The sequence below is a fragment of the Psittacula echo genome (genome assembly GCF_963264785.1).
Source record: "Psittacula echo genome assembly, chromosome: 1".
Taxonomy (NCBI): Eukaryota; Metazoa; Chordata; class Aves; order Psittaciformes; family Psittacidae; genus Psittacula; species Psittacula echo.
Window position 1 is genome coordinate 115,829,734 of NC_137735.1, and position 135,223 is coordinate 115,964,956.

At 45.7% G+C, this 135,223-nt stretch overlaps 3 protein-coding genes across 5 annotated transcripts; 1 reads left to right on the forward strand and 2 right to left on the reverse strand.

The window, feature by feature from the left end:
• Window positions 1-3,138: 3,138 nt before the first annotated feature.
• Window positions 3,139-14,010, reverse strand: AMDHD1 (amidohydrolase domain containing 1; the record flags this gene model as incomplete). The annotated part of the gene is made up of 9 exons (XM_080630539.1): window positions 3,139-3,253; window positions 3,978-4,138; window positions 4,539-4,632; window positions 6,970-7,094; window positions 7,999-8,224; window positions 10,366-10,643; window positions 11,214-11,278; window positions 12,281-12,387; window positions 13,874-14,010. 9 exons carry the CDS (start codon window positions 14,008-14,010, stop codon window positions 3,139-3,141), a joined length of 1,308 nt encoding a protein of 435 aa, XP_080486665.1.
• Window positions 14,011-18,636: 4,626 nt separating this feature from the next.
• Window positions 18,637-20,392, reverse strand: SNRPF (small nuclear ribonucleoprotein polypeptide F). Its single transcript, XM_080638971.1, has 4 exons — window positions 20,224-20,392; window positions 19,952-20,077; window positions 19,651-19,715; window positions 18,637-18,751 (listed from the first exon to the last, which is right to left on the reverse strand). The coding sequence occupies exons 1-4, from the start codon at window positions 20,224-20,226 to the stop codon at window positions 18,685-18,687; spliced, it is 261 nt and encodes an 86-aa protein (XP_080495097.1). The 5' UTR covers window positions 20,227-20,392; the 3' UTR covers window positions 18,637-18,684.
• A 37,044-nt stretch (window positions 20,393-57,436) lies between these two features.
• Window positions 57,437-102,690, forward strand: NTN4 (netrin 4). Of its 3 annotated transcripts, none has more exons than XM_080619613.1 (10): window positions 57,437-57,561; window positions 60,870-61,399; window positions 76,437-76,724; window positions 84,692-84,818; window positions 86,113-86,301; window positions 93,120-93,336; window positions 94,074-94,186; window positions 95,324-95,392; window positions 97,201-97,371; window positions 100,927-102,690. In XM_080619613.1, exons 1-10 carry the CDS (start codon window positions 57,474-57,476, stop codon window positions 101,061-101,063), a joined length of 1,929 nt encoding a protein of 642 aa, XP_080475739.1. In that variant the 5' UTR covers window positions 57,437-57,473; the 3' UTR covers window positions 101,064-102,690. The 3 variants fall into 3 exon arrangements, with proteins under 3 accessions (XP_080475739.1, XP_080475741.1, XP_080475740.1); XM_080619614.1 differs by having other exon boundaries at window positions 57,506-57,633; XM_080619615.1 differs by lacking the exons at window positions 93,120-93,336; window positions 94,074-94,186.
• Window positions 102,691-135,223: the final 32,533 nt, after the last annotated feature.

Sequence of the window (135,223 nt, forward strand, 5' to 3'; positions counted from 1 at the left end):
ATCTGAGCCGGTGCTGAAGCCATAGCACAACACCTACACTCCCATGGCTCACCAGCTATCCAAAGGCCCCATCGCCACAGACGGGCTGGTGTCACAGTGTGCTGTGTTACAATACTGATCTCTGGTACAGGCTTTATTTTGCAAGGGAAGAGTCAGGACTTGGACTTCACATCAGGATGCAGTGATGGCATGTGAAGACTGGTTAACAAACACCAGCCCTGGCACTACTGGCCTGATACCCATGGCTGGAGGAGGTTCAGCATGAGCTAGAAATCTTCCCAGGCTGTCAGCTGTGCTGCAAGGGACAGCAAAAGTGCTAGTATGGGGCTGCCCTCAGGTGTCTGAGAACTACAGTGTTACATGAGCCCTGAGGAGAGGACCCATGCCTGTTGGCAAGCCAGTGGGGAGACACCAAACCTGGCCAGAAGACCCGGCAACTGAGGTATCTACCCATGGCGCAAGAACTTTTAGCTCCTTCCTTCTGCATCTCGCTTGCAGCACCTCTGGCCTCTGTCTCTCCTGCACCAATTCAGTCCCTACTCTTTCAGCCCAAGGCTCTGTAGCAGGCATATCCAAGTCTCCCCCTGAAGCTGTTCCATTCTGTATAAAATAAGATATTAATTAAAATCAAGTGTGAGAACAAGCAGCCAGGCTTAGAGCTTGTAGGGCCAACATTTGCCTTCAGCCTCATGTTATGGCTAAACCATATGGTTCCTTCAGCGGCAAAGCCAGCAGAAGTTTCCATGTCCCACTGCCAGCCGCTGTGGGAGCCAGCAAGTGAACGTCATTGCTGCCATGTGAAAAGCAAACAAACAGAAATATTCTCACATTTCAGTGGGATGTGCCCTCCCTGACAGCTGCACTGCATGGTGGTAGCACTGCAGTGGTAGCACTGCAGTGGCAGGACCATGTAGGTGGAGGTGCGGGAGCACTGAAGCCAGCTGCATCACCAAGGTATAACCACCTGCTCTAACTGCAAACCTGCCACTAATTACAGTCCTGGGGTGTATTCCCAAATGGCTGCTGGATTTGGCTGAGCTGGTCAGGCAAGCACATGGTTTATGGTTCCCATGAGAAGAGTATCCCCTCACATCAGTAGCTTCAGGCCATGAATGCCTATTCCTGTCCAGCAGAAGAATATTCGAGGTTTTTCTTATGCAATCTTGGGCCCTCAAATGCCTCAGGCACTTCATAGAGGAGGTGCTAATCATTAGTCCCACTCACACCACTTCTGGCTGGCTGGAACCAAGGAACCACCAGCACAGACTGCAGCACGGTGGCCTCAGCTTCACACCGTGCCTGTGCAAATCCAAGAGGCACTGCTCTAGCCACATGCTCATACCCTGACAGCTCCCTCAACTGCCTGCTTGGATGTTATTTATGAAGGCTGCCTTGGTTAGAACGGACCGTGCAATTGCACACTTCAGATGCTCTTCCAAGCTCTATAAGGTCCACACTCACATCTGGTGCAACATCTGTTTACGGGAAAACACATCTAGTGGCAGGAATGCCATTAAATTGTTTTAAAAACTGATTTAGTTGGCTTGCCTGGATCAAAGCAGGAACAAAGATACTCTGTGGGGGCTTATGTATTTTGGATGTTAACAGATGTGCCAAAGCTCAGGAGATCAGAAGGTCATAATAAAGCTCGTACACGTTTGTGATGGCTTTCAGTTTTCTGTTGGTCAGAATGAGACTGTTGTCCTTCCTCAGGGGTCTGGTTCACTAAACCACCTGCTCTGTGCCACAGGTTATGCCACCTGATTGTATCAATATAATTTTTGATGCTGAGTTGTTAGTGCTTGTCAGGTGTAGTTTTATGACTTCACTTTCAGAAAATGAAGCTCTTTTGTTTCTGCAGCCACCATTTGAAGTTGAAGAAAAGCCTCAGCCAGTGTGTATTCAGAGACCCTCCCTACCCCAGACCATCACCAACACTGCAGCAGCTTGAACTCCCCACAGCTATATCATCCTTTTTTCTTCATGTCACATCCCCAAATGATGGCAGAAGCCCCAGAGAAAAGAATTAAAATAGCAGTGGAAAGAAAAATGAAAGAGAGCTTTAGAAACCCCAGGATCTTGACTTCTGACATTGCTCTGAGCAGGTGTTGTCATACTCACACTCAACTTATCATCAGAAGCCCATTCAAACTTGACATGTCTTCAAACATGTCTTGTGTTATTTCAGATTCAGCCTAGAATAAATTAAATCAGGTGGATTTTGGAACATCAGCATGACACTGCATGTGACTTTTTAAATTCCAAGGTAATTGAGATTTGGAGAGTTTGGCTACACTCATCAGACCTCACTGAGTTAACTGCCTCTAAGAGTAAACTGTAAAGACTTGGCATCACTCATTTCCAACAGCAAGCCTGATTCAACCTCTAACTTACAGCACACTCCAACTTCCACCAGCCCAGTGAGCAGTGCACTTGCATTTTCCTCTCCTTCTTGCCCCAGTAGCTCCAAAGGAGCTGATTGATCCTTGGCAAGGGAAGATATTGCAGATCAGCTGGTGAGCAGCACCTTGCTGGGCTCCCAGCTGCTGGCTTCCGCTGAGTTTGAAGGCTGCAGAAAGCAGATCGGTATTTTGGAGAGGCCAGATATTGTGCTTCCCACCACGACTGTGGTTCTGGTATCTGCTTAGTTTGGGACTGAGTAGACCCAGGAGCTATGAACGTTGCCTTGGGATACTGTGGCCTCCCACCACCACCAAGGACCATTCCAAATGTCAATGTCTCAGCCTCTGGCCCCCTGTCACAGGTCACTCTTCCCAATAAATCTTACTTGGTTGTGAACTTCTTCATTCATTGGTGGTTTCTTTGGGTTATTTTCAAATACAATAAGTAAGTTTATAGATGAATAGATTTAATAGATAAATTGTGTAAGAAACCATTTTTGAAACTGACTTATTTCAAAAGGATACAACTAGGAATTATTTTCATGCAGTAGAGAGAAGGACAGCAGACATGAAAATGTTCCAAATGGGCAATGCTTGGTAAAGTTTATTTCAACAAGAGGCTGGTAAGGTAAGCAGGCAAACAATTTACTGGCACATACAAACCTGATTTGTCTGTTGCTTTGAAATACTCCATGCTAATAGTAGCTTCCAAATTATCATTCTTAGATTATATCTCTCAGTAACTGATCATTGTCTCACAGCTCTCATTCTGATAGATGACTTTTCCTTTAACTATAACATAGCTGATCAATTCTTTGTGTCCCCCAAACTGGTAAATCAAGTGCTCCCACCTAGAAAGACAAGATGTATGAGAATATCCAAACTTGCATTAGAGTGGCTTATATACCTAGTACACCTGGTAATTATAAAAGATTTGCTTGAACCATGGGAAAACACTATTCCATGTGTACATGTTGATTTCTTTTTGCATGAATACAGTGAGTTCATGTAAAAATGATAGTGATCATCACTATCACTGTAGTGATATGACAAGGGGGAATGGCTTTAAGCTGAAAGAAGGTAAGTTTATATCAGACATTAGGAAGAAGTTCTTCACTGTGAGGGTGGTAAGACACTGGCACAGGTTGCCCAGAGAAGCTGTGGCTGCCCCATCCCCGGCAATGTTCAAGGCCAGGTTGGATGGCGCCTTGAGCGACCTGGTCTAGTGGAGGGTGCCCCTGCCCATGGCAGGGTTGTTGGAACTGGATGAGCTTTAAGGTTCCCTCAAGCACAAACCATCCTGTGACTCATTCTATGATTCTGAATCAGTAGAAAATTCCTTCCATGAAATAAGCAGGTATTGCCTTTAGATAAGTTGTAATTAGGCATGGATTATTTGTAATATTAGTGCCAAAAGTCCTAGGCTTTATTTTCCACTGGAGCAATTAAGGAGAATGAAAGTGGGTCTAAAATGCTAGTGGCATGAGGAGTTCACTAACCTCTCCACTATCCAAACATGGTAAAAACCAGTCCCTTCTGTTAAATCACATTTCAGATGACAATGGAAGAACAAACCTTGACGAATTTATGATCACAAGATCCCCCTGCTTGCCCATCTCTATGGAGCCATGTGTATCCGATTTTCCCAGAGCATAAGCTGCATTAATGGTGGCAGCTGCCAGTGCTTCATTCATTGACATCTTCATGTTTACACAGGCCAGATGCATCACCATAGGCTAAAAGGCAAGTTAAGTGGAAAATGGGAGTTATCAGTAACGCAAAAAAAGCTGTTCATGCCTCAAATCCCTAAGCGCTCCTCCCTCCTTGTGCAACAGGAGTTGTGCTGTGTAATGTAAATCTTGCCAACTCCAGAATCAGAAATCTAAAATCATGAACTTTGAGACCCTTTTTTATGAGCCTCTCAGTGCGCATGAAGAATAGAATCCCTTCTGGTTTCAAGAATTGCTGGCAAAAACTATCGACACACTTCAATAAGCATGAGCAGTTGTCTAAGCAGAGGATACAGCTCTCTTTGCAGATACAAAGACTCTTTTAAGCATGCAAGATCTATACACAAGTTGTACTAGTAAGAGACTGCATGATTTTGTGGTGTCATAAGAATGAAAAATAGCTTACCATTGAAAAACAGTATGCGTTAGGATTAAAGTCACTGCCAAGAGCAACTATAACTCCTTCTTCTAACATTTTTCTAGCTTGAGGTTGCTTCAGTCTAGTGGGAAAAACACTTGTCAGTACAATTCACTTAGTTATAATGTGATGATTTACAAAAGCAAAAGCCACCACTCGGTTTGGCTAGATTCATGCATTCAGCTACACTGATTCTTTTGGAGATGAAGGCCCAGATTCTCCTCTCGGCTCTCTACCTATCACCCTACAGATAGCAAGAATGGGAATTGTGATCCATTCTTTTGAGATATCATGTGGGAGCAGCCAGGATCAATCATCAGGCTTCAGGCCACTGGAATTCTGGTATTTATCCAGACCTCAGACATGTCAGGATTTACTAGGTGAAAACCTTCATTTCTCAAAGAAGTATTTTCTAGTCCTTACAGCTTCAAAGGCAGGCTCCCAAACACCTGGCACAAGCAATGCAATAACCCCTTCCCAACCCTGTTGTCAATCTGAAATGTTAAGTTGAAACTGTGACCTCAAATTCATGTATATTAGAGGATTTTCTCACTTAGCACTGTTAATGCAAAAGGAATCTTCAATAACTTCAATATCCAGAATGGCCATTTCAAAATTGTTTAGCCATTGGATTAATCTGGGAAGGTGTTTGCAAGGCTGGGCACCAGGAAATACACTAAGAAGTTTTAGCCGTAGCTGCTGTAAAGCCAATAGCGTCAAACATCATGTCCAGAAATAAAGCACTGTAACAATACAAAGGAAACATTAGAGTGACTGCTGCTCAGAAAGTAGTATTAAAAGCACTGCAGTTAACAGAGAAGAACAATAAATGAGGTCTTGATGAAGTACTTATATTGGCTATAAGACAATCCTCTCCCTACAGAAGCCTCTTAGCAGATTTATGACAACATGATGCTCCAAGAGTTAACGGTGTTTAAAAGGATTTGTCTGAAGTGCCATTCCCCATCCTCACGTGTCCTTCCAGTCTCTGCATCCCCTGCTGTACTCTGCTGCCAGACTCCTTAGGAGTACTGCAGGCAACGGTTAGCAAAGGCCAAAACGAGCGTGTACTTACCATTAATCAACTCTGTAGCTGCACACTGACCACCAGCCCTGGTCAGCCAGTGGTCACTACTGCTGGTCACTACTGCTTTTCTTCAAACCAGGGATTGTGTAGGGGCAGGACATTCCAAGATCTGAGCTCCCATAACTGGTACTTAAGGAGCTGAAGGAGGCCAGCAAAGGATGTACATTACCTCACAGCAGCTTCTTATATACTGCTCAGCTCTCAGACCTCCAGTACTCTCTTAATGAGTTTCTCATTCATGGCTTCTTCATTTTTAGACTGGGAGTCCTGTGTTCAGTAAACAGGACACTGCAACAAAGGAGGCCTCATTTCCTATGGCTTGTTATTATCCCCATCTTAGTCTTATCCTGAGGTTATAAACTTTCCACTGCAGGGAGTCTCTGGAGTAACACGTGAGTTACGGCCACAGCCTTTTCTATTGGTGGCTGCATCTCTGTTGTCTCCTTCACCTCCCTGACCAGTTTGCCTGCTCAGGTTTTTTGCTCCTGGGATCAGTTTGCAGGGCCACACATCCTCCCTGAGATCTGTCTTCTGGCAGTGCATGTACCTGTGATCAGCCAGCAGTTCAAAAGCACTGGTGCAGGACATGAACAGGTACACAAATACAAACACAAGCATGGTCACAGACATGAGCACCAGTGGCAATGCCACTCTCAAAGCGGGCTGCTGAAAATAAACCAAGATCAGGTCTCTTCACAGGAAGGAAGGTATTATTGGGTCACGGTCCTCATCATCTACTTGGCTTATTTTTGGCATTAGGGGTAAGCAGGTGATTCATCCATGCTTATCTGTAATATCTGCATAGGAAAATAGTGTTCTTAAGGGAATTCTGCTCGATATTGCCTGGGTAAAGTCAGATGAGATTTTTAAAATGCTACCCACAGTCTTTCAGCTCTTTTGGTTACTGATGGATTAATTTCCCAGCAAAACCTTCTGCAAGAGAGCAAATACATACACTGCAGAGATAATTTGCCTGAAAAGAAGCCAACTCCATTTTAAAAGCCTAAATGGATTAAGGAAAAGCATCCAGATTTCTTCTGGAATTTCTGATTGATTCCTCATCCTGTCACAAGGGTTAAATTCCAGTGTTGACTCACCCACTCCAAATCTCCTGTGAGACTTCTCAGAAGTAGGATATTGCCTCATTATTGAGACTTTCCACCAGAAACAAGACCTAAGGAGGCTCATGCAGCTCTTTGTATTTGTGATTGTCTTCACTGATCAAGCCTGATCCTTGAGGCATAGATACAACCTTACGCTTTTACATTAAAAGACCCTAAAACCACACAGTTTTGCTGTTACAAAAGTCTTCCACCAACCTAGTGGCCTTACCTTAGCATGTAGGCAGTTGTTGGTAAAAGGACAGCGGCACACTTAGCTCTTGCCATTGCCTTGATACCTTCATCACTGACTTCTTCCAGGTGGCTGATAGCCCGGGCGCCAAGCTCAGCTCCAAGCTAAGCAATTAATTCTCAATTAGTGCAGTAAAGCAGTGTTGCTTGCAATTGACAATTGCAAAAGACAATTCACTGCTAATGGAAAATTTACTAAAAGAAAAACCGTAAAGAATGCTTGAAACAACAAACAGAATGCAGATACAAAGTATTTGCTAATTTACTGGAGGAGAAGTTGTCCACATAAGGGTATTGACCATTCACTGAGTGGAAGAGCACCTTCAGTAGTGTTTTCAGCCATCTGACAGGCAAACTGTGGGACAGCTATGGATAAAACCATTATCAACTCCTGTTCACAAAGTAACCAGCAGAAAATTGTTACAAAACTGACACTGGCTGCAGAACTAGTAGCGCAACTGCTGCCTTCAACCGTGAAGCACCAAAAAGGCTTTTATGATTATCAAGTTTTTTGGGTTTTCGTTTTGTTTTGTTTTTTAATAAAGCAGAGAATAACTTGAGCAGACCCCACAGGAAGGAACCAATGATTGTGAAATGTGGCCTTAGAGTGACTTTCTGTATCAATCTATTTGGAAGCCTGTTCCTACCTAAAGCATCCCTCTGAGAGCACCCACTGCACATCAGACTTGTTGCTGCTAACAGAACGTTTAAGGAAATAGATTTTTCAAGATGCTGTTGGATTCACGGGTATCCACCTTCCCCATCTGTACCCCATGTGGAAGATAAGCAAAATCAATGTTAGCGCATGTAAGTCAAGGCTTCCTCCAATGTCCTTAACTCCAAAGCTGCACAAGGGCTGCACTTTCCATCGTCTGACAGAAGTAGATGTCTATGAATGGTCTGTTTTATAAAGCCTTAGAAAAGAAAACCTCTGAAAACCGCAATTCTTTCAAAGATTCAGCCCCTCCAAGAGCAAAAATGGCTCCACCGAATGTTAACAAAGACGTACCTCAGCAGATTTCATTGGATGGAGCTCATCACCATGGAAGTTAATCTGTAACCCTATATCTTTTCCAGCTTGAAGAATTCTCCTGGTAGACTCCAGATCAAAGACTCCCTTCTCACAGAACACATCTATATTGTGAACATGTATTTCACCAGTTAGTTTGAGTTCTTTCAGTTTAGGGAGATGGTTATTGATAATGTCATCTGTGGCTTCAGCAGCAGTTTTCCCTCTAATGAAAAGACAAGGTTAGGGAGCCATAAGAATAACATCCTTGAAGCCTGGCAAACACTCACATCACACGTGCAATTACCAGATTGTTTAGAAAATGATGCAAATACAAATCACTCAAACCCCCTTCAGATTGAAAACTTAAAACTACTGTAATTCACGCATTCTCAAATATGAATTACTTTCTATTCAAAAAAACATTAGAATACATTACTATACATTTTTTATAAGGTGGGTACCTTAGATGCTAACCAAGACATGGGATATTTTAAAACAAAATCTTCTGCTTTCCTATATTCTGACCTCCTTATACTATATCCTAAAACACAGCTATTTAAAATATGTAAATGATTATCTGCATACGTTCAGTGGTGTTCATGCAATATGCTTATGCACAGATCAACGCTCAAAGGGGATGCGCAGCACAAGTCATTGTTTCAAATTTACCTCTCATCCTTTTGCATTATTCAGAGTGATAGCTAGGAAACTGTTTCTAAATCAGAGGGGCCTCTCAAGGTTCAATTTATCAAAGTCAGATCCATTTACAAACCCCCTATTAGAGAGAGATAACCCAGAAAGGATCAGTAAATGCCTCTGACCAAAAGAGCCAACAATCTCGAAATATGCAGCTGGATTGTTAGAATTTTGCAGTTTTAAGATCTGCAGGTACATGGTACACTGCAGCTAAATGCCTGCGACATCTCAATCCCCATTTCAGGCACAGATTGGCATTATACAAGTGCCACACGTGGGAGTTTTACAGTGGCAGTAAATTCCAGAAGCCAGATTCTGCTTGGATTTATAAACGAGGTTGTGCAGTTATAAAGCAGAGTAGAATCCGGCTTAGGGACCTTGTTTTTTCACTCTCACTGAAACAGTCATTGGGGTTGTCCAGGCTTCTACCACACCAAGCTTCCTCCCTTTTCTTCTTTGACTCAGCAGCTTTTGGAGGAATTTGGACTGAAAGATTAGGACCAGAGCCAAGAAAAAACAGAGGGAAATACAAGTCTTGGTTTTGCTTTCTGGGGGAACATAATGCCCAAGAATGCAAAACTCATTGTTTTAATGCAAGAGAATTCTGCTCAGGAAATCACTTTAAAAAAACCCCATGAATTTGATTCAAAATGACAACTAGAGGGATGAACAGTTATTTCTTTGTCCCCCTCCTGCAAACTTTCTAGGTTCAACTCCTAAAGAACTGCAGATACTCCCAGTCTGGAAGTTCCAAGGCTGAAAACAATTTTTAAAAGCAATGGGCAGGAACAAGCATCGCTTTAAACAGGGCAGCCTTATTTTTCTCTAGGATGGCTCAAACCAAAGTAGCTTGCACGTTTGGTGCATACTTCAGTAAGTGCTGCCTATTGCCAATGCTCTATATCATGGTCCCACAGAAACTGAAAGATGCTAGATTAGATATTTGGAAGAATTTCTTTACTGTGAGGGTGGTGAGGCACTGGCACAGGTTATTCAGAGAAGCTGTGGCTGCCCCATCCGTGGCAGTGTTCAAGGCCAGGTTGGACAGGGCTTTGAGCAACCTGGTCCAGTGGAAGGTGTCCCTGCCCATGGCAGGGGGTTGGAACCGGTTGAGCTTTAAGGTCCTTCCAACCAGTCATGGGGAAAAACTGTCACAGTGAGAAAGGCTTTTTATGGTATCTCTACTTGAGCCAACAGTTGTGATTAAACACGTTTACTTTAATCTTCTACTCATCACATATTTATAAGTTGTGTGCATTTCTTCATTGCATGGAAGCATAATTAAGGTTTTTTTTACTGAGGTATATCAGGATCAAATACACCATTTATTTCTCCTCGCTGGTTAAAATAAAAGTTCATGGCAGAGATTAAGAGTAGCAGAACTTCCTGTACAGAAAACCCTGTAATATGTGTTATGCTCAGTGTAAGCATCAGCTGGATGTAAGCATTCTGTGCTAAACTGATGCTGGCATTTAGTAGCCATTAAATAATGCTTCCCTGTCTTCCTTCAAATCAAGATTTAGGAGAGCCTTCTGTAAACACTGGCTATAGTTTCAAATAATGTATTTCAGGAGGGCTGGGAAGAAGAAACGTTTCTGAAAATAACAGCCAATTTTCAATGCGAAGCAGTAAGACTTAACGAGAGCAAGAAGAATCAAGTCATATTACTTTGGCACTGAATGAGCTCCACAGTACGTTGAGGAAATGCCGATATCCATGCATTGCTTTGCACGTTCAATCACCCTGAGCATTTTAAGCTCTGTTTCTAAGTTTAAGCCATATCCACTCTTGCATTCGATCAGCGTAGATCCTGTTCTGAGCATGCGTTCGAGTCGGTGTTTGAAAGTACTGAACAGCTCTTCCTCTGTTGCCTTCCGAGTGTGTTCCACAGTAAAGTGTATTCCTCCCCCAGCCTCGTGGATCTCCATATAGGATGCACCTGCCAGCTTTGGGAAAAAAGAAAACAAAACCCAACACCCCCATACATTTAGCTGTTAAACATGTTTTTTCTATCCAAGGGATTCTGCAAAGTGCCTTGAGAGCTCTTTGCAAAGAGAAGAAATGGGGGAAAGGACAGAAATCTCCATTAATTCCTCCTCCCTCCCGCTCCTCTTCTCTCTCCCCTCCATTTGGGTGAAGAAATCTTGTAAGAAGTGACATAAAGAGAATTACTTTGAAGATTTTCTTCCCCCCGAGCCCAAAGGGAAAACTTATCTCTAGCTTAAAAGTCATTTATGTGAAGAAAAGGGGGTGTGTGTGTGTGTGGAGGGAATCAAGGTTAGATGGTACAGTGGCACTCCTGCATTGCTTCAATTAATGCAAAACTATATCAAGGCTGGCTGCAAAGCCTGCAATTACACTTCTCTCTCAGACTACCATTATTCAGAAATCATCCCTCCTTAGATTATATGCATTTACAGATTATATACATTTTGCTACATAAATTCACTAGAAAGTTATGTGTAAAAAAAAGAAAGAGGAAATAAAAATCCAGATGTGTAATGTTACGCAGTTACCTTCATTGCAAACTCATGAACCCTATCACCAGCCCACACTGGATGCGTATGTGCATCTACCAGGCCTAAAGGAAACAAAGTAAACGTACACTCGTGTTACTTCACTGTGTAAGAGAAAAGGTTATGGACATGCAAACAAATTAACAGCATAAGCTCCCCTGTAAAGTCTCTATTAGTTAGAGAAAAAGAAAAATCCAAGCAGCCCAAAAGCTAGGATTTTCTTTAAAAGCTATTAATTTTCTTTCAGTTTTTTTAGGTGTGACACATTATGCAAAATATCTCTGGATGAGTGCATCAGTTGCTGAGTTTTTCCTGGTGTTTTGATGACATTTTCAAACTGTGGAAGAAATTATAAATTACAAACTTTGAAAGGGTTCATTAGACTTTACATCTGTGTTCTTTAAAAAGGCAAACTGCTGAGGTTGGGCTTAGTACGACAGCACTTACTCTAACAATAGTCCACTTACTCCAGCGGAAGCTTTTTCTACAAGCTATGAAACCAACACTACTGCATGCCCAAGGCCACTGCAGACAAAACAGAGGTCTAACAGCTCGTGCTCTAACAACACTTGCAAAGTTCATGCAATAGACTTGCCCAGGTTTATTTTCTATCAGTTGAAGCTGCAGAGCATGTGACTTAAAATCTTGTGCTGCCCCTTTGCCTCCAACTGGCCACGGGAAGGACAGAGACTGAGCTCTGTGGCTGAACTGCTGATGGGCAGAAAGGATACAGAAAAGAGAGCTGAATCCGGAAAGTCACTACGTGACCCAGCTGCATTACCATGTGATCTATGATAGAGGAAGAGTTCTAACAGGAAAAAAGAGGAGACAAAACTCCACCATGAAGCCCAAAAGAACCATCCCAAGTGCTGCAATTTTCTCCTTGCAGCACTCCTGATGAGGAAGCAATGATACTCTGCCCCAGCACAAGATACTACCAAACCAGTACTGAACATAGAGGAAAAAAGGCTGGAGGGATGTTTAACACACATTAGCACACGTGAGTACTTTGTCTCCAAGCACTTGCCACAATTCAGCACTGCATCGTTATGAACAAATACACCTACCTGGTAACACGCACTTCCCAGAGCAGTCAATTATTCTTTCAAATGTTGCTCCTGAAAACTGATTGCGAATAACATCTGCCTGGCCCACAGCTTTGATACAACCATCTCTGCAAACAACAGACAATGGACAAAGGAAGGGTGAGCCTGCTGAAAAGGTCAATGCTCACTGACAGAGCTCCTGGAGCAGCAACTCTATGAAAGCATGGGTAGGGACCTTCAGCAGGACTGAAGACTCACACAGGAGGTGGTTTGCTCACCTTACAGGTGCACAGAAAACGATGCAGTAATGCCATGCATTGCAAATTGTTTGCCTTGACACTTGTCATGTCCTCTGCTTAGATCCTTGAGACTCTTGGTACTTTTTTGTTCTCATTTCTGCTAGACAACGTTATTTTTCCCTTGTGGATCAGCAGATACACAACATTACTCCAGCAGGTATCTGCAGGGCCCTCTACCCCTCATGGAAATCAAACTGTCATCACCAGCCTCCACTGCCTGGCTGTTAATCATACCCTCATGTCCTTGGAAACCATGGGGATAAACCTCTTTGGGGCTGATCATCGGTTCAACAGCAGTTTTCTCCCGGTGGAGCTCAAGGATGGTACTGGAAACCCGAGATTGCACTTGACAGATCGCCTCCAGCCATGCAGGGAGTTCCTCCTCACCTACACAACAGGGGTCCCCTGGGCATGTGCAGCACCTCTGTCCTCTAAGCCTTGTCTTTCTCCAGCTCTCTTCAAGCTACCAGAACAGCAACTGGGAGTCATCATGGGAACCTCAGTGAAGTTCCCTCTGTGCTACATGGCTGAATTTTTAAGACGCAAAGAGCAGTTAGAACATTTAGAAATTACAGAGATGTAATTACATGCATTAATTGTTAACTGTAATTACATTAATTATGCAAATTATCTATACCATTGCTATTAGTTCATGTCAGTTCACATAGAAAGCAGAGGGAGAAGAGGGTAGCTGTATTGTTCAAAAGAACAAGTTATCTTCAGGAGGCTGAAGTGTGACCACAGCATGATAAAGGAAGTTATCAGGACTTTGATTGAAACATTCAAAATTATTTGTTATTTGAAGACAGGCTGAGAGAGTTGGGCTTTTTCAGTCTGAAGGAGAGTAGGCTGTGGGGAGACTTTAGGGAAGCTTTCCAGAATCTAAAGGGGGCCTACAAGAAATCTGGAGAAAAACTTCTTACAAGGGCCTGTAGTGACAGAACAAGGGGAAATGGCTTTAAACTAACAGAGGGTAGGTTTAGGTTAGATCTAAGGAATAAATTCATCACTATGAGGGTGCTGAGGCACTGGCACAGATTTGCCCAGAGAAGCTGTGGCTGCCCCATCCCTGGCAGTGTTCAAGGCCAGGTTGGATGGGGCTTTGAGCCCAGTGGAAGGTGTCCCTGCCCATGGCAGGTGGGTTGGAACTGGATGAGCTTTAAGGTCCCTTCCAACCGCAACCATGCTGTGATACAGTCAGCCAGTTGCAGTACTCTGCTGCCGGCCAGAGGCAGGCGGTGGCAGCCATCGCCGCGGGGGCAGCGGCAGCGACCCCCTCCCTCAGACAGCCCCGGCCCCGCGGCCCCACACTCACAGCCCCACCACCAGGCTGCCGTCCCGCAGCACGGCCAGGCTGCCCGCGTCCTGCCGCCGCAGGTACTCCTCGCCCTGAGCGCACACCAGCACCAGCTGCTGCGCGTTCTCCAGCAGGAGCCGGTGCCGGCCCGCCATGGCCGTCGGCGGTGCGGACAACGACGGGTGACGCAGGGGACGGCCGCCCCTCGGCTCAAAGTCCCCCGGGGCGGCGCTGGGGAGGGCGCCTGCGGCCCAGCCGGCCTGGCCCTGACCCCAGCCCTGGCTCTGCCCATGCCCGGGTTGGCCTTTGCTTACCAACCTCCCCGCAGAGGGTGAAGGCACGGAGGTGGGCAGCAGGGCAGGAGGGGCCGGATGATTCCACCCGGGCAGGGCACGGGTGAGGCGGGTGGCAGTGACCATTCTCATCCCGGCTGCATCCGGCACTTGGCAGAAATCTGGGCCAAAATAGCTGCAGGGTGAATGTGGCAGCTGCCTGCTCCAGGTGAGGGATGCTGTTCTTGATGTGGTCCGGAGCAACGTGACAATACCTGTACATCGTGTTGGTTTATGTTAGGCTTCAAAGCACCAGTTTTGCCATTTGGGGATTCCCAAAGCCCTCTGTCCACAGTGCACCATCTGGAGATTTCCCTTTGCAAAAATAAGAGCTTGTGAACTGAGAGCATTTGTCTGCCCACATCTCCCTTCCCTGCTACCCATCACCTCCCTAGTGTCCATCACCTTGTTAGCATCCATCACCTTGCCAGTGTCCCAGCACCAGCCCCTGAGGGACCAAAACATTTCTCACCGAACCTGGTATCCAGAGAGATATTTATCCAGTTCCACGACTGAAAGGTGCAAGTCTGCTGCCCCCTACAGAATTAGGGATGGAAGAATCAGGGAGCAAATATTTATTCTCAACATGGATTTTTGTTTTCTTCTCTCTTCAGACATTCATAGCACTCACAGGGCTCCAGTAATTCCCAGAGAGTCTTTCTATATGAGTGGTCCCTCAAACACCTTTCTGGTGGTGGCAATCTTTAGACACCTTTTCACCTGTACTCAAATGAGTAACACAAACGAGCTTGAAACAACACGTTGTATTTCTCATGTCCTGCTGTAAGTCTTTATTGGCTCTTTTTGACTACATAACTTCTTACTATATTTAGTAAGTATTTTTGCAGGGTATCAGCTTTTGCTGCTGGAATGTCCTGCTGCTTGGTCTGATTTCTTTTATGAACAATTTGAGAAACTTAAACACATGAAAGCATCTTAATTTCAGTTACTGTGTATACCTTATATTTTAATAGAATCATGAGCCCTTTTGTTATTTTTTTTCTTTAATACATATATAAGTGAATGCTTGCAGTTCTGCCTTTTGGACTTGCTCCAGGAGAAAGGAAAATCTGTTGTATTCATGAAGCTTACTCCATACCAACTAAGGACCAGCCCCTATTACATTGATATATTCAGAGTACCTTACCTTCATCTGCATGGCAATTCTTTTCACACCACTTAAAACCAAAATCTGAATTAAGCACATGTAAGGCTTTGTGCAGCTTTACCTGCATGGGTTCTCCCACTCAAATGAATGGAATGCTTTGTGACGTGAAGATAAACACATGCATCCATCTTTGCAGTGTGTGGCCATCAGAACTAAGATTAGCTATGAAATTATATGCCAAGATATGATTTAGTCACTGTGTTTGATGCCTGGTCTTATGTAAAAATAAAAGCATCTTTCTGAGTTTGAAGTCTAATGAATATATCCATAAAAAAAAAAAACACCAAACCTGTAGACACTTACTAAAATATCTCAAAAGGATCTGAAGCCACGTGAAAGCATGCTTTCATTGAGAATGAAAACCCAAGGCTCTATAAAGCAGGTGCTCTCAGTCTTTGAAAGAGGTAGAGATTACAAGGGAAAAACCTATGTTTTCTTAGTTCTCACTAAGATCATACTTTTCTATTATTCATCTTATTATCCACCTTAGTGTAGCTTTCTCTTCAGGTTTTTTTTCTTCTAGGCACTGTTTTCACCTAGATGCAGTGCACATCAGGTATGTCAGGTATTCTTTACCCTCATGAAAGGAACTAAGCATGCTGTCAGTACAGCACAACTCAGAAGACGTCTTTTGAAATACAGAGGCCTGTGTTTTGTTGAGGAACCAGTCACATTCAGCTGCAGACACAGAAGTGGTTCAGTATACACCAGGGCTTCCCAAACCATTATTCTGAAAAACTGAAGGATTAAAACACATGGTGTGTTCTCATAGCGATGGCACCACCTGCTGATGCAGTGCTAGGGTCATACTTAACAGCTCCCACCAGCCTCACTTCTCCCTCACTTGCGGGAGCAGCTTTCAGGTCAGCACCAGGCTGCTCCAGAAAAAGAATCGATGGGATGAGAAGGCAACTGTCACAATCTTCTCTTCGTCCAATACCAAACCCACTGTGATTATCAGTGACAACACGGAGAGGGTACTGATCTGCATCATGCAGATGTTATACCGGCCATGCTATATCACAGACCAGATGCTTTTTTGCCTCCTTTCTGCCACTGAAAGCATTCTAACTAGAACACATTTACTCTAGTTGTTTTGAGGATTCCTAAGCTGCCAGTACTGATTTCAACTTCAACTCTTTTCTCTTTTCCAAAGTGACTGCCTTACAATTGCCTTACTGCTCCAGTAGAGCTGGGAAGCCTTCAAGCTGCCAAAAAGGAACTGGTTTAAGTAATGAAAGGCTTCATAAGTACTTCAAACGTTATTTTTTACTCTTTATGGCAACTTACAGATGTAAATGTTAAAGGAACACATGCAGAGCTACAGGGATGACTTCCAGTGTGAGAAAGAAACAGGGCAGTATTTCTCTGCAGAAGTTATCCCAAAAAGCTGGGGGTTTCCTCCCAGTTCACACAACCAGTGTTATATCCTGATGGAGCCCACAGCCTCCAGCACTCTTCACTCCAGCCATCCCACAAGGGATGAATGATCCCAGCTGAAGCACCAGATCTGCACTCTGTGTGCGCCAACCACAGTCACCACCTGCGCAGCTTTTACACAGAACTCTTTTACTTACCCCAAAACTCTTGAGTGGGACAAGTTACCATTTCTATTTTTCAGTGGAAACTAAGGTACAGGTACAGTAGCAGCTTTCCTAGCAACTCAAGCCCCATTGATGACCATCATCTGGCTGCAAGTTCCATGGCAGCAAGATTACTTCCGCAGCTGGGTCACTGCCTAATTTTTGCCCAGCTCTTACTTTCCCCATATGTCAAAAAGGGCTAGTACTTCTGTATTTGACAGCAGTAAGTGATGAGTGAAGGGTCAGAGTAACACAACAGCTGTAACTGAGGCTCATGAACTGCACCTCCAGCAGATTGGGTTCCAGTTTGCAGGACCCCATCTATGAACTGCATCAGAGAGATCTTCAAAGAGGGTCTCTGACTGACAGCATTGCAAAGCACTCACCTGCTTTCACCAAGAAGCACTGACAGGTAAAGGATGGATCCTGTTAACCTCAGTGTTTACTGTTGACATCAGAAAACATGGTTACTGTGTACCTGCCAAAACTAACACTCCAGATGCCCTGTATCAGAGGGGCTTTCTCTTCTCTGCAGACTCACTATGTACACTCCCATTCTGCAGCGTGTCATCCCGACTCTGCCAAGGCCACTAAAGTCCTCAGACCTTGGCAGCTGCCAAGAGGCCTTTGTTTGTTATTTTATTTATTTATTGGCTAGTATCGGTATCAATTTGTCCTTCCTTGATTACAACTGTACAGCCACGCTTCAAGCTTCACAACTCAAAGCAGCAGAGTATTTCTTAGAGACACTGTAGTATAACAAATCTCCACAGCTCACCTGCAGTGAAGCCTTCACAGGTATTTCCAAATAGCTTATAAACAGGTTGAAAGATTAAGTATATCTGAATAGTAACAGCATACATACTGTAAGATGTCTTGACTGCTGTATTTTCCCTGTGTTTCAGATGGGAAGATAACTGGTGTTTTGTTTGCAGCCTTCAGCTATTAAAAGCAGAGAAGACAGCTAGCAAAAAGGTTCCAGCAAATACTGGATGAGTAACAGTTTTTCACTTGGAGTAAAACCTTGTTTCTACTAAAATAAGGCTACAAAGCAGTATAACTACATCCTCTCAATGAAACAATTCAGAGCTGAAGGAATCCTTACCAAATCATCACGAGTCTGCAGCAGACACATGAAGATGTTTTTTAAAAGTTTTTCTGTTGCTCATTCCACAGCCTATGTTATCATTATTAGAAATAGCTATTCATGCAGGTCCTTGTCTGCTCAGCACTGCAGCTAGAACAACAGAAAATCAACATACACATGATGAAACCTTCTTCACCTTCTATGACTATGTTAGTCTACGTGGCAGCATAACTGCCTGACAGCAGTATACTGACAGACACACTGAACTGAGCTGATACATGGATCACACATCTGTTTACCTTCACAGCACACAACTTTGCAGACCTAATTCAGCCCACCAATCACTTAAAATTCAGGTGTTTTCCTTCACAGCAATGGCATTTGGTGACACTGATAATAATTAAAAGCTGTTTTGGGAGGGTTTTTTGGGTTTGGTTGGTTGTTTTTTTAAATGCTCACTTTCCACTCTAATATTTTCAGCTTAAATAATTGCCTCTTCCTTCCACATAAATTTTTCAGACACCAATAAAAGACTAGAGGCCTTTTTAAGGTTTAATTTCCCCCATATTAAAACAGGAAAAAAAGAAAAAGAGAAGACTTCATTACAAAAGTATGGAAAACAAAAAACAAAAAAGTTTATTTCCAGATATACAAAACACCTATTCTCTCATTTCTCCATCTTCTTCCTCTTCTTCCACACCTCTGATGTACAAAACATTATTGCACCTGTAAACAAAACCAACAGTTCTCTTAGTTGTGTTATTCCTTGTTGTGCCTTCCCCACATATAAAGCCTTGAGCATTTCCTGCTCTAGCATAGCCTGACCACAGCCAAATCCCGCATGACAAATTGCTGCTGTTGACCACATACAAGTTTTTCACAATGTTCTTTACAACTGCACACACACCTGCATTCCCACCCCCCCAGTTTATAAAAGTAATAACTGGTTGACAATGCTATACAAGAAACTTTTACCTTTGAGTTAACGGTTACAGTCAAGTTTAACTTCCCAGTATGCAAAATGTTTTCAGTAACAATGTGTTAGCATATAATCACAAAAAGGGCTGGGTTGGAAAGGACCTTAATGATCATCTCCTTCCAAACCTCTGCTACATGCAGGGACATCTTCCACTGGACCACGTTGCTCAAAGCCCTGTCCAGCCTGGCCTTGAACACTGCCAGAGATGGGGCATCTATAGCTTCTCTGGACAACTTGTGCCAGTGTCTCACCACCCTCATATTAAAATTTTTCCTAAATCTACTGCCATCTAGTTTAAAGCCATTCCCCCTTGTCCTGTCACTACATGCCCTTTTAAAGTGTTTCTCTCCAGCTTTAATGCAGAAGGATTCACAGATATAAAATAATCCAGAAAACTAAAGTATTGTTACCCAAAACAGGATCACAAATACTTCTTTAGAATATTAAAAATTCATTTTTCCTCCCCTCAGAAGGGATATCAACATCACTGTTGCATTCATAACCTGCACATGGAGCTGCAATACTTAGCATCTTAGTCAGACAAGAAACACAGCACCCACCAATACAAGTTTTAATACAAGTGGTATAATTTAATACAAGTGCTAAGATTTAGACAGCCTATCCCCACCACCAACACCCTCATTACCTTATCAAGACTTCACCCAGGTGTCCTGACAGCGCACCGTCTATATACTCCTCTGTGTTTGCAAGCTTGAGAAGAAAACCAGCAATAAAATCAGAACAATCATAACAAAAGGAGCTTTGCAAAGCACACGGCGGTTTTGCCCCGCAGCCCGCTCCAGTGGCGGGAGGCCGAACAACCCCGCTCCCACCGCACGGCACCCAGCGGCGAGGCGCCGCCGACCTTTCAGAAGCGCCACACTTCGCCGGCCCCTCAGGCCCGAGGCCCAGACCCACCGGGACAGCTCCCACCCCACAGCCCTCACCTGCATGTTCATGTAGCCGTCGACGGAAACGAGGTAACCCTTGTACTCCATCCCCCACTTCAGCTTCACCATCACCGGCTTCCCCGTCAGCCCGTTCAGGAACGGCTTTGGGTTGAGGGGCAGGCTCTGTCGGGAGAGCAGCCAGTCAGTGCGGCCGCCCCGCTCCCCCGACCCCCCCACCGCTGCCCGCGCACCGCTAACGGCCGCAGCTCCCGCTGCCTGCGCGCCCCACGCCCCCGCCTTCCCGCGCCCGGCGGCGACACCGCCCTCACCATGACGACGCGGCGCGCGGCAGCGGCCCGACACACACAGAGCCGCACGGGAAGGCCTCGTGCGCGCCGCGGAGCTGAGACAGAATGAACCGCCGCGCCGACCCGACTTTTACTTCCGGGGGCACCACTCTCACCCCCGACTCCCGCAGCCACGCACTTCTCAATAGGCTGAAACTCCGCCCACGCGCGAAGCGAAAAGCAGAGCTCCCATTGGCTTGGCGGGCCGCAAGCCTCTCTCATTGGCAGCCCTGGCTGCCCTTCCATCTTTCCTAACCAACCGCTCTGCGGGGCGGGGCTAGCGCGGGGCCGCCGAGCCGGGCCGGGGCGGAAGAGGCGGATGGTGCTGCTGCTGCTTGCCGCAGTACCTCAGGCCTCTGAGGCTTTTCCGTCCCTTCCGACTCCCTTCTTATGCCCTCCTTGCCGTCCCGCAGGCCCCAAAGGGCGCGCTTTGCCCCCTCGGACAGGCAGCTGTCTTATCTCCTCTTGGAAGCGGGGTGGGCAGAGCAGCGGCTGCCCTGCCGGCCGGGATGGACGCACCGCTTCTGAGCAGTGGAGTATGTGTGTGTGTTGCTGGCGGTGGGGTATCGCTTACTTTCCAGTCCTGGGTTATTTCCCGGCTCCGAGGGCCGTGCTCAGCTCGGCAGCGATGGGGGTCTGCGTTTCCTTCTTTCTCATCCGTCCCGGTGTGTGTCCACGAGGTGGCAGTGCCTGACCCGCGCGGTGACTGCAGCCCGTAGCGGGAGCTGCGGGCCAGCCTCGTTCCACCCGCCAGCCTTGCGGGCGGTGAACGCGTGGCGGCGGCGGTTCGCGTGAAAGAGTAAATGCGTGAACCGGTCTGTGTTCGATGCTCCACGCGCATGGATGGAAATCCTCAGGGCTCATAAGACCCATAAGTGATGTCCTTGCCAGTGTGCGACTGCTCCACTCGGTCTCATTTGATTCCCGGGCATACAAGTTGACAGAGTTTTTAACAGAACCACAGAATAGTTCGGGTTGGAAGGGACCTTAAAGCATCCAACCCCCCTGCAGGAAACACCTTCCCCTAGACCAGGTTGATCAAAACCTCATCCAACCTGGCCTTGAACACTGCCAGGGATGGGGCAGCCACAGCTTCTTTGGGCAACCTGTGTCAGTGTCTCACCACTCTCATAGTGAAGAACTTCCTAATAAAAATTTAATAATAATAATAATAAATTTACCCTCTTTTATACTCTTATCCTATCACTGCGTGCCCTATCCAGGAAAAGTCCCTCTCCAGGAACCCATGAAACACCAGTCTTGTTCTAGCTTTAGTTTGTGACTCTTAACCTTTGACAAGCAAACGGGTTGAACCAACATTTGTACCATTTAATAACTTGTCATGTCTACACTGATGTCTTCTACTACTCCCTGTCTGAAGTCATCAAATGCCACACTATTTATAGTCACTTCATTTTTCATGTATTGGATGCTGAATGTGGAAAATATACCCTCAGGAACTAACCTTTCTGTAACAGAACTATTACATTTTTTGAGCACTTTACCTTACAAAGGTCAGCCTAGTGCCCTGGTGTTGAAAGCAAAACCATCATCATCTGCTAAATATGACTGTTTGTTGCTGTTGACTCAGCGGCCTATCTTGCCCAGATCCAGCTGTCCTCACACTCAGTGGTTGTGATGCCTTTATGGTTGGATAGAAGCAAGCAAGAGTTGGAATTGTAATTCTTTTTTAACTAGCATGTATGAGAAGTGCACTCAGATATTGTTTCTATGGTCATTAGAAATCCACATGGTTTTCTTTTTTGGGTGTATTGGGTAAGTGACAGAGACAACATCAAAATTACGCTAATAGTCTTTCTGAGAGCGAGACACACTGTGGGCCAGCTGAAAGAGTAAGTTACAAGATTTCTGTATGGAAGTCGGGTTAAAACTTAAACAGGGGAAGTTTAGATTGGATATAAGGAAGAAATTCTTTACTGTTAGGGTGGTGAGGCACTGGAATGGGTTGCCCAGGGAGGTTGTGAATGCTGCATCCCTGGCGGTGTTCAAGGCCAGGTTGGACAGAGCCTTGGGTGACATGGTTTAGTGTGGGGTGTCCCTGCCCATGGCAGGGGGGTTGGAACTAGATGATCTTAAGGTCCTTTCTGACCCTAACTATTCTGTGATTCTATGATTCTGAGTCTGTGGAGACTATATAGGAAAAGCATGAACACCATGGGAAAGGTGTATATATAACAAATTTTTTTTATGCCACTTGCAGTAAAGAATAGCTGATTTCAAGAGATAACATGTATAATATGACAGAACACAATGAGCTTAGAGTGTCTTGGATAAAATCATACCGTGGGAGTAATTTTTGCACTTTCCTGACAACTGACAAGGATGGATATGTATATCTGTGAATAGCAATATAACAGGTTTGATGTCATATCTGTAAACAGCACTTCTTACATTTAAATACTGAAGCAGTTTTGATCACAGTATCTCCTACTCATGTTGGCAAAACTTATTGTGTATGCAGAAATACAGGAGCCAATCACATTCTGCATTTAATACACTCTGTCCCTCTGACAGATGAGTAAATATTCCAGCCCTGTTGTTATAAAGTTATCAAAATCCAGAATAATTTCCCAGGGTCATAGATATCCGCATAGAAGTCAGAGAGCAGGAGCTCTTGACTTCTAGTTTCATAATTGGGGCACGAATTCACGCGTCAGTAACATCATCAGCGGTAGACTGGGTCTGCAGCAATTTTGTGTGGCGGTAGGGCAGGAAGGAGTACTGAAAGCATAGAATGCGTGACTACATCTGATGTAGTTAACTGGATAACTTGGTTAATCACAAAACAAAATAGCTTTGGCCTTTTTTTCCCATGTGAGGAATTTGCTGTTTACCTTGTTGACTGAATCATTCTGACTCAGAGACTGTTTTACTTGGGTCTTCTCCTGACCTTCAGCACAGGGGTGAAGTTCACCTTTTGTCCTCTTTGCATTTCCCCATGTAATAGGGGAAGTAGTCGTTTGCATTCTTTTCTGCCTGTGGGTCAGGGTATTTAGGCTGCTGCTCAACAGGAAATGAACAGGAAAGACTTTTTGTCATAGATTAATCCAAGCCTTAGATCTTGCATGGATGGATAGGCTTTTCTCTTGCAGCTCAGTGGTGGGAATTTAGCACAACTGCCTGTGTTCCTAAGGAAACACATTAAGCAGCTGGACATCCGACTGCAGCAGTGTTTCCGGTGGAGGGACTCATTAGATGGCGTTATCTGTGTTAAGTGCAAATGCTCACTGACATCATTAACATGCCATGTCACCATAATGCCAGGCAGAGAGGGCTAGCCTCTGTACCCTCACATCACTAAGAGAAAGCTGAGCTGCCCAGGAATACTGCTTGATTGTGCCGAGTTTGCTGAGACAGGAACTCTCTGCAATAATCCCCTTCTACCTGCCATTTCTTAAGGAAACCGTCAGAGCTGTCCCATGTTCCAGCTTCTGGGCTGCACTTTTAGTGACCATCCTGTGTCTTTTCCTAGTGATATGCCAGTGTAAACTGGGTTTTGCTCTGCTACACTATTTTCCCACTTAAAGCAAGTTACTTGAAGGCACAGACCTGAATTATGAGTGGGAAGACCTGAGTTAACAAAAAGGAAGCTCCACTGGGAGACAGTACCCTAAAGGACAGGTTTGCATCAAACTAAATCCAGTGTAGCAGCATTGAGTTTGTCCTGCTATGGGGTGGATGGACCTCAACTTCTGATTCTGTTGGGTTCATAATTGACAAAGCGGTGTAAGAACCTGCTTGCTGCTCTCCCCACAGGAGCCTGTCCCAGGTGGAGGTGTACCAGTGTACCACTCTCCTTCCTTTCCCCTTGACAGACTCCTAGACCGCAGCATCTGGTTCTCGAAAATACTAGGTATGTGATGCCTCAGTTTAAGCAACAGCTGCTAAGTAGCCTCGTGCAGATCAGGAACTGATTTCTGAGAAGCCCTCTGTTCTGCTTGGGGATGCAGTGGTTATGACTGTCATGGACCTAGAAGGATTTTGAGGCTGTGTGCACCCTTGTAGAGTTTTGCTGCTATAGCAGTACTGCTAAAATGTGAAGAGGATCCAGGACTCATGCCAAATCTTGCTATGAAATAAATTTATTTTTCCTTCAGCAACAGGCTTAATGGAAGATTTGCCATTATAAATCGTACTGTAATTGAAAATTTGCTCTTGCCCAATTTTCTGTAGAAAGTATTTGATGATTTTTGTCTAAAACCCTTTTTCAGTAAGAAATACAATTTTTTTGTATGTACAGAAAAGAGACAAGGGACTTGCCATTGGCCCTGCATGTCCACCGGTGGCTGGTGTACTGATGTGAGGAAACACAAGTAAGATGCCAAAGTCTCTTTGGGTTGGACTTGCCCGGCAAGCAGAGACTGTGCTGTGAAGGGCTTCCAGGGCAGGAGGTGGAAGTGAGCCTGTGAAGATGGGAACAGAGTGTTTCTTCTTGGGTAGAGTATTTATGTGCAGTTTCAGGTCAACACAGTGCCTTTTACCTGCAGTGATGTCAGTATGACATGAGATCTGGGGGGATAGCAGGTATATGCTAACAAAAGCCCAGATCTTGATGGAGTCATAACAGTTTTTTGTGCCACCTCTCCCCCTGAGGTTTGCCAAGTGGCTCTGCTGTGAACCTGTCATCAGACTGGGCTGTGCCAGGGAGAAGGGGCATGGGATGGGTATTGTACAGATATGACGGGAACATTAAAGCCTCCTTTTATGCATATTGAAAACCTTTATTTATTTGTGCAAATAGAATTCATGCAAATTATGCAGCTACATTAAAGAGAGGCCCTTTAAGAATGTGCCTCTGAAAACACAAGCTCCTTTGCCAAGAAATAATGGGACATCCTTAATTATCAGCTGTTATCTTCTGGGTTTGGCAAACTTCTGTTGCTTTATGTGCTGTTGCTTCTTTTATACTTTGACATTAATGAATTAGAATTGAAATTATGTTCTGGGGAAAACAAAGTGATCTGTATAAATAATAAAATGGCATTCTTGTGTGTGTCAGAAAGGACTGGGGGAATCAAGCATTGTGCAGAACGAATCTGGAAACTGCTTTCACACAAGCATCTTAATGAAAACTAATAGCTGACTCCAAATCATAGAAGTGGTTCAAGAGTTGTTGTTTTGAGAAATCTGGGCAGAGTTTGGAAAGTCTGGCTGGTGTGGAGGTTCTCTGTTATGTGCAACCTACATTTTAAGAGGATCTCATTTGCTGCTTCTCTTGTCCTTTCACCTTCAGCCATGGCTGAAACGCCAGTGGTGGTGCTACAAACCTAGCACCAGTTTCTAAACCTGAATGGTCCTTCATTCATCTGGAAATCCTCTTGGACAAATAGTTACCCTGACAAACAGGAAAACAATTTTTAACAGTGAATCTTGCAGGAGGAGAGAAGAGGAAGGAGAGGTTAGTTGACAGGGTAGTTGGGTGTGGGATCACTGGTGAAGAGAGGCTAGGTGTTGTACAAGTGGTCCCTCACTGTTTCAGAGAAAGAGCAGAAGGCAACTAGCTGGAGAGGAGAAAGTAAGAGAGAGAAATGCTGCTGGATTAAGACAAGGAGCTAAATCCAGGACTTCCAACATTCTTAGAAAACTCTGTCAGAGCCCAAGCAATATTCTGAAGAGAATAATGGGAAAAATGGGAGCCTGGGTCTGAAAGAAACCTGTGAGTCATTGAGGCTGACTGGCAGCTGTAGGGACAAGTATGTCCTGAACTCCCACCATTACATCCTGAGGCTTCAATGTGCTGTGGTTTTATTAATTTGGCCAGATGCATCTATTCTTGTAGTAGATAAGGGAAGTGTGATTTGGGATCAGAACCTCTGCAAAGTCTGCTGGTATGTTTGCGTTTGCACCTCTCCCAGGGGAGCCAGAGCTGGTCCTGGAGCAGTGGGGCCAGAAAGTCTCAATTCCAGGAAGGATCTGCAGACAGAAAAAAATCCCTAACCCCCTGTGCCCTGAAAATGTTCCAAAGGCGATGTCTGTGCTTCGTGTTTGCCTTGAACCTGAGCCCAGGGCCCACATCTCAGCGGGGAGGCAGTGATCACTACCCTGCATCTAGGACCAGGGAGCCTCTCTGCTAAACTGGTGGTCCTTCTGTGATGGCCTCTCTGAGGCTACGGAGTGGTGAGGATCTGCTCTAATGTCAAATGTATGTGTACAACCTTCCCTGTGGAGCAGAATGGAGGAGAAGCTTTCATGCAGCCAGTTTCTGGTCAGCTATCAGAACTCTGGAGCATCCCATTGCCTGGGTGAAACAAGCAGGATCCCAAGCTTGTGTAGGTGGGCAAGCTTTCCTTAGACCCCACAAACCCCATAGGCTTAGCCTACCTGAGACGAGAAGGATTACAGGGACCAGGAATTAAGGCTGAGTATGGTCAGTGAGTTAGGACCAGACGCCCAAGGCAGACAGTACAAAAGACTGCAGCATGCTTGGGGTGAAAGTAACTCAAAATCCTGTGGTTCAACACACACCATCTGGTACTACTCCAGGAGACATAGCATGGCTATAGCTGTTTACACCAGCCAACTGTCTGTACACAAGCTGTTTACCCTTTTGTCAACCATCGCCAAATTACCAGTACCCTGACTTTCACGCTTCTTGGGGCAGTGCCCAGCTCTATGTGCTGGGTGCAGTGTGTCACCACAGAAATGCCTTTCTTCAAAATGCTTTAAGAGTTTAATACACTGGAGTTTTGGACACAAAAGTTTCCACTGCCTTGTGTCAACAACAACAGTGCTTGTAGGGACCAGCTCTACCTGGTTCATTTCTAGCTGGCAGGCCATTGATGTGCTGGTGTTCTCTTATTGCAAGTGCTTCGTATAACATTTAAGTAGTCACTTAGTTTGGCAGTTCTGCTTTCATTTTGCTGAGTAGTCTGTTAGATCACTTATACAACTGTTCCTTTGTTTTTCTCAAAGTGCACAGAGGGTGAAAGCTGGTTTCTCTTAGCCTGTCAGGTGTTTCTGAGGCTGATGTGCCCTGGAATTCCCCGCTTGGGCGCCAAGAGCCTGGAGAACCACAGCAAGCAATTTCAGTGCTCTTGATGCTCCTTGCATGCCACAGGTGACCTGGCCCCACTGCCACACTGCTCTCTTAGTGTCCTTTTCTGTTCTTTTAGTCTTTTATAGCAGTCACTGTTGCTGTCCACACTTGGCATGGGTGGCCTCAGCAATGCAGCATGGTCTTAGAAGCATTTATGTCCATTTACTGCCTTCATTCTCCAGAGCAGTGTCTTCTCTGTGGCAATTTACACCACAGGTAATGGGAATGGCCAAGTAGGTAAGTGGAGTGTTTTCTTGTAATAGGACCGAGAGATGGTCAGTAGAGGAACTGCCCAGATTCTTCTGCTCAGGAATATACCAACAAACACACTTGCAAGGGTAGGTGCTGATCAGGTGAGTGAAGAGGTCAGGCCCTGACTGTATTGTTCACTGCAATGCAGGATAGAGATCCTTAGGCTAGTTTGGGTAATAGAAACAATTGAAAGAAGCCTGCTTCTCTGCCAACAAGCATATTCTGGTGTCTGAGCTGGCTCGCTCCGACCAGCACGTGCAAACTGTGATACATTGGAGGATTGGGCTGTGTTCAAGGGTGAGATTGTGGCCACATTTCACAAGCATAGCAAAAGGTGTACCCTTAACAAAAACCATTTATTGCAATACTCAGATCTTTGCTCCAAAGCTCATTATCAATTTTCCAGGAGAAACGTTTTAATTTGTGGTTTGTTTTGTTGTTTTGGGGTTTTTTTTAATAAGAGAAAAGGAACCTATTTTTTCCCCAAGCAGCATTCTTGGAAATGACCTTCTTGGCTGAAATTTTCTTGAAAAATATCAGCTTGGTGCAGATATTTCCTGTTTCCAGGAAAGCTTTTCTAGAGCACTGCCTCCTGTAAATGTTTATACAACCAGTTAAAGGCTGCCAAAATTATAAGCCACTAAGAAAGAGGAGCATAGAATGGAAAACAGTGAAACATTAATAATAGCATTGCCAACTCCACTTAATACACAGATGTGTTTAATACGGATTTTATATAATAAACACTAGCTTAGATACAAAACGATTGTACCTTTTTTTTTGCTACACAATAAACAAATATTTTGCATATCAATGTACAGTGTTGAGTATTTTCTGTCAAATGTTGTATTTCTAAAATTATCCTTAAGGTTGTTTGATCAGTTGTAGGTTGTGGTGAACTGATACTGATGTTGCTTTTGTATGATGCTTCACGAGAGGCAAGTGACTACTTGTTCTGGCAGATTGTAAAAGATATGTAATTAGAAGGGGAAAGGGGCTAGTTCATACCTGTGACACTTTATGGATTTACATGCTTCTGTGAATTGGACATAAAACACTTCAGCTCATCTGTGGTTTTGTGGGTGCTTGCTTTAAATGCTCATGAAGAATCTCTTAATCATTTTTTATCTCTGGGAAAGAAGATCCAGAGAATTAAATGATACAATTAAAGATTGATCTAACAACAGACATCAAATCCACAGCTAAATAGTCTTGTTAAAGTTTAATTCGCAGTACTATCATGTTGAGACCCCAAGAATTTTAATGGAGGTATGACTTTACATTAAGTAGTTGATAATTCATGATAGAGTCAAGTAAATAGCAATTCCTATGCTACTCTGAACTATGCTGTCCGACAAGAAGCATGGTCATGGCAGCGGGTGACAGTGCTTCTGTCCTAGCACTGGGACACCAGGTTCCACCAAAAGACCCTGGCTGAAACTTTACCCATGCAGAAGATAATAGTGGCTGGAAACCTGACTGCTACGATCCTTGTTCACCAGCTAATAATTAGTTGAATTTAGGTATGTGAAGGGACATTCCCACAGGCCATGTTGATAATGACCTTATGACTTTACTTTCTGTGGTGCTTGGGGAGCAATAGTTACCAGACTTAACAACCTGTATTTTGTGAGTTATCTTTGAGGATATAACTGATCTCCATTCTTCTAATACGCTATCCATACTATGTTTTCCTTATGGATCCATTACTTGCAGTGCTAAACTTGACAGAATTTCAGGGGGTTTATACTGAAAATAGGAAGTTCATTTACATGAAATTGGATTTTTTTTCCCCTGAATAGTCAACATCAGTAAATTAAGTATACATGGGAAATACTGCAGACCAGTGTTTCTGATGCTGAGCAAATATATGAGTATATAATAGCTTATATAAACGTAAAATACAACCATTTTGATGTTGCCAAGTTGACTCCAGCCTCAGATAATGGGCTAAAATGTGCAAGCTAAGCACATTGATCAGAGCTGTAATGTCTTTAGCAAAGGAGGGAAGTACCCTTTGCCTACATAACCTTTGCCTTCACTGGTTTTGCTTTATTCACATTTGGAAGCATACATCATTTCCAAGTGTGTTTAAATAGCAGCAGGATGGAAGTAATGACTGTGCTTTCAAGGGCAGAATGCCCCAGAGTTCCATGGGAACTGGATGCTGAATTATACTAAAAAGTCATAGAGCACATATGACTCAGACGTGAATCGTATAGTTAAAATGTTGTTTTAATGAAACACAATGATTAATTTTATTTCGATTTCTTATTTGCAGCAAAGGCAAATCCATTTTACATTATTTAAAAATATGTTTTACTTTCCATATTTTCTCTGGTTTAGTACTCATATATATATATATATATAAGTACATGTGACACCACAGAACAGTGCAGACAATACCATGCATATTAATATATATTTATGTGTGTATATGCTCTACATTACTTATTAACAACCATTTTATTTCAGACATCAGAAAAAATGTGGGATTCCTCTGCATCTGAGAGCAATGATTACATTCACAATGGTGAACAGATTAACCGTTTAGTTGCAGGTATCAAGGTTGTCACTCAAACTGGCAGCACCTCAGACTGGCTAAAGCTTATCAGAAATTGTCTGGATTGGAAATGACAGCCATACATGCATGAATGCGTTTGTATGGCTGTTAGACTGTTGAAGTGTGAAGTGAAGAAGTTCATTTCAGTTTATTTTTTATCATAATTACTGTATTTCATGAGGGAACATTGACTTCCCGCATGATAAATACAAGAGGAAAAAGAAAGAAACTTCATTCTCTTATCATCTTTGTCTCCCAAAGGTCACCATGTTTGAACAAAGCATATTTATTTCATTCCTTATGCATTTATGTAGCCATGTACTGTACTCTGTATAACTGAAGCAGAATAATTTTTTGCGAGACTAATTAACAGTTGCATGGTAGAAAATGTTTTTGTGATCACACCACCGTAACGAAATCGAGCTGTCTTTACTGACGTGTGCTCCATTTACTGGCTTTTTAAAACATATTTCCCACACTCCCGGCAGATCTTTGTTTTTTAAGAGCAAAAACATAGTAAAGTTTTTCATCCTAAGCAAAGTAATATCCTTAATGAACGTATTTGGGGAGAAAAAATTGTGGTGATTTAGCTCATCTTTATTCTATTTGTTGGGCAGCTTTATACTGTTTCCTAGCTCTACAGCATGAAAACTTCCATGTCACAACAAGAACAACTAAATTGCCTCTGAGTCACTAGGATCAATGCATAAAGTTTATTTGTCTCCATCCAAGTGGTGTTACAGTCTCTGTCAGTCCCAGTATAAAGTACAAACCAGGCAATTTTACCACATTCTGCATTTCAGATCCCATGTGGAATAAGCATTTAGTGAATGGAAGAAGCGATTAGTTTAGTTTTATGTTTTCATCATAGACTGTTAATGGAGTTGAGGGTTGCACTGAGAAAGCCTGGAGGTTTTAGCATGACTAATGGACAAACCAAGCCTTTATTTAAACAGAAAAAATTAAAATCCCCGGAGTTAGCTCAAATCACCATTAATTCTTCCCAAAGACTTTCATAGGTGGGAATACAACCTAGTTCTGTGGCTGCTTTTGAGGACAGAATGGTCTACCGGAGAAAAGGGAACGTCCAGTTTTAACTGGCACGACACTCCAAAGTGTCCGCTTGGCTTCCACAGAGGATTTGGAAAGTGTTCTTTCTCAGGTATTATGTGCCTAATTAAATTGGAAGAATTAATAGTATCTGTGTATAGACTCAGATGCAACTTCTGTATCTGAACTGGCCAGTGGATAAAGTGTTGATAATAGCAGAAGTTCATGCTGTGCCCCAAAGGACTAAAGCAAACGACAACTTTGATGCACTCTGTCATTACAGGTGTGGGACTGGGGACCGGACGTACTCCTGCTACTGGTCCAGCAAGTGGCCTTCAGCAAGTTGTGAAACTCCCATTTGCAAACCAGGGACATTTCATATTATCCTGACCATCACCCCATTATTTTATTGATGTTATGGTGGTACTTACAAGACTTATGCAAGATGGATGCTCTGCACTGTGGGACACCCAACAAACATGAAGTGTGTGTCCTGCAGAGATATCAAACCATGGGTGGGGAGAAGGAAACATGATCTAAAAGGTGGAGAATGGAGGTAAGAAAGGTAACCCTTAATGCTCCACCTGCCATTCAGGAAGTGAAAAAGGCACTGTCAGGATATATTAGTTTTTGTTGCAAAGCTGTGGCTGTCTGAGGTGCAAACCCAAATGTATATTTTTCCCTCCTTGGTGGCTGGCCACACGAGGGAAGATAAAATGCTTCTATTTCCAAATGCATGCGAATGGCTGTGAGATATGTATAGATATGGGATTGTCAACTCCAATTAGTTGATGAAATGACCTACTGTACTTCTCTTCTATAGGTATTACAAAAGCCGTTCCGCCCATGAATTAGGCATCGGTGAGAAGCTGAATTTAAGCCCACTATTGTATGGGAATGTCCACTCTGCTTTTGCCACACTAAAGACATTCAGGCAGGCAGAACGCCCTCCGCCGACTCATTAGGGCATACATTAGAGGCAAACTCGCTGCGCTCGCCATGAACCCACAGTGCTCTCCTGAATGGTAGCCCTTGGTGGACGCTTGCAGGGCAGGCCTGTTCCCACAGCACCCCGCTGATCCCCTGTGAACAGATTCATAGCTCCCTGCTGGCTGCAGAAATGGATTGCTTGCACCATCCTCACCCGCCACTGACAGCCCTCATAATAATAACCTGCCTGGGAGGCGAGGCATGGGGACGGGTTTTTGACAACTCATTAGCCTGAGATACAGTCGGTCCCTGCCACGGATCGCCACCACTGATGCAGAGGGAGTGGGACAATGCGGGGCAACACTGGTCAGGACTTTTGGGGCCATCCTTTACCGAAAAAGTTCCTTTCATCCTCAGAGAGGAGTGCCTGCAGAGGGTGGCTCTGTGAAGAATTCCAGGGGGAGAAAAACCAGGAAAACTGGCAGCGAAAGAAGTGCTGAGGAGAAAAATGAAGCCAGCAGGGGGTCGAATGATACTACAATGAAGCCACAGCTGCTCAGAGGGATGGGAGGCTGCTCTCCCTTAGGCATGCACACAACTGTTTGCCCTCGAGGCAGCAGCTCAGTTCTGAGGTCCTGGCTCTGATTTCTGTAGTGTCATCTCTCTTCCTTCTTAGGCTTCAGCAGGACACCATGATCAAGATATAAGCCTGAGAAGAGAAATTAAGGGAAGAACCAGGAAGACTGTTAATATTGCTTTTCATTGTTCTCTGCAGCTTGTCTTTCAAAATCCAGGTGCACTGAACCACCCTGTGATTTTTGACCCGATTGAGACCTACACGTGAGACCTGCTCACTTCCCTGTGTCACTTGAGTGGCAGACAGGGCACTCCTGAGTACAGCAGAAATGCTCTTGGCATGTAACTGGTCTATGGGAACCATCACCTACAAGCTCCTCAGGCTGGTTCAGCAGGAGGGTATGTGGAGGGCTATCCATGAAGAGCCTTTTATTCTGGCTGGCTGTCATGGAATGTTATTACCTTACCTCCAGCTTGGAGACTGATGCTCGCAAATGAGAGATCTTTGCTCACAGAACCCAACAGGAGCAATGTGGAGTAAATTGGTCATTACAGGCAAGAGATGCCCTTGCTTCTAATGGGATGGGAGCAAGACATGGGGAATCTCAAAAGAGGTCACACGTTTCAGCTTTGCTACATTTATCTTGTTTGATATCAAACAATTATCTCTGCAAACTGGAACCTTGGACTGCATGTCCTCCAGCTGATGTTTCCAAGTTTAATCATTAGAGTCAGAAAGAGCAAAACAATTGATTTATAAAGTCTTTGCCTGGCTGCATACTGGTAGACAATGAAAATTCACTGAGTTTTCTACAATTATAATGCAGAAACAAGAAACAGAGAGAAGTCATTTGCTGCACTGCTGCAGAGAATTGCCATCTATGAATCAGTCACTCTAAAGCAAAGGCCAGCAAGATCTAATTTGACAGCAAAGAAAGTAAAAAACAATTCAGACCATAAATAAGTAAATAAATAGAGTCATCACAGTGTGCTATTCCCATAGCTCATCGCTTTAGAATTAAGCACAAGGACTTTCTGAGTCTCCGCTCTCAAAGTACTTCAGTGTTGTGGTCAGGGAAGGCTCATGGGTATTGCTGAAGTAGTGTGGGGATGTAAAATCACAAAGAAGCATCTTCTGTTTCAGAAGGGAAGGAAGTAGGGAGGGATGAATCCACATGCAGCGGTCTAGAACTGTGTTATTCTATTATTTCTGCCTACTAAGCAGCCTGTCTTGGAAGCAGGACTTAAACTATGGAGATAGAGATATATTCCAGACACACTGGAGATATTCCAGACTTGCTAGTAGTGCCCCTGAGTCATGGAAGCAACGACATGTAGTGAACCGTATTGAAGGCCAACAAAAGATTTTTAACAACTTTATTAATGAACTGGAAAGGGAGGGGCATGTCAATGACATTAGTAGAAAATGTTGCATTTGGATGTGTTGCAGGCAGAAAAATTGCTCAAAGACAAATGTGGAGATTAAAAGGATCTGGCAGAATTGGTATTCTATTTCAGGAGCTATAACTGTTGAAAAGGAAGCCAAATATATTGATCTAGGATTTATATTGCTCCTTCCAGCACACGCAGTCTGTCCACAGAGCCGGAGGAGCTGACCTCTTGTGAAAATAGAGGCCTGCAGATACATATCAAAATGACATCACTAGCTGGCAAGTGACAACTGATGCTATCCCAGTGGCCTAAAACATAGCTATTGATGGAAAAAGGTGCAAAGAGAGAAAAAGAAATTGAGTTAACCGAAATTAAAAGGCTGGCTGACATGGTCTAAGACTGTGGTGAGGTACCGCTAAATAAACAAGGCACATGTTCCTATCGTATCTTGAGAAATACATGAAAAATATCCCTAGATGCAGTCCTCCATGGGAGACTCAAACAAGAGAGGAATGAACTGGCTGTGGATGTGGATGTGTGCTTTGTCAAAGACAGGGAAAGTCAGAGTCTGCTGCTGGGATAAACCACGGAAGTATCTTGTCCTTCCCACCAGGAAGTTTCAGTTGCTAGAGGGAGAAACTCTATGAAGAAGCAGCATAGGCAGGAATGCAGCTGTAAAATGGTCTTGGGAGGGAGGCAGCCACTTGCAGCTGAGAGGCTTTCCTCTGGAAGCATTCCTCCAGGGAATTCACCAGCATCCAGTTTTCTGGAGCAGGTTCATACTCCTGAATTGCCTTTAAGCACACAATACAGAGTGAGAACAAGCTTTATTATCTATTTCTAAGGAACTCTGGTTTACCAAACTACTACTGAAGAAGATTTCTTAAAGTACTGAAAACTTGCTCATGCAGGAAAACAAAAACCAAACCAAACCAAACCAAAAGCTGAACACTTAATAACTGTGGAAAATGAACATTCTATTGTCTTGAAGTGTTTTGTAATAACGATCTTCTTGGATGTGGAAGTTTCTTCTGGGGCGGAAAATCTTCCTGGAGATGACTGTGTATTTTTTAATTGCCTTAAAATTTGAAAGTGGTTGCACTCTTGGTAAAAGCTGCTCTTTGATGTGGTTGCTGCACTTGTACATGGATGGATTCCAGGTGATGGTGCCGCATTTTCCAACAGTACAGCCAGAACTAGAAAAAAGATGCTTTGCTTTCAAGTTAGAATCATAGAACAGGTTGGGTTGGAAAGGACCTTAAGACGATCTGGCTCCAACCTCCCTGCCATGGGCAGGAACACCTTCTACTAGAACAGGTTGCTCAAAGCCCCATTCAACCTGGCCTTGAACACTGCCAGGGATGGCCACAGCTTCTCTGGGCAGTGCCTCATCACTCTCACAGTGAAGAACTTCTTCCTTATATCCAACCTAAATCTCCCCTGCTCAAGTTTGAACCTATCACCCCTTCTCCTATCACTACAGTCCCTGATGAAGAGTCTCTCTCCAACATCCTTGTAGGCCCCCTTCAGATACTGGAAGGCTGCTATGAGGTAAGAAAAAGAAAATTCAAAACTTGATGCAGCCAAGAGACATTAATCCAAAGGAGCAAAGATTTCAGCATTGCCATCTCAGAGGCAGTAGCAGAGCTGTGTTGGTTGCAGCTGCCCAGTGGCTCAAACATCTTAAAATTTCAAATAAAATACCTGCACCAATATTCTCCTCACTGGATCCAGACCAAAGATTTGCATGCGAGGTAGTATCCAGTGTTCGAAGCTGAAAGTGCCTGGTGAAACGCAGGAGTCTGAAGGGCAGTGAGTCAGGAGGAATCCACAGAGGAGAAGGATCCTTCAGAGGAGATTGATGCTAAGGGCCACCACCTCTGTGAATGCAACAAACTGCAGCTCATATTCCTCAGGGAAGGAGCTGATGTTACTTTTCCTAGTGTGTGAACAGCTCTGCCTTCTGGGGGTGTGTTCATACAGAAGTATATATGCCAAGGAAAAAATGGTTTCAGGAGATGAGTAATCCCAGTTTATGATATGGAGGCTATATATAAAATGTATCTTAATAATGTTTGGAAAGCCTTCACAGCAAGCTATTTCAGTATGTTCCACTGAAACTACTTGTCAATGGGAAAACAAACATGTAAAGAAAAAAAGAGGAAGTTTTTCCGACTCTCAAGGAGATGTTTTTGGCATTTGTACACTTCCTTCCAAGCACATTAAACACTCTTTTCTAAAGTCAAAGCACTTCTTTCACTGCCGCAGGCCGAATGAGTCCAGAAAAGTAGCCAGCCTTAAGTTCTTGGTGCCATTTCTGACCTCTCTTATGATATTTTAGATACCTCAGATACTTCTCTGTCAAGCTCTCTGAAGGCAAGTACTGTTAAATCACATCTGTAAAGCAAAGCATGGAGAATTCTTTACATGTGTACAATTCTTTCTCATTATATAGAGAGAAATAGCTTACAGACTGCTCTGAGTACAAGGCAAATAACTCACCAGAACAATAGGAATAGTATATACAAGACTTTTAGCCTTGATGATCTTGTTTGGCAACAAATGTCTGAATGGCGTGACTGGATTACTTGAAAGTAACTAAATTAAATGCTGTCTTTTGTTCATCAGCTGGGAGATTTTTTCTAAGCACTCTGCTCTAGTCCTGAAATGTCTTCAGATAAATTAGAAAGAGAAAAGAAGGCAAAATAGCACATAAAGGGGATTTAACTCTCTCTTAAACAGAAATGCAAATGAAGTAATTCTGGCTTGCTCGGGAGATCCTTGCTCAGGGAGATAGATGCTAGAGACTGCACAGGAATGATACGAACATACATTTCTAAAAGCATCCATGTCACTTGGAGCTGCAAAACTGGGGGGCATTTATGATCATATTCAGAAGATGTGATAAATTATCATTTAATACTTGTGTAGAAAAATGTCAAGAAATCAGATCAGAATCTGGATTCTCATGTGCCAGGCTGAATTTACACATATTAAGCCTACTCCCTTCCAGAAGCTTAAATTTCTCTCATGAAGCTATACTTCAGATACAGGAAATACAGTAAGCTATGTATATCCTTTGATGCATGGGTTTGTGTGCTGTCTGACGTACTTTCAAACATGTCAAGCTCCATGTGTGCTGTGTGCAGTCCTGCTGAGACAGCAAATCCCTGAATACGTGCCTGCACCATACCGCTGAGGAGAAAGCTCCTGCATTTTATTTCCTCCACTGCTCACTGCATCGTGTCTGTACCCTGGTTGAAAGTAGTGGTTGCCTTGTCAGTGATCTCTGAAGTCCAGCAGCAGAAGATCTGGAACCAGGGAAAAGCGAAGGCACCGTGTCACAGCAATGGGGTAAACATCACAAGGGTGTTTTTCCTGTACACTTTCTTTGTTTTCCACCTGGGAATTTTGAGCAGGTGGCTTTTCAGCTCCTTGTAAGGGCTCTAGGTTTCTTGACCTCCCTCTCAGCAGGGAGGTTGGACCAAGCTGCACCTTCCAGGGTGTTCCATAGCACTGGCTGCTCCAGTCACTGCAAATGTACAACACTGTCCCATGGGTGCCTATTTCTGAAGGGGATGGCCAGGCCTGTGCTTGGCGGGGCCATGGGCAGGCTGCTGTCCCCACTGCTGCTGAGTGCCACTGCCAACCCAGGCACATCACCCCACCTGAAAGTTCTGACTCCCATCACGGGACCGCAGGCATACCATGTTGTTACATGCTCAGAGATAGATGTTGAAAGGTGTGGCTTTGGAGTTACTAGCTGTTTTTGTCTGAAGCATCTGCTCTACTGTGTGCTTTCTTGCTGTCTCTTATTCCCTCAAACAAGGACGAAGCCAGAGTTCTGCAAGCCAAGTCTAATCCTGTTTACATGATGCTTTTAACTCCTGTATTACTAGTTCAAAGCATGTGTCCAAATTTAGAAGCAAGGCTAATACAACCCCAGGCTTTGCACTCATCAGATGTCACTAATTAAGCATGTTCAGGCCTGGTCAGTACTAGATGGGAAGTTGACAAAAAATTACTTGCCTTAGCTAGGAGTGGTCTCAGAGACTGCAAGTGATGTGCTTCTCTCACTAATCAACTACTGTTCCAGCCATGCTTAGCTTGGCAGTTTTGAACATCCGGAGCAGAGTTTGGTTTAATTGCATGCGTAGCTTCACACTCATTTTTCCATGCACAGAGGGAAAGTCAACCTGGTTTTGAAGACCAGCACAGGGCTACTTGGCATTTAAATCCCAAAACTCCTATCCAGAGGAAGAGGGGACTTCGATGCTGCAGAATACATGTGCTGGCCATCTGCACAGCGCCATCGCCTAGTGCCATCCCCTGAATACATAATGAAGATGCTGATGGTTTGGCTGGCCTGCTGCAGATGTTCATTTTTGATCAGTAAAATACTGAAATATGTTTTGCTGGAAGAGGGAAGTTAATTGCGGTATCAAGCTCCAAAGAGGAAAATAATTCTCTTCTTTGCTGTATTCTTTGTCCTGCTTATGCATCAGATCTCTACATTCATCTGGCCATGCTGCTGTTATACACTTCTCAGGTTTGAGTGAAACTCAGCCTCTGTTTAAATGTCTAGCATGAGACCCATGAACAACCTCTGTAAGACTTCAGTATGAACTGAACATCACTGTATAGCTGGTAATTAACTTTAGCCCTGAAGAAGGTTTTGTAAACAGCTTAGGGTTAGTCATTAAAATGCAAGTGGTTGTAATAAACCGCTTTACACAGAAGACACTATTTTGCCAATGACAAATGCTGTACAACTGGAGAAAGGTTAGTATATATACATGCAAAATTTTGCAGCAGACTTTCTGCTACAAAGCTCTAACAGTTCTCAATTCCCTAGCTATGCTGAAAACAAAGTTCAGCCCATCAGGTGACAGAAAGCCCCACAAGGTTCATCTTTGCCAAAGAACTGAGGTCTGATCCAAAGCAAGCCAGAACCAATGTCTTGAAGTCATTACATGATTCTGATATCACCTGAATTGTCAAAAAGAGATAGAAGGTAAAGGGGCATTTTACAGATGTAAACCAAAGGCAGATTCCTGCCTACAACACGGTACTATCTCTTAAACTTTTCATTAAGAAACGTTGTCACATTCATCACACATTTTGAGAGTACCAACAGGTTTGGCTTTTCAGTAGCCAGTAAACAGCAAGAAATACAAAGTGAAAATCAAGAGGTTTTGAAGTGTCTTATTCTGTTTATATAATGCTGTTACATTTACAAATAGCAGTGTTACCATTGCAGTTAATTGCTAATTCTAGGTAGGCAGAAGCTATCAATATGTTTTAACTGCAACAATAATAAACCTCTCTCTTCTTTGTTAGTAACGTACATAATCCGCCCGGCTTTGCTCATGCTTTCCATTGTTCACTGTGACCTCTAGGACATCTGATTGAACAAGACGTTGTGCTAGTGGTGAATGCAATGACAGAGCCACCTGCTCTGAGGTAGTCTAATATTTCTGTTATTTCTGTTTCTACTTCTCTGCAGGAAGAAAGTACTCATCCCAAATGTGAGTGCCTTCACAACTGTCAGTGACAAACTCACAATTCACACTTTAAATGCCCACCTTTCTCAGGGATCACAGCTCTGGGAGCAAAGGACCATTTCAGTGTCTACAGCCCTACCGGGAAAGCAAGAAAAGGAAGAAGGTCTTAGTGGTATTGGGAGCTTGTCAGTGCAGTTATAAACTAGCTCTGCTATTGCCCTGGCACACCAGGATTTTGGCAATAGCTCTGTACAAAGCATGTAAAGAAACATCTTGACTGTTCCAGAAGAAAAATGATTTTGCCTGGAACAGGTGCCCTGCACCTTCAGTCTTTCCAAACAAAAATGCCGTCATATTTCTGGTAAGGTATCAAACTATAGCCCTGAAAAAGGATTGAACTTGGGGTAACTTTTCCTACTTCTCCTCTGCTCTGGCCATGTGCCCTGCAGTAGAATCTGTCTAATCCAATGAGCCTTGCTTTGAGTCCATGCTGCACCAAGTAAACAGGAGCTCATCACTGTGGGATGCCACCAACACCATGGGATGCTCCCAGCACCCTTTCCACCCACAGAAGGGAGGTACACGTATGGGTTGGTGCATCCCAGTCTGTGTCCCATCCCCTCACCCCTCAGGTGGACTTCCCCAGCTTCTCAGCCCACCACACATGCTGTCTCCTTTTGTAGACCTGTCAGTCAGGATAAGGTCCTTGACCAGGCAAATCACAGCCACTTTTCAGCTGGAAACAATGCTCAAGCCACAACACAGCATTGTGCTCAAAGCGGATTACACAAGCAGGGCTGTCTGCCTGGCATGATATTATTATCTCAATAGGACTTTTCTTTCTCCCAGAAAACATAAGCTCTGTCATCTTTTAACAAAGAAGCCCAATGCCAACCTGCTGCCAGTCGGCACTTTTAGTAAAACACTGCTGCTTTTCTTGGAAAGTGCTAACAACTGTGGCTTGTTCGTGACAAAAGCCTCAGGGGCTCCAGTGGGGAGAGAGGGGAGAACTTCATCAGCTGTCCAGATGCCTCTTTCAGATCTGGTGGTGAGCAAAACAAAAAAGGGCTCACATAAGTAAACCTCTGCCCTGACGCAAAGCCCCTGTGTGCGGGCAGAAAGTCCCCAGCCAGCAGGTGCATGCAGTGAGCTGGTCCATGGATGGTGGCATTCGTGTCCCTGCAACATCAGTGGGGTCCATGTCTCGAGCTGAAGGTGAGGCTGGAGGAGGATGACAGTGGTTGTAGCAGCAGGAAAATGGCACTTGCCAAGATACGTATTTTTCTATTTTGAGGCTGTTTCTCGCTGCTCCTGAATGCTGTAGAGACCTTCAATGCTGGCTGCTGAGGAGTCAGTGGCAGCCATAATGTCTCCCCAGGTCAGCTTATTCCTCTCAGTCCTTATATTGGTTGCATTCAACAACTTCTGAACATATTTTTTCCCCTTGGAGCAATGTTGCACCGCCACTGCCTTGCACCCTCTGTTATCTCTGGCTTAATCTGGGCTATTTATTTCTCACGACATAATTCCAATCAAGTTTCAGAGCGCTTGATTCCTGTAAAGCGGCATGAAAAGGCTGTCGCTGCTGTGCCTACTGATTGTGGATTAAAACAAACATGATTCCATCTGGCTACATCAGTCTGTCATGTCCGCCCGTCTGTGGTTTTGCCTGCCAGTTATATTCATTTGTCGTCAGAATAAATCCCTTTCAAAAGAGAGGAAAGAAAAGTGAGGCCATTTGTTGCATTTAGTTTTATTTGAGATGCCTGCCTGAATCTACTCAAGGAAATTTGTGAGTGACAGTCCCGTCCCATACTGGGATATATGCCTGTCTTAACAGTTATTGAATGTATCTGCTTGCACAGGAGGGCTGGAAAACAAGCTGTACGCATACCCAGCTACTGCTCGAAGACTGTCCAAGGAATGATCTGTTCATATTTATCTTTGTGAACAACAAGAGAAACCTTACTGAAATGAGTACAGGCCATTGACATAAATCTATCGTATGATTCCTCAGGAGGCAGTGTGTTCAAAAATGTTAAGTCACCCTAGGTCCTATTTTCAAAGATGACCCAGTAGAAGAGGCCAAGATTTATTGGTGCCTATCAGCACCAGTTCACAGTGTAGAATCTTTGCTGTTTAGCATAGATTTTTTCCCGTCCTTCTCAGTTGTTCATCTATAGGTTCTATTTTCAAAGAACAATCCTCTTTCCAGTTTGAAATTATCTAATCCTCAATCTTTCAGTCCCTGCCGGCCTGGCAGTCGCTCCATTTCCTTCATCAACTTTAGTCTTCCTGTCCTGTTCCTTGTACAAGGTGAGGCCACTGACATTTCCTAATTTGATGCTGTTTGCTCCTTCCCTGTGGCGCCTACTTTCCCTGGGCCAGTGTTTGTAGAGCTGCTTGTGCACCTTGCCTTGCAGATAGGAAGGGACTTGGAGCCCTCATGCAAGCCAGGAATCCTGGTTGCCTTGAGATGGAGCACGTGTACGATGCAGCCGAGCACTGGCACTCCTGTGGGTCCTTGCCCTACAGCAGTGCTTGTATCATCCGCAGGCACCCACCATCTTCCAGACATGAAGAGGTGACTCAGAACCGGGCCAGAGATGCTGGATGTACACTGGGATAAACCTCTGAGCCTCTGAACATGAATAAGCCAGTCAGCTGTATTTCATTACCACCTTAGTCATTACTTTGCAACTATTTGGACTCTGGCCAGAATTCATCAACATATTTCTGGATTCCAGGAGTGTCAAGAATTCATACCAGCTGTTCATTAGTCACTGCTCACCACTCAACTCCCTCATACTAGGGAACGTCGATGTTTGCATAGGGAATCAGAAACCTCACTAGCTCACCCCCAAGGCACCCCAGTCACAAACGTTCTTAAGTGGAACATCCTGTAGGACACCCATAGCTGGAAAGTTGCTTGCCCAGATAGTCAGCTAATGTTTAAAACCCCCCACTGAATGCTTCAGACTTCTTTCCCAAAACTACGCTCTCTCTGCTGCCTGACTGCCCTGAGTGGCTCTGACCAGGGGGTCTGCAGAGAGCTGGTACTAGGCTCCGGCATGTCACTTCATTGCTGCTCAAACTCTTTTTGAGTGACTACATGTAATTTCAGGGGTACTTCAGAGCCTAAAGTCCACATTGAACAAGGGTCTGGAGCAAAGCCCCAGAATCTACTCCTGCTTCATTACATTGCTGCATCTGGCTCTCTCTCGGGGTGACCTGACAGCCTCACCCAGGCTCACTTGTCCCTCCTCAAAGGTGAGGCTCACATGCTGAGGTGGCTCTGAGCAGGAGATAGATGCTGCTCAGCAAGGACTACTGTTTGATCAGACCAGCCTCAAAGCTTGCCATCACCCCATGATCAGGCCAGCATCCTTTGAAAGGACAAAGCAGGTGAAGCAACAGGATCAAAACAGGATTCTCAGCCCACCACAGGAATACATCAAGGTCACCAGTATGGTGCAAGCCCTGCACAGACATATTCCCCACAAGCCTGCACAATCCTGCAAGGCTTTTCTTGAAACTGAGAAGGCTGCAGCAGCTGTTCCTTTCATGTTTTGATCTGAAACAAGTAAATGGCCATGTCCCAGACACTCCGCTGTGTGCAGCTTAGCCAAAGCTGCCTTGAGTCACTGCAGAGTGGTAGCATCAGCTGGGACATGGTCTCTCCCATCAGCTGGTCCTGGGTGGGTTTCCTCCTCAAAGACAGCCCCTCACTGTCTTTGCTTGGCGCCAGCATCTCCTTCCCCCAGTTTCACATGCTCCTTCAGTGTTATGAACTGCAGTGCACGGCCCTGGCTTAGCACTGCCATGGGGAATAAAACTTTACAAGTGGGTGCATAGCTCAGCTCAGCTTCTTTATATCCTTGGGCATCTTTGTGCCAGCAGGATGGCACCTTCTGCTCTGGGCCTCCCAAGGATATACAGGAAGGAGAGTGACATCCAGATCTCTTTTTGTGAGGAGAATCTGCTCCAACAGGCAGCATTACCTGGTTCTAGCATTTTAAGTTGGATGTTTGTAGGTTTTGGTCATTCACAAGAGGTGTGTTTGGCTCCAAACCGGACGTCCTCAGCACCTAAAAGTCTTCTCCGTGAGCTCACTCATATCCATCTTTGCTAAAAGATCTCAAGAGGGCAATTACTGAGGAGAAACTAAATGATAAATGTGGAGTCCAGTGTACTAAGTATTTGTGCAGATGAAAGTAAATTGCCTCTATTACAGGGAGATAAAGAAGATAGATACAAACATAGAATTTAACTAAATGGTTGGTTTTCTGCAGCCAGTCCAAAGGAAAGCTTTCATTTCCCTAGAAAGGACAAATGAAAGAAAAAAGCACAGCCCAAGGGAAGGGAGGAAAGAAAGGCATTGAAAAACATAAGACAGTATTTCCCATTATGACAGGGACTTTTTGGAGACATAATGCTCAGAACTACATTATTACAAGATATCTTGTGATTTATGACAAATCTCATGGCTGACAGAAAATGCTTGACATAATTCAGTTAATATTACAAAAGGTCTTTGGAACAAGCTAGCACAAGCTTTAAACTTTTAACTTAAGATAAATTAAAATCCTTACACCAAGAGCCCATAAAGACAGCACATGTCCCAGCAGCATCATGGATATTATGGTCGTTCTGTGGACATACGCTAGCTGGTTGCTGGGTTTGGGGAGCTGTGCTTTAGCCTTTTTTGGAATTATCTTGAAACCTGACTACGGAAAAGAAACCCAAACTGTGTTTCATATCCACTCTTGCTTTCAAAAATACAAGCAATCATTGCTGCTCACTGAACACTAAAATCTGCTGTCAGACAGCTCAATCCCACCGGACATTGCTTTTCACAGGATACAGAGCTTCTGTGTGTAGGAGGCCACAGGCAAACCCACATAATTACTCACTGCAAAAAACATTGTCCCAAGACAGAAAATATAAATCACTGCACTGCAGATGAAGAGTGGGGACTAACTCTTCAAAACTGATGAGTCACTGTTGACTATTCCGCAGGCTCTGTTTTGAACCTGTGCTCTGCCTTCCTTTGCAGGCTGGGATAATCTTCGCTGTGTCTGTATTCCTGTTCATAACGTGTATAAAAAATAATGTGTTCCAGATCTCCTTGCCTTTCAAGGAATAGTGAAGCTCGCTCAGATTTGGTGATTTATTGCTGCAGCAATGGGGAGCATGCTGTATGTTAATTAAAGCAGCAGATTAAAATGAGTATTACTTCCTGTTGGAACAATTTAGAACAGAACTTTTAGTGAAATGGATTAAAAAAGCACGGTTTCAGGCAAGTATAAAGCTTTTTTTATTTAATCCCTTTTAGAAAAAAGCCCAGTGACTTTCATTTTTGCTTCTTCCTTTTCTCTGGCCTTTCTACACTAGAAATGAGAAATAAAGACTACAGGGTAAGGGAGGTACTTCAGATCAGCAAACGTGAATGCAATATTGCTATATATACCTTGGAGGATATGTAGAGAAAGAAAAATGACCCCTTTAATTCCCTTTAAACCATGTCAAACCCCAAAACTTGCTCTGCTTCCACCCACTCTGGAAAGGGAATTCATGGCTTGAAATGTGTTTAGAAATCAGAAATTATTTTCTTGTTAAAATCAGAGACATTTCAAACATGTCAGTATGTTTTTATTGAATGAAGGATCCTTTTTCATCTGTCCTCATTAGACACTACTGCTGATATGGCAGTCATCTGCTAGATACACGTATTGAGCTGGTGGCTTGATGCTTTTTTCCATTCTCCCTTTCATCTCCTTCTTCTCTCCTTTGTTCTTCGGCAGCTTTCTGAACAGCAGCTTGTTTTTCTTGGCTGCCTCTCAGGAACGTCAGTCGACATTGGATCACTGGATCTCATCTTCTTTGATTTCAAACCTATTTTAAACCCATTAAAAGTCTAAGCTGTTTGTCCTGTGGTGTTCCCACTCCTGCCTGGTTTCCAGAAGCTCAGACGTATTTAGGTAAGGGCAGTAAGATGCCAAAATACCTCCTGGTTCATGGTCTGAGCTTTTTCCTGGCTGTCCCCTTGCAGGGCACAGTCCTGCGAATGCCAGGGTTACACAGGGCTGCTAGAGCCTGTGGCCGGACCCAGCATGAAAAAGGGACCTGACGGCACCCCGTGTCACTGCCAAGGTTGTTAGAACCCCTCTTCCCAAAGCAATATGTTTCCAGAGGGCTCTGGGCATTGATGGGGTTCACTGTTTTCAGTGTGTAGACTCCTATAGACATTCCTGTCCCAGGTACCCATAGGGGGATTAGGATATCACTGACTTACAGGAACAGCACAAACTCGTTCTCACCACCTGGATCTGCAGTGGTCCATGTGGGACATGGGGAGAACTCTGTTACCTCCTTGCACTGCCTTGCATTTGGGAAATCCTCCCCTTGCCAGTGGCAAGATAAAGCCCTGGTCTCCAGCCTGGCTATCAGACTGTTTCCCTCTGGCATTTCTGACTTATGTCCACAGCCTGGCCCAGCTCTCACAGCCACTCCAGCTGTTAGAAATGTCTAAATTTATCCCTTATGAAATGTGAATAAGTGGCTTCTTATCGGCTCATATCTCCCCAGATGTTTGGGGATCTCATCTGTCAGGAATGTATTTACAATTTTGTCCAATGCCAAAATCGCAAAGCTATAAAAAATATTCCCAGACTTACTAACTCCTGGATCATTCTGAATTTTCCTCTTAAGCACTGCTTATCTCTCTTAATGATTTTCTGGAGCTTTCTGGCTTTAAACCGAGGAAGAACATTGTCTCAGTCATAACTCAGTCATTCAGTGTCCCATCTCTGAGAGTGGCTGCAACCTGATGAGGAGCCAAGTGATCCCAGAATGGAAAACTACAAAACTATTTGAGCATAGTTGGGGATATTCCTCAGAGTTTAGTCTATGCTCTATGTCTTAAGAAAGTTTTTGATCCTGTCTATTGCTACAGACTGTCCATTCATATGGAACTGTGTATGTGTTTATTGCTTCCCTTAAAAATCTTAGAGCTGCAGGTCAGCACATTCTGTTTTATGGTCTGTAAAGATACACAAACTGGAAATGGAAAAAGGAGTCTCTCATCTGTTTCACTCTCCCAGTGCTGTGATATTCCTATATTATCCATTATTATGTTTTTTTAGTAGAGGTGGAAATCCTCTAAACTTCTTTCATTTATTCTTTCATTTCATTTTTCCTGGCATTCAGTTATGATTTTCTTTCCTCAGCTGTGCTGTGCACTGTACTGCCTTGAACAACCATACCATGACTTATATACCATCAGTACACCATCAGCATTTCTCTCCAGCTGTTGATCAGCCAGTTCTCTGTTTGTCTAGCAGAGGTCTCTCCTCCCACTTTGATTCCTCCTGCTCTTGTACGAATACTTTCAGCATGTCAGCATCTTTCCAACAGTGGGGTTCCCAAGGTGGTGAACAGCCCTCTAAGTCCTGTCTAAGGAGTTTTTCTATTACAAAAAAAGGTCTTAGGGCATAAGGAACATTAATTCATTGCCTGTGTAGTTGGTGGGCAGTGAGCCTAATCTCCCTGGCATCATAAAACTCTAGCTAAAGGACTAGGGTTGAAAGGCTTAGCAGTGCTTCATTGAGTAGGAATGAAATTTCCATTGCATTGGAGCCACAAATAGACAGAAGTATTGCAAATCTGAGCATCCTGTCATCTGGTTTTTAGGCATCTTGCCACTTTCTTGTCCGTGTTGCCCTGTGCTGCCTGTAAGAGAATGGAGTGCTAAGTGCCCAGGAATGGGATACAGGGGTCAGGGCTTTAGAGATCCAGGACATGAGCAGGTAATTCACCTTGCTAGATGATCAGTAGATCAAAGCAGCATCTACCCCACACATGCCCAAGCGGTTTTCTTTGGACTATAATGTTCCTAACATGCATGCGCCTTATAGCTGCCTGAAGGACTGATCGCTCGTGTGATCCCATATGTGCCCCTGGGTGCTGGAGTGCTGCTTGATGCTCATGTGGAGCAGAGCATCCAGTTTAGCAGCCTTCAAAGGAAATCTTATTCTCATGTGGCAGAACTGCTCTGCAAATCCAACCAGTGAGCAGTAAGTAGATAATTTATCAGGGAATTTGTTTACAAACTGCAGTACTACTCTTGCAGTGCCAAGACTGCTCCCAAGGTTGTCTTTCAGAGATTTTATGGGTAGAATGGTGGAAACATGCCACTGCATTGCTGGACTTCATTGTTTTCAGCTGCTAAGCACAATAGTTACTTCGTCACTGTGGTGACTGTGCTTGTCTTGTGAAGGAGAGGTTTCAAGGCCATCAGTGGACATTTTTCCAAGATGTCTAGACTCATTTTATAAGGACAGAAGGCACAAAGAGTGATTGTCTCACATTTTTCAGTTGGGCAGATCACTTGGCTTTTGGACTCATGCTTTATAACACAAAGTAAGGACCCAGAAAAGTCATGCTTGAGTATTTTCTTTATTATTTGATTGTCTAATATTCTTTAAAGGTAATTTCTTACACACAATCTTATACTATTTTGGTAAAAAAAAAAGATACAGCAGAAGGGGAATGAGGGAAGAGAAAGAGATGGGAATACAGAGTGTGGGTATGAATGACAGATCAGGAGTGGGAAGACAGATATCAGATGTAAGCTACAGGGGTAGGATTGGTTTTGTGAAGAGGAGGGAATCAAAGACCGTGATGGCAGAAATTAAAGGATGGATCTATGGTGCTGGCATGAAAATCTATCTTCTAAGTAGCCATAAACACAATGGATTTTGTGTCTTGTCACTGTCTTCGCCAATGCTGTTTCATGGAGGGATGCTCTAGGAATGCATCCAGGGGAGATGCAGTGTGTCCTCTGGTAACAATCTGTCATTTTACTGGTATGTACTGCAAAATGTCTCCAGCTCCCCATGTTCCTGGTCGATGTTGTGGAATCAGAGGCACACACACCAGGGCCTGGAAATCTGAGCTGCTTTAAAGAGGATGGAGATCCCCCAGAGGACTCTCTCAGAGGAGATCAGGCTTCTTTCTGGCCATGCTGGTATTTCATGTCTTCACTGCTGCCTCCAGCATGGTTTAGAGGTACCAAAACTAGCTGTAAGCAAGAGCTTAATACAGGCTAATTTAGCTTAATTGCTCAATTTTCAACCAGCGCAAAAGTCATGAGGCCCTTGGCATCTTTAACATATGCTGGAATAAGGCAGTTGAGAATAGCGCTACTTAGGCTGGTTCCCTGGCTGTCTTCCCACTCTGTACGTGTCCTACATCCATGGATACACTGTCATACTTAGCTATCTATAAAAAATGATGTTTAAAAGCTCCCTAGTGATCCAAGCTTGAAAGGAGCCAAAGGGTGACTAGACTAAATGCAGACTCACAGGCACGAGCTGTGCAAATCCGTAGCTCTGCTACATTATGCTGCCACAACAGTACAGACACAGCACGTTCCACATTTATGGAGTTCTTTCAGTTTAAAAGTGGTCTTCCACTTCCACTTACAAGCAGGTAATTGATTTGACTATGTGATATACTCCAGATAATTTACTAGATGTGTGTTAGATGTACAGAAGAAGAAATTCCCTTTTTAAGGTGTATTTTCCACTATGAATTATGCCAGCACTCAGTGATGCTCCCAGTAACCTTCAGCATGAAGTCCGATTGTAATGAGTGCACCACTATAATAGACTAGCATGAGCTTGTTCTGGCACGGAGTTTTTATACTGCACCCCAATGTGATGAGTCTTACTGTACACATTTCCCATCAGTCTCATATGAGTTGAGGAATCGTAAGTATGAAAGGGCTTTGTCCTCTGCCTATCAACAGAGAGGGGATTATTATCAGAGACCAGAAATAGCCATGATGTCACCCTGTGTGTACATACAGCAGAAAGCAAAACAATGTCTAGAACAGGCAGAAGGGCTGCCAAGACCCCGTAGCAAAAGCAACATCTGAGCTGAGATTTTGATACTAAGGAAAGGGGCATGAGAATAGACTGATTTCTCTAGCATGTTGGAGGACAAGATTTTAAAGACAGCTTGGCCAAGAGTGTCATCTCTTTACCCTGTATATAATTCACACTCTCCTTGGAATACACATACTATCTCAGATGTTTAATTTTCTGGTGAGGATACGTAAGTCCCCTCAGATGTAAAGGTCATAGCAAGCACTAATGATGCCATTGTATCCATGCACCACTTTTTACAATTTACCTGCAGAGATGTCAATAGTCCCATAGAGAGAAACAAGTGTAGCCAAATTCAGTCCCAGTCTGTGTCATAAGAAATCTATCTCTCCGGATACATAGCATGACTCACATGAACCCAAAAAGAGGCATGACCAGCATACTAGGGTTTCTCTGTGTCTGTGCCTGCATGGGTATCCACTTCTGTGCCCAAAAGGTTCTAGAACATCTCCAGGCTGCATTTTTCTGGATCCCAGTATGCCCACTCTGTCTTGCAAATTCTTAAATGCTTAAGTGTCTTGCAAATTCTTTCTTTAAAAGCAGCTTTGTAGACCCTGAGCTAACAGAACAAAAGATGATGTTGAGCCAGCAAGATGAATTACACCTTTATGCATCTTCCATCAGCACAAAAGGCATTGCCTGAGCCCACTGTCAGATCCAGTGCCTGGTGCTCCACCATATCCGTGCTGTCACATTCCCTTTCTCTTAGCAATGTAACAATTTCACTCTCAAGTGGACAAAAGGACCAAGCTACATAGCACTGAATTAAGACTTTGTGTGCCTGGGAATAATGCAGGGCTTTTTAATGAATCTGATAGGAAAGAGCAGCGCTAGCAGGAAGCTCCCTAGCAATGGGCATCTTCCACCATGCTGGGGGTCACCAGACTGCACAGCTAACAAGACTGGGACAGGTAAAAGTGACTGTGTGACCAAGCTGATGCCCCAAAGAAAGATTCAAAAGCAAAGAAATCATCACACAATTCTCTCTAATAAAAAAGCAAAGCAGGCAAGGAATGGACAAGGACAAAGGCCAGTGTTTTCCAGCTCAGCTTGACTTTCAGTGCCTGTTTTTTGATTATCCCACCAGAAACACCAAGAGGGTGCATTTTAGGTGTCTGAAAATAGGGACATTGCTGTGACTGAAAGCCCTGGTGGCAAGGTGCCACCATTGACCACCATCAAGCCTTTCTGCTGTTTCTGGCATGCTGAGATCAGCAGCTTATGTGCAATAACTGCTCTTACTGTCATAGCAGGGTCATGTACAAAGCAGTTTTTAGGTAGTTCTACGCTGTGTTTGGCACATGCCCACTCCTTGCTGATACTGGGAGACATAAGTGATGTGCACTGGTTGGGTTGACACTGCGAAGGATAGCTTGGAGGCTTCCTCTGAGCCAGGTTAATCTGAAATGCATGTTTGTGAGCCTACAAGTACGGCCTGAGAAACAGCCAGAAAGGACACCTCCCTCGGTCACCCTGAACCTCTGAACCTGTGGTTTTGGCTGTCCTTACATGAATGGTGAGGCAAAGCAAAGCTGAGAGACATGCTCCCATCAGGAACTGAGAAAGAGGCTGCAGTATGCCACGGCCAGCCAGGCGTTCCTCAGAGATGAAAGATGTGCTGACCCTGCTGCACTTGGTGGCTTTCCAGCACCAGGCAGTGTACAGACCAGCTCCCCATATGGCTTGGAGGGTGACAGAGAGGCAACAGCAGGCATCCTCATTTAACCCCTCTCCCTTTGTCCCCCAGCTCACTCATCCCACTGCTGGGCTGCTCTCCGGCAAAACCCCCCTTCCCAGCTTTTGGGCAGGTGCCAGGGCTGAAACAAGAGCCAGTGAGGGCCCAGGAGGTCTGTGCCAGCCTCGCCCTGCTGCCAGCCCCACTGCTGCTGGCTATAGCTGGCTGTGCCACCGCCATGGCCATCTCTCACTGCACTAGCTGCAGTCCCTGGCTGCCAAGAGTGTTTAGGAGGCTTTCTGCTGACTGGATGCTGAACTTGGCAGAGGTGGCATTCAGGAAGCAGCCAGCAGGTTAACCCTCCCAATAATTTGTAGCATACAGGATGGAGCAGAGAACTGACATAGAAAGTGTCTCTGCTGTGGGTTTCTATGGCATCTAAATTTCATCATTGTCTTGTTATCTGCATATCAATTTACCCAGGAAAGGAGAGAAGGGTGAGGGGCAGAGGTTATGTGGGAGCTAAGAAAATAGGAACGGCAATAATCCAGCAAGTGCAAGTCTCACTGCAAAAAAATACGCTGACTGCCTGCAAACACTTTTCTTTCTTTAGCAAGTGATCCCATCCCTTTCTCTCCTTTGCTTTGCGTTTTATCCTCCTGAATCCCCTGTAAATGGAACATGGGCAGATTAGCTGGTTCCCCTTCATTCCTGTTTGTCCAAAATGGATGGTAAGAAGAGAGGAAGAGAGAAAGATAAAGAAACCCAACCCAAACTCTAAATGCCTGGAGCCATACCTTGTGGATAAAAACCAGCTGCACATGAAGAATAATTAAGGTGGTTTTCAATCTACTACTGTTTGGAGAATAAAACTCCAACTTGCCCCTTACTTCCAGAAAGATGGCAGAACCTTTAAAAAGTGTTGTTGAAAATAGGGGTTTGTGTTGTTTGGGGTATTTTTAGCGGTGGATGCAGAGAATCTTGTACACCTGGATCCAGCCCTGCATGCCGCCAGGCAATCTCCTGCAGCACTGGGTTTGGGGGCTGACCTTTCTTCCTAAAACAAATCCCTGTCAGAAGGCATTTTAGTGCAGCTAGTCAGAGCAGCATGGCAACTCTCGGACCTCCTGGACACCTGAATGAGCCTTAACCCTCTTCTCCCTTCCATGAATCCCACAAGAAGACTGTAAGTGGAAGTGACACCTGATTTCATGACCAGGTGATGAACCCCTGATGGAGCTCAGGCATCCTTTTTACTGGTGCAGGTCCCAAAAAGGACCAAGGCTATAACCAGAGGGAGAACAACTCCAGTCTTTACCAAGCTGCATGGTAAATGGGTTTGTCTGTGATTGATAAAGGGATTTCTCGTTATGTGCAATGTGCAGAAGTTTACCCAAGAGACTGCAATGGTCTTAGCTTTGCCCCCACATGAAATGAATGCAGTGAGTAACTTCATGATTTCTTCTTCCTCTCTTTTTCAGGACCCCTGCTGACCCTTTGCTTCCTTCTCCATGGTGGACAGGAATAGAGTGTTTTCCATCCTTATTACAGACTTCTGAAGAACAGCACTATCATTGCCATAATGCTTCTGTGATTTGACTTCCAGTTACACTAAATCCCATTCAAGTGCTCATGTTCTTGTATGCACACTGGTCCAGCATGCAAAATACTTGGCTCCAACAGGTTGAACTGGGTACAGGAAAAAGTAAGGACACTTTGGTTCCCTCATTTTCTCCAGTTGTCTGTAAGGTGACGCCTTATATCAGAATGCAGCTTTAACAGGAACTTAAACAAGGAAGTATGAAGCTTTAATCACTAATTATTGTGCTACATTATCCTTTGGTTTATTTTCATGCAGAAAATTTAGGAATCCAGCTGTTTCAAAATATGATGAGTCAGAAAAATATTTTCATTGGTCATTTTATGCTGGTTGGAAGACTTCTAGCTATTTAGGAAACACTAAGAAGTACAAGACTTAGTAGCGGGTCTTAACAGAAAGCATTAAAGATGTGGTGCCAAAACAGACAAGAGGGAGGTGGCTTTGGACCCCATCTGAAATCCACTGATCAGATGTCAACTTCCATTGACTTCAGTGGACTTTGAATCAAGACCATATTTTTTGCTGAAACAACCAAATTTCTATACCTTTCAACAAAGCCCTTTTAGCATGTTTAAATATGTATGAGGTAGATCAACCTCTGTGGCTGGAGGAGTGGATCATCTCCTGAAAATAGCAGCACCCACTAGATTTGGATCAGCCAAATATTCTCTGAAGACAAAAGGACTGCTAATCCAGTAGATCCCTTGTAGAAACAGTAGCATCACCATTTCCCACACAGTAGAGCAAGGGACCAGTACTATATCACTTACTTCTATCACCTTGATATTTCATGTCAGTCACCCAAAACATTGGGACTAGGGAAAACAGGTCAGTAAAAATGATACAGAGCGAGCCATAGCTGCCATGGAGAAGGGCTCTGTACAAGAGTGTAGTGGGGGCTCCTCTTGAACAATGCAATGCGTGTTGCATCACTGCAAGTGGGGGATTCTTTTGGCCCCATCTGTCCCACCAGCAACCTACTTCTAAGCAGTGTGTGATATACATCTGGTCCTGTCCAGAGGATGCTTGATAGGGCCCCTCATAACTAACAACCTACAAATAAGCATCTCTAGAGCTAAAGCACATAGGTAATGGTTCAGCTGGAGTTGCTGCCCTGCAGTGGTGCTGCTCAGCAGAGAGTGCTCCAATCAGGCCTCTCATCTTCCCACCAAGGTGCGATGCTCCATTTGGGCATCTCCTCCATTCTTTGCACAGAACTAAGAAGGTTATGCCTGGTCCATGGAGAAGCAGTGAGTGCACGGTGCGAGATGGCACATGTGACACCACTTAAAACAGTCAGGCATGTCTGCAGGTCTGCATCGGCCCCAAGGGCCTCCTGTTAAACTGTAACAAGAGTTCTGCATACCTAGACAGATGCCGATAGAGAAAATGATGATCTTTGAATGCGCCTCTAGTTAAAAAGTAAATCTGATCTTTAGAATTTTTCAGATTTTTATGACAAAAGTCTAAGCCAGATGGCTCTGGCTGGGTGGTAGGTGAGGCATTTCCTCCATGGTTTGCTTCTAAAATTAGCTTTACGCAATGGCTTGAAAATGTTCATCCTGGCTCATCCTGCCCCTTGGCAGGAGAATCAGGGAAAAGGATTTGCAGAGGACCTTGTCTTGTTCCTCAATTTCACTCTAACAGAAAAGGCTGAAGACCTTCTGCTGCCTTTCCCCAGAGCCAGCATCATGACCTTGGGGACCTCTGCCAAAGCAGCAGCCTCTGCTCCTTCCTCCAGGTTACCTCCTCAGCGTCTCTGAGGAGGCAGAGGCTATCCCCCAGGCTTGTCACCCCTGTTTATTTTCCTCTAGCTTACTGGGACATGGATATTGAAGGAACACCATCACTTTTTAAGGACTCCTAAATCTAATTGAGAAAGCAAACACCAAAGGCAGGTGATCTTCACATTTCTGAGCCTTTCCATCTACCTCGCTACCTACAACCACATTGCACGAATGACAGCTGGAAATACCTCTTGCTCTTCCTTAACCAGCGGTACAGTATGAACCCAGAAGACTATGATCATGAAAAAAGTTTAGGGAGAGGTACAGCTCCTCCTCATAACCATGTGATTATCTCCTCTGGCCTGTCAAGAGGCAACACTGACAAAGAAAATAAAACTGCTGAATCATCTCTGTGTGCTTCATACCTTCTGCTGAATTCCCACCAGCCCTGCAAAGCAGCTGCCCAGAGGTGTGGACTGTGTGGCCTCCAACAAGTAAACCAAATTCGTCTAGGAAGAGCAAATAGGTTTCATTAGGTTGCAGTGCCGCTAGGCAGGAAAGAAAGCGCAACTCAGTTATGTGTCTTATGAGAACTGAGGCATGTGAGCCAGCAGCATCTCAAAGAAGCAGACCTATGCTACTGAAGTGAGGGCAGTTCATCAGTTCTCTCAATGTTTTGGATACTGAAGCTGATTTTTGGATGTTCTACCTGGGGTATTTGGAAATTGTCCTTCATTCTCTACGGTTTTCTATGTTTCATCAATATCAGACCTCTTACTCCACCACTCTAAGCATGTCCGTACCACATGCTCTTTCTCCACCACTAAACCATGTCACTAAACACCTCATCTACACATTTTCTGAACACTTCCAGGGACGGTGATTCCACCACTGCCCTGGGCACCCTGTTCCAGTGCTTAACAACCTTTTTGGTGAAGAAATTTTTCCTAATAGCCAGTATAAACCTCCCCTGGCACAGCTTGAGGCTGTTACTTCTTGTCTTATCACTTGTTACCTGGGAGAAGAGACTGACCCTCACCTCCTTGCTCCAACCTTTCAGGTAGCTGTAGAGAGTGATAAGGTCTTTCCTGAGCCTTCTCTTCTCCAGACTAAACAACCCCAGTTCCCGCAGCTGTTCCTCACCAGACTTGTGCTCCAGACCCTTCACCAGCTGCATTGCCCTTCTCTGGACCCGCCCCAGCACCTCAATATCTCTCTTGCAATGAGGGACCCAGAACTGAACACAGTTTTCAAGGTGCAGTCTCACCAGTGCTAAGTACCAGGGACCTGACCTCTTGCTCAGGCCTGCCAGACTTAGCACCTCATGGCACACCTGCACCTGGCAATTTTGGTTTAGGAGTGATGAGTTACAATGGAGATGAACTCCTCACCTGTGGCTTGCACTTCTTCTTTCCCAGCCCTGCATGGTGTGACTGCTGCTCCCCAGCTGTAACAGCACAACCCCCCGTGTGATTCCTCAGCAACATGTCACCCTTTTGTGAGACGTGAGACAGAAACCCTCAAGAACATCCTTTTCCTCCATGGCTGCTGCCATGAGGAAGCTCAGAAGAGTCGGTGCAGTCCTTGCTGCGATGGCCAGGCTGTAGGACAAGCCCTTGAGTAGCTCACAAGTGACCACAGGGTTTCGACAGACGGCCAGGGGCTGGAAGTCCCTGTCTAGACACACTCACCTGGAGAGCAGAAAAAACTACAGTGGCCAACAAGCAAAATGCTTCTCTGTGGTATGTAACATTAAGAAGGCATGCAGACATCAGGAAGAAATTCTTTACTGTGATGGTGGTGAGGCATTGGAACAGGTTGCCCAGAGAAGCTGTGGCTGCCCCATCCCTGGGAGTGTTCAAGGCCAGGTTGGATGGGGCTCTGAGCAACCTGGTCTAGTGGAGGGTGCCCCTGCCAAGGGGTTGGAACTAGATGATATTTAATGTCCTTTCCAACCCAAACCATTCTGTGATGCTATGTCAGTCAGTCAGCAATGAAAAATTAGAAAGATGACAGGGATCAGCTTTTACAGTACAGATACAGAGATAATACTGCCTCTTGAGTCAGGTGATTGACTGTTGTTAGTAGATAAGGAACTAAATACCTCTCAGGGAATATTCCGGTGACAATATAACCCTGAGAGGCATTTTTGGAAGGCACTGCAGAAGGTGGCGCAGCGGTCTTAAGGTACCATCACACTGGTTTTTAAAACAGTCGTTCTTAAGTTATCAAAGTACAGGGGAACAAGTAGGAAATGTTTTGTAACACTTGCAGCACACTCACCTCCCAGGTTGGATTCAGGTGAGCAAAACAAGCGACTGCTCAGAAGCACTTCACCCCTCCTCTCCAATGTCCCTCTGCTGAGACCTCACAAAGTAATGGTCTGGTGGTGGAAAAATGATGTCACCGTGCCTTTTCTTATTTCCAGAGCCAAAAAACTGTGCTGAGGTACGGTGACCAGTGCTATTGACCCGATCAGACTGTATGGGACTTTCCAGCTGTGAGCTGTGTCACAGGTTGCCAAGTCCAAGTCCCAGGGAAGAGGGAAATCCTGTTATGTCTATGTGGCTCCATGTCTCATTCCTCGGGAACTGGCGCTTTCGCGTGGGGCTGGTGTGAGGCAGCGAGTCCCTCGGTCGGGATGAACTGGGGTGTGAGGTGGGGGGGTGCGGTCCGCTGCAGTACCGCGCCTCGCCGCGCACCGGCAACAGCCCCCCGCGGCGGGGCCGCCCCGACGGGGAAGGCGGGCGGGCAGCGCAACGCAGCGGCTGGGCGGGGCGCGGGGTGGGGCGGCGGCGGGGCGCTGCGCTGCGGGTGGCGGGCGGCGGCGGGGCGGTGCGTGGTCCGCGGCGGGCGGCGGGGCGGCGCGCGCCCTCCCGCCGGTGCCGCGCGGGGCGCTAATGCCGCGCGGGGCCGGTCGCGCCGCGGGGCGGCGGGGCGCGCAGGGCGGGCGGCCATGGGGCGTGGGGTGCAGCGGAAGATGCTGCCGCCGCTGCTGCCGCTGCTGGTGCTGCTGCTACTGGGCGCCGCCGCCGGTGCTGCAGGTGGGTCGCGACCGTCCGACGCTCGGCTGTCTCCGTCTTCTGCGGGCGTGCGGAGTAGGCGCGGGGCCGCATGTGCGTGAGTCCACTCGCGTCTGTGCATACGCGTGTATATACGCATGTATGCCTATGTACGCGCACACGTATGTGTGTGTACGTATGCGTGCGCATGCATAGAGTAGTATCACATCGGCGTGTGCTCACCGCGCGTTTGTCTGGGTACGCGTTATCTGAATGCACGCACATATGCGTGTATGTCCGCACACGCTGTGTGTGCAGGTACGCGGTGTGCGTCCGTGGAGCACTCTCAGGCGACGGGGCTGCGCACCCCACTCCGCCGCACACAAAGCAGGGTTCGGGGCCGCCCCTGCCCGTGGAGGCTCCGACGGGGCGGTGGGGTGGGGGGAACCGGATCAGGGAGGGCTCTACCGGGGACTGAGGTCGGAGACCCAGGGATGCCGCAAAGAGGCGCCTGGATGCGGGGCGCTGTGGGGGGACGCGGAGGAAGGGCGCTGCTGGCTCCTGGGGGCGGCAGGACAGGTTTTCAAAGCCCCTTCCCGCAGCATAACCACCCGCAGCGGGGTCCCGCAGCGGAGGCGGTCGGGCATAAACAGTTTGCATAAGGCTTGCGCGGCTGGTTGCAAGCCGAGTGCCAGTTTTCTTCTTTAAAAAGAAGAAAAAAGGCAGATGGGGAACAAACATTTGATCGGGCAAAAGATATAAATGAAACATCACAAGACAAGTGTTGCTAAAATGCTCAAGCAGGAAGCATATGATTTTCCATGGATGTTTTACAGGTGAGTCATGGTATTCACTGCGTGCTCTTGCTCATTTACTGAAGATCCCAGTCCAGTGGCATGTACAGTAGTATGTAGAATGGGAGTATTTAGTTGGTCATATTGATTAAGTGCCCTTTTCCAGGGCTGTGGCAGAGCAGTCGTCAGCTTGTGGCTGACGGCGTGGAAATCTTTATGCTCTCATTTGTCCTTTTACTGAATCCCTCTGGCAGCCAGCATTACACTACAAAGCTGTCACTTTTCATAACATGCGGTGCTCTGCATCTGTCATGCAACTCATTCCAATTCAAGTGAAAACAAACACCCTTTCAAAGGGGGTTTCCTCTCCCCCCTTTCCGCCCCTGGGACCTGTGTCTGTGTGCCAGCAGCACGGCTCAAATCCTACTGAAACCAAGATCCCTGGCCCTAAATCTGACCCCAGGTGAGGAAGGGACCCTCCATGCCTGGCCCGAAAACAGCTGCTGTCAGTGACTATGTGTGACCAGGGAGCATACCCGGAGCTGGGAGCAATTGAATCCTCTCGGCTCCCAGAGTCTTAAGTGGGAATTTCGTAGCCAGCCCCTGCTATCCAGGCTCATGCACAGCCTTGCTCTCACCCCAGGGACAGCTACGTGGAGCCCTGCTGCCATCACAGGCACCAGGAAACCTCCTGCTGACCAGGTCCTCCTCCACTGCCTCCCCAGGGGCTATAATCGGTGGTGCGCAGAAAACAAAAGGGCTTGGTGAACACAGTGTTCTGACTGAGCCCTGCTCTTTTTACCTCTTCCCAAATCTGCTCTGCAGTCCCGCAACGAAGGGAACCACAGTGAATGTTCATCTATTTGTTTAGCGGCTAACTGCGCCGTGTTACACGTAGGCAAAGAATCCAGGAAAGCAGCCAAAGACATAAATCAAGCCAACTTGTGGCAAACCTAACTCATAATATGATAATAGCCCTTACTTACCTACCCCTCAGGAGAGCTGTGTAGGTTAGTTAATGTTTATACAACGCTTTGAAAAGATGTTCAAAAGATGTAAGTGATACAACATTAACTTTACAGTTATAGTTGTTTGCTTTTCTTGGGTAAATGTATTCTGCACAGTTAACACAGATAATCTGACACAAACCACTGGGTCCCTGTAGGAAGCGAACTTGACTGAACGTTTCTTGTTCACTAAATATTTCCCAAGACTGCTTACAAGGTGAAATCCAGAGGCTGGTTCAGAAGTGCTCTGTAATGGGTGCATATAACAAGCAGTGGTCCACATCTGTTCTGAATAATCAGTATAGAAAACTTGTGTAGTCCTTTGCTGGTTGAAACATTTTCTTGCCAGGGTGTTTCTTAAAGAGCAGAAGGAGTGGGGAATGCTGTCAGGCTCTGAAGGCTCAGCCTCTGCTAGTGCATAATATAGCTTAATTGCAACTATGATGCTGTAGACAAAAGCTGAATAAACCCCAAATAAAAGATTTATTGGATGCTAAACTGAAACGACCTTTGGACATAACAAAAATGCCAAGAAGCTATAATAATTGGTGCACAAAGCTGACTGTGTATGACTGGCCTGGTGATAAAGAAGACATTATGTACCTCAGATGGTTTGGCCTGCCCATGTCCGGCTCATCAGAGCTATTTTTTTCATGTTAAACAGTTATGGTTCATCAAATACAGCCTGGACCTACTGTTACATTTATTAATAAAGAGGTGGAAAGCCCCTAATCAAACATTCCAGCACCGGGAGGGTTACATTGCAGATGGTTTCACACCAAACCCCATGGTGATTTTATTTCTCTTTGACACTTTAACTGTGAATTTTTAAATTGACAAGGCTTCCATAAAAACTTGACAAGAGCTCACAGAGCCTCAGCTGCAAGGCAGCTTGCCAGCAGCATTTCAACCAAGGATTAGTTTTCTTTCCCCCTTTACACACATCAGTGACAGCCTTCCCAAACTTAGGCAGTGTTTCCATTCAACCCTGACCTCGTCAGCAGTTCAGGACTGAGGGGAGATTTGGGGTAGGGATGGAGGGGGGGGGAAGGGGGTGAAGATTTGAGGTCATTGATGGCAGGAGATATTCCTAGCACCTCGCAGACCTCCAGTGCTCTATTGAGCTGGGGCACAGCAATGCTGTCCTCCACAGCAGTCCATCTTGTGCTTTTCTCTCCTTCCTCAGGACCACCTGGATCCCCTTGGAGCCCTCAGGGCAGGAGTGGGATGGCCACATTCACTGCCACCAAAGCCTCAGCCCTGCTCTGGGTCCCTTGGGGCAGGAGGGCAATGTGGAGGTACCTCTCCTGCCTGCTGCTCTTGGTAGGGATTTTCCTGAGCACAGGGAAGCCCTGAGGGATTTTTGGTTTGCTCTGCTATTATAGACGCACTCAGCCCCATGGAGGGGAGAGCTGAGCAGCAGTGCCACGCTGTCCCTCAGCCCTTCTGGGCTCAGTGCGTACCAGTGACACATGGTGGCTTCCAGTGGGGTGGAGTGGGGTGCACCCACCTCGGGAGCTGGCTTCACCCCGCTGCTCTCACCTTGCAGGTCTGGTCAGCGCATCGGGAGCAGGCAGCCCCTGTGAGAAGGCCTGCAACCCCCGGATGGGCAACCTGGCGCACGGGCGGGCGCTGCAGACAGAGACAGCGTGCGGGCGCCATGCCCCCGAGCCCTTCTGCGCCGTCACCGAGGACAGCCAGCGCCGCTGCCAGCGCCCCACGTGCGGCCGCTGCAGCGTGGCCCACGCCGGGCTGGCCCACCCCGCCGCCGCCATGGCTGACTCCCCATTCCGCCTGCCCCGCACGTGGTGGCAAGCGGCCGAGAACGCCTCTCGTGAGACCATCCGGCTGGACCTGGAAACCGCCTTCTACTTCACTCACTTGATTCTGGTCTTTAAGTCGCCCAGGCCGGCCGCCATGGTGCTGGAGCGCTCCCAGGACTTCGGCAAGACGTGGAAGCCTTACAAATACTTTGCTGCTAACTGTTCGGCCACCTTCGGGCTGGAGGATGATGTGAGGCAGAGAGGAGCCGTGTGCACTTCCAGATATTCCAGCCCCTTCCCCTGCACCGGTGGAGAGGTAGGTCTGCCTGGATCGGGAGGAGAAAGCCCTTTGTGCCAGCTCCCTTTGCCTGTGCAATATCCGCTGCAGCTTGTATGCTTCTTGTTTTACTGCACCCACATTTCTTGTCATTGAATTTATTTCACGAGGTGAATTAACACAATTCATTCCTAGGTGATGTAGGCACTGCTCTGCCCCTTGCTTTGCTGAGCTCATAATATCCCTCTCTTCCAAAACCTCCTCTCCTCACACCTGGTGAACCTCCCCCGAGCACAACTGCAAACAAGGCGGATGCTGCCCATCCCTTGGGAAAGCCAAAGGGAAAGTAACTCTGACAGTGTTCTCCAGATCTCTCAGTCATGTGGTTTCAGGGTGATGCAAATCAGTCTGGCTTTGACAAAAATGCATCTACATTAAAATTGTCACCAGATTCACTTTCAATAGTGATGTCTTCACTGACAACTAAGCACGTAACTAGCCAAAATAGCTACTGACCACAGTGAAGTCTGGTTCCTATGAACTAGATTAGCCAGGTAATTAAGAAACTTATACCTCATCTTTTTTAATGTCCTCACTTATTCTCATGTAAAAAGAGCTTGAAAAAATGAAAAAAACCCCATCATGTTTGCTAAGAGGAAAGAAATGTGACAAACCCAGATTGTTTCTATATCAGAAACAGCAGGAAGTTAATCAGGTACCTGGAGGTGCTACCAATAATACCCTGCCCTTTGGTGCCTAAGCCTGCCCCGTGGTGCTGGGTAGCCTCCCCGAGAGGGATGGCAATGGGGGTGTCCCCTGGCGTCCCCGCTCGTGTGGATGGGTCCCCAGTGACCAGCTCTGCACTGTCAAGGCTGCTCCCTCTAGTGGCCTTATTTAATGAGCTTGCCTGAAAGTTTAATCAAAACCACTCTCTAACCTAAAAAAGTGCAAATCTGATTTGTGACTCAGGAGGGCAGTTATATCATTATAGCTTCTGCTGAGAACAGGTTCTGAGGTGAAAGCATCCATATCTCAGAAAAATCACCTGTCCAGACCCCTTTGCAATCATTTGGGGTCACCTCTAGCCATGCTTTGGCTAGGAAGCCACTCTGCAGAAACACTGGGAGCTCTTTGTTCACCACACGGCATGTCTTAGCTGCATCTCAGGAGGCAGCTGATGTCCAGCTCTAGGAAAAGCTGTTCCATGCTTTCGTCAGCTCAAAAACAAGGATCTTCAGACCAAGGGTGTTTATTTCATTAGCCCAGCAAAGGGTTTTAATCAGATGGCTGGGGAGAGAGAGTGCTACCTTCTTCTCTTCTCCTGCCTCCCTTTGCTCATGCTCCACAACAGCTACCTGAACTTCCTTTCACAGTGAAATATATAAAGGGGCTTATAAGAAAGATGGAGACTTTTCATCAGGACTTGTCCTGACAGGACAAGGGGCAACAGTTTTAAACTGAAATTGATTTGGACTGTGTATAAGTAAGACATTTTTTATGACGAGGATGGTAAGACACTGGAATAGGGTGCACAGAGAAGCTGTGGAGGCCCCATCCCTGGCAGCGTTCAAGGCCAGGTTGGATGGGGCTTTGAGCAATCTGGTCTAGTGTGAGGTGTCCCTGCCCACGGCAGGGGGGTTGGAACTGGGTGATCTTTGAGGTCCTTTCCAACCCAAACCATTCTGTTGTTCTGAACCTGAGCTAAATACGAAGTGGGACCTACAAAAGAAAGGATGGATGTGCCCCACTGGGAATTTTCCAGGCCCTCAGCACTTCTGTGATCCCCTGTGTCCCACCATGTGAATCATAAGGTTATGTCAGCCTGTGAGACAGGCAGAGACTGAACTCTATAACTTTCAGGCCAGACAGCAGGACATTTCTGGCTTACTCTGCCTTCCATGCTCCTTTTCCAGCTTTCCCAGTGATTGTTCTCAGGGATAAGAAACCCAAGGCATCATTTGGGACAAGTACTTGTCTCATTTGTGCTGGGTCCTTGTAGCTAGCAACGTGGTGCAGTTTTCACTGCGGTCACCCCAGTGATGTACCTGCACACCAGGATGGGGCTGTGGAACCAAGAACCTCTGGCTCGCTCCTCTGCAGGTTGGTGCAATGCGTGGAGACAGTAGGATCAAGGTCTTGTGTGTAGAAACCAGTGCCTATCAAGAAGAAAAGGAATTTAGTGGTGTTTGATGCATCTGAAGTCGCATGCTGCAAAAGCAGGCTATTTACTGAGCTCTCTCCTGTGGGACCTCTTCTTTTGGCATCACTTTAGTCTGTGTTATTGTGAAGAAGCTATAAAAGTCATGCTCATTTAATTATTCCAGGTTTTTAAACAAATGTTGAGTCCAAGGGGCCAGAGCTTAGATTTTATTTATATGGCACACTTCAGTTCCCTGCACTTAAATACCACTTTTAACCTGCAAAGTGGTAACAGCAGCTCTCTGGTGACCAGATGGCAAGCCTGCATGCTTAGCAAATATCACATTTAATTTATTACAGTGTGCTACATTCCAGCAATTACTTGTAACTGCCAATAGCAACATGTATCTCACCTAAAGAAACTCCAGAGTTTTGTGTTCTGTTTGGAGTTATGTTGTCCTTTACTCCCACTTCTGGTAGCACCTAATTTCAGACATATGGAAATAGTGATTTCACTTGAAACAGTGGTTTCAAATATGCAGTCATCTGAAGTGTCCAAGTCTGAAGGGTATTATTTAGTTGCAGCTCAGTTGCTGCAGTTTTCGTTAAAGCACAAACATGAATTCTGTGAGTGCTACTGGATTTCTTTTTTAACTTTCTGGAGTTTTTTAACTGTGATGTAACAGCCATAACCCGTGACCCGAACTGTGTACCGCACCATCCGTACACCACCTTTTTCCCACTTCAGACATTCCAGTGCCACATGTGTATTTCCAGGCGCAGAATCAGGGCTTGCAGGAGTTTGCAGGACAGTAGGGTCTCTGCATGCTGCTGGCAGCTCGGTCACTGCTGCCCTAGGAGAGGCCTCAGGAGGTGGCTGCTCACTCCAAACAGCACCAGAGCTTGGCACAGATCCGTGGATGGTCAGGCTGGTGGTTTCTGACTTTAGCCCCCTGCAAAGAGCAGGCAGGGCTGATCCGCCTGCGTGTCTGTCAGTTGTTTGTGCCTGCAAGCCCTGTTTCAAGGCAGCAGCATGCAGAAGCTCATAGTACTCAGCACTTGCAGCCTTTTTTTAATCAATTGCCTGTGCTAATTTTGAGCAAAGATGTATCTGCTTCAGTTCATGTTGAAAAGAAAGATCAAGCTTTTTGCATTTCTTCTGCCCTCATCATCATGAGTCATTCCTTGGATGCCTAGTTCAACTCTTAGGACTAAAATCTCCCCTCAACACAACTTGCTGTGACGTTGACGTTAAGGAGAATTATGATAGTGGAGAAAGTTACCAAGCCTCTTGGTTAATTTCAAAGACCCAGAGCTCAAAGCTGGTAGAGAGATGAGAGATGCTGAAACTGCTCTGCAAGATGCCTTTCATCTATCTGCTGTAGCAGAATGACTCTAGGCTTCCCTTTCTGGTGCTGGGACCAGGATGGTAGAGAGCTCTCACTGTTCAACACCAGGGGCCAGGCTGTGCCCCACAGTGGGCGCCCATTCAGTACAGGTGAAAGAGAAGTGGGAAGGAGGAGGAAACCTACAACCAACCCAGGTTTCCAGCAACCTTCAAGCATCTGCCAACTTGAGGGATTGGATTTGCCACACTGTGAAGGAGACAAGAAACTCATTCCCTGTCAGGATAGTTTCAGATCAGCTGCATGCAGAGGGGTCACTAAAGACTTTCCCCATGCTTAATTTAGTGAATTAATTGTTTCACAGCAGCAGTTTGTTTAGCATAGGCAGAAACCTCTAAATGCTGGCTTCATATCATCAGTGTTTTAAGGGAAAAACGAAGGCCAAGTTTTAGCCTGGATCATACAAATGTGCTACAAATCCCAAGTATTTCCACTGTTTTCCAGGGTGTAACCCTTCAGCCATGTTATTGGAAGGGAAATTAGAAGTGGATTCACCATCCAAGCATAATCTGATTTAAGTAAACAAGATGCAGGAATAAACTCAGCTTCATGCTCAGGTAGGAACGCCAATTTTATTAGTACCCGTAAAAGACCATCTTCCCTCCCATAGTTCAGATCATATTAATATTTCTTCTTTTATATTCTAATCTGTAAATTATCCTTAGCTAGAGATCACTTTTAAGGGCTCATTGACAAGGGGCCCTTAGCAGATGTTAATTCTTTAACTGTGAGTGAGAGTGACTGTCCACTCTGCAATGCAATTATCTCATTCACTTTACATTCCCATCTGTGGTCAATTCAGATTAGCTCGCCTGAGTGTCCCCATTTAGACAAGCTCCAGGATAAAAGGACTTACTGAAGCAGAGTCTCCTTGACAAGATTTTAGTAAATTAGTGACTTATTTGAGTGTTCATCTTTTCAGAATACTGCTAATAAATCACTTGGAGACCTCAGCAATTGTTGCTGTTTCCTATTAATTGGAGAGGCATATTTGCAGCTTGACTATATTCCAGCAACAAATTCTAACGTGCTTTTAACTTTTGAAACATTACATAGCACTGTTATACTGTGGGGTGTGAGCATTTTATTGATCTCATGTGCCTTCTGTAGCAGAAGAGCCTGCAAATGCTTTGCCTTGCATTGTTACTGCATGAAGCCTGCCTCTATTCCTTAAGAATCTGGACAACCATCTGACTGATTCTGTCTGAAATTAGCTGTGTAGAGGAGAAGTAAACTGTGTTCCGATATTCACAAGTTTGGCCCTGATAGACAATGGGGAATTGTACTCAGTGACACAAATGGGTTAAAGATGCTCAGTGATTTTTATTTTGGAGCTCTAATTTTGGGTTGTAACAACACTCTGTTGCAGCCTAGAAGCTTTTGCCCTTTATTTTTGCCAGTCTTTTAGGCCTGAATAAGCTTGGCTTTTAACCTTATCATTGCTGTCCTTGACTGAAACCACATCTTTATTGCTCTGAGATCCTCCAAGGATCTTGTGAGTCACAGAAGATTTGAGTTCAGTCACTTGCAGGACTTGAGACTCCACAAAAAGACTGGGCAAATATGCAAGAATAACCTCAAAACAGCCTGGGACATCAGCCCATTAGAGGGCCACACATGACTTCTTTAATTGTCCTGTGCCACTGATGTCTGCACAGAAAGAGAACAAAGGCCCAAACTGATGAGAAGGAAAGGGAGATTCTGGCTGGTGTTCAGCAGTGCTTAGGACATGTGAGGACATGGCTATGGAAGTCTGTTTTCAAGTCCCATCTCTACATTCCATAGAAGTGCATTTTGTAGGGAAAAAAATCCTCTTTAAGACCATCTTCCTGATCATTCTGTCTGCAAATTGTCAGGCTCAGTACAGAAATGCCACATGCAAAGCGGAGTCTGTTCAACTAGGGGCCAGGGGTGATGGGGGTGATGTCCAAATCCAGCCCATCACTTTGCATTATATGAGTGAATTTAGCAAGACATGGGGGCCATTATTCGTAAGGACAATAATAATGATCTCTAGGGGAACAGTTAATGAGATGAAGTAAATGAAGTCAGGCCAGAGTCAATAAAATGATGTAGAAATTTAGACATCCCAGGCTGCTGGAGCTTGCTATTCAGTGCAGGGTGGCTGGGAAGGCCTTGTGAGAGCAGGATGTGTGCCCACTGGCCAGGGCAGCACAGGGTTTGCTGTTCACAGCAGCAGCACACCAGTGGGACATCATCTCCCCACCAGCCACCTTGCTGATGGCTATGGCAAGGATCATCTCTTGGCTTGGCCCCCAAGCTTTCCCTCCTGGCAAGGAAGGCTATCTTCCCAAGCTTTGTGCAGGGTTTCCACTGGCTTTAACATAGTGGAGTGGTGGCAAGCTGGTCCCTTTAAATAATGAGGCAGCAAAAAGAGGAATCAGGGAAAAAGGGGGAGCTCAAGCTTATTTTATTCACATGTCTGGGAGGACAGGAGACAAGGGCAGTTCTGGGCACATGCGCAGACAAATCTTTGGTCCCTGGGGAATTTCACCATGAAAGATACTTTTCCTCTACAGTTCTGTCATCATCAGGGCTGGAAGTGTTCAAGGCCAGGTTGGACGGGGCTTTGAGCAACCTGGTCCAGTGGAAGGTGTCCCTGCCCATGGCAGAGGGGTTGTAACTGGATGAGCTTTAAGGTCGCTTCCAACTCTTACTATTCTATGATTGTATGATTCTGTGACAACTGCTGTTTTCTGGGCACTGGCACCTGCATTTTAAGTTTTATGTATGTGTAGTACCAGGGATGATACTGCCAGATCTTCAGGCCGGGTTGTGACAGATCCCTCTCTCTCTGCTGAGGAGTGACATGTCCCTTTGCCATGCCTTCTGGGTGCTCAGCATCTCTGGAGGACCAGGGCATGTGAGGAGCAAGATGTTTCTCCAACCTGTCTGGTGACCCTTGGCATGATTCCCCCCATTGCAGCTAACCCACAGGAGGGTCTCATCATCTCCTTTTCTCCCTGGCTTTCCCAGTGCTTTTGGCACTTGGTGGTTGGCCCTGTGCTTGACTAGCTCTTGAAATGCAGCCGTCTCTGGCATGGAGCATAGCCAGTGTTTAACGGTGTGTAGCAGCAGTCCCCCATTTAGAACAGCAAGTTTCTAACAACTGTGGATGAGGGCTTCTGGATCAGCCCCCAATTAAGGCTAAACCAAATTATTCTTCAAAGGGAGCTTGACCAGTCTCTGAAAGGGGGTATATTGTAGGCTGCCAACAGCAGGAGGGAGTGGGTCCCAAGACTTCAGGAGATCCTTTCCAAACTCCTTATGTAGGAAGTGAAGAGCACTGTATCCACATGAAACAAGAGGAATTTGGGTAGGCAGAATTTAATTCTCTGAATTGGCACCTGGCCTTGTAAGCAGGACTATTGCTTCCCTTGAGAAAAGTGCCACAGGATTTTAGCGGTGCAGCCAGAACCTCTCTTCAGCATCCCACTGCTTCATTTCAGAGTTCATTTTTGGCATGAAGAGAGGAGTGGCTCACTTATTCAGCTCCCAGTTCGCTGGCTGGAAAGTGGGGCTGCCATGTTTCTCTTTGGGATTCTTGGATGCAGTCAGTGACATGGGAAGTCTGTAACCTAAAAGAATAAATTGACGCATCTCTAAAGTTTTGGATCAAAAGTTCATGGGGATTAATCTGAGATTAATCACCATGCACAGTGGGTGTCGGCATAAGATATCCAGTCTACCAATGTTCAAAATCCTACACAAATGGTAAAGTCTTCAAATTCTCCCTGGGTAACATTTCCAGGAGGAAAAGAAGTTAATGTCCAAAACCAAGCTTACTAGACACACATACCATGACTCTCTGTCACCAGCCTCTCCACAGCATTCCTCATTGCTGTGGTCAAAATCTATAGCCATGGATTGAAAGGGGGGTACTGTTTCTCATTACCTTTTTGACCATGCATATTTGTATGTAATTCAGACAGGTGTTCTTTTTCCTAAAATTAGGTGTAGCTCATCATAACGCGGTTTAAGCAGCCACTTCTATTGACACAAAGCCTTTACATTATAGACAACAGCAATTGAGAATTCATGAAATAGGATTATTCTTAGGCTGAAAGAATTCCCCTTGATCCTTAGTACTGTTGCAGTTGCTGAAACACTAACCTGCTGCCTTGCAGGCTTTGCAGTGTGTGTCATGCTCAGGTGTGTCATGCTCAGAAACTGTGACAGGGATTATTTTGCAGCTCTGGGGAGTGAGCCAGCTTTTCTCACAGCGCTGCTTACAAACAAGCAAGTCTCGTTCTCTGTCTGGCTCTTGGGAGGTACCCCCAGGTTTTCTTGGTCATCCATCTGCACAACAGGTACTGCCAGCAGGCCAAGGCTGAGAACATAAATCTTTGAGGGGGATAGGGAAAGGAGGGGAATTGCCAGAGGGAAGAGTATTTAAATACCATCTTTCTTGCTGATCGGTCAAGGGACTTCTTCATATCATCAGCTGAAATGTGCTGGATCGTTTTCCTATTCAGGATAGTGCGGCCTTGGAAACGATGATTCTGAAGATGAGAAAACAGCAGTAATTATTTTCCTTGATAGGGCATAGCCAATGATATCATGCATCTGGAGGGGTTTGTGAGACAAGAAACTGAGTGTTTCATTCTGTTTGATGAGTGAAAGTAGTGATTAGGCAAAATAAAGCCATTGGAATAAACTGTCAATTCCTGGAGAAGCACTATTAACTGGAGGTGAAAAAATCCAAATGTTTTGAGCTGGAGAGAAATTTTTCTAGTAAGAACATCACTTCTGTGATCATTGTCTGCATGAAGAGGGGCATGACCTAGCAGTGTTTCATTTTCATCTGGTGGAATTGTGCAGTGGGATGTTGAAGGGAAGCTGAGAAGATGGCTCTTGTCTGATTGATTATTGCCAGAAATGTCCAGGATCCTGGAGAAATCCTGAGGCTCTTGCCTAGCTCTCCTTATGCCTTTTCTAGCCCCTCACCAGCCGGCTGCTGTGTGTGAGTAGGAGCCCTTCCCATACAGCTTCTCAATTTTGAGAATGGCAGAAGAATGCCTTGTTTCTCACAAGATAAAAGTTGCCTTGGTATAAGTTAATTTGCCAAGGCCCCTGCAAGGGCTGGTTACTTGAAATAGCTGGATTTTTCTTCTGAAGTCTTTTTAAGATTGCGTAACTTTTGGATGTTGAGACAAGGGATTATTTGCCTTGTTTCATGTGCTGTAGAGATTGCAGAAGGGCTGTAGGTACTGGCCAAATGCTGTCCTTTGTCAAAATATATGAAGCAGCTGTAATAGCTGCAGGATAGCCATTTCTCCAGCATCTCAAGGAGCTCAGGGGCTGCTGATGGTGGTACACCGTGGGTTTCTGTCACCATTGCTTGGGGATGTGGGCAGTTGCTTCACACTGTGGCCCAACAGACAGGCTTGCTGTGATCTTAATGTCTCTGATGGTCACCTCTCTGCAGACGCAAGGCAGGCTTCCCAATTTCCGTTGCTGTTTTATCTCATCCAGATGATGCTCATGTGTGCACCATTGATGTGCATATGGAGGGGATGGTCAGACCTGTGAGAAAAAGAGAGGCTCTTCTTCCCTGCAGTCCACTTGGTCTGACAGGCAGAAAAGCAAAGAAGTGTATTAGAGGAGCCTGCGGGTGATACCTGCCCTGAGCAGTCTCAGCGCCAAGGTTCCTCTGCACCACTGAAGGGTGACCAAGCAGGAGTATGCAAAGGAGGTGTGAGGACACCCTCTTTGAAGTGGGAGCACCTGGCTGGCACTGGATTTCTGCAGCTAAGCTTATATCCAATGCCATCTGCAAGTGAAAAAAAGGAATGTCTAATAAGGCATTTGCAGTGATGATGAGTTTAATGTTCCTTATGCAGTTTCTTGGGTGGAAGCTGAAAACAGGCACTGTGGCACATTGACATTATAGACAGCCCCAGTGGGCATACACATGTTGCATCATCATTATTATTAGTATTTCAATTATTCATGTCTACAAATCAGTCTTATTGCCTCCTGTGAGTTTCCATAATGTTTATCAAGATGAATTAGTACTTTTAACTTTTACATCTATTGAGAAGGAAAGCTTAATTGGCTCAGTAACATTTATCAGCTAAACTTTTCTGAACAAGACCAGCCAAGGCTGAAAGCAGTTTCCACCCTTGGGTAGTCCCTATGGGAGTAGGCCCAAGCGATTGGATGGGCTGGGCTGGCTGTGGAGGGAGGCACAGCCACACGGGAGGGATGTGGCAGAGGCACACAGTGTCTGGGATGGCAGAGGTTTACCAGGCAGCTGATGCAACGCAGAGCATCTCAGCTTGTGCTGTGGCTGAGCGTCTGCAAGCAACAGACAGGGCCTATGGGCATGAGCAGATGTGAGGTGATGCTGGGAAAACAGCCAGAAATTCCACAGCTGGGAGGTGGGACGCAAGGGCTTCCCTTCGCCTTAGTGCCAGCTCCAGGCATACAGTGCCTAATATCCTCTGCTTGCCAGGCTCAAGGGGAATTTTTCAGGAGGCAATAGATGAGGTCCTGGCTCTGGCAGAGCTCCAGCACCACCTTTACTGCTTACATTTTCAGAGCATTGTCCAGGCACTGAATAAGTCAGATAGCTCTCAGTGGCATGGAGATTCAACAGAGCCCCATAATACAGGGCAACTAGCTGCATTTATTTAGTGTCTGCATACCAAGAGACACTACAGACTCCTAATGCAAACCTTAACTTTTCCGTTAAACACTTACCTAGACAACACATGCCCTTTTGTAAGGTTGCTTTTGCTGTCTCTATTTGGAGAAGACAGAAAACCTTACATAATTTTTTATTCTTGGGGGTTTTTTTTCCTGTATTCCTGTAAAATAGATTAAAAAAATAAAACCAGCAGCAAAAAACAAATAAGGCAATACTGAATTTACCAAATCCCCAGGAGCCAAATGGATGAATCACTAATAAGGATAGGTGTTGCATTTTCATGCATCCACGTTGGATGATGCAGGGTAGAGTGCATCAATCTCTTTTGGAAAGAAACCACAGCTCACTTCTTGCAGTGTTACCACCTTGGTTTTCGTTTACAAGCAAATAAAAAAGTGCTTAGTTTATTGCTTTTTCTTCCATGTTCCCATTTGTTGGCTTGTTCCCATGTGTATATGCTTCTTGAGTCTCCCATCCATTTATTCGCTCTGTTTGTAATTTACTAGTGTTATCACTTTGTGAACCATCTCCTCATGCCTTTCAGGCTCGTCGGGAGAAGCTCTGCCTGAGGCCAGGCTCCTGTTTGGAGGCTGGAGCATGGCATCTCTAGCTGGACACAGGGACTGAGAAGAGGCACATGTGCAGGGGCTATGGGTCCCTGTTCATGGCCTCTGCGGTTGTGCCTATTTCTGAAGGTCTGTGAGGAAGAAGCTTTTTGTGGATCATGCATGTCTCTTCAATGTCACGGGCATTTGGGTCCCAAAGGGGTCCATTTTATCTCTGTGGACACTTATACTTGACAAAGGTCCAGGCTGCAGCAGGTGGAGGCTGCACTGATCTGAGATGCACCCATGACTCATTGGGAGGGTTTTGCTGGTGACAAATGTTTCATTGGTTTTGTTGACTTCCTCAGGCAACTTTGACTTCAGAGCCTATTTTGTTGCTGTCAACATCCTTCATTAGCATTTTCCGTCCCACTGTGGAGATACAGATATAGATACAGATATAGGTACAGATGTAAATATGTCCTTTCATTGCCTCTCACATGTAAACACGCTGAGGTACTTCTTGCAAGGGGACTTTTATGTATTTAAAAATCGAGGTCACTGTGGTGCAAGCGGTTACTTGAGTGCAGCACGCTCGCGGCTGCTGCTTTATTTATACACAGGGCTACATTACTGCATCTGCCAAAGGGCAAGTAGCTGAGGCTTCTTGTGCTGCTCAGACGAAAAACATGTGAAGTAATCAACAGAGCAAGAGCTGCTCATGACAGCCTATAAGGAAGCTGAAACACTGTGGAAATTTATTAGAGGGTGTCTATGTGTCCAAACTGCAGCCAGCTGGAGCAGTCTGGCTGAAGAGCAGGATGTTTTCACTCTACTTATGCACAGGCGCTGCAGGGCAGCTTCCCCGCTGCATAAACCCAGAGGGCTTTGGGAAGCTGTTGGGAAGAGGAAATGGTGGCTGTAGATTGGGCACATCACCCCGATGTGTGATGTGCATCTCAGAGCAGCTGGGGAGCACTGGCTCAACAGGGTTGATCAGAAGTCAGCTGCCTGCAGCTGGGCAGGGGGAGCAAAGTCTTTCAAGCAACACCAGAGAGATGATGGGCTTACAAAACCCCATCATCAGATGTTTATGCATGTCGGCAACACGTTCTTTTCAAATCCTGCCAACGTGCTTCCCCTGCACTGCTTTAACAATATTCTCATTGAGAAGGCCTTTGACTGGTAGCTGGGGGATGCCAACAGAACCATAGATGTGAAAACCTGGTCAGGTTTGCTGTGCAAACCATGGCTCATTCATAGACAAGATGCTCCAGCCCTGATCCTGTCCTGTTGGTGGGAGAATTGCATAGAAAAGTCCAAAGAGAGATAAATCTGAGAGAGAGTCCAAAGAGGAAATCTGGCACCCGCACATGGGTGTATGTGGGGCTGGGTGCAGGGCAGCACGGGGCTGCAGACCCATAACAGCTGTATGAGGGCAGTGTGGCCTCACCAATGTGCTGACTCCTGAGACAGCTGGGATAAATCAGAGAGGTTAACAACTGAACAGGGAAGTCCCGGTGGGAAAGACATCCTTGACATTATTATGCAGTCTCTGGAGGCTCTAGCTCAATCTGCTGGGGCAGAGCAGAGAATTGCTATTTGTATGGTGTCCTACATGTTATAATGACTGGTTTGTATTTTACTAAATCAGAGCAGCCAGTGTCTGGGGTGGAAGGATCAGGATGTTTACTGTCTTGGCAGCACTGAGACCAAGCTCACCCCACCATTATGTTGCACTACTGCAGGGTGCAGCATGGCCCTGAATCTGGGGCTGCCAGGCACAGCTGGAGCAATACAGGGCAGCAGGAAAGAGAGCTGAGAGCCCACAGCCCCAGGGAATTACAGTTAGGGCTCATGTTTAGCATCACTGTTTTCAAGTAGCCATAAAAAGAAATGTTTGTAACATTTTGGGGCCTGAGCAGGAATACTGGCTCCATTGAAATCAGCAGCGTAACTCCCCCTGAATTCCTCACAGACAAGATTTAACTCTCTCAGCATGAAGGCGCTCAGGGTTATTGATTTTCTCACTGTGATTGTCTTTGCTAGAACTGCAAGCACCAGTCACATGCATTAAACAGGGATAGATAAACAAGAAAAACTGAAAATGATGAAAGTCTGCAGCTGAATCCAGCATAAAGCATTCCCATTAATGTATCTCCTTCACTGCTGTCATCTAAATCAGGACAAAGAACTCTCTGAGATGCAATTTATCTAATAACAAGAAACCCAAAATACTAGTTTTTACTGAAAATTCTCAGCCTGGCATTTTCCATCTCCACTAAAAGGAAATCAATGTCTCCAGTTTGGATGCTTCCCAAGGAATTTTCTTTCCATATCTGAAAGCATCTTGTGTTCACAAAGCCACCAATGAGTAAATGTGACAGAATGACACTGATTTAAATTTGGTAAATAACGTGTGTTGGGGAGAGATGCAGGACCTAATAGTTGGGCTTGTTTGGATTTCTGTTCATATCTGCTTGATACTTTTATTTTAAGAAGGCAGAATGGTTTTGTATGTTCCTGAAAGAGAGGGGAAAAAAACCTTCAACTTTTGAAATGTGTTACTGTTTATTAATACCCCTCATCACACTTAACACTTCTGCACAAGGGATGTACTGCTCACCAGCCTTGTCCTCTGACCACCTCTCCTGGTTAACCTTCTCCCTTATCTGCATCTTTCTGGCAGAAGATGCTCAAATGCCTTTGGAAGGGAGCATTTGCAGGATGGCAGAATGGGGCTGCAGCACAATGTGCTTGCCATTGCACAGTGCCCAGCACCATTGCACAGTGCCCAGCACCAGCATGCCTGAGCCCGGCTGTCACTGGCGCTTGGTCGCTGCTGTGCTTGGCAAGCTGACGGGACACGCAAAAGCACGCTGCCACCATTCAGCTCCAAAACGAGCTCTAAATCTCCTTCCAGGCTGGGACAAAGCTTCCTCCAGCTGGATCTTGGCAGCTCTGGATCAAAACCAGGTCCCAGCCAAGAGCAGTACCAGCAATGGTGGGGCTGGCGGCAGTGGCAGCTGGCAGGCAAAGCCTGCAGGCAGGCGAGCTGGTAGCGCTGGGGTTATTGTTTCCAGGATCCCTGTATCCTGGGATACAGCAGCATATCCTGGGATAAAGGGCAGCCTTCATCAGCTGAAGCATATCAGCCACATCCTTGTGAGGAGCAGATTTAGGGAGAGGAGGCTTTGATCCCCATAAGTGGTGCTGGCAGGCTCACATGCTGCCTCTTGCTGGGCATTCCACAGCACCTCCTGGCAGAAAAGGATGGTCACCCTTTGCTACCACACACCTGTCTGTGCTGTCTGTGGGAAGCGGGCTGGCTTTTCAGGTGGCATGGGTGGTTCTCAGCAGGGCAGTTTGAAGAGTTTTTAAGCTGCTGCTGGGAGCTGGGCATTGAGCTTTCAGGCTGCATCACACCCTCAAACACTCATCGAGTGACTGACTGAATGTGGTTCTAAATCCTGTAGTTCATCAAGCCTTCAGTGGCTGTTCAGTAAAGGGCTGTGTCACTGTAAGCTGAATGTCCTGTTAACTAATACGTGTGTCATAAATGTGTCAATTTATGCCAGCAGTAGTTACATGAAATATAAGCTGTTTCTGATGTCTCACTGTAGGCAGCTAGACCAACAACTTTACAATAAACCTCTTCAATAATATTGGCTATTTTTATCTAGTGCTCTCAATTTTCAGCTTGACCCAATATTTACCTATACAATCAGACCAAAGTTAAAATAAAGACTGATAAGTATTTGTTTAATCTTCAGAAGCACACACACCACCACCACCAGCTTTTCTTTCTTATCTCAGTTTTCTGACCATTGGCTTGCTGTCACTAATTGAATTGCCATACCTAATCACTTTTCCACTAGGAAGCAGCCTGGGACCGATAGGAGCCAAATATTTGGAGATCTGGGCTTTATCTGTTGAAACTACACCCATCTTGGGGGAGGAAAGGTTAATGAAGATAACCTGAGCATCACCTGCAGGACTGCTGGTCCCTGGGCTGGGCCACGGCATGTACCAGTGGCACTCACCTCTGCTTTAAGTTAATCGTGAAATATCACTTGACACCCATAGAGTACAGACTTCATGTGTAAAGGGACATAGGGTGACACGGGTGTCATTTTGCCCACAGCGGTGTGGAGATGGGGTTGGTGCTCCTGCTGCTTGCAGAGGCAGAGAAGCAAATGAGAACCTGGTGCATGCTCCCAGGGAATGCTGCCATTGCCATTCCATCCCCTGGATCATGGTGAGGCTGGCTGACATTCTCCTTTCTGCTTCTCTTGCTGCATTTCTCTGCACAGGTGATATACCGAGCCCTGTCACCGCCATATGCTGTGGAGGACCCGTACAGCGCGGAAGCCCAGGCACAGCTGAAGATCACCAACTTGCGGGTGAGGCTGCTGGAGCGGCAGGGCTGCCCCTGCCTCCCGCCCGGCTCGGCCCCCCGGGTCCCACAGCCCTCCCCGGCCCTGCACTATGCCATCTACGACTTCATCGTGAAGGGCAGCTGCTTCTGCAATGGCCATGCTGACCACTGCGTCCCCGTCACTGGGTTCAAGCCCATCAAGGCAGCTGGCGTTTTCCAAGTGGTATGTACATGTGCACAGCAATGTCTGCACTGCAGGAAAGCAGAGTCTTAAAAGTAGTGGAACAGTATAGAGTATGGTATAGGTCCAAGTATGCAGTATTTGACATGTGATGCCCTGAACTCAAAGCTCACTGAACAAATGCGGTCTTTACAAAGGAAGTGGTCTCTGTATTGGGCTGAAGCACTGGGCTTCCTTTGTGCCTTGGTGTGAGGTCCACCAGGAGTCTTATCCTTCAAGAGCGCTCGACAGTAATTTGCAATAACACAATAGGTAAAATATTATAAATGTAGGGCATTTTGATGATTAAGAAGTAGATGAGCTTCTCTGAAGGCACTGCACATCTTGTGTCCATATCCTCAGATACTGGATTGGATCCTGAAGCAAAAGGCCAGAGAACTGGGTTTTGGCTCTCGCTCCCAGGCTTTCTGCTGGACTTTGAAATACATTTCTCCAGATAAAAGCCCTGTGCTCTGTTTTTGAGGGAACTCCCATCACTAAAGCTCTGAACTCAAATCCCTTGGGACCCACCAACACCTAAACCCCAGTCCTCCTATGTCCTAAAGAAGTGAGGGCCACTAATCCCTTGGGGAGATGATGGGCACAGCAGCAGCCGACACATTGGATGCCTGCAGCATGGCATGCCTGCTCCCTGCCAGTCTGGGACACAAAATGGCCCCAACACATCTTATCCTTTCTGGCCATTTTGGCTGGCTCTGAAAGTCCTGGCTTTCCTGGCAAAGGAGCGGAGGGAAAGCCAGGGCAGTCAAACACACTGTGCTGAATAAAGTTAGAGAGGAAAAGATCATAAAAAACCTATAAGGCAGTTACTTGAGGTAAGGAGGTCTGGCATCCATCCAGCTCTTCAGGGAACTCTCATTTCACTTAAATTATGGTCTCAGGCATGAAGCAGACAGCATGTTTCCTTTCTAATAGGGCTAGTCTTGCAACATCTTGAAAATACACCAATTTGACAGCATGCAGTGCTATGATTGATAAGGTTGTTTCAAGTAGCAGTGCTCTACTTTCCACAAATGTTCCCTGAGTGCAAGTCTTTGAAAGCAGCTGTTTGCTCAGGATTATTTCAGTGGGATACAATTGCACAGGAGCGTGCCCCAGAGAGCTGTAACAAAGCCCACACTCAAACACGCTTCCAGTATGGCTATAGCCTATGGAAACCATAGTGCACAGGTAACAGGCAGTGCTGTGGGAAGGAGTCAAGTGCCAAAATCACACTGAAAACCGAAACAAGAAATAGCAACAAGCTGCTGCGCCGGCCCCAAGGCACAGTTCAGCTCCGGTTATAAACACATACGTGGCAGGAGTCCCAAAGGTGACGTTTCTGCAGTGAAGCTGACTCATTTTACTGTGCCTTACAACTTATTTTGCGGGTCCCATAAGGGCTGTGCCGGTGTAGGAATGACATAGCCCCAGGGTTTGCAGGAGGGGTCAGGGAGTGGTAAAATGTTTCATCTGCCAGTACCACTTTTTCCATCATAGGACTGAGGGAGCTGGGACTGAGCCTGGTCTGTGCCAGGCTCCTGCCTGATGTGAGGCTGCTGTGATTCAGGGACTGCAGTGACACCCCACTGGTGTACACTAGTAGGGGTTTGTCAGTGCATTGCTTGAAGATGAGAAGAGAGGATTATTTCCAAGATGAAAGCAATACATGTGTGTGTGTGTGAACAGAAAAGGGACAAAAGATTGTGGGATCTGTGGCTGCTTAACTGGGAAAAGTCAGAGAAACTTCTGAAGAGAGAGCAGGATTTCAGAAAGGGAGCAGTTTTTGTACTTGACCTTAAAAAGCCCCCTAGAAGATACTTCTGAAGAATTACAGTCAGTCATTCAAGTGTGAGATGGGGACCTCAGTCTTGCCTTTATGTAACTGTATCCATACGGGGTTTTAGCAGAACCTTCACTGTAAAACCAAGGACAGCAAAAGCTGGGAAGTGCATTACTATTTCACAATATGATTATAAAATCTGGCTCTGGTTTTATGCTTGTTTAGACCAGAGCGCACTTGAAAAATACTCCTTGATTAAGAAAGTTGACATCAAAATTTAAGCAAGTTTAAGATACTTAAAAGAACAAAACAAAACATAACAAAAAAACCCCCAACCTTTTCCAAAAACTGTATCTATAAGTTTTCTTAACCCCCTATTTGGTCTCTCAGCCCACAGGCAAAATCCTAACTTCAGGCTTAGTTTTAGTTCCTCCTTGGCCAGTGGAAGACCCGGACATGTTTCTCTTTGTGGCAGTCACTGTGTGGCTACCACAGAGCAAAGCTTGCCAGCAATTCCCCTGCTCACCCGTTCTCCTGAAGGAGAAAGGAATTTATGTAGGAAAGCTCTGGGTTCTGATTTTAGCATCAGAAATGCCATGTCAGCCCTTAGGTGAACTCTGAATATACAAGTGTGGCTCCTATCTCGCCATGAGCTTCAGGGCAAGACTACAGAGAAGACCTGGCTAGCTTCCAGCAATGGGAGGGGCTGCTCCTTGTGAGTACTGCGATCCCATGTTATACACTTCGGTGTGACAGCTATCAAGGTGATACAGATACACTTCCTTCTCTTCCCTGCTTCTCCCAGATTTATTCAAAAGGTGACTACCCTAATCTCATCAACAACAGCCTAATGCATGCCCCGGAAAAAATGTGCATAGACAAACGTACCTCACACTGTACCATGCAAAGCAGTTGGATCAGTTTGTGAGCTGCATTATGTGGCAAACCACCCATGCAAGCAGAGAAATGGATTCACATACACCGGAGGTTGCTCCTGGTCTTCAGTTATTCATGAGCAGACTGGGTTTTCTGGCTGATCTGTAGCATAGGAGCTTCTCACCCCTTGCCAGTATCTCTGTGCATGGAGCTACCGCAGTGTGTGCTTGGTCCCTCACCAGCTAAAGCATCTACATGGCCTGTTGTGTGATGAAAGAGGAGATCAGCCTGGAGATAAGTAGGATCTTGAACTTTAGGACTCCAATGTGCGGAAAGCAAAGTCAGGGATACTTCTTGTTGGCTGTGTAGTTCTGCCTCAAGCTGAGGGCAGGATTTCATCCACCTCAGATTCCTTGTCCCTCCCTGATGGCAGAATCCTGCAACAGCTCAGTTGCAGGCTGACCTAAACTATCAGTCTTAGAGGGCTGTGGCCGTACTGCAGCTTCCTGCTTTTACACCTGTGAGATGAGATCATACTATCAATGGATGACTTCATTATCTCAGTGATAATCCAGTATTATCAACTATGTAACGTTTCCCGCTCTGTCCTTCCTTTCCTCTCTTGCACTCCTGCTAGTGCAACCGCATCTGCACATCTTTTGCCTGCATTGAGCAGAGTGAGAACATATGAACTGGTATGGGTTTGTTCATCCTCTTGTTCTCTTTTTCCCTCAGTGTCAGTTTAAATAACATGATACAGCAACTCTCTTTGCTCTGAAAAAAGGAAGTGGGAAATTAGAACTTAGTTCTATCTTCAATGAAGCTTTCCATGGACTTAAGACACATGCCCAAAGCAGTCTGGTATGGTGCTGCTGCCATACCAAATGGTACTGCTGCAATTACACTTATACACTTCTTTAATAGTCCAAGGTGCTGTGTCAGTGTAAGCCAAGGACTTTTCCAGGAGCTGTGCTCTATTTTCTAGGCTGAACAGACAAATCAGTTCAGGAACCTGATCAGTGAATGAATGCATCTGAACCTGATTACTGAAAGCTGCCTGACAATGAGACACCAAACCCCAGATATACCTCATCTAATTTTAGGCATGCATTTGATGTACCCTGGTTAGCCAGCTGATCTCCCCAAGCTCCTTCTGTAGTTATGAAGGGGTGGAGGGATACAGTATGGTTGGGATCCCTGTAGACTGAGATACCATGCTAAAGCACTTCTGTATAGTCAGACAGGGTGAATCTTCCTCCCACTTCCCATGTGGCCAACCCAGAAGCCGTTATAAACTGTTATCATGCTACTGACATCAAAAGGTGCTGAAGGTCTTCTCCAGCAGCACTGACAGAAGCCTATTGTGCAAGGCATAAAAAAAGCCCACCAGACAGCTCCCACACCCTGGGCAACCTTTGCATTCTTTCACAAGAACAAGATAGGATATGAGAATTTTCTCATACATAAATTTGGTTGTATGGTGCTTTGGGAAAGAATACCTCCCCACATGCTGACAGCAGCCAGTAGGCATTGGTTCTAAAATTGGCACAGTGCTCGAGCGCAACACAGTTTAAAAGCTATCGTTAGAAACCCAGCATGAATGACGTGATTTTCCTTTAGGCTGGTATTGTGCTCATTTTCCAGGAGAGTAAAAAAAATAGAGAAAATATAGTTTTAGCAGTTCCAAGAAAGAAATGCTATTAAAAGCAGTTGCCCCTCCCACCTATTTAGCCTATTTACGCTTGGGGACATCGATTTTCTTTTAGTGTGCGTTTGTTTTGGACTCTGTATAGTGGGTGAGTTCTTTCAATAAAAACCTATTCGTAACAGGTGACTGAAAGCATTTTTGCCTCGATGCAGGATTTCTTTCTCACTGCTCAACATTTTGGAACATGATAAATAGGGGGGGAAGTATTTTATAGCATTTGACTAAAGAAAAAACCCTATGTATTTGCAATCTGAAAGGAAGCATTGGAAGGTTATAATTCAGCAACAAAAGGCTCTGGAAGGAAGCATGCCTTAGCAACTGTCTTTGTATAGAGAAATCAGCCGCTCGTTCATCTTACAGAAGTCAGCTTTTGTAACACTGTTTGCATTGTGCCCTCTAATGACTGACGCTGCAACAGGGCTGTTGAGCTAAGAAGGGAAACAGTGTGAAAGTGAACTGGGATGTAAAGACCCCCTGACAAAATGAAAAATGGTATGAGAAGGCTTTGCCGCTTAAAATGAGTCGAGAGTCGTGTGAATGCTGAAAAGGGTGAGATGTACTGGGAATTGTGTTGTACACTTAGCAATAATCTAGAATGACCCAAGTGGGTACACCTTACAGTTAAACATAAAACGAAGTGAATGAAAAGGGAGATAAAAAATGTGTGAGGGTCACATTCTGCCTTCAGAAGGGTGCTGAGATTACAGAGAAATCCTCAGGGCCAGGTCCATCATTTCCACACTCTACCTCAGGTCCCAGCAGAGCTGCTGGGCTGGTTTCTCAGCCCTGGCTCCCAACAGCTCCGTGGCACAACAGGGAATTTACAGGCACCATAGTCTTGCATCTGGCCCTCCTATGGCTTTTACAGGCATTAATTTTGGCTGGTGTAGACAGTGTACTGGCTGTTTTTCACCTGCCGCCGTCTATTACCCCATCTTCTTGGCCTGTCTTTCTCCCATTTTCGGCTGTCACAGTATTATAATTAAAAAAATACCTGTCTGCCTATGGGCTGCAAGAAAGGGCTTGCTAATATTCACCTTCTTTTGTTGCTTCCAATGCATAAAAATCCTTTCTGTCATGCTGGAATTATTAGAAGAAAAAAGAGATTTTCTTCAATGGGATAAAGCTAGGATAGAGAGATATTTTAAAGCAGAGCTGGTTTAGTTATTTAGAGGGGTAACCATTATAATGCTATTGAAAGAGAATAAATACGTCAGCCTGAGGCAAGGTTTCCAAAGCACTTAGGTCCGACATTCATTAAATTTCTGAGTAAAAGGAATAGGGAGGAAAAAGGTATTAACGGAACAGCTGTGCTGAGAAACAAGTTATTAAAGACCCCGTTTCCCTCCTCTTGCTCAGTTAAGGCTGGCCATTTAGCTGTTTGGCTTGTTCAGTAGCAGGTCTGTGCTCTGCTCTGCCTGGCTGAAAGGGGCTGGGGTCACCATGGGACCTGGAGGGGCCTTGTAGAGGCTGAGTTTTCTTAGGCTCCAGCCCTTTTGAGTAGCACTGCTGTAACGGCACAGCGCTGTGGGAATTGGGAACCCTGTTGCCTGTGCCAAAGCTTGCTCGCAAAGACTGGAGCCTCCGTGGCTGCTTCTGATGCAGAAGCGAGGCCAGCTGGTCCATCATGTGCTGTGCCTCTGCAGGTGCTTCTCATTCTTTTCAAACATTAGCACTCCTTTAAGCATAAATAGATACAGTAAACCAGACAGACCAACCAGTATCTGAAGTGAGACCAACTGTGATGAGGCCAAACAGCACAGAAAGAGATGTTATCTTAGTATTTGTGCTTTAGTTTAGATGCTTGAGCATTCTGTCTGACTCCATCTGTATCTGTCCATTGCTTACGCAGTCCAGTTGCTGTACTGTATTTTGCTTACTCCTGTTTGATGTTCCAGACATTTTAATAGGACAGGAAAGGATCACTTGAAAAGTTTTTGAAAAGTTTCTGTTGTTTGCATTGCTGCTGAAAAGTCTTTTAAGGACTTTCCAGGTCAGTTTTAAAGTGTTATCTGTGCTGGTTACATCTGAACCCTGTGAGAGGGCAGCTGAAATCTATTCATTACAAATAAATAAATCAGAAAGTCATCATTAGCCAGGAGTGTATGTGGGGGGTGTGTGTGAGCCTACGTAACAAGTAGGAGCTGTTTACAACATGTTCGAGGTCCTCTTCTGTTTTGTTTACTGCTCAGTTTTTTTCAGAAACCTTTTTCATGGCAGGTCTCATCAGCAGTCATACAGTTAGGAATAGCACACTTGGAAAACCACAAGTTAAACAGAGTGGAAGGCAGCATCTTCCTGTAGCTGAAGCCATGCCCCAGCTCTGGTCTGGATCTCCAGGCACCCCGACTGCCCTGTATTGCTCCTGAGGCTGAAAGCAGCTGGTGCAGCTCCCCAGCTCCTTTGGTTTTATGGCCAACCTGTCATATAAGCTCAGGACCATGCTAGCAGGACAGGCTGAGATCTTTGAGCAAGAAGAGAAGCTCAACCATGCTCAGTTTATTGCCTTCCTTTCTCTACCACTTTCCCTATGACTGGTGAAGGAAGGGGCACCAGGGTGGTGAGACATTTCTCAGCTTGTTTCAGCAAACATGGGATGCTGGTCATGTCTCAAGCCTGGCCATGCATGTGGAGGGACTTTTAGATGAAATGCACTTAATAAAACTGTATTTAGTAGCAAAGGAGAAAAGCTGCAAGCACAGGCAGCCACCAAATAGGTATGGTAAGTAGCTGCCCGCCACACTCCACAGGAAAAGGCAGGGCTTTCAGCCTTGCCAGCACAGCCATGCTTTTAGAGCTTGATTTCATTGCATCTAGGGGCTGTTGGGCTGCTCTTGCCCTCTGGCTACATCCTGTTTTCTTTGCTTCTGCCAACAGTGTGAGTAATGCCAGCAGCTGACAGGGCAGCTGGCACTAAGTGTGCTACGTTGGCTTTCCATCTCTAATTACCCCCCCTTAAACGAGGCTGTCTAGCTGTTAAATTATCTATCTGTCATGAACATATCCGAGTGTAGTCACTCGTGGTCCTTATGTTATCCTTGGCTCTTCCTTTGTTATTCCTAGATTCTTCCCAGCTGCCTAGGATGAGTGGATATCTGTGCTTTGGGGGGTTACGTTTTTTTAACTTGCACTTACTTATGTTGGTGATGGCAAGGCACACAAACCTGGCTGCTGACGTTGCGGGTGCTATTTCTGCAGTACCGCAAAGGTGTGTTCGTGTTTGGGAGGAAGAAAAAGAGAAAGGTTTTGCAGTGTTTCCCAGGGATGCTTTGAATCTTGGCCCTTTTTTTATTCTGGAAATTCATGCTTCAGCAGGAAACTTTCTGCTAAAGGTCCTTTAAGTTCTCAAAAATATAATAAAGGTATGGTTATACAATACTATGACACGCAGATCCACAAATACTGAATTCTAATTGAAAATATAACTGCAGAATATTTGCCTTTGACTGAACTGGACATCAGGCAGACATCATGCTCGCCCTCTTTCTAGTCTATGTAATAGCGTCTAGCTGGCGTGATATCTCCTGTACATTGGTGTTGCTTGTGTCCTGGAGACTCTTTGGGCTTTGCTGTTGGTGATCCTTGCTCTCTTTCCCTTACTAGGTCCATGGGAAATGCATGTGCAAGCACAACACAGCAGGGTCCCACTGCCAGCACTGCGCCCCGCTCTACAATGACCAGCCTTGGCAGGCTGCCGATGGCAAAACTGGAGCCCCCAAAGAGTGTCGGTGTAAGTAGCCAGGCAGGAACAGTGTCTCCAGGGCCCCTTTTGGAGCATAATGCTTCTCCTCCTGTGCCTTTCTCCTGTATTTCCAACAGGCAGCAGATACTGTGGTGGTGGGCAGGTGCTAGCAAAACAGCTCAGTGAGTGGAGAACCAGTGCCACACTCTGCCCAGCACCCACCACGTGTTTGTATAGCAGAGACAGCCCTGTTTGCACAGCCCCTCACTTAGAAATCCTCACAGGACTATGCTGTCAGTGGATTTGGCCTTTCTGTGGGACCCAAGTGCACCTCCTTGAGATGTGGTCTTCTGCAGTGGGCAGACTGCAGGCTGCCGGCGTGCCTTGAAGGCAACAGGTAGCCAGCATTGTCCTCTCCCTGGGCAGCACTGACAGATACGTTTATGGGAGGCATGGCCTTCTCTGCCAGACATGGGCTTTGCTCACCCCCTGGGCACTGGGGGTAGGAGAAGGTGCAAGCTCTGGGGAGGTTTAGGGGTTACTTCTGTGGTTCTGGGCAGGATGTTCAGGGTGAGTGCAGGCTGCAGGGGACTGCAGAGCTCATGGGGCAATCTGCTTTAGTATCAGCAGCAGTCTAACCAGAAGGGCACTAAGGTTTAACTACACCACCCCAGAAAGGTTTGCAGGCATGCTGAATGCCATTTTTCCCTGACTACAATGCTATCAACACTGAAGCTAGCATCAGCCTTCTTATGTGTGCTGTGGTCACATTCACTGCAGTATGGATGTTCCCCAAGGGAATGACAGTGAATCCCTGTTTCCACCAGCAGCATTTAATAAGCTTGGAATAGATCTCACTTGGCCCCTGACTTCAGGCATGTGGGCATCCAGACTTCCTCCACTGCCAGGGCAGGGAAAGAGGGATGCTTGCCTTCTCCCACACACCTCCCTTCCACTTGCCTTTTCCTTCCATCAGATGCAAGGAGCATCCTGACAACATCCACATGGCAGGTGCTGTACAGAGAGCTGCTGATTTCTGAAACAGAGAGGAAAGGATTCTGCCCCAGCAGAACCAGTGAGGTCTTCCTGCACCAACCTGTACTGGGAAACCCATACTGGAAATGAGAGTTAAAGAAATCATTTTTTTCTTAAATATGACCTCTAGAGGTTGTGGAGTATGGATGCAATTGTGATAATACTTCATGCCTTTGAATGAATAACAGTTTCATGGATCAGCTCTCCTATTCCAAAACACGGTTCAGATTTTTCATGACTCTTTTCTATAAATCAACATCTTTCACTGCCTTAATGAGTCTTTCTGTTCCCTTTCTCTTCGCCTCAGCATGCAAGTGTAATGGGCATGCTGACACTTGTCATTTCGACGTGGATGCGTGGCTGGCATCAGGCAATCGCAGTGGTGGCGTCTGCGACAACTGTCAGCACAACACGGAAGGGCAGCACTGCCAGCGCTGCAAGCCAGGCTTCTACCGGGACCTCAGGAAGCCTTTCTCTGCCCCAGATGCCTGCAAACGTAAGTCAGTGACCACTCACTTAACAAAATGCTTCTCAAGTGGGAGGGTGTTAAGGGAAAGGTGAGATCTTCCTGGCCCTCCTTGGAGCAATCTTCTTGTTTCCATGAAGAGCAGGGTGTTCTTTGAATTCCCTTTTGATGCTGTTTGCAAAAAGCAGTGGTGTGGTTTGCTAGGCTAAATCCTTCAGATGCTGCTGACATATCTGTCCTGAGGATCCCTGTAGCCTGGGGACAGGGAAAGAGAGATGATTCATTGACTTTCTCCTGCTATTTTTGGAGAGCAAAAGCTGCATCATGTTTTCATGTTCTCCTTGTTTGGTGATTGCTGCAACCTCAGAAGGGTGCCTCAGGCAACAGCTGATAAATAGCATCGCCCACCAGTGTGTGTTCACAGCATCAGCAGGTGGGTATGCAGGGAGAGATGGGAACATGAGTTAAGTGATATTCCACAAGGAATGACACGGAGGAGGCCAGGCCAAAGGCAATGACTCGGCCACATGTGAAATTAAATATTTCCCAAGCAGAAGCAGCAATCCAAAAGCCACGCTCCCCAGGGACCACTGTGAGGATGGTGACTCACTGTGGGGGACTCCGGATCCCCAAACCATGCTGAGTACATTACACTGATCAGCTAAATATAGGGTGAAGGAATGCTCTTCACTCTGCATATACAGCCGCCCACTGGCTTCACCAGATTTCTCCTCACTGACCCAAGTCTGGAGGAGGACATTCATGAGTGACAGAAAAAAATCTAACTGACACCCTGCTTGTGTCATTTTAGGGGACACTGAGCACATCTCTCTCCTTCAAAGGAGAAGTACCTGTGTTTAAAGGAAGAGAAAGCTTTTTGCAGTAGATTGCATTCCAGGTTGGGAGGCTATATGAAGTTTCACTTCTGTCTGCGTGGTCAGGTGGGAAACAACTTTTGTCCCACTTCTTCACCGCATATCAAGAATCACAGAATGGTTTGGGTTGAAAGGGACCTTAAATATCACCTAGTTCCAACTTGTCTGCCACAGGCACGGACACCTTCCACTAGACCAGGTTGCTCCAAGCCCCATCCAACCTGGCCTTGAACACTGCCATGGATAGAGTAGCCACAGCTTCTCTGGGCAACCTGTGCCAGCACCTCACCACCTTCATACTGAAGACTTCTTCCTAATATCTAGTCTAAATCTACCTTCCTTCAGTTTAAAGCCATTTCCCCTTGTCTTATCACTACAGGCCCTTGTACAAAGTCCTTCTCCAGCTTTCTTGTAGGCCCCTTTTAGGTACAGGAAAGGCTGCAATAAGGTCTCCCTGAAGCCTTCCCTTCTCCAGGCTGAACAACCACAACACTAAGCCTCTCTCAGCATGATCCTCATGAGACAGCCCTAACAGCCTGTCACAGAAGTCCTCACCTTCTTTCACTTACTGAAAGGAGGAGCAGCAGCAGCTGAACTGCCTGTTTTACAGCCCTAATGCCCTTTGTAAAAACAGCATTGACCACAGTTCTCCATTACTTGTGTAAATAATTATTTCAGTGCTGTAGTATGTACACAAATTTGATTTTTAAACAGTGAATTTAATGACTTTTTTAAGTTCCTTTACCTACTTGTGTACATCTGAGTTCCAAGTCTTTTCCTCTGAAACATCAGAGATACTTTTCCTACATAATTATTGCCAGAACTTAGGCAATGAACTTTTCTTTGGGAGTTTTATTAGTAAAAAAACAGGTTTAAATATTGCACTTAGATCCAAAGTAGAGGCTTGAGGGGTTCTTTCTAGCTCACAGATTCATCCTTGCTGGGTAAAAAAAAGAACCCAACTGAATTAATTAACTCATGGTAGATAACACAGGAGAAAAGACTGAAATAAATTCTGTATGGACCCTCAAGCTCATAAATGTGCTTTTACTGGGGTTGTGCTACCTTTGCTAGGGCTGTAATTCATGATGCTCTTTATGTGCCAGCTCCTCTATCAGGGAAGACCACACATTTTTCAGAGGGCATTGAAGCCAGATCAAGCTTTGGCACTGATTTGAGTGCAGTCTTCTGGACACCTAAAAATAATGTCCTTCACTTTGGAGGTGGTAGGAGTGGCCACCATCTCCTGTGATGTCCCATCAAGGAGATGGAGTTTCACAAGGGACCTATCATAGAGTTTTCCTGGTGCCGAAACACCCAGTGCAAGTCCGGAGGCTGTTTGGAGGGTCCAAGAGGAAGTCAAATGGCACCTCCTGGGCTGGCCAGCAGAAAGACTTCTTCCTCGCAAAACCAGATGAAAACAGAGGTCTTGGGATGTATTTCTGCAAAACAGCCGTGGCTCAGAGGGAAGGCTGCCAACAGTGTGCGTGTGCCTGTGTGCAAGTTAGCCCAGTGCTAATGAAGTCAGGCATTACATCACACCATTAGCTCTGTGTTAGCCAAATCCCAGGAGACTTGATTAAAAAGTTCCTCCCAGCCCTTCTGGGCAGGAGGAAGCAGTGGGGTTGAGATAATTAATGGGTATTTTTGTTGACGTATGCCAGTGCTTGGCCTTCTTGACTTTCTGCGCTCATCTCTAAATCACCGGCCCTTGGCATTCCACGTATTTTTCAAAAAAAAAAAAGTGCCTGACATAAAGACTATAAATTTGTTTCCATTACTCTTTAATGCAACAGCTCAGTCTCTCTGTATGGACCACCTATGTATCCGTGAACTCTGGTATTTAAAGGCCAAAAGTAACATATATTTGACAAGAACTGTAAGATAGCCTTGAGTACAGTGTGAAAACACCCATCTTTATTTACCTTCTGCATTAAGTGCATGTACTTTGTTGGGGGGGTTTCTGTATTTATGAGTTACAGAGCATAAGGTACTGAAGTATCTCAGCATGAAGTACTCATAACCCCAGCATAAATAGGGTTCCACAAAAACATAGGAGTCATCTGAATGCTTTCCTTTCAGAGACCGTATTGCTACAAACACATGGAATTTTTCTGTCTGGCCTTTTCAAACCCTCACAAATGCTCTCCTCCTTAGGATCCCTTTACTGTTGCCCTTCTGGTCTCCCACTGCAGGGGATGCTCCCTACACTCAGGGACCCAGCATCTCACGGGGGAGACCAGCAGCTTGCAGGGCCATAGCAAATGACTAATAACTGTTAAATTAAATTATATAAGAGCAATTACAGCCTGTGCCTGGCACATTTCCAAGGACCATGCCATGGTCTGCAATAACAAGGGTTGTGCGTGGTGCCCTGTTATTCTTTTGGGGAAGGCCACAGCGTTGACTGCTTGCTTCTGGCTCAAGGCACCATTATTGCTCAACTGCAGGGCAGCATTGAAAATTTTAACATACCAAGGTCAAAGTAAATAAAGGAGTTTTTAGGCCATAATCTCTAAGGATACTTTAAAGATTCTTGTAGGTGAAGAGCATATATAATATTTGCTCAGGAGTAGGTGTGTGTACCCGATAAAACAAGACATTCTGCCATTTAAGAGCAATCTGATGACTCTTTTCCCCTGCCATATCTATCGGTCCTTTTCTTTGCATCCCTCATGAATTTTTAAGCCTCAGCTACAGTATAATTGCAGACAATAAATTGAGGTTTATAATTGCTGAGTTTATTTTTGCTTTTCAACTGTAGGGAGCTGAGGGTAAATATTTGTCATTTCCAAAGGTTAGCAGGCAGCTGAAGAAACCATGACGCTATCACCAATCCAGGGTGGGGAAATCCAGCTCCTCTGGAGTCCCACTGACTGGGTTTTGATCCCAATCAGTGCATGACATGCCAGGACAGGTAGCTGTTATTTCACATGTGTGTGGAAGTCATGTGCAAAATAATGCTATGTGCTACAGGGTGGTGAATATTTAAACAATGCTGCTTACAAATCACAAAGAAAGCAAAAAGATGAAGCCTGTGTCTTGGACCCAGGCTAGTGGTGTCCAGCCAGCCCTTCTCACACTGGAGCTCCCTTGGCCATGGAAACCACTAGCCTCTGCAGAGGGGTGGCCACTATCACTAGCACATGAGACAGGCACTATCTCAAAGCCTTGCACTGAGAGTCTTGCACTCTACACCAATGTATCCACCACAAAGTGCCATCCAACACTTTCTGTATCTGCTGTATCTGCTGCTCAGCTGCTCCTCTTGCCTTTCTGGAAGGGGTCTCCTACAGCCTCTGCTACAGCGAGGTGCAGATTGGGTGGAAGGAGCAAAATGGAGTCTAAAACCAACACTCAGTGCAGCAGTCCATGAAGGAGCAGTAGCTGCAGCTGGCCAATGTTGCATAATCAGTCCTGCAGTCTTTTCTTCCTGCTATTGTCATAGCATGGACACACTTGGTCCTATTTTCATGCATTTGTTTCAAAGTTGGTACAATGAGCTAACATTTGAGCTTTAGATTCTCATTTCTGTGCTCAGTGCATAGTGATGGGCTGCACTGTATGTCTCTGCATTGCTCGGCAAGTTCCCACCTCACAAACATTTACCGTCTTCTAAGTTTGCCACCCAAAGCATCCAGCTTAATGGCATTTAGTATTATCTTTAGCCTCCACCCAAGATACAAGACCAAAAAGTTTCAATTCACCAGTCACCAATGGAAAGCAGGTTGGCAACTTGGTAGCTCATAGGGGAGCAGCCAGGAAGGACAAGGTTCATGGATGTGGGTGCACACCCCTTACAGAAATGACCAACCTTTGCAGCACATCTCTTGGAAGCTTTTATTAAGAAATATAGCCAACCACATGCTCATTTTTCAATGCTGTTTTAATTGCCTATGAGCTTGCTGCTATGTTTTTCGTAACAACCTTTGTAAATATAATATTCTTGCCTCACCACAGTGTTGCCACTGCCGTGAAGTTTTCCATTAGGAAAAAAAATTGTGTGAAAACATTGTCTAAAACATTAAAAGCCCCAACCCCAATAGGGGCTGGGTGTTAAACAGCTGAAACCCAACTGAAACAGGACCGAATCTCTCTCTGAGCACTGAGTTTAGCTCACTGACTGCAGGGGAATAGAAGATCTTTAAGTGCTTGATATTTCCCCTAAAGGGGCTGAGGAATGCCAGAAATACCCACCACATCTAGTAGGAAAAGAGCATTTGACTACATGTATCAGGTGTGAAACACTTCACAGGCTTCAGGAGAAAGGTATGTGAGGCGAGCACTGCTGAAAACTATGCTATTAAAGGTACTGGAGTTCACTGCCTGCAGCTAGTAATGCAGTTTGTGGAGACGCTTTCTAATCTTTTAATTTTATATAATTATATTTGTTTGGGAATGGAAAGGGTGGGGAAAAATTGAGGATTACTTTGGCAAAGATTTTGGAATTGTAGTCGCCTCTAAGTTAACTGCCAATATTAACCTATCCTTCAATATTTTGAAATGACACTCCAGGTATGTCAAATCCCTGAAACCACAAAAATGTTGTCAGCAAAATTAAATATATGCACAGAGCAATAAGTATTTCAAGAGAAAGAAAGGTTGTGCTGCACGCAGTGGCTTTTCTGCCTTACTGCCTTCAGGTTGCAAACTCAAAATATTTGCTTTGGAATTTGGTGAAAAATTTCCCCCAAAATGAAATTTTCTCAGGAAATCTGATTTTTATGTAAATGGAGCTTTAGACAGAAGTCTTCCAGAAGGGAATGTTTTGCCATAATGCGCAAGGCTGATCATGTGTTCTGGTCTGAGAACCAAACCCTGAGAGTAGGAGTCACCCAGCTACTGGTCCCATGGGAGGAACCACGCTGCCTGCTGGCCAGGCCACGTGTCCAGAGGTTTGGATCACACTTTTGTTATGTGTATTTCTGATGTTTGAAAAGATTAGCATATTTCTTGAGAAAAAGATTGCAGTCTCACAACAGACAGAAATTGCATTCATGCCAAAGAAGAATCCTAAGCAGTAGGCAAGGAAAACTTCACACCACCTATTTTAAGGCATCCTTTCTAATTTGTGAGAATGGCCATTTCTCCCAGTGTGTCCCAGTACGCTTCTAGTGCGTTGCTCTGCTGTGAGGGGCTGTGAGAGAGGCAAAAAGAGCAGCCGGCATTTCTGACATGCACTCTGCAAACCCATGTCCTGGAGTGTACCCAAAAGCATATCTCTGAGCTGTTGGTGTCCTCATTCTTGTTTGTTTGTTTGTTGTTTGTTTGTTTTTAAATCATTGAATTAAGTAGGTTGGAAAAGATGTTTGATATTAGGAAGTCCAACCATTACCCCAGAACTGCCAAGTCCACCACTAAACCATGTCACCAAGGGCCTCATGTACACAGTTTTTGTATGCTTCAAGGAATGGTGATTCCACCATTCTCTGGGCAGCCTATTCCAAACCTGACTACTCTTTCAGCGAAGAAATTTGTCCTACTAATTGATGGCTTTAAAAGAAAACCAGAGACAGAGGGGTACTTCTTTGCTCAGCCTCCACTTCAATTAAAATGACTGTTCTGAAGGGGGTTTTAACCTCCTGGATGCAAGACAGTTGTCATTACTTTAGAAAGCAGTTGCATTCTGATGCATTTTTTCAGTGCAGCACCCACACCTGCTTAAACATCATTGTGAGCCAGGCAGATCCCTGGGTATTTGGCTGGACTGGAGTCTGGGTGCTACAAGGAAAGTAATGAAGGCCTGTTTGGCAAAACATAACACGACGCCAGGGTAGGTTGACTAGTTAAGATAGCTCAAAAAGTGAAAATCATACAGATTCTGAAGGGGGGCTGCTCAGATGTATATGGGTGAGGGTCAAAAACAAAGCCCAGAAACCACACCGGTGTCCCTGGCAGGGCAGTGTTTTCGCAGGCATCTCCTGCACCTCTGTCCTGCAGAGCTTTTGCACTCACAGACGCTCTCTCCCACAGCGTGCTCCTGCAACTCCCTGGGATCGGCCACTCTTCCCCTGGGCCCCGGCACCTTCTGCGACCCCAGCACCGGTGACTGCCCCTGCAAGCCTGGTGTGGCAGGGCCCCGCTGCGACCGCTGCCTCCCCGGCTACTGGGGCTTTGGTGCCTACGGCTGCCGCCCCTGCGACTGCGCCCGCAGCTGCGACCCACACACGGGTGACTGCCGCAGCAGCAGGTGAGATGGGAAGCCCAGGCACCCACTCCAGCCTCACCATACTCTTGGGATCTCAATCCCATGGGGGGCCCTGTGCACCCACTTCCAGCCTCACCTTACCCCTGAGATCTCCATCCCAGGGAAGGCATTGCACCAACCCCATTTATGTATGGCACATGAGCTGAAAAATATCCGTTATATAACATATGCGGGATTGGTATGGTCAGGAACGGGGGACAGAGCAGGAGCTGAGGCCGTGATTTACCTGGGTGCCTGGCACACCATGGCATGGCACCAGTGATGTTTGATTATTGTCTCTCGGTGCTAGTGTTAATGTATTGGGTGTTTTCCATAACCTTCACAGGTGCTTCCTTTCCACAAGCAAAATATGGCCCTCAAGGACGTCTGAGTGAGAGGAGACCAAAACTGAACATTGTTGCTGTTGCAACTCAGCTTGTGTTGGACTTGGAGTCAAGCTCTGACTTTAGACAGTACATTTTAATAACAATTCACCCTCTGGATCTTATATGTTGCTTCTTTTTTACCACACTGGGGTTATTTATAGCATATAAATCCCTCTAATTTATTTTGAACCCAAAATGGATTCATGACCCAGTCTGACAATACTCCACCTGTCCACTTTGCAAAACTGCTCCTGCCATTTAACATCACCAAGACATGCAGTCATATTGGATGGGTTGGTAGAGGCCCTGCTTTCCACTGGCTCCAAACTGACCATGTCCCTTTCCCTCCAACAGCTCAGATGTGACCTGGCACAATGAAGGGCCTCCTTTTCAGGCAGTGCTTAATGAGAGCGAGCCCACCTGGGGCTGGGAGGATGAGCAGGGCTTCTCAGCGCTCCGACACTCTGGTAGGGCAGCAGCTTCACGTGTGTTCCCCTACCCCACTCCTCCGACCAGCAGCCAGTGCAGATGCAGTCTTCTGCACTAGCTTGTAATTAGCACCCTGTCAGTTGTAGAAGTGGATGGATGTTCTGCCATTAACATCCTGTGTGACCATCTACTTCCTCTCCCCAAGCTGGAGGAGTCTTATGGCTCATCCCTTCAATGTGAGGACCCTCTAGGCAGATGCTCCATGCTGAAAGCCTGCACCCAGCATTTAGCTGTCAGTAGGACAAGAGTTGCCTGACTGAATTTGCAGTCCCAGCTCTGAATTTCAAGGTTGAATACTCTCATGTTTTACTTGGCCATGTTTTAAATGTGTCTTTGTATTTGCTAGAGCTACTAGATGCTGGGCAAACCAGCAACATCATTTAGAGGGTGGGGGTAATTGGCAGGTAATTGGGAAGTTTCTAATTCAGAATTTATTTTGCTGATACCCACAATAACTTTGGCATCTATTGCAGCTCCTGATGCAGTTATGGCCTAGCATTTCAGCTATGGCTTCAGCTGGGGAAGTTGTTTCCCTCTTCTTGCCATAGTCTGGAGGAGATGGGTGCAGTGTGAGGCTACTGCAAGGCAGATTGACCTCACAGTGCAGTATCAAACTGTCCTCCCTTGCAATTGCTGCATACAAGCAGGCAAACGTCATTTCCTCCATCTTCAGAAAGCGGCCCGATAAAATCTCAAAGATACAATAATTGAGTTAATTGAGAAGAAAACTCCATCATTTGTCTGGGCAACTTCATTTTGAACGTAAATAAGTATATCACGTTATTCTTTGTTCTAAGATCACGGAAGTCATTAATCTGCCTTAACCTCTGCAACATTTCCTTTTAATATTTTGTCTGGTACATTACGGTGTGGAAAATACCACAGGAAAGACATGCGTGTTATTTGCATAACAAGGCAAAATAATAAGGCCTTTGTTTACCTTCTCTTCAAATTGTAAACAAGGAGTAATTGCCCTTGGACTAAGACTGTATATTCAGTCTGGATATGAAAATAGGGCTTTTTCTGCCTGGGCTTTGCGGACCACATGAAAACCTCTTGCAGGTCCTGTATTTTAGAGTACAATCCACAGCTGTTTGCTTTCTTTCTTTCCCCAGGGAAATGCGAATGTAAAGAGCAAGTTTTAGGGAATCCCAAGGTCTTCTGCGGGATGAAGTACACCTATGGTGAGTTGCGGGTGAGGTGGCAGGGACAAAAAGGGAGGTGCTGCAAGTCCATCCAAGAGTGTCAAGCATGAGACGTGCTGCTCTGTGTAGTGCTCCATGCCAGCAAACCCAGGAGTAGCCCAAAACCTTGGGCTACTCAGTCTAAGGGCAGATCTTTGACCTTTCCAAAATATATAGGTATCATGGTGCCAAGTTAAGGTGGGTAAAATGTCTTGGTCTGTTATGCACCTCTCTTGGCTACCAAAATACCCTTGTGCTAAAATCATGGGAGGACTAGAGCTGTCAATGCCCCTGAGAGGTTGTCTAGATAAACTGTAAAGTACTGTTGCCAAAAATGAGTCACTGGAACTCCGTCTGTAGACCAGGTGGTCCCAAGCACAGCATAGAAATCACTAAACTAAATCTGAATTATACTGAATGTGAGGATGGACAGCGATCACCACACAAGACACTACGCTGAGGAAACACCTGCAGCCACTGAAAACTGCCCCTGGTCAGCAAAGTTCAGCTTTTGCAATGGGGTGATGTATATTGTCCATGTGTCTATTGGATCTAAATGAATGAGAGGAGGCTGTTTGTTTCCCAGACCTCTCTGGTGTGTGCCAGTGAACCACCTCCTTCACACTGCAGCAGAACAAGGAATGCTCTGCACAGCACTCCCTTCCTTCACAGTTTTCCAGGGGTCTCTTGCACCTGTTTCATCTCACACTGAAGTTGAAAATGCACAGAGAGACAGCCCATACCTCTGCAGGCTGCGGAGCAACCCCCAAAGGGAAGTTCAAGGGGCTGCCAGCTGTTGAAATATAGCCTTGGCTTAGCAATATTAGCAAAAAGTCTGATTCTGCTTTGCACTGCTCCCTGACCTCCATAGTGACTGTGTTTAATCTTGCAAAAGATAAGTGAAAAAAAGTCACAAAAACCCAATTTCATAAATCTTATCTAAAGTGCGTGCACTCAGGCTTCCTACCCTTTCATCACTCAACTCACAAAGGTGTCAGCTGAACTGGAGAGACAGATGAATTATAGGGCTCATCATGAGCTTCAGGAGGCCATACTGCAGGAAGAGTTTTCCCTGAGCTTCCTGGGATGCAGAGCTAAATAAAGCACCACTATACCATGACATCTACCAGTGTAGGTAGGCATCAGCATGGTCAGGGGGAGGGTCACGCATGGGACCTGAACCCCGAGCTTCCACCGAGCAGGGGCTCAGCAGGAGTGTGCCTCTGGGTATCTGTGAGCTAAAAATACTCCATGCTTTGCCTCAGTCCCCACCAATGTCTCAGTCTCCACTACTCCATTTGGATTCAGCAGGTGTGCAAAGCAGGAGGACCAGCAGCAAGAGTGCTCACCAGGGTGGGATGAGGGCAGCACCTCACACCCCTTCCTGCTGCCTGGCCTGCCCAGGCCAAGGCCAGCAAAGCCTCCAGGTCCATTCCTAAAACCAGGGCTTTCCACTTGATTTCCACAAGTGTAAGGAAGCCGAAGTCCTTCTGAGCTCTGGGGAAAATGGGGCTCTCACAGGTTTTGAAAATCAGGTCATTGGGATTCTCCCGCTGCCCGCATGGCAAGTCCAGGGGCCATGACCAAACCAACCGGCAGCATTCCTGCCCACAGGTTTGGGGATGTATATACTCCCCTGGCAGTTGACCCTGGCATCCCCAGCAAGGAGCATCAGGCTAACTGCACTGTAATTAAGTAACAGTCCTCATTGCTTCACCCAGACACCTGCATTAGACCAAAAAAAAAAAAAAAAAGAAAACATTGTAAATAGTTTATATATTCCTAATTTTGAATTTGTGTCTTCCCAGTGATCAAGACAAAGATCTTGTCAGCTCATGACAAGGGCTCCCATGCAGAAGTCAATGTGAAGATCAAGAAAGTCTTAAAATCTACAAAGCTGAAGATCCTCCGGGGCAAGAGGACACTCTACCCTGAATCCTGGACTAACAGAGGCTGCACTTGTCCCATTCTTAATCCTGGTAGGTTTGACTCCCTGAGCAGTACCTCCCCACCGCATTTACACAAATTCAATTCCCACCTCTCCATCCCCTCATGGCAGTGAGCTGAGATTGCAGCCCAGTGTCAGGCTGTTATGTCATTTGGATTCCAACAGCAATCTCCATCAAGTCTGAGTTTTTTAGAACAAAACTCGGTTCATTCTACAGACTTTCAAACACCTGATTCCCTTTATGAAGCATAATAGTCTCACAGCTTTATGACTCTCAGTCTGTCTCCAGAGGGAGGGAATTGCCCATCACACCGTGACATAACTTTTCAAAACTAATGCTAATTTGAATCATACTGTCCTGATATTCTAATCTAAACTCTCTTTGAAAGTAGTATTTGCATCTACAAGATTTGGAAGATGTTCTGTTATGAAGTGAGAGGAGAGCTTTGGCTTCACAGTTTTCTTCTCATCTTTCACTGAAATGGGATATAACCAGTGGTGGCTAAGCAGTGCATGCAGTCTCCAGTACAGACAAGGAGATGCAGACTCAGGGTTTTCTTCAATAGAGCAAAACTAAGCTCCAGCTGACACACCCTTCTTTACAGCTCCGAGATAATCCAGCAGTTATCAGCTAATTCAGATGAAGGTTTTCTTTCCATCAGGCAAACACATCACTTGGAAATCACCAATCAAAATGACAACTTAGTGCTGAGACATCCCTTATGTGTGGAGCACCAGGAGCTTCCTCTGGGAGGAAAGGGCTGTCTGTAAGGCTGGATCATGCAAAAAGGTTATTCATTGATGAGGTGTTTGTAGTCTTCTTTCATCTCCACCGGAGGGACTGCCTTTGGCTTTGAAGGCTAGGTGCCTTGGTTGCAGAACTGTAGTCAGGAAGTCTTGTCAGGTCCCAGTGTCAGATGAGTCAGCAGTGTTAGACAGAACTTTACTTGTTTTAAGTGCAGTAAGACTTTGGATATTGGTAAACCACCATAAATCTATAATTAAATAGATACAGCTGGTTTATTTTTCCATATTGCAAACACAAGTAAGAAAGCTCAGATACGGCTGCCTTAATATGAACTGGAGGAATGCTGTCAGAGCACAGAGCATGCAGGGTAGCCCACACCTGACACCCAGCTTTGCAATTCCACTAACTTCAATTCCGCTAAGCTTCACTGATCTTCCCTAGCAGAGGAAAAGACAGCAGTGATCACAGGATTGATGAAGATTGCTTGGATGCCAGCAGAAATGTTGAGGTGCAATTGTCCTTAGGGACAGTCCAGGCATCTGACACATCAGGTGTTACTCCCTTGCCAGCCATCATGATTTACACTGCAAAGCTTGGTGTTGCCTTGAAATGCAGCTGCTGGCATCCCGTGAGTGTAAAGTAATCTCAGCTTTCACGTTAGAAAGAAGTTGTAAAGTTTGGTCCTAATGGGAAACTTGAAAATGTCAAGTGAATGCATCTTTATGATTCAATCATTTCAGAGGGGAAAAAAAGGATCTCAGATAGTTTTTCAAATCTCATTATTTTCTTTAGGTACCACATTCATTTCTGACTGGTTGGCAATACTATATTAGCAGATTTAACTCTCTCTCAGAGTAAGAGCTTTTGACCTCCAGATGAATAAACCAACAATAAGCCAGATAAAAAGCCGAACTGACACAGAACAATTTCCTGACATATAGCTATAACGGAAATCACATCTCCCACAAACACAGAGGAGATGAAAGATAAAAATAACAGAAAGAAAGACATATTTTTATTCTGTGTCACAACACTGGAGGGATATCAAAAGGAGGGTAGGCTCTTCATGTCTCTGGCAAGAAATAAAAACTCCAAGCATTTATCAAATCTCCATGGGCTGTTTTCAAATTGTAAATGTGCTTCAGTTCCTGTGAGGGGATATTCACTACCTTTGCACACCTTCCCCTCCACACACACCTACAGAGGCATGTTAGACTGCTGGGTGGGCACTGAGCTGAAAGGTTTAAAGGTCTCAGCAGTCGGCAAGGAAACAGCAGCCCTTCTCTTCCTTGGCTTTGCCAAGCACAGACACAAGCAAGCAGAGAACTGCCTACCAGCAACAGAGGACAAAATCCGCAGCCTCAAGTCCTGGCTTGTGGCATCTCAGTCATTTGATTAATTTTACTTTTACACTTCTGTAACATCAGGTTGAAAATCCAGAAAACCTTACAGAATCAGCAACCACGGCAATATTTGCTTGCTCTGTGTGGGTGTATGCCATGTTTCTCTCTCCAGGGAGACAGATTTAGGAGCCCCTGAAAAGCGCTGTTATAATAAGAGCAGGATTAGCATCGCCAAAATGAATGTCTTGAAAAGGGTGATACTGCCATACACATGTCCTATGTTTACTTGGCAGAAGAGAGGATGTGTGTGCCCAAAACCTCAGATGAAGTAGATAACAAATTGTATTGAATTAAAGAAAAACATGCTTGACCTTTAACTAGGGGACACTCTTTATTGTGAGCTACAAAATGAAAACCCAAGAAAACACAAGCAGACTCCCCACTGCAGCCAGGATGGAGTGGGATGACTGAGAGCACTGGGGGAGGCCCATCTCCCCAGGCCAGTTAGTATTGCCACATGATGCTCCCCAGACCAGTGCAGGGAGGAGGGCTACAGGGGGGTCACATGCTTGCTGTATCTCAGTCGTGCTGCACTGAGATGCTGTCCCTGTCTGGGAGCTTCTCCTGCCGTGGGAGAGATTTATCTTCCATGTTTTCCTCATTTATGGCACATTTGTGGCCCATTTAGGCTGTTGGGATCTGTGGCAGTGTTTCTTTAGCTAATTCAAGCCAAAAGCTTCCCTTCATCTCCACACTCAGCAGTTATTGCCTGACTCTTATTCATTCTTTAAGTCATGCCCTGAAAGCCAACCGCAGACCTGGATGGTTGGGGCAAGCCCTGTGGCAGGGCATTGCAAGGCCATGCTCCAGCGCTCTCTGGCAGCTTCTGGGTACCAGGCAAGGTTCACCACACACTGTTGTCATGTCTCTAAAACATCTGGCAGAGGCAGAAATTAGTGCACCTCTTTTCAGTGTGCCTGCCACCCCTCAGGCTTTTCTGGGGTGTTCACACCAGCAAATCTAGTATCGCCTTCCCTCCATGAGAGAGGGTCTGGTGTGTCTTTGCCTGCAAGGGAACACTAGCCACTCTGACCAGCACTGGGCTGTCCTACACTGTCAATACTGGAACGCACTGAATTGACCAATTTCCAGGCAGGTATTCAGGCTGAGGCAGGTGGCTGCCAAGTGGAGGTAATAGCAGTTCCCAAATAAGGAATAAAAACTGGTAGTGCAGCCCCCAGAGTTCTGCTTCCATTTATATTTAGAAGCTAACAAAGTCAATGTTTGTATACTCCATCTCACTGGCAGATGTGCCACAGGGGTCATTTTTTCATAGATATAAATATACAGATACATGAGAGAATCAACATGTATAAATATTTCTTCATATACGTCCTTTTTTACATGGGACTAGATATCCAGGCTGACCTTGCAGTGTCAATAGGCCTCTGAAGTGCAGTGCTGTGCAGTCCCTGACCGCTTTGCTGGTTTACAGGCTTGGAGTACCTTGTGGCGGGACACGAGGATGTCCGAACAGGCAGGCTCATCGTCAACATGAAAAGTTTTGTCCATCAGTGGAAGTCAGCTCTCGGAAGAAAGGTCCTGGACATTCTGAAAAGAGTCTGCAACTAGAGGTGTGCGACCGCCTTGGGCATTTCTTTATGCACAAAATGCAACGGCCTTCACAGAGAGAAGACCTCTAGGATGAAAACTGGAATGTAAGAAAATAGTGCCAAAACATGTAGCGAGGCATTCAGAGTTGTAGGCACTGTCTAATTTAACCCTTCCTGGCCAATGTTCATTCACTCGCCTGTAGCTTCCTTGCCAGGGGTTTGCCTGAGCCCAGCTCATGGTTACATTGAGGGAAACCAAAGGCAGGGCAATGCTCGCTTGTCTCACCACAGTGTGGTGTTGGAGCAACTCCTATGAAGCCACTGATCACCCCAAATTGCTACCCTAGACAGGGAAAGCATGCCCACGAGCTACAGCCGAGAAGGGAAGCACCACTGCCAGTGCCACTAGTGGGGATCCTGAATGACTTCCAGAGGCTCATCGTGATTGCTGTGGGGAAGGCGATGGCCACAATGGCAGGTAGGCACTGGCAGAAGTATGGCTGTGACAACCACACTTCAGAAACATCCCCTTGGGTTAAGACATGGCTCCCGTCAAAGAGAATTGGGTGCCACTTGCTTATAACCTGGTCACCCCACTGAAGGTTTTGGGGGCTAAATTCTCTGCTGGTGCTGGCGAGGACAGAGCTGCTGGAGTGAATCAAATCCCTCTGCCTTGGCACAAGTGCAAGACAGGGCAGAGGCCAGCTCTACCCCTACCACATGGCTGCAGAGAAGAGCCAGCTCCAGAGGGTGCAGCATCTCTGAGCTTTTGTCCTTGAAGTGTTAAGAAATGAACCTAGCCCTAGTGTAAATATTTCATTGTATAAAGCACTTTACTACCTGCCACTTCACAGTGTGAGAAGTCTAATTGTGTTGGGGAAAGAAGAGGTTGAAGGTGGCACATGAAAAAAAACCCCTGAAACAGAAGCACTCCTGAAGACCCCCCAGTTGGATGGCGTTAATGATATAAAGGGAACGGCCAGCCTGGCACTGGCCACTCAAGAGTATCTGAGGGTGCAATCTGAAAGATAAAAGTATTTGCACTGAAGTCCCAGCTTCAGACCAGCACTTGGACCCCGTGGGCAGGACTCCAGCGAGACTGCGCTAACAGTGTGAGAAGGAGAAGAGACTTTGAGATGAAAAATGCAATTGCCAGAGGAGAAAACCTCTGCCTACAGGAAAATGAGAGGATACGGAGAAAGGACTCACACTCACATTCACGTATCACAACCTAGCAATTCATGGTGGGCCTGGAGTTTGTTATATTTTTGTGTTAGTATTTAAGACTGAACATTTTATTTGTTTTCTCTGTGTTAGTGTTTGCAATATATACAGCCATTATACTTCCTCATTAACACCAGTATGGAATATAGCACAGTTTACTGCAGTTTTCAGCACTAAAATATATCTTTTCTGTAAAGCATCTTTAAACCACATTGCATAGAGTGTATTTTGTTCATGAGTGTGAGGGAAAGAAAAAGAAGACATACAATAAGACATACAAAAGACATACAATACCGGAAAAGTCATGAGTCTAACAATCCGCTTTACGTATGTATTTTTCTTTCAAGGTCCTGTGGACTCGCAAAAAAATGATACTATTTTGGTAATTTGTTTTTGTATCTCATGTATGTAATAAATATGATTTCAACTTCTTCACCTCGTGTCACTGTGTACTCCACTGGCAATGCAACCTTCATGCCTGCGCTAAAGAGGACAGTAGTAAAGATGGTGCTGGGGAAGCAGAAGCTGCCATGGGGGATATTTTCCTCTGTGGTGAGTTAAAATTCACCATGCGGTAAAAAGCCAAGTAGCACGGTTCCAGACATCCCATTTCACCCTTGTTTTGGGAGGCTTGTAAGCTCTTCTCATAAGGGGGATTGTACCTAAATGTTTTCCAGGCTGGCCTGATCCTGAATCCATGCAGGCCTGATGGCTGAGTTGCAGAGCAGTTACCCATAAAAAGAAAGCTGGGGATGGCAGAGATCAGGCTCAGTCCTACATTTGAAACTGGAAAGGGGGAAAAAAAAGGCTGTGGGAAATAAGCACCATGGAAAAAGGTCTATAAACAAGCTGCAGAGTGAAGTCAAGCATCAGAAATGAGTGGCCAGGGGGTCACTGCGTAACCCACAGAATGGGCAGCAGCTCCCCGGGCAGGCGGTTAATCAGTGACTGCCAGGCCACCATGCTGCAGCAGCACGCACCTCCCCAGCAGAGGAGAGGGCAGGACAAGACTCCTCCTATGGGGACACCTCGGGACTAACAGCCTCCAATGTCTCCATTTCAGTTCAAAACTTCACAGTTTTACTTGCTTGACATGATTTTAGCTTCATTTATTTCAATGTCATTGAAATGTGCATGGGTAGTTAATTAATGGGAATAGGATGTCTGTCCCTGCCCACCTGAACAGTAGATTTATTCCTGGAGTAGACTTCAGAAGTAGCAATGCCTTGACCAGTCCTCCTGTGTGACAAAAGTCAGTGTCAGGAAAACCAATACAGTCATAATCAGAGTTGGCAGCAGCATCCACAAAAGAGTCTTTTCCTCCAGAAATACCCCTCTGACCTTACAGACAAGAGCTGCTTATGCAGGCAAAGCTGGCAGCTTCCCAGGGACCAAGCTGCCGTTCTCTGGACTGTGCTGCCTCCAGCAAGAGAGCGGAGGTGAGTCCTGAGTTTTCAGGGACCAAGTGATGGCGGTGTCACTGAGAGCTGCAGCAGCTCACCCCAGAGCATCCCCATGCTGCCCTCATGCCTCACCACACCTAAAGAGCAAGTACCTCCCTGCAACTGAAGCAGGAAGTGCAGTGGAATCTGCAACCATCCCTGTTTCCAATGCAGGAGGCTATATGTAAGCTGTGGCTGGGTATCAGTAATAGGGCTAGGGTTGGCTGTCAGAGACACCATGCTCCTGGTTGTCAGCGTTGCGGGAGTGAGTCTCAGTGACATGCACTTGGGCTGCAGGAGGTAAAGTGGGTGTCTTTGACCCAGCTGCCACCACAACACAGATCCTAAGTATACATGGCAACACAGCCCCTCCAGTGTACCTACATATGATGATTCCAAACCTGCGTTTCCCCAAGGCACTCATGAAAGACCTCTTTCACGTTTTCTGGTGGGTATGCATGTGAGCTCTCAGCAGATGCTTTGGCACAGGGGAAGGAACACCCAGCCCCAAGTTTTCAGTCTCTTCTTGCACTCTCCAAGCCCAAATCCCCCACCTCCCAGGAGGTCTCCTGCATCCTCTACACTTCCCAGACCAAGAGCTGGTGGGCTGCCGAAGTGGTATCTCCTCCTGCCACGGCGAGAGCGAGGTGAGGGCTCAGGGCTGTAGTGGCTGCACGTGTGGGTCTGTTCTGTCCCCAAAGGAGCATGATCTTCCAGTTGCAGTGGAAAATTACAGGCGTGTTTAATATAGCTGCTGTGGCGGGCTAAATCTTCTGGGATATGACCATGTTGCTGGTCATATGACCGAAAATGATGGAACATCTGGTGTTACCGGGCTGCCTAAATGGAAAGGCGGGCTGGTATGGGTAAACATAACAACTCAGGAACAAATAGCTGCAGTATTATTATTTTTTTTAATCTTTATTTTTAGTTTTCGGATTGACTTCAGCATCAACACTGGATAGAACAAACATCTCAGAAATGTCCGGTGGCTGCTGCTCCAGCATCCAGAGGAGCCCTCTCTCCGATGAGGCAGGAGGAGATCGGCTGCCTCTGGGCTTTCTGGACTGATGTGTTGATTTTTTGATGACGGTGTTTCCAAAGCATGCCTCAGCCCAGGGGTCACAGCTTCTTGCTGCTCTTTTCCCACAGATCGGCACAGAAACATCTCAAATGCCTTGAATTGCTTCAAGGGAAGGCAGTGAGGCCTCGGCAGGGCTCTCAGGCTGGGAAATATACTATATATGGGAAACTTGTTGGCATATTGAAAATGTTACTATGGTCCAATGTGCTGTGGCAGGCATCAGGAGAACTGCTCTCTGTGCCCAGCCCAGCTCCAGGCTGTGCCCATCTTCTCACTTCTCTGTCACTCCAGTGGGTCCTTTGGAGCAAATACAATGCTGGGCTGCTTGCAAATGTGACGTGCTCATGAGTGCGATGTGCTCAAACATGTGACGTGGTCATGGATATGATAAAGCCCAATTGATGCCCACAGCCCAGGGAAAACTGTCATGCCCAAGCCTTGTTCCCTGCAGTGTAATCTGCAGCTGAAGGCATCTCTAAGCTCTGCCTGGACACTTTCTCAGCAGTAGAAGATGCATAGAAGAAGTTATCAGGATGCTGAGAAGCCTAGGTGCAGGTGTGGGTATGGGGGGGGGGGGGGGGGGATGTGCATCCCCACAGGACTGTTCACTGCTTCATTTCTCAGATGATGTTTCCTCTGCTCAAGTCTCCAAGCTCCCCTTGACTGGGCAGGCTTCTCACACTGCTGGCATTTTCTTTCTTTGACCTCTTCTCTCAGTCTTACACACAGAAGTCATGTACGCTTACTGAGCACAGGATATGGATTTAAAGACAGCTGGAAACCAGGGCCGGCCAAAGGGCCTCAGATCTGTAAGAAAATTGCTGAGAAGAATGAAATTGTTTCCTAGACCCAATATTAGTGAAGTTTCCCTGAACTGACTTGCTGTGGACACGGATATGCACCCTTCCAGCAGATGCAAAATGCAGTCCAGCTCCAGGCTCAGGACACACACTGAGGCATTGCAACACAGGAAAACCAGATCAAAACCAAGCAACCATTCGTTAGGCTGGTGTTAACCCAGAGTAAAGAACATTCCTCACTGTATTTCCCATGCCTGATTCACACATGTCATCCCTACCTGGTTCAGTAGGAGATATTTCTAACATTATAATCTGAAGATACACACCTGTAAAAACCGCAGTTGCTCTCAGTCTTTGCTCTTCATCCTTTGTTTGCACCAGGTGCAACTCACATCTAGACCTTGAGCATTTGTGCAGCCTCTGTGTGGTCAAATCTGCTGCACAATCTCTACTTGGGCTTTATCTGCACACCACCTGTAAGAGATAAGGAAGCACGATTTCAGGTACACAAGCAAGGACAGGAGATTCACTCCACCTAACATGAGGTGCTGCTGGCAGGTGACATTGTGCAAGGATCCCTGATTCCTCCTGGGTTGCAGAAGAAACCCAGGAGCACCCCAAGGGGCCAATAGCACAGCTGCCCAGCTGCTCCAAAGGGGCAGGTCAGGCGGCAGGAAGATGCACAGGTATTTGTGTAGCTCTAAGAGTATCACCAAGATGCTCTTGGCAGAAGACATGGGGATTAAACCCACCCTCTGTAGGTGCAGGGAAGTAAACAAAGCAGAGGCCCAGGCAGGGGCACCAACACCTCTGCAGCTGTGGGCAAATGCAGGGACAAGGGACCCCAGTGGTGGGAAATGAAGCTTCAGCCACCCCTGCCATTGCCCCTTGCTTGGCGTGGCTACCAGACCTGACCAGCCCCTTCCCCCAGAAGGCTACAACGAGGGGGTTGTTTGTTGCCCTGCAAAGCAGGTCCTCGAGAAGGCCCCAAGGACTGGGGTGACTGGAGCAAGGGAGGCTGATTCAAGGGAGTCCCTGCAACCTGAGGAGTCTGAAAATGCTCAAACTAAATGCACTCACTCTGCAGGGCAAACAACCCCCATCTGTGTCACTAAACACCTCCGGAGTGGACATTCCCGGAGAGATGCCAGCCCTCGGCGGCCCCCGGTCTATGGCTTTGGGAGGGGATGCGGTGGCACAGGGCCGAGCTGTGCCGAGAGCCGTGCTAACAACATGGCGGGGCAGACGATCACCTCCAGTGCCCGGAAAAGTTCCATAAACAATGTAATTTATTCGCATGCCTGTACCTCCGGAGAAGCAGCACATCCTGCCCTGTGACTGGCCCCGGCCACAGCCAACAGCTACAAAGGCAGGAGGAGGAAAACAACAACAAGAAAACAGAAGCCAAGCTATGCAGCACGGGAGGGGGAGGAATATTTCCCTGGCCGCAGCGGGTGACCGGCAGAAACCCCAAAAGGCGCTGTAAATACAGAGCAATGCAGCACGGACAAACAGCGCGGCACGGGACTGGGGACGGTGGCGGTGCTGGTGGGGCAGGTCGGCACTCCCAGTCCCGCTCGGGATGTAAACAGGACACCCCACCCCGGCTGATACTGATCAGCTGGACACGGCAGGAGAGGGAAGGGGCCAGCCCCCGCTGCGCCCCGGTCACCTCTGCAGTGACAGAGCAATTGCAAATGGCACAATACAAGTGATATTGCCAAGAGCGAGAGGACAAGACAGCCCAGGGCACTTCAGCCACAGACTGAGTGCGGTCTCCCTTGCCCATGCTCCGTTGCTGGTGACTATTTAACTTTGACACATTAAAAGCGATAACGACCAAATTCTTCTGAGCAAAAAAGCACTTATAATTGGGTAATGGCCACGGAGCATCAGTAGCTGGACTGCCTAACGCCTGAAGGAAAGCACAGGAATTTTTTTCTCCACCCACAGACCCATTATGAAGCTGACAAGGTCCTGCTCCCTGCGATGCCCAGTAATTTTGCTGCTGGGCTGCAAGATTTATGACAGCTTTGTCTAACTCTGGTGGCGCAGGCAGGTATTGTTACATGCCGACATAACCCAGGCAGCAGCCACAGGTTGTTCTCCACAAATGACTGCACTCCAGTCAGCTTTGGAAAAGTCCTGGCTTTTGTACAGGGAAATACTAAACAAATGAGAATTGCTTTAAATTCCAGTCTCCCTTTCCACCCTCGGGGAAGTCCTGCACATGCCAGAGAACAGGGATCGCTGCTCATCCAGTATTGAAACAGCAGGCAAGCTGAAATCCTTAGAAATCCTTGAATAGCCGGCAGATGATGACATACACTGAGGACACACTATACCTGTCATTTAAGCCCCCTGTGCTTTGGAGAAAATCAAACAGGCAGCAGTTACATCAGCCAGGAACAAAAGAGTGACGGGCTGGCACCCTCATCCTTCTCCTTCCAGGACTCTGTTTTCTCTAGCTGTGCACAGTCCTTTGCTCTTTTTTTTTCTTTTTTCTCTATAAAAAGTCCAAAATAGAGAGAAAATAAATTGAACTGAAATAGCAACAAGAGAAAATATCAGCAGGAGTTCCTGTTCACAAGGCTATCCTGGCATTTATCTGGGGCTGTTGACATATTTAATAGCCATCCAGTCTCTGCCAGCTGGATGCCAGCTCCAAGCTTGAATTCGCAGCTGAGATAACTTCTTGCTTTGTGCTACGATTTCTGCTCTGTTATTTTTCCTGTAGTGTGTGTGTTAGCAGCGTAGCCTGCTCTGGGCGAGAGCTTATCCAAAGCCATACTGAAAAGTAAACCTACATGGCTAGTCCCTTACTTTCTCTCACCTGGGGAAGCAAGGATTTCGCTTTTGTGTTATGCTGAGGAAGGGTTTTTCTCTGAGTGAACTGCAATACTGAAAGCTTGTTGCTTTGCTGGTAAAGGACTTTGAGTGTTACCATGATTTTTAGCACAGTTACTGAAATCTTCTGATTGCAGTGGTGCTGCAATTGCACCCAACTTGATGGCAGCCTATGCTGGCTTATACTAGGTGCTGCCCAAATAGGATTTCTCCCAAAGACTTCAGGGTCTGATGGCTCCAGGGAGACCAGAGCCTGGGGGGGAGAAGCATTATCCCCCTTGCCTTGCTTGGAGCATTTTATTTCCCTTCCCTGGCATTGCTCAGGAGCAGAGCAGAGCTGGGCTTTCATGACCAGCAGTGGTCTCCTGGCGAGACACCACAACTCTCACTTGCCACAGTCCCGACACGGCCTTTGCAGAAGGTTGGACAGCCTGTCCCCTCCACCAGCAGGCCACTATCAAGCAGCAGACACCACAGGAGCAGAGGCAGAGCCCACTGTGTAACTGCAAGACTCCAGATCCTGGGAAGCACATATGCTAGCCCCCAGCCTGGTGGTGACAGCTTAGCTACCATGAAACAAGCCTGCTAACAGCCAGTAATATGTAGCACTTCAAACTCTATGGGCTTTAAATCCGCCTTCTGTTTCCCAGAGCACAGCAGCCATGACAAAACATAAAGTGTGGATTTGGAGCCCACCACAGCCCACTTCTTGCAGGCTTGGGGCAGGGGAGAATCCCTCACTGAGAGAGGGCAGAGGTCTGGGAACCAGCAAGGGTCATCTATCGCAAACCAGAGGTGTTACAAGTCTTACTGCAGCCCAGTGGGCTTATCCTAATGACTCACAAGCTGCTGAGCACTGACCTCCACTCCAATTACCTCCTTGCTCCTCCCTGAATAAGCACTGTTTTAATAATAATGAGCCACATAGGTTACTGACTCATCCTTTCTCTTCCATGTAAGGAAATTAATTGGTCAATTATCTGAAGCATCACATAGCTCAAAAAACCCCAAAGATTCCTGTCAAGGGATCCACTGTGCTGCCCGTTACAAACTGGGAAACAACCTTCAGGTGTGAGTTCCCAGCCAACACAACATTTGTGTGTGCTATAATTAGATACTGGTTTTGTTGCTGCACAGTCCTACTGTCATGGTGCTTTCCACTGTAAACCCACTTGAACTGTGTGACTTGGCCAGCGATTCTGACATTTTCTCATCAATGAAATACAATGTAAGTTGTTTTTGTGAGAGCTGGTGCCTCTGTATGCTTTTTTTCCACTTAATGCTGTCATGCAACAAAGATTACTTTATTAAGCAGAGCGAGGGAAAAACAACAGTGGCCTATTGTAGCATATACTGGGAAAGCATTTTTTCATGGAAGTGATACACGATAAAATCCATTTTGACTCTGTATCACGTTATGCGGCAACAAGAGAGTGAACAAACAGAGATAGCTACCCTTCCTGTGCAAACACACAAAATAACACCGTTAATAAATGTTGCCTCCCTCACATTCACAGCCTTGGAGCCCTCTGGTATCTTTAGCTGCTGGTACGGGGCAGCTCTGACCAGGACAATTGCAGGTCCCTGTGCCATGCCTGTCCCTTAAATGTTTCAAGACACTCTCACATGTGCAGCAGACCTGCTGGGGGACATCTCATGCTGACAGCTATGGCTCTTGGGTGAAAGCACAGTGCTGGTGCTGAGGTGTGAGCATGGGGTGCTCAGCTTTTGCTGGATGTCGGGGTGCCAGGGCACTTCTCCAAACCTGTGACTGCAAGAAACAGACAGGGAAGGAGATGAAGTGATAATTATGTCTAAATGGAGATAATTGCTGTAGGCAGAAATGCCCCCACTATGTGTAAGTACTATGCATGGGCACTGTGAGCTTCTCAGGAGGCAGCATCTAAAAATATCCTTTTAAAAAGAGAAGAAAAATGGCAGACGTTGATTGGTGGCAAGGAAGAACCTATAGGAGGACATCAAGTATAGCAAAAATCCTGGAAGCGGGCAAAAAAGCCAACTGCTCAAAAAACCACCTCTAATAACTCTAGCAAAAGCTGGTACCCAAGGGCTTAAACACTTGAAAGAGCCAAATATCCGTAAGTCTTGTTTTTCTTTCCATTACAAATCATTCAGTCATGTTACAAAGTGGTGAGAGCCTGCAGTTCATATTTAGTAAGAACTTCCTTCGGTGGATCTAAGTGTGCAGACACATAAGGGAAACTCTGAGCAGCAGTCTCAGCACAGGTGCCCAAAGACTTGTCTTTTCTTACTAAACCTCTGGGTTTAGTAAACAGTGTCACTCCTTGATGGGCACCTTCTTCCACCTCTTCCCCTAGACCGTCCCAGACATGATAGCACTCCAAACCACAGCTGCCCAGAGGCAGAAATGGTCTTGTCCCCACCACAACCTGACCCTGCCTGGGTCAGGACCCAGCTCCCGCCTGCAGCCAGCCGGGCGACAGCTGGGAGCGATGCCAGCAGTGGGAACAGGAGCCTGGCTGGCACCCCACCAGCCCGGGCAGCCCAGGGCAGAGCTCAGCTCCTCGGGTTGAGTGCCATAGTGGAGGTCTGCAGGGCAAATTGCAGCACGCTACCTGGCGCTCAGCGGGAGGCACGGATGTGCAGCCATGGGCCTGCAATTTACATTTAAAGAATTCATAAAAATTCCAGGCCACAGAGCTTCTGTGGGGTTTATAACCTTGACATTTTTTTATCACCCCCTGGCTTGTTTCTTTTCCCCTTTATAACCAAACAAACCCATACAAATTAGTATTTGAAAGTATGCAATTAGCAAGCAGCTCCTGTAGCTATGCAGTTCTCCTGCCACCCTGTTTCCCAATGGGGGGAAATCAACAATAAAGAACAAAGAAAAGAATTTGCTGCCTCGTATTAATGACTGCCGTTTGAGGACAGCATTTGTATTTTAAATGAATAGCTTGCTGAGGACAAAAAGGTCAGAAATGCGTTTTATGGTAGCGATAGAATAGCAGGAGGGCAGAAGAAAGGCGAAAGCTGCAAGCAGACAGGCGGAACAACACACTCGGCTTGCTGGAGAGACTGGGACCAGCACCCAGCCACGCGTTCAGGAGTCAAAACATGGGCATGGTCCTGCAAGGTGGGAGAACACTCAGCTCCCAGCCAGGTCAACGATCTCTATGGCACACAGCATGTTTTGGGAATGACCAGCTCAGCTCAGTGATCGCCCCCTAAACCCTTCCCTTCTGCAAAGCCATATGGATCCATCTCCTTGCATGTGGAATTTTTTCCTTCAACTCTGATGTCCTGAATGTGCTCTGTCCCTCAAGACTCTGCCTGTGGATATGCAATAGGACCCTGCCAACATCCAGCAAGAAAGCCTGTGCCTACATGTTGAGTGCAGCTCCCTGGGAATGTGCCCTTAACATCTTCAGATTGCTTAAAGTTAAATATAAATTGAGAAACCCAAACGAAACCTGGTGCTGGCTGAAGTTATACTGTAAAATTCCAGCGCTTATCCACGGGTGTGTTGATCAATACTTATAGGAGAACTCATCCTGCTGGCTCTCTGATCCTTCAAGATGAGCCAGTATGGGACTATTTTAACCAATGATTTGCAATGAGAATGAAATAGGTGCACCACAAATGATGATAAAGCTAGCCAGAAAGGAAAGTCAAAGTCTCCAAAAGAGCCCTGGGATCCCTGAGGTGGACACCCCATTGGGGTACTACATGAGCAGAGCAGTCAGCTTATAGCCAACTTCTGCAAAGCTGTCAAGAGAAGTAAGAGGCTTCTCCAAGCACAAGAGCTTGTGACACTAACCTTCCCTTGTGTGGAACAGGCCCACAATCCCACCTGGGCCACCTTTGCCCAGGGACATCCCCAACCTTCTGAGGAGCCTCCTTGCTGCTTTGGGCTGCAGCACTTGGTCTGTGCAGCTTTAGCAAGGACCAGGCCATTAGCAAAAACACACTGGTACACCATCAGAGAGAGGGTGAAATCTAGCACCTCGCCCCTACCATCCCTTTCTATTTCCAGAGAGTTTATTCCTGGCCCTCTCCTCCTCCTTCTTGGGCTCCTTCCCATTGCTGCTGTCACCTCCTGCTCACTGCACATCTCCTGGCTGCTTTTCCAGGTGCCCACGACCAGCAGGGTCCTGGCATGTTTACACTCATTTAGGTCCTTCTTCAGGGGACAGATATCTCTCTTGCCCCAGCCTTGCTACAGTTCTGACTCCAGGGTAAAGCTTCTGAGGAAAAAGTGGTCTATGTTAAAGCTGAGTGACTGCTGAGCTCTTATTGACTCTAATAAGGCAGAGCATAACATTTCATTAAGTGCATGTTTCTGCCAGTGTAACAAGCCCTTACCTGCAGTTGTGTGTGAAGCACAAATGGCCTAAAGGCATCACACCTGAAGGAAAAATTCCAGTCCCTTCAATAACGTATTAACATTTTTAGCATACATTCAAAATGTTTAATGCAGTAGGAAAAACACGTGTTCTGGACTCGGCAGCCTTGATAATCCGTAGGAGACAAGAAGGAAGGCTGCAGCTTTCCATCAGTGATTTCCCGGTGCGCATCATTTTCTGAAATGTTCAAGCCAGGACAGAAATCAGAAAATCACCTGGAAAACAAGGATGGCTGGGCAGGGAAATGCGCCTTTTGAAGCAGAGTAGCTCTGAACATAGTCCTGGAAAGAGTGACAGTAAATCTGTGAGCCAGTCCTCTGCCACCCTGACCCCACACACCGGTGCTTCTGCCACAGCGCATTACCCAGTGGCTCAGAGGTGCCTGAGAATCACTCTTGGCTTCTCTCCAGGCACTTAGGCTATGAAAAGGAGTAGCTAAAAAAGTATCCCTTTAAATAGGTGTTCCCATGATACAGGTTAGTCCTTGTGCTGAGTAGAGCTGGCATATAACCCAGCTCTGGGCAGGGAGGGGCGGGGAAAGGTGTTATTTCGGGAATCCTCATCCAGTAGGATTGGCGGGCTGTTAATAGTGTGTTTTGGGCTGTGACAGAGCTGGAGGTTGTGCTAGTGTTGGACAAGGTGCTTCCTTTACTGCTTCCTCCTCCCATGGTGGCACCCAACGTGCTGCACAGAGTCCTGGCTCGAGTGTCCCCATGGCGGGTGGTTGAGCACAGCTGGGGCACATGCTCTGGGTCTTAAAGTGAACCAGCTCTGCCTGCGTGGAGCACCAAATGCATCTGCAAGAGCAGCTGAATGCCTGTCACAGCTTCAGCAGCGCTTGTAGGGTGTCCCCAGGTGCTGGGGCAACTGGTGATAGCTGGGCATTATCCATGGGCAAGGTCCTGTGTCCCTTCTGGCTGCTAGAGCCCTTCTGAGAATAGGTGGCATCCCGTCATGCAGAGATCCTTCCCCAGCCCCACCACAGGCTTCTGGAAGCAAAACAGCAATTTTGTCCTTGATCTTTCAATTCTTCTTATATTAAAACCACAGTTCACTTCTGACTCAGAGGTATCAATAAGAGAAAGGTACATGGGAACAGTTAGACCAGTTCAGGGATGCAACTTGCAAAGTTGACTTAAGTTTTTGCCTTTTTTCAGTGCTTGTACCAAGGTTTCACCAGCCTACAGCCCAAAGGTTGGCCTGTAACACCTTAAAATACCCTGCATAAACTGTGCCAAAGTTCATCAAAACCAATTTGCGTGGCACAAGCAAGAAACTTGAAGCAGGAATTCTTGAAAAATGCTATTAATGTCTCAAACTTGAACTATTTTCCTTTTTGCTGGGAAATCATTCTGCTTAAAATAGAAGAGAGAGACAGTGGATAACTTTTTTAGCAGTTCCTGAGCCACAGGACATGAGCAAATTTCGTTCTGTTTTGGGGTGGCTTAGAAAAGCCTTGCAGCCCTTGCATGTAGGTGAGCTTTCCATTTTGTAGAAGAGAAAATACAGAGACTGCTGGCTTCTGGTTGTGCTTTCAGCCTCTGTACTGCTGTGGAGATGAAGATGTATGTTTTGCATCCATTTTCCTCCACAAATGTGTGTTAATGTGAACGAAATACTTCGGCGCTGTGTAAATAGTGGACTTAGCACAGCAGCCCTGCTTGCATGAATAAGTCTTTTAAGCTCCTCTGCCCTTTCTGCCCCATGGCTGCATAGATAAACAAAGAAAAGGCCTTATTATATTTGCAGTGGCTAAAATTAAAGGTCGGTGCTAAACCAAGTAAACTAAGCTTTCTCACTCATCCCTTATCACTTGCTGCTCCTTGAATCCCTTGGCTTAGGCTCCATAACCTGGTAGGAGAACACTACTCTGGGAGAGTATTAAAGTGGAGATGTGGTTACGTACTGACAGTGGTAGGTTCTTTGCCAAATACAGAGCCCAAAGCCTCACAGCTGATGTGCTGCAGCCCCCTCATTCATATAAATAGACAGAGTGCTTTATCCAGGTTGTTTTTTGTATAGTTGCTGAGATGTTGTCAGAAGGGGAGAGAATATGTGACAAATTTTGACACTTGAAAGCCTGTCTGGTTTGAACATGGTCAGTCAGGATATAATTGTTTGGCAGTAATTCTGGAAGAGGGAAAGTCAGTCACCGCTTGCCTATTATCCATCCATCCATCCATCCATCCATCCATCCATCCATCCATCCATTCATCCTTCAGGCAAGGGCTGCCATGTTTTTGGAAAGAAAAGAAGACATGAGAGGGGAGGAAAGACTACTACACCCAACATCTGAATCCTGAATCCCATATCCTTCTTACCCCAAAGCCCCATTTCCCATCCCACATGCTGCAGAGCTCAAGCTTACCCCTCACATGCGTCTCCATTCCCTGCAAAGTTAGCATTGCAATCCTGCCCACAGCCACCAGTGCTTCCCGACTGGGGCACTGCACTGTGCATCCCCCCTTTCCCAGAGCCTTCCCATCTCCTGCATCCACACCGGAGCTATCCTCCACACCAGAGCTCCCCACTTCTCCTCCCTCAGGTCCTGGCAGTCACTCCCTCTTCTCCCCCGAGCCCGTTTGGTCCTCCTGCCCTCTCCCCCAGCCCTGCTGTTGTCCCCTCCCTCCCTTGTCTCTTATTGCTGTTCCCTCCATGGCCTATCCCTTGGTGGACTCACAGATCCTGTGTCAGTGGATGAAATCCCAATCTATGGCACCGTGTGTCTTTCAGGAGCTCCATAAGACCATGGTCTCCCATAGGTGCAGCCAGAGTTTCCAGGAGATGCAGAGCTGGAGCTGGGACATCAAAGTCCCAAATGGCTTACACCTGCCCACAGGGGAAACCTTGCCTCTCACTTGTCCTGACCCCCCTGCCACTGTCTGGACTCCCTTGCACTATACCACTCTTCTTTCAGGAAAGTGTTTTGCTTTCCTTTCAGGAGTGGAAGAAACTGGACGCCCTGGACCTCCAGCCCTGTGCCCTCAGCCACCATAAAGTATTTAGGAGCCAAAATCAGGGGCTGAAGGGCACGGTGAAGGTTCTGGAGATGGGCGAGATGAACACCCTCAGCATCCCTCGAAACAACGTGAGAAACATGCAGCATCCCCGGGATGCTTCAAATTCCACTCTTCAAAGAGATTTAGATATCCAATGGCTAACCCCAGCTCTTGGTATCTTCAGCAGAAGGTAGGTGCCGAGTGCCACCCCCAGGTAGCAATCAGCATCTCTCTTTCCTCACTCCTGGTGCCTTTCAGCTTAGTGCCTGCTCTCAGCGAATCCTCCCACCTGGCAAACCTTTGGGTTTGCAGACTTGGAGCAACTACTATTTGCTGTTCACCCCTGGCTCATGTCACACTCCTCCTCACAGAAATAACTCTGTGGCCACAAGCCTCATCATGCCTTCAAGGTGCTCAGCTCCTCATCAGCCCAGAGCATGGAGCACAAAATAAATTCAGTCAATTTTTCTGTATCATTCCAGTAATTCCTTAAGGGATGAGACTCTCAGTGTGTAGGCAAAGAGCCAGCACTAATGCAGGGTTTCATCCCTTCTGTGCTCGCTGTCCTTAGTGCAGAAATATTCCTGCTGTGATAATGGGATTAAAAAGATGGGTATCCAAGCACTAAGAATTAAGAGAATTTCCATTCAAAACTCCATTGAGTTTTCCTTTGAAATGGCTGTGTAAACACTTGAATGATTAGCAGATAGAGATCAAAACTTCCACATTAGTAAACAGAAAAATGGACTTGGCAGTTTTTCTTATACTAAAATGTTATGAATGTAGTGAAGTTTATTTGTAGGCCAAGGCATTATCATAACAGAACATAAACTTTTAGGGCATCCAGCTGTCTGGCATAATAATTCTGTCTTTACTCATTAACAAACATCAGCAGATCCGTGCTGTGGACACCAATATTGGGAAGTGTCGGGTACAGTGGCTTCTTTGTGAATGAAGGGTCTTTCTCTGAGAACTGGACCGCTGGTAATTATCTCCATGTCTTTGATCTATTTACTTTGCGCATATTTCATCTGTTTTGGTTTGTTACTTGCATTTCAATGATCTCTCACATTACGGAGCAATTCGTTCTGTTGGGAAAACTGCCTTACCCTTTCCCATGGGAGCGTAGCAGTGGACTAACCACTCCTCAGAGATGACAGATCCATTTTTTACTTCTGTGAGCATGACTGCACTGATTTAAGGAATGTGCCCGTATACAGCTGAGGAATTCAGTTTGCTCTTATGAATCCTCTGTGTGCATTTATAGCAAAGTGCAAACTGTCTTTGGGCTGCCAAGCTATTTGCCTGCTCCCTCAGCTTTAAAAGTAAAATGGTAGCAGAGATAACAAAGGACCACTGAAAGATCCATCTCCTACTCATCAAAAGCAAGATCATCTCTATTTCTAACTACTGGTTAATCACTTAATTGTATTTAACACAATAATTATGGTAAGACCGAGTGTGTATTTGATTGACCTCAAATTTTCCCAAGAACAATTTTATAAACTATTACACGTTGTGAACTTGAGCTTAAAATGAAAGGATTGCTCCCTCTTTTTTTTTTTGCCATGACAGATGATAAACCCATGCTGATGGTATAGCAGTCAAACATCCCATTCATTCTGTCACCTTTTTTCAGATTACTGGGGTTGGAACTGGTTGGGAAGTTTTCAATTCCTTCTTCCCACAGGCTGTTATTTCTTAGTGTCTGGTGTTTTATCTTTAACAATTATTATTATTGCTTTATACGTGATGATAGTAAAAGAAGTCTTGAGGAGTAGCAAATATCTTCTGTATTTTGGGTTTCTGTTCTTGAAAACAACATTGGAAAAAGTACAACCAACAAACTTCGACTGGAACTACTGAAATCAAATCAGAGTTAATTTTGCATCTGAAAGTTGTGGCAGAGTCCAGCTTTGGCTTGCTATGTTCCCATACAAATCAGCACCTGCCCATTCCTGTACAAATCAGTACCTCATCTCAGACAAAATTAGCTCTGGGTAGCCCTATACTGGAGAGACTGAGCTCACAACTAGGAGAAGCTAAGGGCATATTACCAGAAGACAAGTTTTGTCACCCTGTCGCTGCAGAAGAGGGGCAGCAGGGCTCTGCTGAGGATACTGGAGTACATGGTCAGCAAGAACAGGGAGCAGCATGCTCCCTGTGTGTGTGCCTGCCCTGTGTGGGAAACACAATGGGGCTTCAAACTCTCCTCATGCCAGAGCAGGAGGGACTCATGCAACCCAGAGGTTCATCACCAAATATTGATAAAATAGGACCCAGAAGCAGCAATTTAAACTGACTCAAAGCTCCCTTCTGATTTTCACAATATATGAAGCCAGATTTCACTACTTCAGTACCGGGGGACAAGTCTACCCAGAGCACACCCGAACCTCTTTGCTTGGTAGCTTCAATAATGTCAGAAAGAGCTTTTGAAGCTTTGTCAACCTGATGGTCTGGGCCAGAGAGCACAGCTCTTTGATTTCTATGAGAGCAAATCACACCCTACAGCAGGAGGCCAGGGGTTCAGTCTCCTGCCCTTGAGTGCTGCTGTGGTTTGAATATGAGCCCACCTCTGTGCCCCAGTGTCACACTGTCACTAACCACCTCTGGCATTTGTCTCCCTTCATGGTTCTTCATGCAGGAGAGCCAGAGATTGATTATTTTTGCCTTCCAGGGTAACACTGGGACATAAACAACATTTTCTCTCTCTTCAGATTTTATTGTCTGAACAGCTGCCCTTGAGCTGTGTCATGCAGCAAATGTATTTGTCTGAGCTAACAAAAGTGTGAAATGTACCCTGTATTGGATAAAGAGCTTAGCAAAAGGATGTTTTCATAAAAGGATGTTTTCACAAAAAGATGTTTTCATAAAAAGATGTTCTGGCCTTGCATTGAGCCACTGTGATGCCCAAGCAAAGGAGGAAAGAAGAGGTGGCATCCCACCAGCTCTCCCAGATCTAGATCTGAAGCTTACAGCCAGCTTTGGGGTTGTCCTCTCCACTGCTGCTCCACCAGTCCCTCAGCAGTACCTTGGAAGGCAGCAGCCTCCACAGCATTAATCCTCTTTTCACTTGGACCTATCTTTTGTGCCAGAGGATGGCCGAGAACAACGATCAAGGAGTGGCAGTGCGTTACAGAGCGGTGGTGGCACTCTGCAAGAAGTAGCTATTGAATGACTCTTTGAGAAGTATCCTGCATCTATTCATCAGTGGCTTATTCTTAGGGGACACAAGTGCCTTGCCCAGCACCACAGGTAAATCTCATCCTTAAAGAGGATGAGATTTTCTCTTCCAGGCCCCAACAACCAGACTAGGGGCAGGCAACCCTTCAAAGCCCTGCACCAGGCTGGCTTTTTCAACATTAGAGATTACATGCACTGCGATAACTGAGCAGGAGCTAGGAGGGTCATGGTTAGGAGTCCCCTTTTGGCAGGACCTAGCCTCCTCAACAGGGAGCAAGACCTGAGAGCCCCTTACAAACATTTCTCTGAAGATGCTGTAGAGCCCCATCCCTGCCTTGCAGGAGCTCTGCTCTTCCACCATAAGCATGTGCTGCTGTGGCCCACCTCTCACGTTAGACCATGTAGTTTTTCCTCAGAAAGGAAAACTCAAAACATTAGTAGTAGGAGAATACAGCTGTACAAAGTTAAATCTCACTCCTTTGACTCTTGAGTTTGGAACTCACATTTTATCTCTTCCAGGAAAACAGGAATTTAATTGTCTTTACGGAAATTCTCTCCTTTTGCACTTATTCTATGTCACCAATTGCAAAAATCCGTTTGACTTTGTTTTGAGACAAGTCATTCATTCCTATCAGTCATCTTCTCTTAGTTTGGCAAGAAAAACTCAGGTCTGTGCCGGGTAACTTGCTTACACAGTTATCTCAGACTGCCCTCTTATGGTAACATTTTAAACTGTAGGTTTTCTGAGGCTTTTCAAAGATTTTACAAGTTCAGTTACTGGCAATTCTAGTCTTAATAATTACTGATCAACACGACAGAAGAAGTCATGGTTGCCTGATTCATTTCTGCCCCATACAAGTCCTGTCACTGATTTGCCCTGCCATGCCCAAGCACGGCTAACCCACTGGTCAGCAGCTTGGCCACCATCTGGTACCCTTGTGCTTGCCCATCCTTTATCCTTCAGCAGAAGTGTGCCTGGCTGGGACAGGGGGTGTTTGGGAGGTTTTCTAACATGCTTGTGTATGTATGCACACATATGCACTGCTCTTTGTATATGTCAGAGAAGCCATCTCAGCTGGCTGAGGACAAGCGTGTGGATATGGGAGAGATCTGCGCAGGTCAGCAACCGTAAAAGCGGATGGAAATGAGCAAGCAGGCAGGGCAATGTGCAGCCACATCCCTTTAAAGCTGCTCTGCCCACTTCAGTCCTGGCTATTCCTGCCAGGGAACTCATCTTACCCTTCACACAGTGGCCAGTGTGGGGCTGTGAGTGAAGGTCACATGCAAAAGAGTTTCTCACCATTTTAGAGTGTCGGTGGGGAAGAATTGATCTAATCTGTGGATTCACAATGTCCATTCAATGTGCAAATGCTTTAAAAACACAGCAGTCACTTACCTAAGACATGCAGTCTACACAAACTGTAGAGAAAGGACTCGAGAGTGGGCACCCACTGTTGCCTTAGGCTTCTCGATCTGCACTGTGGTGGCTGCCTGGACACTTAGAGCCTTGCAGTGATAGCACTGACATCTCATGTCCTTCAGCTCCCAGGGCTGTTACTCTCAACCCTTAAGTGTTTTCATCAGAGACGGGGCCTGGCAGCATGCCTGAGCTCTACTGACTGCAGCCACTAGAGGGCAGCAAGAGGGTTTCGCACAGCCAGCTGTTTGTCACAGCTACGCCTCATGGCAAATGCGCTCATGTGTGTATAAACGCATCGAAAGTAGCAGAAAGTAGTTTGTACGCATGACTGTCAAGAACTGGTGGCTCGAGCGACGTTTTGGTTGTAAGGTCTGCCTCAGGAAGGAAGCGAAAAATAGGCCTCTGCTCCAAAGTGGAGTCGGCACAAGCCACCGCTGGTTTCTTCTAGGACAGTGTCCTTTGTCGTTTGTAGCTGTGTGACCAGCAAAAGAGCCAAGGACATTACCTGCAGCGTACAGACACTTGTGAATTGCTCAAATGCCCAGGCAGAGAAAGGAAACTGTAGTGGCAGCATTACTTGTACTAGCAGTGACCTGGATAAAAACTCTTTCATTTCCAGCCATGCAGAGCCAGAGATTGTTAAATTCACAGATACGTTTATATCCTCCCAACCAGCACCAGCTTGTCTGAGGTGCAGCACTCTCCTGACTGCCAACAGTTTACAGGCTGGTGAAGGGACGTGCATCACCTACATGACACTACAGCCCTCTAGAAGGAGTTATTTCCTCCTAGAGATAATTTATAGATAGCAAGGTAGGTGGAGAAGGTGAACACATACTTGACCTGTCAACATTTTTTTCAATCCCACTTGGCTCTCGGCTCTCAGTGTACATTACCTTGCCTGTTTTATGAATAGTCTCAACGTGACCTCTGCTATTTAGATACTCAGCCTGGAAAAGCAATACCATAGGCTTTCGATTTCTAAACCAGGAGACACACCTGGTTTATGCATTACAGTCCTGCATGGAGTGAGGAGGGAGCCCATTTATACCCCCCAAACAGCAACTTTAAAACTTTTCTAGAGGATTTTTTGTGAGAAACGGTTATATCGCATGAATGTCAGCAAAACACCTTCTCTGAAATTAGCAGAATATAAACAAGAAAGCACTGAGTTGCCAAAAGATCAAAATTCAAAACATGAAACCAGTGATGAAGCAAAATAAAGGTCTGTTTCCTTCCTAATGAGCAGGTGCCCCTGCTGTGAAAATGCTCCCCCCGGCAGACACCCGCTTACCTGCTAACTCCTTGGCTTAGGAAATGGGGCTGTGCTCCTTGGTGGGGGGCTTAGAAGTCATTTCTCTCCCTCAGCCATCTGCTTTTCTGTGCATAAAGTGGAGATGATCATCATTACTTTTATTGCCTTATTCATCTTGGATGATGGATTGCATGAGCATGAAGACTTTTATAGGCTCCATTCCATTTGTGCAGGGAATATAACATTTGAGCCTCTACTTTCCTTATTGCCAGTGTCAGCATGTGAAGCTCAGACCCCAGCCCCCACTGTACACCCCCAAGACAAGAGTAGGTTTAGATATGAGACATTAAAGTGTGGCTGTGCTGGTGTTCTGCAGGGTCCCCTGTGGTTCTCCTTCCAGCTGTTTCCTCCGGAGCTGCTGGGAGCAAAGTTTGTTTCCTGGCTCTTGTCCTCAGGAGCCCTGATATCCAGCAAACCCTGATGGTTTGCACACAGGACCCACAGTTTTGCCTCTGTCCCCAAGCCAGGCATCTCTCCCAGGCCACCACTGCCCCTGTAAACCTTCAGAAAGGTTCACTACTGCCCCAAGGATCCTGCAGGCAGAGGCACGGGCTCTGTGTTTTGGCTTTTCCCACCTATTTTCCCCCCACGTGTGGTTGCAGTAATGCAGCATGGTATCTCTCCTCCCTCAACCTTGACAGAATGTCTTGGAGCCTCTGGCAGCCCTCTCTGGAGGGTAGGTAGCATCCCATACCTGCCTGCTTCTTCAGAGAGGGAGGTGAAGCTGTGCCCAAGGGATCCTGGGTAAAAAAAGTTAAAAAGGGGCTTTAAACCATCAAAAATACAAAATACATGATATAATTCCTTTGTCTCCATAATTCCTTCATATCCATTCTCTCATGAGCATAAAGCAGATAAGTGGCAACCAGGAACACTCCATGCACAACTCCTATATTCAAGGCAGGCCAATTCAGCACAGTGCAATTGCCACTCACAGTGAGGATGAGGAAGTGCCTTTGCTCCAGGTTCCTGGACTGGCGAGGTCAAAGCCTGTCTTTGCCCAGACTCACACAGCAATGCTTGGGTATGTTAAACTTTCTCATCCATGCTAATAGCCAAGACATGTGAGTCATTAGATGTTTTGAGAGGCCCAGAGGAAAGCACACCAGAAAGATAACATCTCTTCTCCATGAGGTGAGGGTAAAATCTCTGCTTGAGTTGTCCCAGAGGGAGCCTGCATGGATCTGACCCTGGAGCACGTACCAGGAGCAGCAGCAGTAGTCCTGGGCCCATAGGGGTCAGTTTATACTCAAAAAAGCAAAGTGAGGATTTTATACAGAATGTTGGGCAGTATTTAACAAAACAGCATTAAAAAAAATAAAAATAAAAGAATAATCACAAGTACTTTTAGGTTTAAAAATAGTCCTGTTAACTGGCAGAAAATGGGCACTTTCTGCAGCCACAGTGACTGCTTTGTTTCCCATGCAGCAGCCTGAATGTCTTTGCAAATGCCCACAGACTCCTGCTGGTTTTACCTCTCACTTCAAATGACAATTTGAAAGCTCTTGGCTGTAGTTGCCATCCTTCTGACCACAAACTTACCTACAGCAGTAGCCACTGGAAAGCCCCAGTGCTTATCACCAGTGACCGCACCATTTAAGGCCTGTACACTGAAATTCACTGCACAGCAATGGTCCAGCAAGCCCATGCGATGCCCCTCGTGTGGTGCCCAAGATACCACAATATCTATAATTAGAGCAGGAAATGCCTGTGGCATTGTGGTGAACACTACCAACAATTTCCTTTCTGCTGCTGCTTGCGAGATGTTGCTGCTGACATACCCAAGGAATTGTGAGCCTAGTTGAGTTGCAAGAGCAATTTTCTTCATCTTTCTCCCTACTTCCCTGCCTGTACTGATGTCTTTCTCCCTGCTTTTCATTTAGCTTAAGTGTCTCAGTGGAGGAAAAATCTTTTCATCCCCTGGTTACAGCATCCATGACCATAAGGCCCCAGCCCCTGACGGACACAATGGCAAGATAACTGTTCTGTGTTAGCAATGTGCACCCTGTGAGGGTGAAGAACAAGCACAAGCCATCCAACACAGCATGGCAAATCTGCTCTGCAAGTAACTCAGATTAAAACTGACTTCTATAGAGACCTCCAGTGCATTTTGATGGGCTCTGGGCAGATTGCAATAGTATAGAAACAATCTGTTATACAGGAGCACAACCTCATAGTGTAAGGGTTTCCCCTCTATTTCCTAATCTAACATCTAGAAAAAGGTATTTTTTTAAATATCTCAAAATACACCCTTTCATAAAAACTAGGGCCCTGCAGTTGTGAGAGTAGTACTGTGTTGTTCTTTTACTTCACTTGAATGTTTTTCCCTGCATATAACCTACATCATCTGTGCTGACAATTGTGCGTCATTTCTCTTTTCTTACTCTCAAAGGCTATCAATGACAAGTGACCATTACCTGCAACATAACAAACCTCTATCCATCAGAAGACCTGTGTTACCATTTCCCCTCACTCCTGCTCTACATGTACTCTGTTCATTTCCAGATTAAGTAAATCCAGTTCCTTCAAACTTTCCCAACAGAGGCATTTGCTTCTTTCTGTTGCTCTCTGCACCTTGCCCACCATGCTTCTGAAATGGCAGTGCCCACAGCTGGGTGCAGCATCCAGGCAAGGCCCTTGCTGGCAACAGGGAGCATGGGATGAGGCTGGTGGGCAGCACAGGTCTCATGTATCTGCCCATGAGGACAGGCTGAGGGACAGGGGCTGGCTCAGCCCAGAGCTGAGATAGCTTTTGAGGAACCTAACAGCAAAGCCCAATGAGAGCGCTATGGAAAGGGAGACAGGCTGCTCACAGCCTGCTGGGAGGACAAGTGGCAATGAGCATGAGGTGAAGTTTCAGATAGGATATATGGACATATTCTGTCTCCATGAGGCCACTCGAATAGGGGGATGGACTGCCTAGAGAGGCTGTCCAACCTCCATCCCTGGAGATTTTCAAGTCCCAGCTGGATGAAATCCTGAGCAACTTGGTCTGATCTCACAGCTGCTCCAGAGACCTCATCATGTCACTTGCAACATGAAGTAACCTGTGGTTCCATGATCCTATGATCTTCCAGATAACAAAACCAGATACATATGCTGTATAAGCAAACCAAATGTATATAGAGAGCATACATTTAAAACTAAAGCAGAAAAAAAGTTTGAAATGGGGTTCATGAGGTGTATAGGTGGACCTAAGTTAAGTGTCGTATTCCTGGGCCATTGTATGCTTCAGGGAGAGGCCTACCAAGAAAGATTAATTTTGGTGAAAAACCAGAGAAGTCAGAAAGATCTCATTGCTTTAAAATCTAGTCAAATAAAAATCAAAGGGTTTCAAAAGTCATGCCTCCCAGGTGCCCTTTGCCACCACCAGTTGTTTCACAATCTTGTCCTCCCATTTTATGTCAGTATTTTCCCACCTGCATTGTATAAAAGACTCACTCATGTGGTGGAGCACCAACACCCCCAAACAGCTAAAGACAACAAGCAGTGAACCTCATTAAGCGCATAATGTTGTTGAGGGTTTGAAGTAAACAAACAAGAATGACGTTTCTTTGAATTGCTTCAAGTTCTAGTAATACTAAGGAGGCAGATTTATCCATATTAGGTGAAATATTTTCACTACTGTGTTTGTTTGCAACTGGTGTTTCTTAAAATGACATCTTGAACCTCTCACTGCCTACAAAGAGCACAACAACAAACCCTGGTTCCTGACTGTCTTGGCAGTAGAACCACAAAAATTACACCACCACCTCCCCTACGTAAACCAGAGTGTCTCATCTGTTTTGTAATTGCAGCTTTTATGAAACCTCGCCACAATAGCACTGAGTGACGGCACAGTAAACTGTGCTAAATGTCAGCACAGGGTAACTAGATGCTGTCAAAACCCTAGGTTAGGCTCAAAAGTCGATGCTTTCTTTTCACATTTTCCCCTGTGAGCAACAAACAGTGGAGGAAAGAGAAGCCTCCAAAAAGTTCACAAAAAGTGAAACAAAAATGTAAAGTATTCTAGCATCAATATTATTAAAATCACAATAGGCATGTATTTAAAAAAGAAAGTTGTTACAGACAGGAAGGTATGTGCTTCATGCATGTATAAAACAGTGGGAGCAAGCACTACATTTCCCTCCTCCTGAGGCTGCCTTTGGGGCCTGAGGGAGAGTCCCTGCTCCTGGATCTGGCCATCCTTCCTCTTCTCCCCTCTGGTTCACAGCCAAGGCTTGGGTGAGCAGAGGCCGACTGTTGAGCTCCTTCCAGGGGGGAAGTCCAACCTCCACGCCAGCCCCTCCCTGTCATGTGGGGAGGGAACTTCCACCCTCTGTAGAAAACATCATTAGCTTTCTAGTATGTTTCCAGATGTTCATTATTTTTCTTTTTCTTCTTTTTCTTTACGTAAGGGCTTTCTGAAAGGCACTTCAAGTTTTGGGAAGCCAGCTGTCACCCAGAAGAAATCACTGATACTTAGCCCCATGCAGGTGAAGCAGCCCAAGAAGCATGAAAACTACAACAAATTAATACCATACGCTTCCTCTCCTATCCCCTGTGTCTATATCATCAACTTAAAATGCTGTCTCTTCACTGTAGAACTTCCTCTTGCTACACATTTATGCCATGCCTAAAGGAGCAGGATGCTGCTGTCAAGTCTGTCACATCTTGTGGGAGATGAACTTACACGGCTGCTTGCTCATGATCTTCTGCCATGGAGCTGCACCGCATGCTCTTGCAGGGCTATGCTGCAGCTCGCCACCTACCCTATGCATCTACCTGTGAGCCCCACTATCTGGACATAGCACTGACATGTCAACATCTTGAAGCCATAAGGGAGATCTGAAAGGCAAGGACACCCAAGCATGCGTCTCCTTGTGGGCCTTATGAGTGACTTTGGAGGAGCCTGGATGAGAGGCATGGGCAGAGGGACACCTGCAGCCCCCACTTTGGGCACCCCCACCCTGAAATCTGCCAGCAGCTTGTGCAGAGACTTAGATACTGGGTCATGCCATGGTCTGATAGAAATGTTCTGTACAAATACAAAGTCATGATTACTTGTTGCATGAATTACATACCATCTTGCTTCCATATATATACACTTACATGTATGTGGGCATACACAGATCTTCCATCCAAATCTGTGAATGTTCTCAAACACACAAATACTATGGAAAATAGACATATGAAGCATTAATCATCCTTCAAGACCAGGTTTGTAATTCTTGCAGATCCTCAAGCTCCCACTGGAGTCAAGGGAAACACAGCAAGCACAAGAAGTGCATATTGTTCAGTAGGTATTTCTTTGACTTCACTGCTGTGTGACAGGCTCATGTGAGGCAGCTGTTGGCTCTCTACTCCCAGTGTTTAGGCAGTAACAGAAGGGAAGCAAAACAAAATGTGGCCTAGACCCCTGGAAACATACAAGTAGATATAAACAGCTGGGATGGAAGAAACTCTCTTTTTTTTCCATGCTCCTGCAGAGTTCTTACGGTCTTTGCTTCTCAAACAGAGGGATTGCTGGGTGAGAGATTGCAATCATCAGAGGATAGGTCTGAATTATTTGGAAGTCTTGCAAAGTTTGTATACAAATCTGTCTAATTGCTGCAATTTAGAAAGCTGAAACTTTCCAAAGCTTTTTATTTTTAATTCTTCTTCTAATGCAACTTCTTTTTCCTGACTTGAAGTCCTCATTTAAGCATCCATGAGGAGTAATTTCTGCAGAGTGAACTGAGCACACTGCACATATAGCACCAGGTTTCCAAAATTTCGTTCCTGGGAGCAGTACCTGTGTCAACGCAGAGCTCTTGCTGTCTCACATGGACAGAATTTCTGCCTGACCCCACTCTGGGCAGAGGCCAGGGGAACAAGAGGGCCACCATTCACACCCTAATCCACCCCAAATGACAAATGCACTATTGCCTGGCCTCTTCCTTATCTCTACTATCTCCAAATTGAAAATAAGAGCAGCAACCATTTAAATTGCTGCTTTAGTGTCAGGGAAAATACAGCAAATCCTGGTTTTTACAGGCACTTATCAAAAAGCAACCACTTTTACAGCAAAACTGCCCTTATTTTATGTGCCACTTTCACATTCTGGTTTTGCTTCCTCTCTGTAATTTACTCAGCAGGGGAGAAACATATATTTCCTGTGCATGCTCCCAGCAGCTTTTGCCCTTGAAAGCTCAGATCAGCAGGTAGCAAGCTGGGACTCCTCGGGATCAACACGGGAGCGGCAAAATCAGCGCCAGGATCTGTAGGAAGCGAGGAGATGGCATTAACCTGGTAAGGGTGTCATTTAGGATATCTCTCATTGTCACATTCCTTGGGAAATAATAACCACGGGACCCGCAATAAGAAAAAGTGAGAGGAGCAGTAGATAATGGTATCTTTACAACTCAAGTTTGTTTGGTTTTGGTTTTTTAAATAAAAATAATAATAACAAAAATTAAAAGGTTAAAAAAAAAAGTGCGTACTCCCCCCTTTCCTCCAAAACAGCCCTTCATTGTTTCCCAGGACTCGTCTTTTGCGGCTTGAAATGAAGTACTAGAGCAATATACTGTTCTCTAGGGGTTAATGTTACATTAATCAGGACTGACAAGCATGAAAATCATTCTTTGTTGTCTTTAAATTGCTAATTTAAGATTGAAATCTAAAACGCTTGAGCACTGATCGTTAACACTGAAGCTCCAACAAAACCCAAGCACAATCTTCTCGCCTATGGGCAGCTACACAATTGTTTTACATTTGGATGAGAAAACAAATGCAAAGTCTGTAACTAAATCCTAATGTATCGTTTAAGTGTTTCCATTCACAGGCTTTCGTTGGCTAAACTTCAACGAATTGTACTACAGTTTAATTGAAAAGCAGCATTTGCACAGTCATTTACATCTGAAGGCAGAAATACTGGCATTGTACCATGGGGTGCAATGGCAGCAATGATTCCCCAAAATCCAAATCATTTTTTGGCTGGTATTATCTTTTCCAGTTGCACAGGTAATTCAATGAGCTGATTCTCAGTTGAGGTACCAAGCAAAGTCTGAGATATTCAGTAACAAAAAGCTTATTTAATAAGGTTATTAAAGTGTAAAACACCTATTAAAGGGTACAGCCTGAACTCAGAGCAATGAAGTCAGGCACCAAATAAACTCAAGGGGAATAACACGCCATCAAATGTATGGCTACAAAGCTAACAAAAAAGTACGTAGCAGCAAAACAAATGAGATAAGCACGTCTTCCTCCTGCCTCCTCAATTGAATTATAAATTGTGTTAGAGGGAAATCAAATCCAGTTGCTTTTGCCAGCTTGAATATTTGCAGGTTCGGGTCTATTCACAGACACAGCTGCTGCTGAAGTCTACTGACACTTGCACTTGCAGCTGAAATAAGCTGCAGCTGATCTTCAGTTTGGCTGAAGCAGACTCTATGACCTGAAATCCTTTAACTCCAAACCCACCAGTGGATCTGTTTTGATCTAGTCCCTTGTGATAAGAAAGGAGGAATAAAGACGTCTGTGGCAGTCACACTCTGGGTGAGCAGCTACGAATGCTCCCACGGAGGCTTGGGAGGATGAGCATAGGAGAAGAGCTGGAAGCAAAGCAAGCTGTGCCCTCATCTTTCCCTCTGAGGAGCCAGTGAGCTACAGTAGCTGTGATAGCCAGCATCCAGAGTGAAGAATGACACATTTATCACATCTGAGCACTTCCCCTTTCTTTGCAATTACAGTAGAGCTATGCAGACGTACTTACCACATCCATTGACTTCGAAGGGAGACCCATAGCAAACCTGGGGGCAGAACTTGCCACACAAAAGACGTGTTAAAGACACAAGCACTGTCATGCAGAACAAGCTCTCAGAGCAGAAGAAAAAGACTCAGCTTTTGGCCAAGGAGTGGGGTCATGCACTGCGGGTGCTTTGTATTCTGGGGAGGACGTGGGACCATGGCTTTCCAGGCTCATGCAGAGCAAAGGCAGAGGAGTATAGGGCTTAGGGAAAGAGGAAATGAATGCAGGCTTTAGGAAAAGAGAAAACGCAAGAGATTCTGAGCACTATCTCATCTGGCGACTGGATCTAGAATATGAAAGTGCCTGCAGAGGAGTGCACTTACCTTTCCTTCTGGTTGATAGGAGTGCAAAACTGTCCTTGAATTAAGGAGTTAATCAGAGCAACATTCCTCTGTTTGTTAACCCCAGCATCACTAAGAAATTGCCTTCTGGTGTCTAGAAGCAAATTTGGATCTAATGTAAATATAACAAAATCAGATGCCATCATGCTCCTTCCTTGAGTATAGTAATAGAGCAGGTCCCATTAAGCAGATGAACAAAAAAATGACAAGTCTGGTTTTACCACGGTAATTTGGATTCAGAGTACAGGGTATGACTTCTTATTTTGAAAATGAAAAACATTTTTCACTGTTAATTTGTCCTTATAGGAGCAGTGGCAAGATTTGATTGACACATTTTTGTTGCATTAAATTCTGTCTCTTGACATTAGCAATGCAGGTTTAGTTGGTTTCTGTGAAAGACTGGCAGGTAGAGGACCTGTCTGAGCACTTTTATTATCTGTATTTCTTTTAGAACTGGGACTCAGAAGCTCTCCAGCAGCACAAGGACAGTCAGCCAAATGCCTAATAATGAAAAAGAACCCTGGAGCCTCAGAACTTTCAGTTAAAATCAATAGCACCTGCCTAAACAACTGTGTTAAAATTTCACTTCTATTTCAAGCTATGTAGAAATGAGAAATAATAAGCAAAACCTCCCAAAGTGTTATTAAGTATTCTGGTGTATTTAACATTGTCAATAGGCTTTTAAAGCCCTGGACCCAAATAACTTCCTTACTGTTAAACCATTTCAGCCTTGGGAATGGGTTTATCTGCATTTGCCTGGTGAAGCCAATGTGAAGAACTGAAAGGAAGAGGAACATGAGGAAGAGGAGTGGAATAAGCATGATATTAACCTTGACAATGACATTTTTCTCTCAAATCAGCATTAAAATGTGTGGTTTCTGTTTTCTTTTTTCTTATGCAGGCAAGTAGGGAAATACTCGAAAAAAATACCTTCTGATTCATAATGTCCTATGTACACTTTACTTTTTTTTTTTTTTTTCCTTGTTTTTAAACCTGCAGATCATTTAAAGACTCAGGAGTCCTCCCAGACTTCATCCGATTTGTGAGAAATACATGTTTGCAAAATGTATCTTCTGTGTTTGGACTTAGTCAAAGTTCACTGAAGTGAGTAGGGGTGGGATCCAATGCACCAGGCAGATCCCTAGCAGCTATGGGCCAGCAGCTATCTGCACAGGACATATGGGAACTGATGCCTTTCCAGAACGGTAGCCTGAGACCAGGTAGGACATCACACAGCTTCTCAAGTGGCATTAGTTGTTGACAGAATTGATTGAGCTCTTGGTCAGTGTATTCAAAGGAGTGGAGTCCAGAGATTGATTCAGCTATCTGCTTAGGGTCAACCTAAGGAGATCTAAGGTGCAAACAGATCAGCTGTTTTGACACCCAGCACCATTTAGGAGGGCATAGGCTACCCCATCTTGTCTACAGCTGCTGGTCCAGGAAGGCATTACAGTCCTGTAAGTTGTATGCCAAGTTGTCCAGCCCTGTCTTAGTGTCTCACACACTATAAGTATCTCAAATATAACTGGTGCAAGCCCCCACCCCCAACTCTGCTGGGAAATAAAACACCTAGCTTGTATGTAGACACCAACATGCACATGTCTTCATCTAGAATGAACCGCAGCCCAAAAGTTTCACAAGTGCTGGAAGAAAATATGGTGTTATTTTCAGGGTCACGCAGACACACAGAATTTATCTTTTGAGCCCTGAATCTGTTTATAAAGTATTTTGTTTGTATTAAAAAAACATGGCAACACAAAAAATGCCCAGTGCAGATGTTTCAGGAAGGTAAGCATGCAAACATTCATAAATCATGCAAATACTGGTGTGTATGTGCATCAAGCTTTCAAATGAGTCTTCCAAGAATCTCCTCCTTATGTGTGGTTTTAAAACACTCCCACTGTTTTAGAAAGAAAAGGTTTCTATTTATCATCTACGGCTGAACCGGAAACCATCAAGCTGCTCATATCAATATATGCAACTTCGTGATTTATTATAGTTCCCTTTATGCCAGCTATTTTCTGTGCCTCAGATGTACAATTAACTCCATACTGTCAGCCCCATCTGCTTAGGGGACATGTCTGTACTGCCATAAAAGCAAAAAACCAAATTGCCTGATCACCAACACTACCCTGCACTTCAGGGAAGCCAGCTGCCTTTCTGGAAGGAGAAATTTCATGTAAGAGCAGCTTTAACTCAGAGAAGTTCCTGGTGCAGGCAGTGTGGATGCAGGCAGCTTGAGACGGGAGTGGTGACACACATGACCTCACATTTGAGCAGTGTGGCTGCCAGTGTGACATCATATTCTGCAAGGGTCATGGGCATGCAGGGGCACTACTCCTAACTGGGGTGCTGCTAACAAGTAACATCAGCAAGAGCAAAATATGGGTCCATAGTTGTTTAAAGCTTACTTTTATTTTTTTTAGCTTATGTACAGCTTTCTCTTTGTCTCTTCCTTTTCACCAGTTCTGAACACCTAAACCACAAAACCAGGCCCAAACCTAGTAGAGACAAGGATGCCTATGCATTCGGTCTTCAAAAAAAAACACCGCATCACATCAAGTCTCTTTTCAGATAGACTCACAAGGTTTGGTTAACCTACCCCTTTGTTGTTCTTTAGTGTCAAAACCTATTACTCTTCTATAATTACATTTATATTTGACAGAAATTTACAATTTCAGGTATTTGCAAAAGTTTAGATGCCTCATTCAAAGTAACAGCTTATGATGCCTCTATCCATCAAATGGACTAAGTAAATATTTGTTCAGTTTTATTAATGCAGTAAGTGCACACAGTGTGTATAATGCTGGGGGCCATTTAAAAAATACATTAAAACTACTTGCCATATTGGAAAGGTTTTAACATTGAGTCAAAAGTGGTGTTTTCCCCTTCAAAGAATGTTCTTACACATAACAGGAAGATATGAGGTTACATTACTTACAGGGATTTATTACATTTGTTTGCTTCTTGACAACATATTCTGCATCTGGCATCCATCTTCATAAATGCCCAATGAATTTAAAATTAAATTGCATTTGGGAAATCAATTTCTGGCTGTCTGAATAAATCACAAACATTCTAGCTGTAATGGCTGGATGGTAGAAAGGAGCTGGATCTTATGTGTCCCTAAGGCTCAGGAATTCACTAACCAGCCTTCAATGTTTTTAATGTGGCAATTATTTAGGAGAATAAATACATGACTGTGAGAAAGGTTAAAGGAAGGGTAAAAAATTAAAGCAGGATGACACTAAGAGCACACATGAAGCAGGATAGATATGGTCAAAGCAGCGGATATGTAATATATAATATCACATATTCAGTGATTTACCTGTCAGGCCAGAACCAAATCCCAGTTCCAAATCAATCTTTGCAATGGATTATCCAACATGGCAGGAACAGAGACTGAAGGCTGCCCTAGCCCAATAAAGGTATGAAGTCTGCTTAGTGAAAATCTGCTGAAATGTTGTTCTTTAACACAGGGAACACCATCCCCCTCTCTCCCACCCCTCAAAAAAAGGAATGTTATTGATTCTGTGCTAAATCAGATACTGCAGAAATAGCGGATAGATGGCAAATCTCTGTTATCACAGAGTTTTGAAAGACAAGTGCTATCTGGTGAAAGAGAAAAGGGTAGCACTGTGTGTTACAGAGATGACAGGCTACCAAGATATAAAAATAGCATGAATAAAACAGAATGTTTAAGGATCACCATCACTTTAGGAATGGTTGCGAAAAGTGGCCATTTAGGGTGGAAAGGGGATTGGTGACAAAGCCTCAGGCTGTGTCTGAGTGAGTGATAGGCTGTGGAGGGGGGTTAAGCATATGCATGGCTAGAAGCCACCATTTTCCATTTACATTGCTGGCCCTAGCCTTCCTGTGACCAGCCCAGGATCAAAGGCTTCCCTGGTTGCTTAGGAAAACCAGGATTTGGGATCTCAGTGCCCTGAATGGTAATACCCGGAACCTCACCTAGACTTCATCCACTCTGGACTACATGGACAAGTCCTCTAGTGTGTGCGGAGGCATCAGGAGCTTGGGCTCTTCCGAACCTCTAGGGACTCTCAAGGGCTTTGGTGAAAGCAGCCTGCAAATGCCGCTGAAGAGCCTATAGCAGGAACGAAGAGTCAGGCTGGTCCTGATAGCAGATCCAACATCCACTTAACCAACAGACAGACACACAAACAGAACTGGATTTGGATACTGAGTGTGAGAATATTGTAAGTGAATTTCTGCAACATATCACTATGAGAGGGTTAGTTTGCCAACTATGAGTAAAGAAGAAATGGCTACCGTTAATGATGGAGGCAGTAACTTAGAAAAAAATTACTATAGTTATTTGAAAATTGCAAACGTTGTCTTAAAAACCCCTAAGAAGGATGTGCAAATGCATGGAATCACTGTGCATGAACAGTATTCATAAATATTTTGATTAGGCAACAGTATTCCTTGCTTTCTAGTTACAAGTTAGAAACACACTGGAATTATGAGAGAAGCTGGGTGAGTTTACTTTATTCATATACTCTTACGAGCTTCTGAAAGCACCATGATAATGTGACCCTGCAGAAAAAGTGAATTGTGTCTTGGCCACATCCTGCTAACGCCATCTCAGCAGTCTCATTAGAAACAGCAAGAACTGGAAAAGCGCTACTGCAGAACTGAGACAACCAGGGCCTATAGATTTCAAGTTTTAAACTGAAACACATTTTCTGTGATGACACAATTAGAAACACAGAAACAGATGTGCGAGATTTTGGTGCCATCATCAAAACATCCTGACACATAATGGATCCAAAATGAGAGAGAGATCTGAACTGAATTAAGGAAGACGTTCTTTATTGTCTGTAAAGGTGGTGAGGCACTGGAACAGGATACCCAAAGAAGCTGTGGCTGCCCCATCCCTGGCAGTGTTCAATCCCCAGGTTGGATGGGGCTTTGAGCAACTTGATCTGATGGAAGGTGTCCCTGCCCAAGGCAGGGGGTTTGGAACCAGATGATCTTTAAGGTCTTTTTCAATGCAAACCGTTCTATGATTCAAAGTGCTCACACTGTGCATCAAACCACCACTTGCTTATCGTGGCTAAGAAGCAGCACACACCCTCCATGACCACCTTCCGCAATCTCTAGCAGCACTGTGCACAGTCTTTCTGGGTGTGTGCAAGCCTAAGCTAACTCAATTCAGGACAAGCAGAACTGGAAAGCAGCTAAAAAGAGCTATCTGCATTGCAGAAAGTTCAGTTTTAAAAGGGCCAGTGTAAAGATGCTTCAAATTCACTAAACAGGACATCTGCAGGATGTGAGTTTACCAGTTTTTGCCTATTTAAGTTTCTGTAATGAAACCCTGGACTGAAAAAGCACGCGATACGTGGGT

Bases quoted from the DNA above. Each gene is read 5' to 3' on its own strand.
- SNRPF (XM_080638971.1), bottom strand. The intron at 19,716-19,951 runs GTGAGGGCTGTG...TTTCTTCTCAAG, and splicing joins ACGGCTACATGAACATGCAG to CTTGCAAACACAGAGGAGTA. The intron at 18,752-19,650 runs GTAATGAGGGTG...TTTTGTTTACAG, and splicing joins CTGGGTGAAGTCTTGATAAG to GTGCAATAATGTTTTGTACA.
- NTN4 (XM_080619613.1), top strand. From the start codon at position 57,474: ATGGGGCGTGGGGTGCAGCGGAAGATGCTGCCGCCGCTGCTGCCGCTG. The intron at 84,819-86,112 runs GTAAGTAGCCAG...TCTTCGCCTCAG, and splicing joins AGCCCCCAAAGAGTGTCGGT to CATGCAAGTGTAATGGGCAT. The intron at 93,337-94,073 runs GTGAGATGGGAA...TCCCTCCAACAG, and splicing joins GGTGACTGCCGCAGCAGCAG to CTCAGATGTGACCTGGCACA.